The 144,179-nt window shown below is 36.7% G+C and overlaps 1 protein-coding gene across 1 annotated transcript; it reads left to right on the top strand.

Moving 5' to 3' along the window:
- The first annotated feature begins 37,104 nt into the window (after positions 1 to 37,104).
- col5a2.L (collagen, type V, alpha 2 L homeolog) lies at positions 37,105 to 136,210 on the top strand. Its single transcript, XM_018236217.2, has 54 exons — positions 37,105 to 37,404; positions 86,909 to 87,130; positions 87,902 to 87,915; positions 89,204 to 89,236; positions 89,970 to 90,002; positions 90,154 to 90,207; positions 92,152 to 92,247; positions 92,709 to 92,789; positions 93,216 to 93,260; positions 94,715 to 94,768; positions 95,540 to 95,593; positions 97,394 to 97,447; positions 97,744 to 97,797; positions 98,411 to 98,464; positions 99,112 to 99,156; positions 100,150 to 100,203; positions 100,712 to 100,756; positions 102,081 to 102,134; positions 105,862 to 105,960; positions 106,339 to 106,383; positions 106,460 to 106,558; positions 108,191 to 108,244; positions 108,908 to 109,015; positions 110,519 to 110,572; positions 110,676 to 110,774; positions 111,721 to 111,774; positions 112,716 to 112,814; positions 112,898 to 112,951; positions 113,033 to 113,086; positions 114,107 to 114,160; positions 115,038 to 115,091; positions 116,613 to 116,657; positions 116,753 to 116,851; positions 117,431 to 117,538; positions 117,627 to 117,680; positions 119,040 to 119,093; positions 119,174 to 119,227; positions 120,237 to 120,290; positions 121,588 to 121,695; positions 122,273 to 122,326; positions 122,525 to 122,578; positions 125,697 to 125,858; positions 125,966 to 126,073; positions 126,267 to 126,374; positions 126,950 to 127,003; positions 128,176 to 128,283; positions 129,825 to 129,878; positions 129,962 to 130,069; positions 130,600 to 130,653; positions 131,842 to 131,949; positions 132,059 to 132,347; positions 133,561 to 133,751; positions 134,811 to 135,050; positions 135,624 to 136,210. The coding sequence occupies exons 1-54, from the start codon at positions 37,317 to 37,319 to the stop codon at positions 135,768 to 135,770; spliced, it is 4,476 nt and encodes a 1,491-aa protein (XP_018091706.1). The 5' UTR covers positions 37,105 to 37,316; the 3' UTR covers positions 135,771 to 136,210.
- Positions 136,211 to 144,179: the final 7,969 nt, after the last annotated feature.

The following is a 144,179-nucleotide window of genomic DNA, read 5'->3' as shown; positions in this document are numbered from 1 at the left end:
AACAGAGTGCAGAAACCTTCAGCCATTCCTAAATAGCAGAAAGCAGTGTGAAAGCCCAAATAAGTAGTGTTTGTATGCACCATGTTTTTTAAATGGCCCTTGTAATCTTTCTTTAGAATGCAGCACTGATTCAACAATGTTAGAAAATGTGGTATCAACCACAAATAAGGACACATTACTTTACTATTTACAATACCATTTAGTAACAGATGGAAAAAGACCAGGCACAGCTGTAATCTATTTGTTATTTTGCTTACAACTCTGGCCTAGTTTGAACACGTTTCATTATTGACACAGGGCAGAACTAATGTCATTTATTATGTTGACTAAAAACAGTTTCCTATTTGTCAGTCTGTAATTTCAACATTTTCTCCAAGCAAGCCAGCTCCTTGCTATAAAAAAAGAGGGACATTATTAATATACTGTTCCTGTAGACAACTTTTCAAGTTTGTTATTTTTAACAGCACTAAAACAAGAGAGAGGAAAAAAAGAGTTAGCTTAGGAATCAACGAGCTATCAGGAAAATAGTGTTCCTGGTAATGGAAATAGGCTTTGCAATTTATTCTCGATGAGGAAAATTTAAGGTGGCACTGATACAAAGTTTTTTCACTAGCCCAAGATAGTACAAGGTGCTTAAAGAATATGCTAGTCTTCTTTTTATTTTTTGTTGCTTCTGTAAATTTAAAATGTTTGTATTTGTCTATATACCTTCTGACTAGCCAATTGCAGTTTTGATGCTCCTTCTGGGGGTAGCGGTGATGAAAGACCAACATTTGGTATTGCTGAACTGTGTATAGGTTGTAACATTTCATTTGTATGCTGGGGCATTTGTTGTGCTCAGTAGTGGAACACGCGCTACAATAAGAACAATGCTTGGCCATCTTGCTGTTGGTGTGGAAAGAAGGAATGTGCATAAACTAGTAAAATCTATTTTGAGTGGAGTTATTACTGCAGGAGAAACGTGTGTATAAGATTGGGATGTGGGGAATGCCCCAAATAGATTTGCCACAGGTGCTGGTATATCAGCAGTTATAGACTTATATTAAAACATAGCATTCTTCAACATTGTCTCTTGTGAATGTAGAGCCTCCAATAATCTATCATTGAGTCTGCACTTATAATTACCAGTATTGCACTGACTTTCACTGTGTTGCCCTATTTTAAGCTTGTCATTCCTTATCCCTACCCATTAATTAACAGGCGTCCTATGATATGTCATAACAACAAAGCTTTACATTAAAAAGCTCTTATACGGGCCTCCCAGAAGTCATCAAGCTAACAGATTGTTAACCTCCTATCTCTACCAATCCTTATAGACCCTACCCCCATATTACTCACCATAACTGAGCTGATTGTTTAAAATGTTATTGTAATGTTTCATACTTAACATAATAATCGCTGCGATCTTTGCTTTATGGAATGCTGTACAAATATTTCATGCGATTTCACTTTTTCGCTTACAATAAAAACAAGTTGATAAAAAAAAAAAAAGCTCTTATACAGTATATATAGTTAATTTAAAGCTTTTGTTCAAAAACATATAACTGCAATAAAAATGATATATTTGCCAAGGATTAGTATAGTCAGTGGTGTAATTATATGCCCCCTGTAAAAAAAATCTTTGGAGGGGCCTGGTTCAAACATACAGCCCTACTTGGCAGGAGCGAGGCTGGGGATAGAGGAAGCAGACCTTTCTCTATAGTTACACCACTGAGTATGGTCTACAGGTAAGCTTATTTGTAGTACAATAAGACTAGCACGTGGGTGTTATTGCCTGAATATATGTTAGAAAGGTAAGGACAGTACCCAACAGAAAAAGAGTATATATAAAGTATCATGAAGTGGTACCTCACCCCGGACAGGGTTTCCAAATGTCTTATGTGCTGGAGAGGCTGTCAACATAAAGGTACATTATCTCATTTATTATGGGCTTATCCGAAACTGACACACTTTTGGAGGGAAATTGTTAATTTAATAGCAAAGGTTTTTAAAACTTCCCTAAATATAGAGATGCCCCATTTGCTATTAGCTATCACTGGAATGAAGAATGCAGCCCAAAAGTGGGTTAACCAGGTAGCGACGGTCGCACGATTGGCAATTGCTTCTAAATGGAAATCCCCAGAAATTCCCACAATTAAGGAGGTTACTTTCAGGCTTGAAAGCAATAAGAGATTTGAGGAATAAGCAATTACATAATATATGGGGTAATTGGGACTATTATATCACAACCAAAGGAGCTGACTCCCAAGATTGCTGAAAAATGATTTGTTGATACATATATGTAAAAGAGTTGGGCCACTTGTTCCACCTTCTTCAAGTGTACTTAATGCCATTCTATAGGGCTCATTCCTTTTTTCTGTTAACCGCTTGTTCTACTGTCTATGATTTTTATTCAGACAGACATGTTATATGTATAAAATGTAATTGCCAGTATTGTACAATCGTAAGCAAACACAGACAACTGGCACAATTGGAAATATCTGTACTCTTTTTTTTTTGTGAAAAACAATAAAAAAATAAGTTACAAAAAAAAAGAAAGGTAAGGACAGTTTTCTTGGCATATTAATGTAATGTACTACATAATGACTGCCATTGGTTTGTTGCAAGTCATTACTTCAAAAAGGAAATAGTCAGCTCTTTAGTTGCTGAAACTTCATCTCCCAGATTTCCCCTGCAGTAATAGTGGCTGATTGGAGTACTTCCCATCAACTGGCATGCTAAAAATTCCCATATTTGATTTGAAATCACGGACAACTAAAATGTAATAAAGAAATAATAATGCAGTAATATGATATAATATCAACATTTGTGTCCATGAAGATATGTATAGGGCCCATCTAGATCTGAGTTAGCAGCAGCTTGCTAATGTGTAACATGGGCCTTACCGAAAGCTTTTTTATATTATGATGGCATCTACATCTGTTTTCACATTTGGTAATCCCTTAGTCCTCCATGAAATTTGATCTGTCTAAATGAAAAATACTATGGATTTAACATATTGTCTCCACTTACAGATCTGAAAACTTAAACAAACCAATGATCTAATTTTTTTTCTGCTTCACTGCATACACTTTGCAAATTAGTTCTGAAATTAAATTTATTTAAAAAGTACACACTCGCTCACTCACAAATACACACACACACACGTATATATATATATATATATATATATATATATATATATATATATATTTTTTTTTTTTTTTTTTTTTGAGAGGGAGAGAGAGAATGAGATGTATTAAATTTCTGACTTAAATCAGTAATTGAAGACATATGGTTGAACCTGTGTGCATGTTATTGTGATGAGCTGATGTAACATTCTGGTTGCAGGCTGAATTTATGGAAAGGCAGGAAGACAGAACTGCTAAACTGATGGCTTTTCCATGTGTCTTTAATTTACAAGGCATGATATATTTCTAGCAACATGCACTTGATGTTCTGCTGTAGGATACTTTTCTTAACTTCTTTTAACTTAAGCTTCCTTCAAATATTTTACAATATTTTCATATAAAATCTACTAATATGCAAAACAGAAAATCCCCTACAAGAAAACCTGAACAGGAATTTCCCTTAGATTGAATATGGTACTGTCAGGAACCAGGGGCCACTACAGACCACCAGGGGACCCTGGACAAAGAAAAAGGTGCTTAGCAAACAGGAACACATAACAAGGCAAAATGGAAACTGATGGCAGATAAAATTCACAGCAAGGGGTTAACAATCTAGTCCAGATACAAGAAATGAGTCAGGGCAGGCTATAAAGCAGAAGTCAGGAACAGGGCTGCCATCAGACACTTTGGGGCACTATACAATTATTTATTTACCCCTCTCCCCATGAACACAAACATGTAATACCAAAATTTGGGGCTATGGGGCAAATTCACTAAGATGCGAAGTTGCGCCAGGCGCAACTTCGCCGCACTTCGCTGCACTTCGCCACGCGTAGTTTCGCCAGGGCTCCACAAATTCACTAAAATCCGAAGTTGCGCACAGGGGTAGCGTAAGGTTGCGAAGTTGCGCTAGCGTTGATTCGCTATATAAAGCGAAGTTGCGCTAGCGAAGGCTAATTTGCATACGGCGCGAAATTCAAATCTCAAAAGAGGCGAATTTGTCCCCTTTTGACATCGTGTTAAAGACAATGGGCGTCCAAATAGTGTTGATGCAAAATTTTTGACGCAAGCAACTATTCCAATGTGCGTCCACATTTTTTTGACGCCGGCTAATTTTCGAGAATATTTTCGGCGGTGGCAAAAGGCAGAAATTCGCAGTGAATTAGTGCTGGCACATTTATTCACCTATCACTACTCAAAAGCAGGAGTTTAATTATAGAGGAAACAGAAACTGCAACTGTTGGAGGCCCAGGACTGATAAGCAGTGGGACTGATAAGCAGTATCGATATATGTTTATAGAAAATATCTTCTTGTTCCTAAAGTTTAGGGGCCCAATGATCTTGCTGGGGTGCTCAATAATCGGCAGACTTATTTGGGTGCCCAATAACAAGTCATTCCACCGCTAAAAAGTTAATGCAGGATATAGTTCATATGATTCTGTAATAGATCTCGATATGAACAGCTGATGTTAGCCTATAATAAGTAAGCTAGTGAACAGGTAGCTGGAATAAAGTCACTATAGGGCAGAGCTACCAAACAGGTATATCCTACACAAGATTTGTTTAGGTGCTATATATTTGTTATATTTAGTAACATACAGTATCTAGTAAGTAAAAATCTTCTCACATGACAAAGCATTCTCTCTCCTGTATACATATAAATTCACAGTATATCTAATAAAGATATGATGCATGCAAGCTTACCTGTGATAGCAGATGGGATACCAAAGAAAGATGCTAAATGGTCTAAGAATTACAACTTAAAATGACTGATATGCTGGGTAACAACCAGAGTCCTTAAAGAGATACTGTCATGGGAAAACATGTTTTTTTTTCAAAACGAATAAGTTAATAGTGCTGCTCCAGCAGAATTCTGTACTGAAATCCTTTTTTAAAAAGAGCAAACTGATTTTTTTATATTTAATTTTGAAATCTGACATGGGGCTAGACATATTGTCAGGAGCCCCCAGTCATGTGACTTGTGCTCTGATAAACTTCAGTCACTCTTAACTGTTGTACTGCAAATTTAGGAAGAATGGGAAGGTAACCAGATAGCAGCTCCCTAACACAAGATAACAGCTCCCTGGTAGATCTAGGCACTCAATAGTAAAATCCAGGCAGAAGAAAAGTAGCAATATTTGAAAATAGGATATTTCTGTTGGGAGACATAGTTAGTGAGAGCTTAGCGGACTTGAGGCTAGCTAATATAAGAATATCAAACCAAAGCCTTAGCTGTGGGAACAATAAGTTTCACAGAAGCAGGAGACAAGCAGCTGGAACCATACACACACAAGAAAGGTCAGCAGTCCATGGTCACATGCCAGAGATTATGTTGTCCAAAGTCAGCCCAAGGAAGGAGCCCGCCCCAATTAACTTCATTTTGGCAGACTAAATAACAAAGGAACTGCTTAATGGACTGAAAGCAGTAAGACTATTACTCTGCATAAGACAGTTCAGTTTGACTCCCAATAATTTACAGAATCTAAAAACAAATCATACGTATGGTCAAAAACAATAGATGTGGAGATTGAAAATGTTATATCTGGATCAACAAAGACCAGGCAGTGGTAGTTTCTTCTTGTGGTTTACTGTAGACAGTGTTATCATTGGGCAATGTATTGAAAATTGTTCTGCTGCGCAAAGAATTATGTCTTACTCTCAATGCAGTACCCAGCACCCACTTAACACAGGCTCAAAACTTTTAGGCACAGAAGGAAGGAGGCACAGATAAACATTTTAAATCAAAAAGGGCACATCTGGGACTAGTGAAAACATAGCTGATCATAGTTGTGATTGTATATATAAAGCAAACCAGAACCCAGCCTAGAGAAATACTAAGGTAATGCTAAGGTGTTGCCAACAACACATGACAGCTTCCAAGTTTCTACTTTGGCCATGGCATATCAGCATATAAATACAATAGCCTTCTAGTGTGCTTGGAGTACCCCATACAGTGGTCTGGAAAAATCTGAGCCACAGAATGATTCAGGTTCATTTACCACTCCTGTGGGGTTAAGTGAAAAAGTGCTTAAAAGCTATAATCTGACCAGGTGCAAGGAAGCAATGTATTTATAGGCAATAATCACAGAGCTCATCTGCACCTGCCTGTGCTCCTAGTTTTCTGTATCTAAATGACACACAAGTTAGGTGGTGTGACAGGGGCACCTAGAGATTCCTACTGGCATCATTCAAAAAAGGTATACATTTCTCCTTCCCATTTCTTTTTCTTTTTTGCCTGAGCCAAGTAAAGGGTAAAGGGTAGTAAACCAGACAGTAAGTAAATAGCAGGTAGGTTTGGAAAAGTCCTGTGTGTTAGCTCAAATGTCTGTAGGAGGCCTCAGGATACTTGGTGGCCAAGGAGAAAGTACAATAGAAGTGATGCAGGACATATACTCGAAGGTATCATGAAATGTGCTTGAAATTTGGTGTCCATGCACTACCTGAGGTGGAGGCCCATCAGTCACATGCCATCGCTGCTACACCAGAGGTACAACCTATAGTAAGACTGAGTGCAGATAAGGGTAAATTAGTGAAATGTCCATTCTGCTTTTTTATACTTTACTTACAATACTGCTTCAAAGTATAAAATAGGTACTGGAAAGAGCTCAAAGAACATTGCATGCACCTAGAGGTAACGCCTGTAGTAATTTTCGCTTTTGTGCTGGCAGTATGCAATTGTCATCAGTGATATCTTTGTAAGCAGTGTGCTATTGCCTCAAGCAGTCTCTCTGTTAACAGAGAGTTTTATTGCTCCAGTCTTGTGTCTTCTCTAAAAGCAGTGCGTTATTGCCTCCAGAAACATGTCTGTCTAGTAGTACCTGTGCCCTTTTGTACTTTGACCCACATGAAATATGTAAATTGCCTTCAGGATGTCCTCCAATTTGCATACTATCTTACAGCCATGTAAATGGGGCATAATGCTAAAGAAAAGGTGCTTTTCAAAGTAATGTCACTGTCAACTCTTCTAGACCTTTTATGCTCTGAGGAGCATAAATATAAGGGAAATGTTCAACCCACATTCTTCTTGGGCAAGGTGCAAAGCGGAAATAAGCTCTCTGGCGACTTTTAATCTTAGAAAGGGTGCAGGGAGCTGAAGCAGAAAGCAGAGGTACATAGGTGAGTCTGTGTCAGCAACTCATTTTATGTAAACCAGCAGTTAAACATTTAATATCGACTGGATTAAATATAATTTATGCAGATATATATTTTGTTATATACCCTAGGAGTATTTATAAAGCAATCATTTTTTAGTTTGCAACACAACTTGGCACGTGAAAAAGGTCAACCTTTTTTAATAAACTGATAGGACTGCTATTATTTCTGTCTCTGCAAATGCTGGCATCTAAAAAAAGGCAAAATCCTAAAGTGCAGTAATTCTACGTAAAGGAAAATAGATTTTATTTCAGCCAACAGCGGTATAGGCATTTTTCTTTCATAAACAATTCACACAAAGAAAGGTTTCTTCAGCAACAACAGTTTAGAAACAACACAATGGCAGCAGCGATATTACAGACCTCTCACTCAAATTAAATGTGGTTTAGAATTAATTATGGACCTTATTGTAAGTTATATTGCCTAATGTAGCAGAACATTTCTGCCAAAAACTGACATTGTGAGCAATCTCCAGCTGCTTCTGAGGGGCTGCTAAAGACCATATTCATGTCTACAGCATGAATGTCATTGTAATGCCAGTCAACAGCTGTATACTAAGATACCATAATGGGCAAATGTAATGCAAATATTTAGATGATAATAATTTACTCATTGCAAGATATCCTGTATAGCTGGAAATGAACTATTTAAAGTGTAGCAAAAATTGAAATTCAATATAAGATTACTGCAATAAGAAATTTTCAAAATATAATAAATTCTAAATTCTGTACCTTTTTTGAAATAACTAAGTTACTTTTCACTATCTCCCCTTCAGCATCTGACTCCCTTCATTCTTACAGATCTTTTCTAGCAGAGCTCACGTAAATATCTGATTCCAGAAGAAAAAAATAATCTTGCAAAAAAAACTAACTTTGGCACAGATCCTGCATGTAGAGAGACAGGATATTTGACTAGAGTGAGCTCTAATACATAGCAAAAGCTATATTAGACATGTCAGTCAAAATCAGACTCCAACTCCTGCATTAACTGAAAGAATGAATGACAGACAGATGCTGAGAGGGCTAGTGAAGAGTAACTTGATTATTTCATTTTTTTGCACTTTGCACATTGTGTTCTGCTGCTATTTTCCATCCTTGTTGTCTCTCTCTCTCCAATGCTGCCTCATCCTCCCCTATACTCTACTCTTATTGACTCCTTATTCCTTTTTACTCCTTTCTGGGTGATACTGTATTTGTGGTGCTGCAACTTCAGCAGTTTTTGTGGGGTTTTTTTGGTGGGGCCTGTATGGCATTCAAGGGTCCTAGTGTCTGTCTTTGGAAGTCTGGCTGCCATCTGTAACAGCTGTCTGGCAAACTGGACAAAAGCACAATGCAATGTTTATCTTGGTGGGGACTTGTTGTTACTCAAGGGTCCTATTCCCTACTCCTACACCTTCATTCATACCAATACTAGTCTCATAAATGAGAGCTGAAACTGCTGTGGCCTGCTACTAGCCATACCCTAACTTATTCTGTTTATTTTCTACAGAGACACCTGCATTTACAGTCTCTACTATAAGTACTGAACATCTAAACTGTTGTTATGGCCTGCTAGCCACACTCTAAAGTTCAGATTCCTTTTTGCGCTCTGTAGAGACATCCACATTCCTACCAATAGTCGTCTCTAAAATATGTGTTGAATGTCTAAACTGTGGCCTATGGCTAATACAATAGCTACACAAAGCGGCAACAATGCCTTTCTGCATTTTGTTATGACACTTGCATTCTTACCAGTAACAGACTGTAAAATAGCCTACAGCTAATACATTAGCCACACACTATGGCTAGTGTCACATATATAGCGGAATCTTGGTCTGCTTATCCACTGACCATAAATATGCTACGTGTGACACTAGCCTTAACTCCTGCTGCCACTTTGGGGATACCTGCGTTCTTATTCTGATACCTGCATTCTTATACAAATGTAAATAATGACTGTCCCTAAACTTGGTTTAGTTATACCATAGAAACAATGAGCCAGATTCAATTCAGTGAGTTATCACACGGTTTATCACATGAAAACTCATGGACAAGATTCAATTCTAGGAGAAAAAAAATTCTCATAGTTCAGTTCCATTTTTTTCCCATAGACTTCAATAGAGTTTTCACTTGATAAACCATAAAAAATATATTTTTTAAGAATTGAATTGTATCGCAAATTAAATCTCATACATGACTTTTCAAATGATAAATCTTTTCTTTTTCTCACTGAATTGAATCTGGCCCAGTGTATCAGAGTGAACTGTCTCCCACACTTTTCACAAGTTATATAGCCAAAACCTTTGTTTCTAGTATCCGCTCATCATGTAGAACAATTGGTATGTGCACTTACTTATGTGCGCCAGACCCTTCACTGATCTCATCGACAATTGAAAACAACAATAAATATGTGGGAGAATCCCTACTCACTGTCTTGTGTCTGTGGTTTGGGTGCAGCCCCCTCAAACCCGTCTTGGATAGACTTTTTTTTCGAAGAAATGAGCTGCACACACAGATCAGGCACAGTCTTCACGGTTTAAAAATAAATCAATTTTACATATCAATCTTAGGATCTCTAGGATTGCAATGCAAAATAAAGTTATTTTAAATTGTATCTGACACTTGCATTCTTACCAATAATAGTCTCTAAAACAAGTGCTTAATTTCTAAACTGTGGCCTACTGCAATTAGCCACACTAAAGTCCTAAGACATTCCTAACAATAATAATGAGTGCTTAATTAGTTAATTATGTGTATATTGAAGGCTTTAATGTGTGTATTTGGCGTAAAAAATAAAAATAATCCTCAAATGGACTTCGACACCTACTTTATTCAACAGCAGAAAACATTTACATTTAAAAAATGTTTGTTCTTATCCAGAAATAAATATGCCTTTAGTGTAAGTGTGGTTTCACTCAAACACACCAGTTTTACTTGTGCAGGGCAACATTATATTATATTGTCATTCCTTAAAAACACTTTCATTTTTTGTTGTTGCTGTTCTTTCAACACAACATGCGATGCATGCATCAGTGTTATAAATAGCAGATGCCCCGCCTAGAACTTTAGTAAGGGGAAATATTTTTGATGAGGATGACTGGCATCATATCTCTAGATGATGAAATTCCTCCTGCAGGCAAATATGACTACTTTCCTTTGGGGATCCAAGTGATACATGAAAAAAAATCATAAAGAGCTATGAAGAAATCATGGAAAGATTGGGAAGGAAAATCAGTAGAAAATTTGATCCTCAAATTGGATCATACAGAGAATATGGTCCCATGTCAAGAGGCAACATCCTCAATTGGTCCAGCAAATGCAAGGTAGGTGATAGCATTTTTTTTTAAATAAAAATATAATACATTTTTCCTTAATTACAATGAAGATGCTGATTTCTTAAAATTAAATTGTTATGTAGAATGCATTTAAATGTTTTAACCCAATTACCATTTATTTTGTTCTTTTAAAAAAAGGTATTTTTAGGTGGATACTATACCTTTAACATCAAGAATAAGTGACTCTCATATTATTGCAGAGAGCAACAAATCAAATATAAATTATCTGCTTAAAGAAATCTCCACCACATTCTTTATATCCTGTAGTCTGTAGTTGCTGTACAACGTCTGCGGTACAGAGGTACAGCATTATATTTTCTGGCCTATGTGCTGGTGGGCCAGTAACTGAAGTCATAAGTGGCCATGTTTTTAAAACCAAGCAAGGAAAGGAGCACTGAGAAAAAAAATCAGCCACACATGGTACAGTAAACCCAATGTAATGAGTAACAGAATGTGAAACTGCTATTGGGATGTCTGAGGGCACAACAAGTTCATCAATGTTCACTGTAATTGATATTATGGAAATACCCATTATTTGCTGTCACATATACTGTTTCTGTATTTTGACTTTATGAATCCCTTGTCAGAAAATACCTTCATACAAATATATATGCTGCCAAACATTGATGCCAATTTTATTGAAAAATATCTAAGAACAGAATATCTGCCTTTGGAGAACAGTTTGGATAATGTCACTCTTCAGGGTGTCTTTCTTCTCTTATCAAATTGGTAACGTTAGTCACCACATCCATTATCTTATCATTTTAGAGATGTGCCACATCTAGTTGTAGATAAAATCGAAATCAGTACAAAAAGGGCATGAAAAGGTAATAAAAAACATTGAAAAAAGCAAGGCATTGTCTGAGCATCTAGCTGCATTCAAAATGAGTTTAAATGACATCCCTTGAGGCTAATTTGTATCATGACCTATGTGGAACCAAAGCCTGAATCAAGTAGTGCTGTTCATGGCATTGTGATACTTGTGACGCTACATGACGTACATACTGTAGTGCCCTGTTTGTGCAACATCAGTGCTGAACAAAGTGGGCATTGTGGAATTGTGCACAGAGTAAAGTAAATCAGCCCTTGTGTTAATATACCATATACCATCGCATACTGTTTAAAATATGGGGGTGAAGATCTACATATATTACCAAAATGGCATGACATATATACAGTATTTATTTGTCATGTAGTGTTAAGGCTACCACCTGCTTTTCTTTTTTAGACCTGTTAATGACATTGTTATTATTTTATATGCACTTGGTATCTATGCCTCAATATTGGCATAATGTTGAACCAAAACTTAATAACAGCGTTGGACTGGGGCCCCTGCAGCAGCCACAAAGCCCCCCTGCCCGAGCCACAACCCCCTCTGGCCCCCTCAAGTACCTGTTTCTTCTTGTGGCTGCACTGGGGGGGGGGGCAGGTAGGAAGTTTGGAGAAAGCAAAGAAAATTGTGCAGTGAGCGGGTCTGGGCTGGCACTGCCCAAGAGGGCCAGGGCCCAGTCTAACCCTGCTTAATAAAGAACTAGACTAGAAATTATATACTTTGGGGCTCATTTACCAACACTAGGCTATAACCCACAGCAACAGCCAATCATGAGTAATTTCATCCACTCAAAAGATGGCCCAGCAAGATCCAAGTGGCAGGTTTCTCTGGTTGACTTTACATGCTTGGATCATTACTTTTATAGAACTGCTGTTGAGTAAGTTCAATAAATATACATATTTACATAAAAGCTTTAGTTCACTTTTAAAAGATAACATTGGGCCATTGTGAAGACTTTTGTCATGTCTTCTTCAAAAACGTGACTCAGAAGGCTCACAGCATCTGATCTCTCAAAAATGCTGAGCAGAAACTTCTTTTGATCACCAAATGACAAAAATAGTATGACATCTGGAAGCAATTTTGACAGCCCTTTGCCACATGTAAAACGTACAAACAGGATAAATGTTCAGACTCTGTTAGACTGAAGTTTGCATCATATTTTATTTAGGATCATTGATTAATTTGCCCATTACTATACATGGCTAACCTTCCCAATACGCCCCTTACATCCATGTCATTATTAATCTATGGAATCTAGACTTTGGCACCCCTGTGAATACCACTTTATTTGTCCTTTAAGGACACGCTGGGCTGGATGGGGGCGAGGTCCTTTCATGGCCTGGAGTACAAATTAAAACAGTAATCTCAGGCATCTGAAGCAATGTCAGAGTGGCGACTTCAGTAAATACCTTTGGTCTGGAGGCGACTTGGGGGAATTTTTCTAAGGGAGGTATATTATGATTTTTTTTTTTTAAATACTGACACATTCCTATGGATTTTCATAGGAAAGAATATCAGGATTCAACTAAAGCTTTTGAAGATGCTTACAAATGTTGTGCAACAAGCAGAGGCAAGTCATGAATGGTCAGTTGACTTCATCTGAAAATTACTAAAGGGCAACTCCAGGTCAGCTAACCACAGGCACATACCTTCCCCTTCTAATCTGTGAAATAGTCTAACCTCAAATGAAATGACCAGATACACGTGAAAGACAGATACCTTTACATAGTTTAGTTGGCAAATAAATTATTTTCATTGCACTGTTCAACACCCATTACCCATATTATCAATGATGTGGATTATAATGTGTCACTACCTATTGTTTCTTTTGAGTGGTGGCACATGAGCAAATCTGTGCTACTTGCAGGCGACAAATCTGAAAATGGAAAAACCTTTTGCTGTGCTATAGGCTGTTCTGTATTCAATCATCTATCATCTTTTGTGAAAACAAAGCCCCCACCACTTTATATTGTTCAGTAATGCCTTAGTTTAGTTAGTACATATTTATTAAAGTAAAACATTACCCCAAAATAAATACTTGAGCAACAGTTTATATCATGTAAAGTGGCATATTAAAGAATCTTCCCAAACTAAAATATATATTTAAAGGAAAACTATACCCCCCAAACAATGTAGGTCTCTATAAAAAGATATTGCATAAAACAGCTCATATGTAAAACCCTGCTTCATGTAAATAAACCATTTTCATAATAATATACTTTTCTAATAGTATGTGCCATTGGGTAATCATAAATAGAAAATTGCCATTTTAAAAAATAAGGGCCGCCCCCTGGGATCGTAGGATTCACTGTACTCACAAACATACCAACAAACCATACATGTTAGGTCACATGAGCCAATTAACAGACAGAGTTCTGTCTTTTGCTTCCACACTTCTTCCTGTTACAGTTAGAGTTGAAGTATTTCTGGTCAGGTGATCTCTGAGACAGCACAGAGACCATCACGAAATGGTGGCTCAAGGCAAGAGATGTAAAAGGGCAATATTTACTTAAATATATATTCCAGTTTGGTAAGATTCTTTAATATGCCACTTAATATAATATGAACTATCTGTTGCTTAAGTGTTCATTTTGAGGGTATAGTTTTCCTTTAAGTAAATATTGCCCTTCTACAAAGACAGAACATTTGGGGGAATGTAATAAAAGTCACAAAGAAAAAAACTTTGCACCAATAAGAATAAAAATTCACATCTTGTGTCATACTTTTTTTTTTATTCTTTTTGAGCAAACATAAATTTTCAGAAAGAAGTTTTATTACATTCACTCATTGGTGCAAACTATAAAATCCGCTTCCACTGTGCAGAAAAGCTATATAAATTTGTGCAAAGGAAAATGTCTTCACGTAAAGACATAACTTTTTGAATTGCGAATATTTTTTCCATTACTGATTTTTATTACATTCCTCCATTTGTTCGTTAATTGGCTCATGTGACCTAACATGTATGGTTTGTCTGTGTGCACCGTGAATTGTAGGATCCCAGGGGGGCAGCCCTTAGTTCTTAAAATGGCAATTTCATATTTATGTTTAACCAATGGCAAGTCATTCTAAAAAAGTATATTATTATAAAAATGGTTTGCTTACATGAAGCAGGCTTTTACATATAAGCTGTTTTATGTAATTTATTTTTATAGAGACCTATATTAGGTTGCCACCTTTTGCAGCCAGGAAGACTGGGCAGGGTCCTGTGACGTCAGGGTGGGTCCTGTGAGATTGGCTGTGGGTGGATGATGTCAAGGGGTGGGTTTAGTGCCAGTCCAGGGGTCTGTCTGTGACATCAGGGGTGGGGCTATGACATTGGCTGATCACCGCTCCATTCATTTTAAAGACCTGTACAGATTTCCTAATGTCAAAATCAGGACAGGCCGAAGACTGGGCAAGCTGGGTGAAAACCAGACAGATGGCAACCCTAACCTACATTGTTCAGGAGTATAGTTTTTTTTAACCCACCAAAAATCAAATATTTAGATTTGTACACAAATATGCTCTGAAAGCATTTAATATCCAGATCATGTTACATTTTAACCTTTTCCTACATTATTTTTTTTTTCCTTTTCACCTCATATGGACAAAAATAAGTGAAGTTTTGCTAAACACTGCATTATTTCGTCAATTTTTGCCACACCCACTTTCAAGCACTATAAAGGTCACAGCAATTCCCCAGCATGAACTCACTGACCCCTAGCAAACCCCAGCACAGGACAGTACTGCGACCTGTCTAACAGAACATGACATAATAGTCCCAGCAATATATAATATAGTATTTTATCAAGAGACAGTGGTACCATTTTAATGGCACAATTATCCGATCATTTCAAGACACAGCAATATTTTACATTGTGACCCCAGTATTTCATAACACAGTGATCCCAGCAATATTTGAAACAGATCATACCTCTTCTGTAGAACCTTCCTCCTCTCTTCCCATCCCTTTGTGTGTTCAGCTTTTTCTGCTCTGTCCAATGACAAATATTGTGCACATGTGTGATCAAATTAAGTTCCAGTATTGTAAATAGCTTCAAGCCAGCCAGCAGGATGCAATTAAGTGACAAAAGAAAATGGTGGGATGGCATATACTTCATTCTGTTGCATTTCAACCAGTAAATGTTCTCAAAAAAGAGAAACAGATATTATCAGGCATTTGCACAATTTTACTTTGTTTCAGACATGGGCTGCTAAGGCCACTAGCACTAGCATGAATGGTAAGGAATTTGTGGACATTTCCTATATTTTGGTCACATATATTATGTACCTTAACACAATTATGTAAAAAACAAGAATGTACCAGTGCATTATACTCTTTTAGATATAGCAGGAATGTGCTTTAAAAAGTTGTGTTTCTGGTTACTTTATTGAAAATATCTGCACAAACCCACCATGTGTTCTACTTCCTGCCTGCTGATTTGTCTGGCTGTGCAGGGGAGCCGGAAGCCCTCAGCATACTGCACTGTAGGACAGGAACCAATCAGCTGCTAGGCTGACCTGATAGGGAACTGAAGCCTGTTTTTGCTTGTGTGATTGCTGGGCTGTGATTGGCTGTCCCCCTCGTACTGTGCTTCCGGCAGGGGGGTTTCATTTATCCAATCTGTCTTCATTAAAAGGCAATTTTATACAGTTACTGCATTATATCAAAAGAACATAAAAATGTCAGTTCAAAACCAAATGTGCATTTTATCATCCAGGCACTAAAGTCACAATAAAGGGGAAATCCACCTTTTAGTAGACAGTAATATTTAAAGAAAATTTAAAATTGGTTTTCACTTTTTATTTTGTTTTATTTCATTTAATTATTTACGTCTTTGGTTTCTAGGATTCAGTTTACCCCCAGCAATTGACAATGGTTTAAATGAGAGCCTGGAAGATAAATAGGAGAGGTCCTGTATAGAATGATAAGTAATATAAAGCAGCTTTAACAATAAAAGTGTTGCCTCACAGAGCAGTAGTTTTTTTTGCCTGCTAGGTTCAGGGATCCCCATTTGAAAGTTGGAATGGAGCAGAAAAGGTAGGCAAACAATTAAAATCTACAAAAATAAAATAAAAATAAAGACCAGTCCAAAAGTTGCTAGGACTATAACACTCTAAAGATTAACATATATGTGGGCTACACCTTTAAATAGTTTAGAGAATTTCCAAAAGTCTATGATGATCTGTGCTCATCCCAGTGTGTATTTACATTTTCTTTCCACAGCGCAGTCTCTTTTATATTCCTCGCAGGGCATATTTTAAAATACAGCTCACTGAAATAGTAATCAAAAGCTATGATCTGGTTATGCTTTCCAGCGCACATTGCACAATTCTCAAGTCTATTCACAATTCTAAAGCAGTATACCAGCTGTCAGTTACTTGACTTTTGTGAAAACTGAATTATGAAAAAAATGTTTTTGGGGTTATGGGGTTAGGCTCTGCTAAATGTTAGATGCTATGGTGCTAATACTGAATTATAACAGCACTCAGGGATTATGCTCATTAGGGCTGAAGTTAAGATATGTATTAACTAATGTATCAAATTAGCACAGACCCTCTTAGAGAGCTGATCTAGGGAGACAAGAAAGTGTCAAATATTCACAATCTTTAATGTTATTTAATATTTTAATAATGACTTCAATATTAGACAAACAATAAAAAAACGAAACCATAAAAAACACTTCTGGTGAACCATTAGAAAATAATAGAAGTGAAAACATGTTTGAAAGAGCTACCCCTTTAAAACACCCCCATTTTCTTTTTAATAGTTGCGTATTTAAGTTTACACAGAACAATCATGTAATGCTCATCCAAAAAGACAGGAAAAGCAGACAAAGAGATGGCCTCTATTCAACTGGGTATTAGAGCCAAGGAAAGGAAAGAATATAGTAAATAAAGACAAAAATGTTATTGCGACAGTTTACCAAGCAGCAGTAAATTTAACGGAAAACAACACCCCCAAACAATGTAGGTCTCTATAAAAAGATATTGCATAAACCAGCTCACATGTAAAATCCTGCTTCATGTAAATAAAAAATATCCATAATGATATACTTTTCTAGTACTATGTGCCATTGGCTAATCATACAGTTAGGTCCATAAATATTTGGACGGACAACTCTTTTTGCTAATTTTGGTTCTGTACATTACCACAATGAATTTTAAATGAAACAACTCAGATGCAGTTGAACTGCAGACTTTCAGCTTTAATTCAGTGGGTTGAACAAAAAGATTGCATAAAAATGTGAGGAACTAAAGCCTTTTTTTAAATAATCACTTCATTTCAGGGGCTCGAATTTAGAAAAAAAAGTTGTCTGTCCAAATATTTAAGGCCTAACTGTAAATAGAAAATTTCCATTTTAAAAAATAAGGGCCGCCCCCTGGAATCAATCAATTCACGGTGCACACAAACAAACCAACAAACCATACTTGTTAGGTCACATGAGCCAATTAAGTTCTGACTTTTGCTTCAACACATGTTCCTGTTACAGTTAGAGTTGTAGTATTTGTGGTCAGGTTATCTCTGAGGCAGACCATCACAAAATGGTAGTTCTAGGCAAGAGATGTAAATGGGCAATATTTACTTACATATATTTTCCAGTTTGATAAGATTCTTTTAATATGCCACTTAATATGATATAAACTGTTGCTTAAGTGTTCATTTTGGGCTTTTGTTTTTCTTTTAAATGCCAATATAATTGCATTGCATCGAATTCTGCAAGGTCCCTTATATGTAGAAACATTTTTTCTAAAGGTTTACAGCTGCGGGAGGGTGCAACTATATTATAACCTTTAAAATGTGGGCATTGGCATTTCCATAGAGAACAATAGCATTTATACCAGAGGCAGGTCTAGGACAAGAGAATATAAGGAGATCCAGGGATGGGGAATGAGTAAAGTTGGCCATAGACGCAAATATCAGATTCGTATGACTTTTGGACCGCCTGTGGAGAGTCCCGACATTTTTCATCCGGTGGAGATCAGTCGTTTGGTCGATCGGACAGGTTAAAAGATTTCATGTTGGCTGCTGATAATATCTCTGCATGTATTGCCGATCGTACGATTTTCAGTTGGAGACTGTCACCAGCTTTGTCAGACATAACTTTCGTATGATTGCTGTCAGGAGCAGAACATCGGCTGATCTGTTCTTTTCTACTTTATTTAATCAGAAAGTTAAGTGCAAGGTCTGGAGATGGGGAACTCCAATCATTCAAAGATTCGAAAGATCGGATCTTTGAATCTATGGCCAGCTTAAGTATGGATCCCAAATTTTCCTAAATTTCACAAGTGTATCTGTAAGTATACTTGTCACTTTTTCATTGATCAGTTCATTTTATTTTTGAAGTGGGAGATTGGAATAGAAGATGTTTTCCAAAACTTTGCAATTATGATTTTGGCGGTAAAAAAGAGAAAAGTTATGAATGCTCGCGTGATTCTTAATGTTAGGTATCTTTTTATTCAATTAAGTGTTTTGAAAGTGTTTTTAAAGGGGAACTCCAGCTTTAAAGCGGAAATTTGATAAAGAGGCCACATAATATACTCATCACAGTTACCTGTTTGTTCAAAAAGTATGAATACATGCAATTTTCTATGCTGAAATCCAGCTGTTTAACAGTTCTTCTCTTCATCATTTTAAATCCTGGCAGGGAAGGAGGGACTAAAACACTAAGGTTACATTGTAACAACTTCTCCACAGCTTACAGACATCATACAGGAACTAAATAACCCACAATGCACTGCACTGTTATGTTCTGTTCCTTATTAAAATCACATGTGCAGGAAATTGTGGGGTTTGGAGGATGCAGGCTGATGACAGATGGCTATTGATACAAAGTAACAGTAGTCAGCCAACTCAGCAAAGTAGTCAGACAGATCAGCAGGAGAGCAGGAGACTAGGCTTTGTGAACCATCAGAAACCATTACAAATCATGAAAAGTCTGCATATTTTTTAATTGATGTATATTGCAAAGTTGCTTGAAATTATGTTTACTTTTTAAAAAGCTTAAGTTGTATTTGTGTGGAGTTCCCCTTTAACATTCATTTTTATAACCAAGAATATAATATAATAAATTTGTGACCAAAACCTTCGAACATTTGGGCAATCCCACCAGATATACAACACTGAGCCTGCTTGGCCACAGTGTCTAAAACAGTCTCTGCTGAACTAGGGATTTATCCTGGTTAAACAGGAGGGGACCATATACCAGCATGCAAGAATTTTGTATGCTGTTTCCAATAGTGATACATTTCTAGAACATTTATCAGTGGACTCCCAAATCTGAGCCAAAGTTTCTTCTGTGATGGTGGTATTAAGGTCTTTCTCCCAGGCTGAGGTATACGATAAGGTAGTCCCTAAGTGAATATCCAGGAACATTTGGCATAAATATGAAATTAAGCCCCTTGAGTATGGGTATTTAACACAAGCAATCTCAAAATAAGAAGAGGTTAGGGAGACCTTATATTTACTAAGCTTTCAAACGAAATGGCTTATTTGCTGGTAACAGAACATTTCAGAGAGGGGTGGGCTATAGGATTCTTGAACCAGGGGCCACATTTTGGGGCCAGAGTTAGAATAAAAGTGATAATTGCGATTGAAGCCTTTAGATGTCCACCATTAGGGTAAGGAGACACTGGACGATTTGTTGCCAACGTTTTTAAAAAGCAAATCGCGGCGACATATCGCTCGTTTTGTCTCTGAACAAAACCAAATGAAAGACGCCAGCTCCTGTGCCCACAGCGCGTTTGTGAATCGCCTGTAGCTCCAAAACGCACTGAGACCCTTTTCCGAGCGATTTATCAGAAATAGCATGTACTTAGAAAAGCACTGAAATCTCCTAGACACGCACACACATACAGATAAGTAGCAGCAATTGTATTCAAATTACAATGCGCACGCAATGACGCAAGAACGCAAACACGTAAAGATGTCAGGTTACAGCGGGAAGCACAAACCGTTTCCGGCTTGGGTGGAGCACGTACCGCACAGAGTAATGGGATACAAATCGCTCTGTGCCAATAGTCGCTGTGAATCGTCTGTTCAAAAAAGACGATTGTCTTGTCGCCACGATTTACTTTTTGAAAACGTTGGCGACAAATCGTCCAGTGTGTCCCTACCCTTAGAATGATTTATAGCATAAGCCACAGCGAAATAGTGGATTCCCTAAGATTGGCGCCAAATACCCCCATTTTCATAGTGCTACAGACATTAACGTTAGTTTTGATTTCTTTGTAGCAGAGGGCTTGTAAATTGACACAGTAAAACTTAACACATAAATTAGAAGACATTACAAAGATACAAAATACACCCCTTCGGGAACATGGCAGGCCAGAAGATTTGTTGCCCACAATAAATCTGCACTGTCACGGGTGACAAATCTCCTGGAAATACCTTCTCCTTGATTAACATTTGCACTGCCAGATGCAAAACACATTACTTGTGTTGATTCAGCTTCATCATCATGGGAAATGTGAAAAGCATTTGTCCTGCAATTAGGCTGGATCACAGCTCAAGAGTACAAGCATAGGATTGGTTATCCATAAACCCATTATCTAGAAAGCTCTAAATTATGGGATGGCCATCTCCCATAAACTCCATTTTATTAAAAAAATCCATATTTTAAAAAATTAAAATTAAAACCCTGGGTAATAGTGACCATAGTAAAAGTAATATTAGGGGACCCTGGCCATATGTGCAAGACCACTAAGGGTGCAAGTGTCCCTATTAAAGCTCATGCAGAGAGTACTTCTGCCTGGGGCTTGGCTGTGCTCTGTAACTAAAAAATCCAGCATGAGCTGCACATTCAACATTGTTAAGAGCAGGCCATAGGGCAGGCAGTACAAGTACAATGTCCTATTGTGGCATGCATCCATCGCTGCTCCCTAGTCTGCGATTCTGAATGAGACACAAGTTAGAGGATGGGTAGGGGGCAGGAGGTGAAATGCCTAAATGCTAGAAATCACAAAAAGAAAAAAAATGGCAAATTGCACTCATGTTAGAACCCACTTTGCATTCTACCTTCCATGTTAGAGCCCTGACATCTTTAAAGAATAAAAAAAAAACATATTACAAAATACTTTTGTCAATAAGACTATAAATTAAAATGTTAATGGGTGGTTTACCATTAAGCTAACTTTTAGTATGTTTTAAAATGGCCAATTCTAAGCAACTTTATAATTCCTTTACATTATTTATTTTTTATAGTTATTTGCCTTTTTCTTCTGACTTTCTTCTGGGGGTTGCTGACCCCTTCTAAAAAGCAAATGCTCTGTAAGGTTACAAATGTATTGTTATTGCTACTTGGTATTCCTCATCTTTCTACTCAGGCCTCTCATATTCATATTCCAGCCTCTTATTCAAATTAGTGCATGGTTACTAGGGTAATTTGGACCCTAACAACCAGATTGCTGAAATTGCAAACTGGAGAGCTGCTGAATAAAAAATGAAATAATTAAAAAACACAAATAAAAAATTAAAACAAATTGTAAATTGTCTCAGAATATCAAACTCTACAGCATACTAAACGTTTTCTCGAAGGTGAACAACCCCTTTAAGGATATTACCTTTTCTAAAAAAAAAAGAAAAGAAAAAAAAGAACATACATTGTTGTCTTAAAACATTTTTTGAATCATTATTGCTCTAAATGTATTCCCCTAGGAAAGAAATCTAAAATGCATTAAAGGCTACCATGTGTGGCTAAACTGAGATGTAAATGAGTTAACAGGAATAAAAGAGGAAAACATTTAAGGGAAGAGAAGGGCCTATAAATACTACAGCAAGGGGCAGATTTATCAAAGGTCGAGGTGAATTTACGAATGAAATATATTAAAATTTAGAGCTATTTTTTTGTGTACTTCAACTAGGGAATAGTTCAAATACGATTCGAATATCAAAATTTATTATGTATTGTCTCTTTAAAAATTCAACTTCGACCATTCGCCATCTAAAACCTGCCGAATTGCTGTTTTAGCCTATGGGGGACCTCCTAGAACCTATTTGGTGTCAATTGGTGGACTTTGAAAAATCAAAGTTTTTTTGGGAAAAAACTTCGAATCGATATTGTTTATGTAGTATTAAAAAGCTGTGGATTGAGAGTGTGACTCCATTAAAAATGTAGATATTTTGACTACAGATTACTGTGAAAAAGTAAATGTTCTTAATCATTTCATTTCCTTGATCTATACAATAAAGGTCTTTCAACAGTTTCACAAACTCTAAAACTACAAATGTTGTGAGAACTATAAAAAAAAATCTGAATAAAAAAAGTTTGAACAGAGTATGCTGAACTCTGTGCTAAAAAATACAAATACCTCAAAAAAAAAGTTTTTCTGACAATTCCTAGTGTTAAAAAAAATCTAAAGTTTCAAATTGATTTAGAGCAGTACAAAAAGATCAGTGCAGCTTGCATTGACTGCTAAAGGACCTCAACAACTTTTCCTGACAAAGTTTTGTATAAATGGTTTTTACACTTCATAAATCTCAATTTTTTAGAGCTTTTTGAAAAAAATGAGAAAACCACAAATTTTTTAGAGATTCGTGGAAAAATTTGGAATTCAAATGTTGTCAATGACCCCCTTAGGGGCAAATTTACTAAAAAACTTCAGGAAACTTCGCCATAATTTGTGCAACTTCATCAGATGTTATTTTGCAGCAAATACGTGTATTTATCAAAATGTGAAGTTTCATCTCAGCAAATGAACACTGGCATACTTTCACCAGTGAAACTTCGTCAGCGTCAACGTTTCTAAACAAATTTTCACTAATGTTACTTTTCTCCTAGCGAAACTTTAACATACTTATGCTGACGTCAGTTTTAATGTGGCAGGTACATACAGGGCATGTTTATGTCTTTACTAGTGATTGTTGGTGAAATTGCTGGAAATGGCCACTTATTATTAAAAATGTCCAAGGAAGCAAAATAAAAAAAGAGATCTTCTAATGTCCGAGACATCAGCCCACCCTAAAACAAATGTGGCATGAGCTCAAATGGTTACCAAAAAGTATTAATAACATATATTTAACAGTTACTTGTAAACATAATCCCACATTAAAATATGAAAAAACGCCAGTGTTTTGTACTTTTTTATGACTTTTTCGGCATACAGGATATGATGTCACAGACATAATAATGTTGAGTATGTAGCTTCATCTTATCAGGTAGAAACAGACTCTGTAGAGTCTACCAGGTTAATTTTCCAGGTAGAAACAGACTCTGATGAAAAGGGTAACATATTGGAAAGTTTGCACTTTGATAAATTTGCGGAGTAATGATAATTCGCTTGGTGAAATGGCGCAAAACTTCTCTAGCGCTGATCTTATTCGCTAGCGTATTGTGCACTTTGGCTTTTTGTAAATTGCCTGTTACTTAAATGTTTCAGGAAAATTAACATGAAGAAGGCCCTACGGCCTGATGAAATATACAGTACCACTGAATACTTAGTTCGAAGCCACTTTTTGACTCACGTCCTGCTTGACTTTTTAAGTATTGCATTTACTTGTTTGATTGCACACTTGATAAAATAGCCAGTTAAGCCCTAAACATGTTGGGGTCCCAAAAAATACTTAGGGGCCGATTCACTAAGGGTCGAATTTCGAAGTTAAAAATACTTCGAAATTCGACCCTCGAATTGAAATCCTTCGACTTCGAATATCGAAGTCGAAGGATTTAGCGCTAATCCTTCGTTCGATCGATCGAAGGATTTTTCGTTCGATCGAACGATTAAATCCTTCGAATCGAACGATTCGAAGGATTTTAATCCAACGATCGAAGGAAAATCCTTCGATCAAAAAAAGGTTAGCAAACCTATGGGGACCTTCCCCATAGGCTAACATTGACTTCGGTAGGTTTTACCTGCCGAAGTAGGGGGTCGAAGTTTTTTTTAAAGGGCAAGTACTTCGACTATCGAATGGTCGAATAGTCGAACGATTTTTCGTTCGATTCGTTCGATTTCGTTCGAATTCGAACGAATTTAACCAATTCGATGGTCGAAGTACCAAAAAAATACTTCGAAATTCGAAGTATTTTTCATTCGAATCCTTCACTCGAGCTTAGTGAATCTGCCCCTACTGTATGTGTGTCTTTGTTGTCTAGTCATCTTTCTTTTCTTTTTTTTTTTTCACCCACAGGCTGTTTTCACCCTCCATGCTTACTGGTTGGCAAGCTACGGCTTTATTTACCACTGCCCCAATCTTTCTATAATTTCATAATAAAATTAAATGAAGACAACAGTAAGAATGACCTACAGACCATGTCTAGTATTTACAGCTAGAATAGAGACAACGCCAAAGGTTTCCTTATAGCTTGTGCAGACACCATAAAACTTTTGCAGTCTAGGTATTATAAAAGTAGGAAACACTATCGATATAGTAAATAAACCTTACTTAATCACAACAAATATCCAAGTTTTATTAACCAAGCTGCTATAAGAACTGAAATTACATTTTATGCAAATAGCAAACAAGGGTTAAAGTTTATGCCAGGCAAATGATGAGTTATGCATTTTTCATTGGATCTGATAATATACTATACGGCGCTGTACATCTGGACTGTGCTGAAATCATGCTTTTTGGCTAGTTTTCTGTCACTACACATAGCAGTTATTTCCACATCAATATGAAGCCAAACAGTCCTTTCTCAGGATGAAAGAAGCAGGTTTGCACTGGAAAAAAGTTGTTATGTTTGGCAGGATTCCAAAACCACATTCATTTTTTTTTGTTAGAAACCAGTTTCATGATTAGATCCCCAAATAAGAATGTATTTGAGTTAGCCTTTCCACTACTTATGGAAAATGAGCCTTGAACAGTTTTTTGACATAGAACCCATCACGGTACTCTTTTCTCATATCGACTAATGTTCTTTTAGAGGGATGAGCAAACTTTTTGTCCAGTGGGCAATGTATGCATAGTTACCACTTTCTAAAATATTTTACAGTATTACCATTCCCTTATAATTATTTAAAGGTATTCTGTCCACTAAATATCATTAGGGCTCATTTACAATTGTGAAGTCAAAGTGCGAAAATCTGGCACAATCTGCTCTTTTTTTATTTTGCATATTGCTTTCCTCTCTCCTTTAATTATGTAGTTCTCTGCAGTCTATTTTGGAGCACAGAGACCTGCAATCTCCTCTGTGAATACAGATCATCCTATGTTCAGCAGCACTGTCCCCCTCTACCTGTCTGCTAATTTGCATTTTATTCAACACAAATGCTAGAGTACTAAGGGATGTAAATCCCCAGCACTTACTGCTTATTTACTAAGCACTTGCAACCAAGGCCTGGCTCTGCTTTGTTCCTGCTCCTCGACCACATTACACACAGAAGAATAACATTTCCCAGAAGCCGGTAGGACTGTGCCCTGTTTGTACCTTGTGCTATGTAGGGGATAACATGCTAGAAAATGGAAGCTTTGATGTGATTTTCCGGTACTTCATCAAAACTATCAATTTTAGGAAAGCATTGTGACTCAGTAATTTGGAGTAGAAAGACATGGTTACCCATATTGGATTTTTCTGAATTTTGGGGGGGTCAACAGATTTCTTTGTGTTTAAACCCCCAAAAAAATCAGTAAAAGATTTTTTAGTAGCTGAAGTGACTTCCAAAACAATTTGTATGCGCTAACTTCATTTTGGGGTCTGTAGACACCAGATACTTGGTAATCCTATGCACAATGGACATCAAACTGTTCATAGGATCCCTGGAATTCAGAATTAGGATGGCTTTCTTTGTACCTTATGCTGTGTGGGATATAACATGCTAGAAAGTGGAAGCTTTGATTTTCCAGTATTTCATCAAAACCATCAATTTTGGAAAAGCATTGCGACTCAGTAGTTTGGAGTAGAAACATATGGTTGCCCATTTTGGATTCGCCTGAATGTGTACTTACCAAAAATATATGGTTTTGGAAGTCAACGTATTTCAAAATGCAGTAAATGTGTAAATTTTTCTGTAGCAGAGTGACCTCTGGGGAAAATTTATATGCGCTGATTTAGTTTTGGGGTCTGTAGACACCAGATACTTTGGTAATCCTATGCATAATGGGTATCATACTGTTTGGTGGACTCCTGGCAATCATATTTAGAATGTTTTTTTTATTGGTACCTCATGCTATGTGTGTGATAAGATGCTAGAAACTGGAAGCTTTGAAGTAATTTTCAGGTACATTATCAAAACTGACAATTTTATGAAAGCATTACAAATCAGTAGTTTGGAGTAGAAAGACATGGTTACCCATTTTGGATTTGTCTGAACAATGTATGTTTCTGTGTTTTTAATCCCTCCACAAATGCAGTAAATGTGTTGATTTTTCAGTAGCTGAAGTGACCTCTGGGACAATTTGTACGAACTAACTTAATTTTGGGGTCTCTAAGCGCCAGATACAATGGGTATCCAACTGTTCAATGGACTCATGTTTTTTCTTGATACCTTATGCTTTGTGGGAGTTACAAACTTGCAAATTGAACCTGTGATTTTTCTTACATTTTTATAATGTTTAGAATAGCTTTGATGATTGGTAATTAGGAGTAGAAAGACATGGTTAACCATTTTAGATTTGATAGAATGTGTAGTTTACAAAAATGGTTTCCTAGGGTTATCCTACTGTTCCAGTGTTTTTGGCATTGGAATCTAAAATATGTTGTATTCTGCTGTAGTGCTTTGAAAATTCATTAATTTATTGCTGGGAGTTTTTGATCTATAGAAGTAGTAAATCTCCATAAAACTATACATATCTGGTATTTGCACATTCAAGAGACTTGAGGCTTTTCAAATCAGTTGAATTTTTGTGCATAAAATAAAATATTTTCTGGTATAAATACATTTATCATGAAAAATAGCATTTTTTATTTTGCTTTGGTATTTAGAACTCTAAATCTTGCTCTAGAAGTGGAAATACACACACTACTTTTCCTAGGTAAACTGCCCCAAAGGAAATGCCCTTAAAGGGAGAGAGCAAAAAATGTTCGTCTGGCACTGAGTGCAAATGAAATAGCTCCATTAGCTCCCATGGCAGGCATAGGGTAGTAATCAATTATTAAACACTGATTTGTCATATTTACATTTTTACACTGCCTCATGAATCTACCCTGAGTCATTAAACATCTGGTTTCTAAAGACATTTAGAGTTTTGCACACATAAAGTGTGGCCAATAATAAGTCCTGTATATTTACACTGTTTTCTCTACTCCCTATCAGAAACATTTAATCTATGTATAAAACAGAATGTTGCTAGAAACACATCTGCCTGGCATGAAAATGTATAGGGAAGTGTGCATTTATAGTGCATGATATGGCTGCAGGGGATGCCTAGTGGAGATGGCGTTAGAGGTGCCTGTAGAGGTAAATGGATATGCTCCAATACCTTGGGGTTCTGGTTGTTCCCAATATGTGAGTGAAAATCTGAGAGAGAGAACCAATGGACTTGTGGTGTCTGAGCCTGTGCTTGAGAGAGAGTGCCAATGGGTCTGTGACTGTGCCTGGAGAAAGGTTGTGTAATTAGGAAAGTGCAGCAGTGAAGTTGACTTGGAAGAAGGCTGTGTGGCTTGGCTGATAGAGAAAAGTTATCTCTGAACTGTGAATAGCAGGGTGCTAATTTTTTGGTGGCCCAGTGTCTGTTAGAGGCCCTAGGCAGGAAGACTACAATCTCATCTTTTAGAGAGACTGTTATATTTTTTGATGCCATATGAAGGCAAGCACTTTTTTTTGGAGTGAATAAAGTAAAGGAAACCCTATTTTTTTGCTTTTCTGTGTCTCTGTCTCTTCACTGCATAAGAAAACCCTTTGGCTACCTTTACAAAAAGCTAATCTTCCCACACTAGGAGCGATATTTGATCCTGCAGTACTTGTGATCTAGGGTTCTACGTGTCATTGAACAAAGAGTCGTTTTTGGTGAGGACATGTTTGAGAAGTTCACATAGCAGTTTATTTAGCAGTTGATCAAAGCCCAGTGTAGTACTAATAACCTTATGTCTAATGGACTCAATGCCTGCATATCAGGGAATAATTGTGTATGAGATATTGACTTCTGTTGTCTGGTATGTCTGCTAGCAGTTTTAAGTAGATCACTTGAATCATGTATGTAAGAAGGTATGCACAGCACAATTAGGTGTAGAATATCATTAAATTATTGAGATAAAAGTCATAACATGGCCCTAGAATACCCTAGCTGAAACTGAAATCTTGATAACCTTAACAGCAACTCTGTTAAGTATTGGTAATGTACAAGCATATAATGGGGTTTGTATTTTTGTACCTGTATTTTTGAATAAAGGACAAGTTGTGTTGTTGCAACAACCCCACACCTATCTATTTAATGGTAGTTTTATGTCTTTAAAAATTGTAGCTGGCCTTTGAGATCCCTCCTCAATAAAAACTAAAGTGGGAGCAGGTCTGGACTGGGAGTCAAAATAGGCCCTGGCATTCCAAGTACATAAAGGCCCAAATAGCCCTCCCCCAGCCCACTAAATAGTGACAGCAGCCCCTTGGGCATTTGCCAGAACCCAAAGATTGCCAGTCCGGGCCTGAGTGGGAGACAGTCAGCCTATTAGGCCAGTGCTTGGGTCAGGAAAACACTTTTCAGGAACAATATGAAGAGAGGTAACCGTCATATGGGGTTTTTCTTGATGTGGTATTATGGCTTGGCAAATGATCATTACCTTGTATCTAAAATCCCTGATTTTGAAAATATATATACTTGCACAGGCTAAATTACTACCATCTCAATTGTATAGTTATAACTGTATTTAGAAAGGGAATATTGGATCAGTGTGGCTTGATGCATGATGCACTGGAAAAATATAGTTGTGACTAACCAGGTGCTAGATGAAACATGTCCCCTTTTAGCAATTAAATGTATAAATGTAAGTTCTCAATGTCAGAGTTGATAGGGCTAAAGCACTTCTAAAGAGGGAATGCCATTTTACTGCGTTATTTCAGTCTGTTAGTATGGAATATCTTAAAAAGATACAATTTAATTGGATGTATTTACAATGCTGCTACTATGTTTGATTATTATGCTTTACAAATATTGGTTTCTCTTGTGCCATAGTATTGATTCAGTTCTTTTACTTCTTTCTGTTACCTTTTTCTTGTGCTTTTCTCTCATTATTATGAGCCTTAAATTTTGCCATTTTCTAGTACTTCAATTTAGCCACTCAGTAGAGAATTTTTTACTTCACTATTTTTAGTAATTACATTAAAAATACATGTCTTATATAGACATCTCTTCAAAGGAGACAACGTTATGACCCCTATTCCTGGCCTAAATAGTGACCCACTGTTGGGAAACCAAGGAATACTGTACTGTCATGGTCAGGTGGTGCTACTGACCACCAGGTCACCACCACATAGTGAGGACTAAGTAAAAAGGCAGGTATTGACATGCACAGGGTTAACAAGGCAAAGAACTAGCAAGTTTGACAGGTAGGCAAAATAGGACCTGAAACAGGCATGGTAGGAACTGTAACAGGCCTGACAGGTGAGGTAGGGACATTCAGTGTCGAAATTGGAGGGTTCGGTGCCCACCAGGGCTGCCTCCTTAATGCCCTCCCACACCCCAGGCACCTCAACCCTTCTCCGCCCCCTCTCCGCCAGCACGGGCCTTGATTTCTCTTTTTGCAGCTGCAATAGGGGCCAGGGGGTGGTCGGTCAGCAGCACCCAGGGTTTCAGCAGGAGTGGGGCCCACTGTTTTTTTCTCTGATGTCCCTGGGTACATTCAAGCTAAATCCACAACTGGCACAGGTTAATATGCTCAAGTCATTTCAGGATATGAGTCAGTGCAGGTAGTGATCAAGCAGGGTCAGCAACAGACCAAAAGTCTATAACAGAGATTAGACCAGGAGACAGACTTACAGGTGACCAACAGAAATCAAAGCAATCAACTGGCATTGTTGAAATCCCTGGCTTTGATCCATTCAACAATCCTCAGGGGACAACTGTAACCAATACACCCACACAAGTATTAAAAATAAATTCTGCCTTAAAATCTAGAACTGAGCTGCTTCGTGGACTAGTTGAAACACACAGTTGTCATATTCACAAACCGGTTCACAAACCGATGTGCTTTTTCTGGGTTACACCATTACTCATTATCAAGCATGACCTATTTGGGGGCATTTTTCAGTTCTAACTTAGCTGGGCCATTTTAAAATAGCAACAATTGAACCATAACAATACATAATGAAATAAATGTGCATCCCATTATACATTAATTATAATGGCTCAGTGGTGTTGAAGTGACTTGTAAATCTTATTAGAACTGAAAGCACTATTTCTTTATCACTTCCTATTCTCTGGTTCTGACTCAACAACATAGTAGAAGAAAGTTCCCCTGCAAGTCTTTTAATCAACTACTTCTGCTACATTGCTTTAGGAGCTAGAGCCAAAAGTGCAGAAACTATAAAGTGTAACAGAAACTGCTTTTAATAATAATTACATTTACTTTAAAAACCACTACATTTGTTAAATGAAAGAGCATTAGCTCATTTATTGGAAAGTTGTTCAGAATTAAATTTTCTTTGATTATGCATAAGAAAGTTTTAGGTGGAGGGCTCTGTTGAGTACAGACACCCATTGCAGGCTCTTGTGAGTCTTCGTGGTTGAACTGGATTGGGTTGCAGCAGGTTGTTTTTAATTTGGAAAGACATTATTGAAAGTCATAGTGCTGTTATATGCTGGGGTGTGGGGGATCATAGGACCACTTTATCCATGGTGCTGGGAGTTAGTTTTTATTATATTCTGTGTTAACAGTGCTATTTCATGCAGGCAGTTGCTGAGAATACCGGTGTTGTTAGATGGCAGGGGTTTCTGGAAATCATAGGGGCAGATTTACTAAAGGGCAAAGTGGCCTTCACTAGGGAAAATTTGCCAGATATCCCATCAGCAGGGACATCGCCAATTTACTAACAGGCGTAGAGGACAATTCCCAAGCATAGTTTTGTGCCCTATCGCCAGGTGAATTTTCGCTCAGGTGAACGATCGTTACTCCGCAAATGTGTGAATTTTACAGAACTTTACCTCTTTCGCCAGAGTTTCCTTCGCCAGCTTAGACCTGACAAACTCATTAGATGAAGTTACATTCTCCTCAATCTTATGTCAGTGACATCATATCCTGTATGCCGAGAAGTCCTAAAAGTTCTTAAAAACGCTGGCGTTTTTCATATTTTAAAGCAGGAATGTCTTTAAAAGTTCTAACTATTAAAAATGTTAGTGTTAACATTTTTTTCCCAACCATTTGAGGGGCATACCACATTTGTTTTAGGGTGGGCATTAGAGGATCTCTTTTGTCTTTATTTTGCTTCCTTGGACATTTGTAATAATATTGGCCACTTCAAGCATTTGCACCAACATCTCTAATAAAGATGTCTATACGACCTATATGTACCTTCCCTATTCAAATTGACCTAAGTATCATGATTTGGCTTTGCTAGAAGTTTCATTGCTATTACAGGTATATACTGTAATAGGGTTGTTGGAAATCATAGAGCAATTATACTGTATGATTGGGGTTGATTGAAGCCACATGCTATTTTGTGCTTGGAGTCAGAGAACTGGTTCACTCTGGAGGTTGCTAAGAGTTATCATACTATTATATACAGTGTTGTTTTAAGCTATGGAGTTGTAGGGAGTCATTATACTGTTATGTGCCATTATAGGATGTGCATTATTGTGTTATTATTTATGGTGCCTTCTCTGGCATATGTTGGACAAAGTGGAGAAAGCCATGTTTATTTCTTGAAAGATATTACAATGTAATTAATCAACAAGAGGCAACACTGTGTCTTACAGATAATGCGCAAGGCTCTTCTGTACTTGTATGCCTCCTATAGTATGTCCGGTCGCTTGTCTTGAATCACCACTACCACCAGAAGCAGTGTGCTATTGCCTTCAGCAGAATGTGCTCCTGCACATACTTCATGTTAGCCAAGTATGGGACCTGTTATCCAGAACACTTGGGACCTGGGATTTTCTGGAGAAGGGACCTTTCCATAATTTGGATCTCCATACTTTCAAGTCTACTAATATATAATGTAAACATTAAATAAGCCCATTATGCTTGTTTTGCCTTCAGTAAGGATTAATATCTTAGTTTGGACAAGGTACTGTTTTATTATTACAGAAGAATAGGAAATCATTTTTAGAAATTAGAATTATTTGCTTATAATAGAGTCTATTGGAGATGGCCTTTCCGTAATTCAAAGCTTTCTGGATAATGGGTTTCCAGGTAATGGATCCTCAAGCTGGGGCACTGCTGGCTGAGCACCCGGGACTAGAGTGGAGGAAGAACTCTCGAGACGGGTAAGTCTGGAGCGACTATTCCTTTTGACTTTGTAATGGATCCCATACCTGTACTACTAATTGCCAGAGGTGCTAAGTGTAGTGTGCTGGCAGACCCGTCACCCTATGCACCAGTGCTTTTTAAATGAGCACAAAGGGGCAATATAATATGTCAATTGCCTCCAGCAGAATCATCACAAGCAAATAAGTATTTCCCCAACAGTATGTTAGTCCAGCAAAAAGTAAACTTTTCCTGAAGCAGAAGCTATGGCAGGCATAGGTTGAGGGTGATTTTTTTGTTTAGAGATGCTAAAGTTGGCTGTACACAGGCTGAATTAAAGTGGGTGTCCATGCAGAACTGCAGGTAGGAGTACTTTTTCCAAACTACCTTCTAAATTACTAGCACTAGTATCCGTTCTCTGGCAGCACTCCTTGACAAGCAGACAGCTAGTGCAAACTGTCACTCGTGTCCAGGATATTACACCATATCAGAAATAAATAATAGCATTATATTATATAGTGAGAGTATTGGGTTCTGCACACACGGCATATTATATTAAATGAAATGCTGTGGGTTCTGAAATACAATGGGTCCTGATACACCAGGATATCGTAATATCATATGAGGTGCAGGAACAGTAGAGTTAGCACCCAGGGTTAAAGAATTGCCAATACCTTGCATTAAACCCCAAGAAACTAATGTAGGGAAAATTCAATGTTAAAAGGGTTGTTCATCTTTGAGTTAACTGTCAGTATGATGTAGAGAGTGGTATTCTGCTTGCAATTATTTGATTATTTGTGATTTCTGAGCTATTTAGCTTTTTATTCAGCAGCTCTGCCGTTTGTAATTTTAGCAATCTGGTTTCTAGGGTCCAAATCACCCTAGCAACCACACATTGATTTAAATAAGAGACTGGGATATGAATAGGAGAGGGCCTGAATAGAAAGATGAGTAATGCAAAGTAGCAATAACAATACATTTGTAGCCTTACAGAGCATTTGTTTTTCAGTGACCCCCATTTGAAAGCTGGAAAAAGTCAGAAGAAGAAGGCAAATAATTCTGAAACTATAAAAAATGAAGACCAACTGAAAAGTTGCTTGGAAGTAGCCATTCTATAATATACTAAAAGTTTAATTAAACTTGAACCACTCCTTTAACACTTAGCTCCTAGGAGCCAGCACTAATTGATTTTACACAGTGGTGCGTCTCTCCTATAGGCCAGAGTCAGACTGCGCTGGCGGGTCACCAGAAAAAAACCCGGTGGGCCCAGGCCCCTGCTGACACAGACCCTATCCTGCCCTCCCCTGTCACTCACCCAGTGCCCTCACTCCTTCAGTCCTGACCTCCCTGCTGCTTTCCCTCCCTCAATCCATACCTGATCTGGCCTCCCCTGCTGCCCTCCTGCAAGCAGGAGCGTTCGTTGAGGGGGGTGGGCCCTGGTGCGTGATGCGCAGCCGGGCCCCGCCCCCCTCCGTACGGCTGCATTTGGCCGAGTTTTCAATGGCGAACGGACTGCCGGGGGGCCCTGAGGGGGTGCGGGCCCTGGCCTGCTCGCACCCCCTGCTCCCCCGGTAGTTCCGCCACTGCCTGCAAGTGATCAAGTGGCGGTGGCGGAGCTGAGGCATTCCGATGGGACAGGAGAGCATACCATTTTGGAAATAAAAAGACGGACAAAAAAGTTGCTGCACCGTAGCGTGGCGAACATTTTTAACCGTGCCCATTTTTGTGGCCACACCCCCAATTACCATGTTCATTTTGCAAAATTTCACAGGTTATAAAAGTTTGAACATATTTCTGTGTTTTTTTCAGTTATTTCAGTTTTGCTAATAAAGGTGAATTGCTCTTTAAGCTGTGAGTCTAACTTTTCCCAAGGGACCTGTTATCTTATATTGTTACAATTACTTATTTGCTTATCTAGATTGCTTATCTAGATACATTTCAATTGTTACAAATGTATTGTAGCTTCTGGTTCCAATGAAGTTAGAAACTTAACTTCTTTTTCTGGCTGTTCAGTGCAGACAAAAACGGGACTTTTCAGTACAAATGAGGGACTGCAGGTTGAGCTGTCAAAAGAGGGACTCTAAAAACGGGACAGCTGGGAGGTATGCAGGAGAGGTCAATGTGTGCAGGGGCGTAACTATAGAATAAGCAGACCCTGCAGCTGCAGGGGAGTCCCAGTAGGTATAGGGCCTAATTCATATACAATTTTAATAAATATTGGTAAAACAGGTCAACCTCTAGATATTTGGGGGGCCTAAAAAATTATTTGCTGTGGAGCCCAGTAATATGTAGTTACACCACTGAATGTGTGTTCAGAAGGAGAAGTCAGCAGACGAGGGTGTGCAGCTAAGACGGGCCCCCTGAAGGTTTTTTTGCAAGGGGGACCCAGTTAGCTGTAGTTACTCCACTGCCCTTGGGGTAGCAGCCCCAATTCACTGTTTTTGTAAAATGGATCCATCCATAATCATTTGTATTTTCTTTTTTAGTCTTAGAACCTAGTTGAGAAATGACTCCCATGCTGTATGAGGGTTATACAGGTTTTCTATTTATAAGTGCTCTTACACACGGGGGTTTATTATATGCATTGAATGCAAGTTTGCACACACCTAAATGAATTGATTCCATTATGTCCTACCAGGTTGCATTCCGAGTTGTGTTTTATTCCATTCAATTCATGCATTTCACACAGCATGCTGCATTTTCTCCTGCTTGACACACATTTAGAAACCAATAGATTAGGGCAATGATCCCCAACCAGTGGCATGTGAGCACCATGTGCCCACCAACCCCTTGGATGTTGCTCCCATTGGCCTCAAAGCAGGTGTTTATTTTTGAATTCCTGGTTTGGAGGCAAGTTTTTGCTGCATAAAAACCAGGTGTACTGCCAAAGAAAGTCTCCTGTAGGCTGACAGTCCACATAGAGGCTACCAAATGGCCAATAACAGTACTAATTTCACACTTTTTCATGCTTGCATTGCTCTCCAACTCTTTTTACATCTGAACGTTGCTCATAGGTAAAAAAAAGGTTGAGGACCCGCTGGATTATAGGGTTCCATTTGCCTGAGGCCAGGGCCGGAACTAGGGGTAGGCAAGTGCCTAGGGCGCAATGCTGGGAGGGCGCCAGGTACGTACCTCCTCTGTCGCCTACCCCAAGTCCAGTTCCCTTCTCTGCCCGACTCGCGCTGCGACTGCCGGGCCTGCCTAGGGCGCCTGCCCAGTGTGGCCCGGCACTGCCTGAGGGAGACTTTCGGATGCTGCTCCCCTCGCACCCAGTGCTTACCTTTCTGAGCACCAGAGGGGGGCAAGGTAGTCTGCATCACTAGTACAGAGATCGCAATTGCCAATTAAAAAAATAGGAATTTAAAGTAACCAGGAGTGATTTTTTACTGTCCTCTGGCAACTTGCGGTCTGCTGATGTCTGAGGCAAGTTTCTCAACTTGTGGTTACCCTGTCCCTTTGGAACTGATAAAAACACATATAAATGCAACATATGCCATTGTATGTGCTCAGCATGTATTGTGTGTAATCACAACTGTCAACTTCTTAATACCTAAATTCAGTGTTGGACTGGCCCACGGGGATAACAGGAAAACTCCTGGTGGGCAAGGTGTCAGTGGGCCCTCCTGCTTCAAAATATTCGACCTATTTTATGGCCATTCCCTATTTCTATGAGAACAAAGAGACAAAATAGATTGAATAATAGATCATAGTATGTAAAGAAAAGAGACTAGAAGAATAGAGGTTGCGTGAGGAGAGGAATTATAATAGTACTGAGAGTGGGCCTCGCCCTCTGGTCTAAGGTTACTTGGTGGGCCCCTGGTGTCCCAGTCCGACACTGCCTATATTAGGGGGATACACTGAATTTTCTTGGACCCAGAAGTGATGTCTGTAGGTACAGAACCTCTGCTGTAGCCAAAGATTTCGTGCTGTGCATGCACACATTGTTCCGCTGACATTTCGCTGCAAATCGTCCAAAATTGTGAAAAATCATTAGAGATTTGGGGGGAATATGGGAGACCAGGGGACTGAGCCAAAAATCTGCTAATTCCTGAAAAAAACAGGGGGTTGGGGGTGTTAAAAGCTCTGCCCCTAAATCCACAACCAACTTACTAACATGTCCATTATTACTAAAGCAATAAAGCAATAAAAGAATCCATAATAGCTGAGAGCTTTATAGAAGAGCAATAGGCTGTGTATTGTCCTGCTGCTGGGAATGCAGTCTGTTCTAATGACTTTAACAACTATATATTATGGGAATATTATGGGGATATGCTGCTCATTAACACGTGTAGTCAGCTCACAACACTAAGGAATAGTATCTCTCTTTCCTGACTTAGCTAGTGGTCTCTCCCATGCAACAGAAGGAAAGTCTAAGTTAGACAAACGCAGTTGTGAGTCGGTTGTTTACCATCAATCACAGTGGCACTGGCTTGTCAGGGAGGAGATCCCATAAGCTGCACGGGCTGGAAAGGGGGCAGGAAAACCAGCGGAGGCTGCATTCTTCCTATTTAAAGCTGCAACACTTGAAAAAAACCTCTTGTTTGCAGACTTTGTGCTGGAGCTGGAAAAGGAACGACACACCGGGGGCTTCATGGTGCTGAGAAGAGCCTAAACTTTTGTTTTCCCCTTAAGTACATGCCTAGAAGCTGCTGGGCATCATGTCTGGCACGAAAGGGAGGATTTTGATAGCATATATCTGCTTCATAGGACAGTTTCTAGCGATACGCGCACAAGAAGAAGAAAGTGGTAAGTGCTCAATTCCCCCTTCACTTTCCGCTGTTTGATGGAAGTCAGAGCGGCGACTCTTTTCCTGTAGGAAGCGACAACAATAGACTTTAGTCGCAGCGCCGGCATTTGCTCACATAATATCCAGACTATGAGTAATGTAACAATGGCACAGGAAACAATACAACTACATCTATTGGTTGAAAAGAAAAGGGAAAACGTTATTATTGCTAATAAACGAAAGAGAAGCAGCAGGGTCGGGATGAGCCGGGTTTGAAGCTGAATAGAATTTCTGTGGGATTCTCCTCTCCAGCTAGGGTGGAGCCCCTCATATAACTGTGGGCTGCTTGCTCTTTGTCAAGAGAAACTTTCCCTCTTTTGTTTCACTTGGAATTTCTCTTACTATTTGGTCTTTCCAGTTTTTAGTGCAATGTTCTTACTTTGCAAACAAATATATATTTATACATGCACATATAGGCAAAAAGAGTGCTCCAGTCTGATACATTAGCTTTATTCTGCTTTCCCATGATTTCTATTTGATATATATATATATATTTCTGTCATTTCTAAAGGTACATTCTAAAGCAAGTTGCTTAAAGGGGTTGTTCACCTTTGAGTTAACTTTTAGTATGATGTAGAGAGTGATGTTGTGAGACAATTTGCAATTGGTTTAAATTTTTATTATTTGTGGTTTTTAAGTTATTTTGCTTTTTTATTCAGCAGCTCTCCAGTTTGGAATGTCAGTAAACAATGCATTGATTTTAATGAGAATATGGAATACGAATAGGGCCTGAATATAAAGATGAGTAATTAAAAATTAGTAATAACAATAAATGTGTCGCCTTACAGAGCATTTGTTTTTAGACAGGGTCAGTGACCCCCATTTGAAAGCTGGAAAGAGTTAGAAGAAGAAAGCAAATAATTCAAAAACGATACAAAATAAACAATGAAGGCCAACTGAAAAGTTGCTTAGAATTTGCCATTCTATAACAAACTTAAAGGTGATCCACCCCTTTAATTGTAGAGCCATTCCTGTACATATATATGTATACATATATATATATATATATATATATATATATATATATATATATATATATATATATATATACTTAAGGGAGTTTTAGTTATTGCCTTCTGGGACTTGGTAAACGTAACAAAGGGGGGTTTATTCAGAGGTGACGTATTTGTACACTTGGCAGATATTGTCTTGTTTAACGAATGTGCTTTTATGGAAAGTCTTTGTAGTGGATTGACTTATTCATGCTTACATACGTAAGGAGGATGAATAAAGTAAAGATAAGAGTCAATGCATTTATTAGCAGCTCTTGACCATTACAAGGAAAAATGTATTATTATAATAATGTTAAAATGCTTTTGAAGTCACTTTTATCATTCACATAGGTTTTTGGTTTAGTTCATTGATGTTTAACTTTTTTTTTATATATATATTTTGATTGTCCTCTGCCCAGCCCATCTGATTATAACCAAAGGCTGTGGCAGTTAAAATGCATACAGGATACTTTAGTTAAGAAGATGTATGTGGCATAATGCACATCAGGCTGATGAACTATGTGTTCTTTGCTTGGTTGGTCAGCACTACAAGAAACACCTTTGTCTTGGCAGACATAGATTTCTGGTATTATTATAGTTATTCTCTCTATATTTATATACATGGACTTTTTTTCTGCATTCATGTTATGCAGTGATGCAGTGTTTTACTGCCTAACAGCAAGTACACAGCCCATACAAATAATACCATTCTTTAACAAGGAATAGTACATATTAACTACAGGGGTTTGTGTAGCTTCTACAGGGTTCAGCGGAGAACAAAAGATGAAGGAGCCAGGTGGCCATTTCTCCATATTGAACTATCACTGAAACCTAACTGTAATGAAACCTTACCGTATAAATTAAATTCCTGCTGTGCAAAATTCTCTGTGCCGTGGACAAATTCAATGCTATTTCACACAATGATGTCATAGGAAAAGGTCTGTGGAGATTTTTAGCCTGCAGGGGATCAAAAAAAATCTGTTTTAATGACCACATCCGACCCACAGGCCTCCAGCTGGACAGCCCTGGAATACACAAATGCCTAACAGATTGTACTCCTTTCTGCAAACATCAAATGCAAATACTGTATATAAAGCTACAAATATTACAACTTTTATACTTCTGTGATGCACTTTAAAAACTTTCCTTAACCAGTAATTCATTTTACTACAAGCACTTTGCATTTGAGAGTAAAGTTTTTAAAGGTAGTATCAGATGCCTTAAATGCCTTAACAAACTCAACTCAAACTCAAATATTGTATTATCAAATACACTACACCAGTGATCCCCTACCAGTGGTTCGGAGCAACATGTTGCTCACCAACCGTTGGATGTTGCTCCCAGTGGCCTCAAAGCAGGTGCTTATATTTGGCACCCCTAGAACTATTTCCATGCTTGTGTTACTCCCCAACTCTTTTTTAAATTTGAATGTGGCTCATGGGTGTTAAAAGTTTGGGGATCTTTGCACTACACTGTTGAATAACACAATTTTATAGAATTTTCTGCCATTAATAATTTTACAGAGCATGATGAATAGGCCCTTAGCCTTTTTGATCAGAAGTTCTATGTGGCAGTAACAATGTTGGACTGGTTCAGCAGAACACTGGGAAAACACCCAGTAGGCCCTGGCCCTCATGTAGGGTTGCCACCTGTCCGGATTTCACCTGGACAGCCCGATTTTTGGAAGGGCTGCCCTGGTGAAAAGTGCCTGTTTGGATTTCCAAATTAGGAAATCCAGACAGGACTTTGAAGTGAATGACATGGTGATCAGCCAAACTCTGATCACCACGTCATCAATCCCACCCTATTGTCATCCACCTTGCCCCCTATGTCACTCACCCCGCTCCCAATGTTATCACCCTGCCTGGTTTCCCCAAGGAAAAAAGGTGGCAACCCTACCCTCATGGGCCCCACAAACCCAGGCTACTCCAAGCTACTCCAGGCTACTCCAAGCTACTCCAAGCCTGGACCATTCCATCTCCTCTCCCCCAGGCCAGACCTGATCCCCAAAGCTAAATTAAGAAGGAAGCCTGCTACCTGGAACAGTGCAAGGTTGGGTGCCGGGAGGAGGGCCTTAAAAGTTGCACTCCCGGTGGGCCCCAGAAGCCCCGGTCTGACCCTGGGCAGAAAAGTAGAATTTCTTCTCTGTTGAAATTGCTGTGACAAAAAGAGTTATATTTTTAGTTATGCTCAGTCACGTGTTGGTGACTTTGATTACTTGACCAGAGTTTTAATATTGCTAACGCTACCCTCACAGGTGAGGCTGGTTCCTAAGTGGAGAAGGCAGGAGGGTGCACATTGCAAAAAATAGGCTCAATCTGCCATTGTTTTGCACTTTGCATGCTGCAGGGCTCTGCGCTATACTTTTTGAAGCGTAGACCTGTGGTTGGCCCCATGAATACAGCACTACTTGTGTTTTGCAGAACTGTATTCATGAGGAGTGGGAGGGGGCAGCCTGTATGTAAGCATACCTTCTCCTGTCCTCTATCCACCCCCAACTTGCATGTCATTCAGACAGTTAGGGAGGGGGGACAGGGACCACAAACCGCCTGCAGTACTGACCTGCACCTACGAGTGTTGCACTCTGAAGCCAATTCTAAGGCAGACGTACCCTCTGCCCTTGCTCTCCACTTTCAGTCCCATAGTACTCTTGCACTTCTGCCCAGGGGCATTGTAAGTGACCACTATTGTGTGCTTAGGAGTCTAGCAATACTAACCAACAAAAAGCACATGTCTTTTTAAATTAAGATTCAGTTTGTTCAGTTTTTGCAGCATCCATCCCCCAAGAAACTCAAGGTTTTAGCTTAATGTCTTACATATGTGCAACTGTAATGATTAGCAAATGTACAGCATGCACAGAGGAGACGTGTTCATATTGCTGGCTTGTTTTATTATATCACTCTTAGCATTACTTTAATAGACCTCTAGTGGTGAATGAGTACTTTACATTTGAATAATCTTTAACTCCACCCAAATAATGAAACAACTCCTGTCATTTTGCATAATGAAAGCAAATTTAATGCTAACCAACATTCATTCATTAACACTGTCTAGTTTTTGACTGCATACAGTGCTATTCTAGTATCTGTCTTTTTAATTCTATTTCTTGCACTGCTGGTCTTAGCTCTGTAGTCAGCAACTCTCCATCCAAGACTCCAGTTCCCACAATGCCTTGCATGATTATGTTCATGTCTGTTAATCATAGAACATGGAAGCCATTGTGGGATTCAGTAATATAACTATGGGGAAGTGTTTTTTTTTCAGTGTTTTTCCGCTCACGCAAACTGCTGTTGGACTCGCAGGGGGGCCGAACCCTGGTACAATTGCACCTCCTGCTCCCCAGGTAGTTAAGCCACTGATGAGATTGCAAGCTCTTTGTTCAGGACCAGCTTTACCTTATGCATAATTTTTTTGTATGTAAGCTGTACAGTGTATACACCCATTTATTATATAGCCTTGCAGATTATATTGGTGCTTTATAAATACGTGTTAGTACTATTAATCATCCTCATAATGAGAGTTGGCTTCTGATACACTGTTTAAAGAATTAGAACCAGCAGAAAATAGAAAGGGAGAGGCATTGATTTCAATAGCAATTACTTTTAAAATTGCTTTATTTTTTATATGTAATACATATTATAAAGTCGTGTAGAATAAAATTTTGTTTACATTCTTCAATGAGGCTTATTTATCAAACAAGACACCTTCCCGTGACAGTGAATATGAATCATAAAACATTTGTATCAAGTAATTGTACCAAAATGCCTTTGAAGGCAATTTACACTGACTGCTAAAGAAAGGTATTTTCAGCACTTTGCCACCTACAGGGAGCACAATTTCCCATGGATCACAAAGCACTCCGTGTGCCGTCATTGCCTATATCATTCAAAATGGTGGATGCAGTTTTCCAAGATGTATGTTCTGTTCCATTAGTCTTTAATATTTTTCCACTCGCATATGGGAGTTCATTGCTGTAGGCAAAGCTCAGTCGGTTTAAACTATTCCGGTCAAAATTTCCAACAGAAGTGGTTAACATTTCATATGAGTGGGTGTATACTGTAGCTGTCATGGTCTAAAGGGTGAAATGCTTATATTGCACTACAAAATGGTATTTTAATGTAAAGCAGTTGCGACTTTACTGGTTTGAGTGTCTGGAAAACTGCTAGTCCAAAAATCAAAGCCCTTGAGCTTTCTGGCCTCTAGATGTACATTCCAGGCAGCATTGTTGAGGATTGCACAACTTTAGCATATGGGCACTGTCATAATTAGCAGTAAAGTACAGCTACATTACAATAGTGTGCCTAAAATGCTCAGACGTGTTTGATGCTGAATGAACATTCTGAAAGGAAATAAACCAACATGGCAACTATTATCTCACCTTCCAATTGTAACCTTGTTGTTGTTTGCCATCTCTAGATTTAACCAGCTTTGGTAAATGAGCCCATCAAGTATTTAAATGTCAAGATCAGCTGAAATCTTGAATTCATTTGGCACAGACTGTAAAAATGTACTTTAGTGCAGCGAAAGCAAACATATGATTGGTTGCTATGGCCTTATTATTATGCTAGTATTCATTATTAGTTAAATAGTCTACTTTTAATATCAGCTACTTAAAGGAAAACTATACCCCCAAAATGAACACTTAAGCAACAGATAGTTCATATCATATTAAGTGGCATATTAAAGAATCTTACCAAACTGGAATATATATTTAAGTAAATATTGCCCTTTTACATCTCTTGCCTTGAGCCACCATTTCATGATGGTCTGTGTGCTGTCTCAGTGGTCACCTGACCAGAAATACTACAACTCTAACTGTAACAGGAAGAAGTGAGGAAGCAAAAGACACAACTCTGTCTGTTAATTGGCTCATGTGACCTAACATGTATGGTTTGTTGGTATGTTTGTGAGTACAGTGAATCCTATGATCCCAGGGGGCGGCCCTTATTTTTTAAAATGGCAATTTTCTATTTATGATTACCCAATGGCACATACTACTAGAAAAGTATATTATTATGAAAATGGTTTATTTACATGAAGCAGGATTTTACATATGAGCTGTTTTATGCAATATCTTTTTATAGAGACCTACATTGTTTGGGGGGTATAGTTTTCCTTTAAAATACATTTAATTGTCAGTTAAAGATTGTAAAAACTTTTGGTAAGCTGCTTTATTTGTAGATGACCGAGCTTTACATTGTGTTGCCTCCCCTATCACAGTAAAGAAAATGTAAGGCTTAGTTACAACCCATAAAAGTGTTGGCTTCCTGTCTGATGACGTGATGGATTTATGGTTGTTCCAGCTGCACTTCTAAATTAGAAGTCATTTGGAAAAGTCTGTTCTTTAGATAATAATAAACCATGCCTCTTTCTAATTTTCTTTGCATAGACTTTTGGTTTATATATATTTTTTATATACAGTTTTTGTGAACCTGTGTGTATTATATGGACACGTGTGTGTATTGGAAAAGCTGTTAACTTTCTCCACGGGCATTTGAATTGTACAACTAGCAATACTACATTGCAAAATGAGATTTTTTTTTTTAATTCAAATTTTTGTGATAACATTTATGAGTTTTACTGCATTCTACTATTACCATTTCAGATTGCTCAATCATTTTTTTTAGATGTGTGTTGATTGTTCATTTAATGTTATTTGTAAATGTAAATGTAAGTTAGAAATAATAAGGCTTTTTTCTCTCTATGGGAAGCCATTTTGTAGAATGAGCTTTTGCAAGATTACTAAAGATTGATTTTCCTTATTTAGTTGTGGGGCACAGCCCAGATATCAACAGTTACTGCCCACAAAGTTGCCTTTGCCCCTTTCACCCTGTTCATAAAGGAAATGTGATTCTTCATTGAAAGAAAACATGAAATGTGAATTTTGATTATGTCATTAGTGAAACTTTGCCACCCCGTGCCATAAACAACAGATTTACTTTGCACATGTCAGTTGTTAGGGGACTCCAGATGGTTCTTTGGTTAAAACATATTAAACCACAGTGTTACTCAGATCTCTACACATCCCTCTGATTTTGGCACAGATCCTTTTGACAATTCTGATATCATTCATCCTGAGCTTTATGGCTTGTGAATGTTAATTACACATCTTCTGTTTATTAACCTTTGTATTAATGTGCTTTTTTGAATGAATGAATGAATGATAACATGTCTGTTTTGTGTGATATTTATACTACAGGTATGAGACCCGAATTATGGAAAGGCTGTCTCCTATAGACTCCATTGTATCCAAATAATCCAAATTTCTAAAGAAATTTTTCTTTTTCTCTATAATAACAAAGCAGTACCTTGTACTGGATCCAAATTAAGATATAATTAATCCTTATTATACATGATTTTCTAGTAGAAAACCCCAGGTCCCCAGCATTCTGCATAACAGGTCCCATACCAGTATTTGTTTAGTAGGTTTTAAACAAAATGTTAAATATTAAAAGGCTAAATAATCCAGCAGAGATTGGCATATAAATAATGCAAGTTTTGCTCATTGTGTGTTCTAGATACAGTTAGGTCAACAATATTTGATTTACAAAAACAGTAACAGTAAAATTTTACCACCATCATTTTTTAGTTTTTTTTTGAACTGTATATAATGTGTGTAAAATATATATATTTTCCTGTAGACTGTATGGAACTGTTGCCTTTGTTTTCTCAATGTCATCAAGGATGGCTGCAATAAAATATACCTGTTCAGATGTACAAAAGTACAAGAAAGTTCAAATAGGAAATTAATTGGCGATGGTGCTTCTGGTGCACATCTGTTTGTCGGATGATTAACTTCATAATATAGTTCAGTCCAAAGTAGAACATATTGTGCTGCGGATACTGCATGTAAATGCCAAGCCTGGAATATATTATAACTTTGAGATAAATTCCATCACTGCTTCTTCCATCCCTTCACTAAACCAATACCTTCTTATTCCATGTGTTATTCATTATACTTATTCAACATGTGTCTTATGGCAAAGATCAAACAGTTTGCTGACTTTGATCTATGGATCAGGATTGGTTTCAATATAATCAATGCCAACTCTTCTAGCAATGTGAAGGCACCTTTTGGCACGTTGGCAGCAATAAACACTTGTACAGTGTAAACTATAAGTAGAGATCTAAATCAGACAAAGATTGTATTGCAATCCCTGAATACATAACTGCAGATGACTCGCTCATTATGAACACATTGATATTCTAATAAACCAATTATTGCATCACAGAAACTGGCAGCGGTATATCCAGAGCCCAAACAAATACTCATGTGCCCAAGGAAAACTATGCAGGTAACAGAGTCTGGAGAGAACTAATATAACTGTGATTTAATGTAAAATTAAGCTGCCCAACTAGGACATGTAAGGGTGAAGATATGGAAGTATTGATGGATGCAAGGAGCTCCATGAAGTTGTTGGTTCTCAGTGGAACCCATGTTTTGGCTTTGGAGAGAAAAGGAGACCATGGAGACCAATGGAGAAATTACATGTTAGTACAATACTTTTAGAAGCTGTTGATGTGATAGCGAGGATTATTGATGAAGTTATACATACAGAATAGCAAATTAACATGAAAACCCTCATGCGCTGATTTTCATGAGCAGAAATATTCTGTTTATCTAGTAGAAGTAATTCTAGAGCAACTGGACTTGCTGATTAATCATTTAAGTCGTTTCACTACTCATCCAAGCAGCTTCATCAATGATTAGTCAACGAGTCCATTTGCTGTATATTTACTTTGACTAGATATACTGTACCATGACCTGGATGAATGAAAACCTTCATAGACATTAATCTCCGTTATTAAAATCATTGGCACTACTGTCATAAGGATTTCATTTTATGATACACACAAGAGCCTGCACAAGAAAATAAATAACTTAAAAAAAACTAACCAGTCCCTGGATCATTCTGGCTGTCTGTTTTAGGATTCTAGCAACCATAAATCACACATACATGTAACTGTAATGTAACACTGCCTTTCGGGCAATCTTTGGTTCAGGCTAACTGACAATATAAATAAGCTTATCTGTCAAGTAGCCAAGTGCTGCTATAAGTCAATTCATGTATAAACAATGATTGACATTTCTAAATGCTGGTTTTGTGCATTAAATGCAAAGTAGTTAATTAGTAAAATATCCTAAATACTGAAAAGCAAAAGGGTTAAAAACATAGCAAACTGGAACTTTGCATCGAAGTCTGAACTATTTTCCATTATTTGGCACTTGCTGTTATTTTGCTGACCTGCCAGTGTTGCTGTTTGCTCTGGAAACTGTGGGATTTCTTATGGTGCTATTTTTATTAAACCTGCTAGTAGTGTTTTCAGGGATACCCACACCCTTTCCACAAATAATTGCCCAGTTCACAATGGTAGAATCTCAATCAATCTCAAGTATCACATATATTGTACATGGCTGAGTAGTGTGAGTTTTACTTGGATGTACATAAACACTGGTAGGAAACTTTCGCCGAGCATTCTGTAATTATACTATTTTAATAATACAGGATTCATTAGTGTTTAAGGTGTAATTATAAATACTAAACAAGGAGTGGGATCTGTGAACTATGAGATATACAGAAAAACAGATTTGTACAAAGAACATCCCCTTATAAAGTTCTATAAACTGCCATTAATCCAAATTTACACCTTAATGGTACACTTAGGGGTTTTTTGAGTTTTTATTTGCTTAAACTCAAATTAATCTCATTCGAGTTCTCCCCTAATAACCTTGACCAGAAAAAAACGAGGTTTTATAAATAGGCCCCATAGTGTATACATTGGCTGGAGAAGAAACACCTGTGCCCCCCAATTACAACCTCTTCCACCTGTTGTTTACTCTTCTGCCTGTCATTGTGCAAATGGGGCAGATTTCTCCTCAAAAACACATCCTGAGTACTTTTGGCCCCAGATCCAGTGTGTATGTGTAGTGACAGATAAATGCAAGCAAAGAGAACAGTGGGAGGCAGAATTATACAGACACTGGCATTGCTCTGCTGGTGGATGATATGCAAGGTGTGCAACCTAAAATTAGTTTCAGGTAAATTTATTCAGAGTGCACTGCAAAGCATATGAACTATTTTCTTGAATTATGTATAATACTTTTTTTAAAAACAATTACAGTTTTTCTGTGCTAATAAATACAGTAATTGGCAGCACATACATGCTTTATAAAGATTGTTCATTTTTAATGTCAGCCCCAGTGGAGCTTACAATCTAGTTTGGGATCACATTTCCACTAGGGTCTGTTTAACAGGTGCCAGTTTGTGCTGAGCTGTATAGAAACAGAACAGCTTCCAGTTCAGCACAGAATTGTAATGATTCTGTACCACCACCCCCCCCTCGTCCTTTTGGAGTTTTTTAGAGTTTTTTTAAAAAAAAAATTGAGAGTTTGTAGAACCAACTATGATTTACAGATTTTTTTTTACTGGCGGGTTTATCTAAGTTCTAAACTGATCTGACTAGTGAGAAAATATTATGGAATGCTTTTTCTTGGGTATTTATGTCAATTGGATTTTCTTGGACATGAAATGCCTTGCATTGCACAAGGTTCCCATAGATTGTACTAGTAAAGCAACTTGAGAGTTCTTTAGAATCCTTGAGAAGTCTCAAGTAATTAGAGTGCTACAAATATTTCCATTCAAGCACATCACAATGTAGCGTTGATTTGTATTGATCTAGGAGCAAGAAATGTCAATTTGGAATGAACTGTACTGAGCTGCCATTTACATTTCACCACTGCTAGATAATTCTCTGCCACTTCAGAGCACACAGCTAACAGAAGGTTTGGGAATATGAAGCGTATAGTCAGAACCTTGACCCTTTCTGCACCTGAGAAATTGTTTACATCCACTACCCTTAAGCTTTGATATGATAAATCCATGCTTGTTCCCAATATTCTGCCCAAAACTGTATCTTCCTAAATACCTTTGTACAGGTCACAGAACTTCAAGCTAATTTCTAATATCATTGAAAAGTTTGTGTTTGTGTAAACTGTTGGCAGGTAGTCCCTGGCTTTCATACAGATCATGGTACACTAAGTTGGCTTCTTCTATAAATCTTCCAGCCGTTGAATATTTACTGCAGAATGCGACTCTTGAGAATTTGCAGTTTTTAGGATGCTGAAAGATAGAATTGTAGTTCCATTTGATGGATAGGTGTGCATTGCACATCATTTGTGATGTTTCCAGAAGGTGTTTTAAGCTGCTGTTGAGGAACACCTTGAGGATTGCACGTGGAACATTCCCCAGCTGATAAGATTTTAATTAGTAGCACAATAGTATATATTGCCCATGAGTCATGTCACAATAGGGACATTTGGAGGCCCATTTATTTGAGGTCGAATTTTAGTGGTATTAGAGCTTTTTGAAACCATGATTAAACTAATTTTCTCTAAAATCATGAATGCCATTAAAGTTATTAAAATATTTGAATCTAAAAAATAGGAATGGATAAATTGCAGAAAAAATTATGAATATCTCTAAAAATGTGCATAATTACTAGGGGAAAAAAAATCAGAAAACCTCTAAAAGTACGAATGGCTAAAACAAAAGTGAGTTGGGTTTAAATGGGTTTCTGCACTAAGAATTGTATCCTGATAAAGGGAAGAATGTTAAATTTTTGGTGGCTTAATAAAAGGGGTTTACTCCTCGACTACATAATCTCTGTTTCCAAACATTTGTTAAAACAAAAGTCCAACAGGATCTGCACAGCTCCCATTGACTTTTATGTGTCCTTGACTGCTTTTACTTGGAGAAGTTTTGTATTAGAATTTTTTATGGTTTTTACACTTAATGAATCTTGAATTTTTAGAGTTTTAGAGAAATGTAAAGAAAAACTCTAAGACACCAGCTGCCCAGACACTGATGTCTAGTGCAAAGGTGTGAATAACACCTCACTAGGAGATATAGAAAATTACCTTCCTTTCACAAGTATGCACATAGGCTATGGGGATTTCGCACGAGAAATGTAAACAACAAATCAAATCTCCTGCACATATCCAGTGCTTCAAACCCAATTTAGATGTGGCAGGACAGCATGCTGCCCCTAAAATCTTGCCGCCAAGGCCTGAGCCTTTGTGGCCTTTCCACAAATCCAGACCTGGCAATACATAGGGACAAATTCACTAAGCTAAATACACTAGCGACGGTTTCGCCACACTTCGCCAGGCATAGTTTCGTCAGGGCTGCGCAAATTAACGAAGATCCGACGTTGCACATGTAATAATACGATAAGCAGTCGGAAGTTACGCTAGCAATGCCTAATTAGCATATGGCGTGCAGTTAAAGAACAATGGACGTGTATGCTGCAGCAGCAACTACATTACACTACACAAGGCCAAGGAAACTTAATAACATTAAATAGAGGTCTTATATTGCCCTACACATGTGCCCACTGTAAAGTTTAGGTGCCAAATATAAGGGGGGGAAAACATTTTCGATCTTTTTCTGCCTATCACCCAGTAAAATGTAAAAAACGCCAGCGTTTTTTGGAACTTAGGAAAAATGTCAACTATTTTTAGAAAAACTCCTATCTACTCTATTGCACTTCGCCTGGTCTGAGCTGGTGAAATAAAGTCTGGTGCAGGAAGTAATGTTCAGTAAAATCCGCCGGTTAGGGAATTTGTGTAGTTATGTCCCTTCGCCAGAGTGCAACTTAGTCTGGGATAAGGATGCGAAGTACCGCTAGAGTCTGACTACTTTGCTAGCGAATATATACGCCAGGGTCAGTTAGTAAATCTGCGAAGTGGCAAAATGATGTCACGCTGGTGAATTTTCGCTAGCATTAGCCACTTCGCCCTTTAGTAAATTTGCCCCTTAGCGTATACAATTGCAAATACTTGTTTTTGAAACTATGGGCCCCTCTTGACCCATGTACTAATCTGCTGCCTGTTTGCATAACACTCAAATATCATGCTCACCCTTACAGAGAAGAGTTAGCATTCCCAGTAGGAGTTCACACTTACCCCTATTCCAGGCACAAATGCAGCAGAAGTCTGTTACCCAAACAATGAGTGTCAACAAAACTAGAGAATCCTCATACAAACACAGTGAGAACATACAAAGTACAACAAGTACATTACATCTGAACCCACAATCCAACTGGTACAAAGCTTTCATGCACCCACAAATGGAGAATTACCTAATAGTACATTTCGCAGTTAAAGCTGTGATTATTGTTCATGAATTAATTCATCCATTTAAAAATATAGCTTTAACTGGACCTTCAAGTGGTTATAAGACCAAATATTAATAGATGGTCTTCTAAATATCAGGTTTATGCTCATACATTTTCGGTATGTTATATTTTGCCATAATCGTGAGAATATATTTTGTTAATGCATAGTGGTAACACTTGTGAGTAATTGGCACTGCTTTGATCTGAGCTGCTATTTGTAGTCCTCTGTTCCCTATAAAGGTTTTTAAGGTCTAACTACTTTGAAGTCTGTTGTAAATACACATCTGTTGCTAAGCATCTGCAGGAAACTCTTTCAAAGCAATCACAGGCAGTTTACAAGATTCACTAGAAACTGCCTCTAATTTTAAGTGTTCCCCAGTTTATAAATTCCCCAGTTTAAAAATTATAGTATACATCTTAATTCTGAGGCTGAACTTTTGATAGAATTATCGTGGTCCTTGTTAAAACAATTATCTCATTTCCTGGAAGAAGTGATTTTTAGCATAGGAACTGTACCTTTAAAATGGAATTAGTGTGTAGTATGGGAATACTTTCCAGACTAGTGCTGTAACAGTATAAGGTAAGTCTAGATATCTCCTGGGGAATTTATGAGAACAACTCTGAGTCAAACGGTTTTCCATCATAGAAATGTGATGGGGAGACAATTTCCAGATGTCTCTTGTACTGCTTATTTTGGAAGCAGCTATGTTACAAGTGGAATATTTGCTCAGCAAAACTAGAATGGCAATGGACTAGAAAGCTTTACTTGGAAGAGAAATGTATCAAGAACATGGAAAATTGCAAGGGAATTGGGTGAAGATACAGCCAAAATCAGGTGAAATTTTACAATACAACGAGAAAACACCCAGAACTGAATCACAAAGGTAAATTGGAGTCTGAAAAAGAAGAAAGGAATAAAAGTTTTATTTTTATGTTATAAAAAAAAAATTACGCATTATGTTATTTAATAGCATGGCAGTGTAATGCTATATAAACCTATGTCCAGACAATTTTACTATATCACAGAATTTTGGTAAAATGCAATATATTGAAGTGATTCCAATGAATGGCAATGATTATAATCTTTTGCAATACAACAGAGTTTTTTTCAGTATGAATTCTTAGTAGTTCAAGGCAAATAAGCAGTGCTGCTGAGCAGAGCCGGGTATTGCCACCCAAGGCATACACCTCTTGCTTCTGCTCACCACCCACCCCTCACTGGTACACCCACTGGGTTTCCCAAAAGCAATCTATTCCCCTGACTGCTCCCTCACCACATCGTCCTCTGCTTGTCACCTGCTCACCTGGCGCCCACTGATACCAGTCGCTCAGGAACAGGAACATTTTAACATTTGTAATATTCTTAAGATAGGAGTCAACAACATAGGATAATTTGTTTTGTGTATTATTAGGTGTACATTTGGATGTGAAGTAACTTTTAATTCTTTGTAACTGGATTGTATTTATGCTCAGGGCAACATAACAAGACATAGCATGTGTTCCTTTATCTAATTCAATTTCAATAGCATTAATTCTTTGTATACTTGGAAACATCCAGTTTACAGAAGACCAGGCCCTGATTTGTGGCGAGGCCATAAAGGCCCGGGCCTGGGGCGGCATAAATTAAGGTGCGGCTTGCCGCCCAGCCGCACTGTCAACTAATTTGATTCTGGAGCGCTAATCACTAGTGCTTAGCGATCCACTACGGAAAGGATGCGCATGTGCTCAATTCTTTAAGAGAGAGGGGTCGCCAGCGCTTTTTGCCTTTCGTACTTTTTATATTCGGATCTTTTAATAACTTTCATGGCATCCGTGGTTTTAGAGAAAATTTGTTTAATTGTGGTTTCAAAAAGCTCTAATAATACTACAATTACTACAATTTAACCTCTAATGGACCTCCCTGTATGTGTATATATATAATAATATCACAAAATCATTTTTCAGGCAGAAAAACTTTTCTGTAGCAGTAGTTTGACACTGTGTGTGGTGCTGGCTTCACCACCTGAATAAACAGCTTAAAACTCCTTTTGCAGCTGTTCTGCTTTGTGATACTGTAAGTGGGATTTAACCAGGTGGTAGGAAAACAGGTCAAGGGTTTTTTCAGTGTTCCGTTTCATCGGGTGTATAGGACTGTAACCGTTTATGACAGAGGAAATGAAGGAACTAGCTAGTGTGGGAGAGGAGGAAAACCAGACATGTTCCCTCTCTGACTGAAATATGAGCATAATGCATAAAAGTCTTTTTTTTGTTAGAATAGGAGGATAATGGTTGATCTTATCTGTTTCAAAATTATAGTTATTTTGTTTTCTTCTTAAATCACTCCAGACACCATCTGATATCGGACATGTTGTATTCTTTCTTACTGGGCTTCCTTTTAATATATTGGTTAGGTTATCATTTGAAATTAGGCCTTGTTGTTTATTGCTCAGCAGGATCAAATAACAGTGCTAAAAACACAATTCCCCTGTCTTCTACTGCACAATCATTTCCTGAATGCATCTCTTTTAATATACCACTCATCCTGCGAATAATTATAATGAAATTGATTTAAAAAATTGAAATGATTGTGCAGTAGAAGTTGCAGATCTAAGTTACTACTAAGTCACATACACTTGAAACATAGGTTTCATTGTACATTGAGTTTCATTGTGCCTTGCTTTTTTTCAAAGCAAGGCATGCAATTATTTTTTTTAATACAAAAAAATTCTAAACAGGCAATTTGACTCTACCTCCCTGCCAGTGTCAGGCAATGCAAGACCTGCAAACTTAAAGGGATACTGTCATGGAAAAAACATGTTTTTTCCAAAACACATCAGTTAATAGTGCTGATCCAGCAGAATTCAGCACATAAATCCATTTCTCAAATGAACAAACAGATTTTTTTTATATTCAATTTTCAAATCTGACATGGGGTTAGACATTTTGTCAGTTTCCCAGCTGCCCCAGTCATGTGACTTGTGCCTGCACTTTAGGATGGAATTACTTTCTGGCAGGCTGTTATTTCTCCTACTTAATGTAACTGAATCAGTCTCAGCGGGACTTGGCTTTTACTACTTAATGCTGTTTTTAGATCTACCATGGAGCTGTTATCTTGTGTTAGGGAACTGCTATCTCATTACCTTCCCATTGTTCTGTTGTTAGGCTGCTGGGGGGGATGGAAAGGGAGGGGTTATATCACTCCAACTTGCAGTACAGCAGTAAAGAGTGATGGAAGTTTATCAGAGCACAAGTCACATGACTGGAGGCAGCTGGGAAATTGACAATATGTCTAGCCCCATGTCAGATTTCAAAATTGAATATAACAAAATCTGTTTGCTCTTTTGAAAAATGGATTTCAGTGCAGAATTCTCCCACATGTTTTTCCCATGTTTAACATTTAACTGTTATATTCTTCATATGCATTCACTTTTTGGATAACCTTTAGATGCTGGCTACCAACAAATCTTAGAGATATCATCTGTAAAAACATGGCAAACATATATATGCTGCAAACAGCAATAGCACTGAAACTGGCTATATTTGTTCCCCTTTTCCCCTGAATGTTGTGTTCTTAAAGAACCATTTTCCCACAAATAACTCGTCTCCCATTTCTTGACCCCTTCTTGCACCACATGTGGGTCTGATTAGGATGATTCTTCCTCCCTGCTGTGTTTTCTTAGTCAAATCCTATCCTGGGGAGCTGGGTAAATGATGTATTGAAATGCTCATACACTGCATACAAGGTTCCTGGTAATACCATTTAGGTCTGCAATGCCGGAAAAGTAATTAACATCCCCAGTGAGTTATATCAGTGACATGACAGCAAGAAATCATTCACAAATTTGGATTATTGCATCCTGGCTTTTTGGAACAAATGGTCATTTGATAGGGTCACATTATATTCAAGGGACTCTGTTTTACTAGAGTAAATTAGCGCAGGCAAAATGAAACATTAGCTGTAGAGTTTATAGTATATAGAACAGGATTTGTTTACCTTTTCTAGGAACCCAATTATTTTATTTGTTTCCAAACAGAGAATGTATTATCCTACTTACTCCATATTGCCACTAACTCCATATTGCCTGTCTTTCACATCTGAAGAACAGCATCACCACTTTAAAGGGGTCCTCCGACCGATCATTGAAAGAAAATGTACATGTAAGCAACTCATACCTCCCAAGATTTTGGAAACAAAAAGAGGGACAACCACGCCCATTTTTGTGGCCACACCCCCTAATTACCATGTTCATTTTACAAACTTCGGCAGGTTATGAAAGTTTAAACACATTTCTGTGATTTTTTTTTCCAGTTATTACAGTTTTGCTAATGAAGTTGAATTGCCCTTTAAGCTGTGAGTCTAACTTTCTCTAAGGGAACTGTTATCTTATATTGTTACAATTACTTATTTCCTTATCTGAAATTGTTACAAAAGTTTCCAAGTGCACCTGGTGGCTGTTCTGGGCTCGTTAAGCCGTTAAGCTGGCAATAGACGCAAAGATCCAATCGTACGAATCAAGGATTTGTGTGGAGAGTCCCGACATTTTTCGTCCGGCGGAGATCAGTTGTTTGGTCGATCGGACAGGTTAGAAAGTTTCTGTCGGCTGCCGATAATATCTCTGCATGTATTGCCGATTGTAAGATTTTCAGTGGGAGACTGTCACTAGCTTTTGTCGGACATAACTTTCATACGATTGCTGTCGGGGGCAGAACGATCGGATCTTTGAGTCTATGACCAGCTTAAGAAACATTGTTTCTTTTTCTGGCTGTTCAGTGGAGAGAAAACGTGACTTTCCTGTACAAAAGAGGGACTGCAGGTTGAGCTGTCAAAAGAGTGACTGTCCCTCTAAAAACGGGACAGTTGGGAGGTATGAGCAACTTTCCAATATACATTTAGCAAAGAATATTATATATTAAAGTAAAATAGGTCTACATTTTTGCTAAGCTCCTTACTAGCGATGGGTGAATTTATTTGCCAGGTACAAATTCGAGGCGAATTTCCGGGTATTGCCGCCGGAAAATTTGCCACAAAAATCCGCCAGTGTCAATTTTATTTTTTGCTTGTGTGACTGCAGGGCTGTGATTGGCTGCCCCCTCCTTCTGTGCTTCTGGCAGGGACCATTAGGACACGCCCACCCTTCATTTGAAGCACAGACAGGGACTAGAGAACATCTATGGAGAGCTTAAATAAAGGGGCCATTTTGAAGACAATATTAATTTACAGCTAAAAGTAAAACCAGAACCATACAGTATACATTATTGTCTACAAAATTAGGGTTTTTTATTTATCCTATATGTCTCCTTAAAGATATTTGTACTGATGGGGGATGACCCCTTGTATCCTGTTCTCAATACTAGCTACAAAGAAAAATATCATGGAAGCCTCGCTAGAGATCTGCACAGTATGGGCAACTTCACATGGCTAATCAAAACAATAAGCTGTGAGCAGTTGCTGTAGTCTAGGGGGACTGGATGAAACCATAACACACTGTAGGTGTCTTGCCTTCTTTCATTTGCTATTTTTGCCCCTCCCCCGCTCTACAAGAATAAGGTCAATAGGACACTTCCTGACACAAAAAAAGTGTTTTAACACCTTCTTCCTAAATTGAAGAATCTTGTTAGAAGTTTGACCCTAAATCAACATAATCTGTGTTATGTACACTGTTTCAAACGGTGCAGCTTTAACATGATTTATGGCAAACGCAGCAATGTAAGAAGCCTGAACATTGCAAAAATTTGTCACTAGAAAAAATACGTTTAAGTTGTAAAGGACACATATTTACAAAGATATTTTATATGGCTACTTTTGATTGTAGTATTCCAATTAAGAGCATGTATTAATAGTATGTGTCAGAATATTGAACATTGCTTTCTGAACTTTTTCACTCTGAACATTGAGTACTTAAATGTAGTGTATTTACAAGGCTGTTTCCATTGGTGATAAATTCCAGGATAATTACATAGTTTTTGTTTTGTGCCAAGATGGCAAACATGACTCTTAACATTTTTCGCGAGCTTCTTGCACATGATAAATCCTGTGAAACTCAAGTTTATACATTCAAATGCCATTAAACAATCCCATAATTGTACACCGATAAATGCTTTATCAGTTCTTGTAATGCTATCAATTAATGTGATACACATGGAATGTTTGGACAGTGCTGTATAAACTAACCCAGAGCTTCCTGTTACAAATCTACTACAAAAGTATACAATTCAATTATCATGCCATTTTTAGTATAGTGATGTCATGTCAACATGTCCTTGATGACCCTTCATTCACAAGATGTTTTATTTACCAGTCATTTTCAGCTGAAAATATTTTCAGACACTTTAGGCCCAGGAATACAGGTGATTTTCCCTCTTCAATAGAAAATAATCAAAATGCAACAGATAAACATTTTTGGGCCCTAAAGCCTTTGGATACTTTGGGTCCCCTGAGAAAAAGTTTCAGGAAAACATTAAGGTGGCCTTACACTATAAGATCTGCTTGTTTGGGGAGGTTGCCAAAAACGTTTAAAAGTTATATAAAATATATGGCATGCTATGAAACCCCATTGTTGTCCTTGCATGATAATTGAAGATATATAAAATGTGTAAACAAGCAGCATGGCTTTTTTAAGGTAATGCCTCTTGTTATATATCTGTAGGCTAGATAGAAAATATTTAGGCCATTTGATAACTATTATTTGTACCCTGACTACCATATTCTCACAGTGGCAATGCTTTATTTGGAAGTGAGCATGTATTCATGTAGTTGGTTCTTTTGTAAGCATGGTGACTCAAATAAAACAGTGAGACATATAGTATACATAATTAAGTTGGGTTGAAAAAAGTCCATTAAGTCCAACCCCACCAAGTGAACCCCAGTGCAAATATATACACACACTCACACCTACCCCTAAATACACTAACTGAAATAAAATGTACCAATGTCTATACTAATTGTAGATTTTAGTAACACATTAGCCTTGGATATTATGGTCAAGAAATAATCCAAGCCCCTCTTAAAGGGATTAATAGAATCTGCCGTCACTTAACAGAACCTCAATGTCCTCTAGTGATAATCCTGTGGCATATTCGTTTCTTGATCAAGCTTGTTTATGTGATATTTGTTTAATATTACATATTAATGTTATGGGTATATTTTTCCTACATGCATCCATTTAATAAATAGAGTTGTATACTAACATAGTAACTTGTTTTGAACCTTTTTGTCTAAATGAAACCTGCCTAACTGCTAAATGATCAAGAGGAAGATGAAAACCCCGATCTGAAGCCTAACCCTATAGGTCCTCACTTGCTAAAAAGCCATCCAACCTCTTCTTAAAGCTATCTAATATATCTGCCAGTTCAACTTATTCAGGGGGAACATTTTACAACTTCACAGCTCTCATTGCAAACTCTATTTTCAAATATTAAGACGGAACATGAGTGAAGGCCCTTTGTGTCTGCTGAAAGGATTTACTGTTGTACAAATATCAGAGGGTTTATTATATAGGTATGGGATCCAGAATGCTCAAGACCTGGGGTTTTCCAGATAACAGATCTCTGTAATTTGGTTCTTCATACCTTAAGTCTACTATAAAAATAATGTTAACATTGTATAAACCCAATAGGCTGGTTTTGCTTATAGTAAGGATTGATTGGATCTTAGTTTCGATCAAGTACAAGGTATGTTTTATTATTACAGAGAAAAAGGAAATCAATTATAAAAATTTGGCTTATTTGGATACAATGGAGTCTATGGAAGACTGTCTTTCCATAATTTGGAGCTTTCTGGCTAATGGGTTTCCAGATAACAGATCCTATACCTGTATGGATTTGTACATAGGTACCATGTATTTATATTTTACATAGTGCTACTTAAGTACGAATCTCTGTACAACAGAGCAATAAATTAATAGAACAAACAGGGGGCAATATCACAATAAATACAAATAACTACAAAGTACAGTTACATTAAAGAAGTGTTAAAGAGACAAGAAGAATGAGATCCCTTAACAGTACACTTACAGTCTAAGTGAGTGTGTATCTTGCCTTTAATGCCTCTTCTCCACTTTAAACAATTCCAACTGTAGTTGCTTTAGTTAAATAAGCGTACTTACTTATGGGGGAATGTAATAAAAGTTGGTAACGGAAAACCCTGGAATCTGTTAAACGATCACTTACGACAGTGAAGGAAAGTTTTCAAACTTTATAGTTTGCTCCAATGCACAGTAAATGTAATAAAGTTTCTTACTGAAAAAGTTATGTTATGTCCAAAACATTACGACACCTTCAAGCATTTCTTTAAAGTGTGCAATTAAAATTCACAATGCAATAAGTTTAAGGAAGAAGATTACATTACAAAATGCAATTTTTTATTCTTACTGATACAAATTGTTTTTCTCTTTGTGGATTTTATTACATTCCTCCATTAGAGTCCATTTAACTGTGCTCAAAATAACAATTAAAGTACAAAAACAATAGTCATAGACGTTTAGTCTGAGAAGTTTCCTGATTTATTACCTGTCCACCATCTATATATTATATTCTCCCCATCATTGCCATATGCAAGGAAGCTGTAAATCAGTTTGCATTGCCTCGGGATGCTTCTTAATAGCAAATTCACTATTCTAAACCTTTAAAGTGCTAAACTGTAGAAGATAACTAATGTCAGTCCATCAATTGATGGCATTTGTAGAGGTAAGAGTAATAGAACAGTGTAACTTTTAGTATGTTATCCAGTAGACTGATCTATTCTAAGCAAATTTACTATAGCCTCTTTATTTATCTTATTATTATAGGTTTTTCATTAAAAATCCATTTATTGGTATATGTAATCTCCCAGGCTGCCATCTTGGAACCTAGATTTCTGTCTGTGACTCCTGTCCTTTTCCAGCTTAAGGCAACTGAGCATGTGCAGGATTTTGCTGGCCCTCCCCGTGTGTTATTATAATGCACTGTGAACTGATAAACTCTCCAAATTGTTGTGTGTTTTTGGGAGATTGCATAGCAAATACGCAGTCATAGGACAAAAAACACATTAATACTGCAATTAATGATCACCAGCCACAGCACAGATGGATGGGGGAGACATTTCCTTGGTCCTGGGAAAAGGATGGCTTTGAGCCAGAATTACATACCAAGGAACACATTAGGGAGGGTAAATTTCTAAGTGACGCTGGGATTAGGACGTGGGAAGAGTTTCAGAATTTCCTCAACTGACATTTCTTTCATCCATAGATTTGTTCATTTTTTTAAAAAATCCATGGTAACAAATTGCATTGATTCTGTGTTCTAGAAATGAACATGTACATGTGTGTTCCTTACTGTGATTGATTATAGACTTTAGCTGTATAGACAAACAATAAAATATAAATCATGCCCATTTCACATTAAAATTAGCATGCTTTTCTTTCTAATTTTGCCATTTGACGTATAAGGTTTATGTGATACTGTAACTTGTTTATAGGCAGAAATAGCATTAGCTTGCACATTTTGGCCAGAAAAGATGTGTTTTCTGGTGCAAATCCAGAAAGGCAATATACCCTAAGGCTTTACTCCACTAATACTTTAGATAAATATATTATTGATAAAGAAAGCACCAACGTATTCTACTCACATAGACAAAAAAACGTACAAAGAATGAAACAAACATAAATCGAGCTCAGTAAGTTAAGTCATGCTTGATGCCAATGTTATAAATAAGGAAGAAAGGCAAAAGCAGAAAATGTAGCAGCCAAGTTCAGAGGGCCAATCATGTAGAAAAGCCTGACCCATTGAATTACCCCTGGTCTTTAACGTTTTGTCCAGACACACTCTTTATCCACTGAAACCCTTCTGGCTTTCAAATAATCCGTCTCATTGTAGAAATACAATATGATATTTGGGACTAGCCCTGTTAAATCTAGGGGGCAGATTTACATAGGGTCGAATATCGAGGGTTAATTAACCCTCGATATTCGACTGTCGAAGTTAAATCCTTTGACTTCGAATATCAAAGTCGAAGGATTTAGCGCTATTCATTTAATCCATCAATCGAACGATTGTTCTTCGAACAAAAAATGCTTAGGAAGCCTATGGGGACCTTCCCCATAGGCTAACATTAATTTCGGTAGCTTTTAGGTGGCGAACTAGGGGGTCGAAGCTTTTTCTTAAAGAGACAGTACTACGACTATCGAATGGTCGAATAGTCGAACGTTTTTTAGTTCGAATCGTTCGATTGGAAGTCGAAGTCGTAGTCGAAGGTCGAAGTAGCCCATTCGATGGTCAAAGTAGCCAAAAAAAAAACATTCGAAATTCAACGTTTTTTTATTTATTCCTTCACTCGAGCTAAGTAAATGGGCCCCTAGGTGTAACATTAAAATGCATAAGAAGGGCTTTACCAAGAAGAGTTTTGTATGAATTGGGAATACATACTACTGTCCTATTTGGAGGTAGTATGTATTCCCAAGGCTAAAAAAAGTTATTTTATCTGGAGCTGATTTCTGAGTTTGTGTGTATGTTAAGCGATATATTTGCATCAACATTAAGGTTGTTATTTACTAAAACTTGAATTTAACTCATCTTTTTATTAAACCAAGCTCGACCAAACTCCCATCCTTGGTTTTTTATCTTATTTATCAATAAAATAACTCAAAAATGTCGGGTCGGTAAAACACTCAATACAATCAAGCGAAAACTCAAATTGTACGAAATTTTGGGATATCACGCCCAAATTGATCATTTTTTTCTGGTTATCACCTGAAAACCCAGAATTGTTTGGATTATTGGATGAAGCCCAGCGCAGATCACAATATCTTCTGTGGATTTCTCCAAATATCAAAAAAGATTTTGGCAAATACAAAACTGAAACCAGTCTGCATATTCAGACTTGAGAAAGATTAAAAACCTGTGATTTTGAAATTAAAATTGTCAGATTCAGTTGTTCAGAGCTTTAACCACATATGACTTTAAGGGGCAGATGTATTAAGGGTCGAATATCGAGGGTTAAATAACCCTCGATATTCAACTGGCGAATTAAAATCCTTCGATTTCGAATATTTTTGCGCGATTAAATCCTTCGAATCGAACGATTTGAAGGATTTTAATCCATCGATCGAAGGATTATCCTTCGATCAGAAAAAACTTGGAAAGCCTATGGGGACCTTCCCCATAGGCTAACATTGACTTTGTTAGCTTTTAGTGGCGAACTAGGGGGTCAAAGTTTTTTCTTAAAGAGACAGTACTTCGACTATCGAATGGTCGAATAGTCGAACGATTTTTAGTTCGAATCGTTCGATTCGAAGTCGTAGTCGAGGGTCGAAGTAGCCCATTCGATGATCGAAGTAGCCAAAAAAACACTTCGAAATTCGATCTTAGTGAATGGGCCCCTAAGGGTGCCGATTTACTAACATTCAGAGTTCTATTTTTTTCACATATCATGTTTATGTGTTTTTTAAACATTTTTCTAAAACTCTAAAAATTGTAGCATTATTAATTGTAAAAACCATGACAAACTCTAATACAAAACTTCGCCAAGTAAAAGCAGTTAAGGTCCGTTAAAAGTCAATGGGAGCTGCACTTCAGCGTTTTTTTCCTTTCATACTTTTTATTCCTTTACCATTTAAGGGACTTCTGTATATGGGCACTCAGTTTTCATCAGAATTATTCTTTTTTTTCAAACAAATTACTTGAGTTTGCCAGGGTGTGTTTTCTTAGAATTTTTCCAGTGAGAGGAAGCTCTTATGTGTTTCTTCCTCTAGTTGGAAACCTATGCTTTATTGCATATGACCCATTACAAATATATGATTTGGACCGCTTGCTGCCACAAGAGACCAATGAGTAGGAACTTTCCTGGGATAGGACTCTGCCTAAAACCTTTCATTATTCTATACTTAAAGTGTATTTCTCACTGTTTAATTGGACATGCTCTAACTAAACATCAGTTAAAATATAGATTCTTCCATGAGAAAGCTAAACTTGGAAACATAAACGTTCAAGTTAGTAAAACTCCAGCTGTGCCTTATATTACTTGGATCCTAGTGTAAATATTGTTGTATGGCTTTTGCAGTTGACTGCCATATAAACGTATGAGGAGAGTTAACAGAAAAGAACATGGCAACATACCAGATGGATTGGATGAATTAAGGCATGGAGTACATACAAAATAGGAAAAAACGTTTATACAAATACTGCTCTAAAGTTGAGTAATACCACTCTAGATTTCTTCTCTACCTTCAACCCAATTTTTTAAACATAGTACAGCTGTAATGGCTATGTGCCTTAAGAAAAAATACTTATTTCTTTTAGTTATAGACTTGTACAGAGTATAGCATAATTCTGTCACTTTAAGGGGTATGCCATCAGTGTTATTTTTCACATTTATTTTAATCTAGAATTCATTTATTCCTTTATGTCTTTGAATTGTGCGCAGCCAGTTATGTTATATGACAGGAATCCAGCTTGAAGGCTTAATATCAATATGGCTTCCTATGTTGTAGTTTATCAATACAGTTATGAAAATTTTTTTATTTTACAGTTGTAGGCCTCTCTCTGTTAAGGTGACCGCACTTCTTTGACTCCTGTAGTGCTAACCAGCAATAATCATTGCTATATTTAACTTTATATCAGCTTGATTTGTATTCAGACGGATCAACATTTTAATAATACTGGAGGGGATTTCCATGGTTGTTGGAATTCTAGAGAGTTTACTCTAACGGGCATATTTATTATGCTGTGTAAAAAACAGCGGGTAATCACCAGGCTTTGCTGTGTAAAAAATGGCATAACATTTTTACACTTTTTTTCTTAGTGACTTCCACCGGAAGCAATGTAAAATAACATGCAAATCTGGCATTCACACGGCGTAAAATTACACACACCTTGATAAATTCACCATATATTTTACACAGCTTTTTACACCGTTTTTTTCTGTGAATTTTGCTTTACACAGCATAATAAATATGCTCCCTAACTGTCAGGGTCAGCAACTGCCAAAAGAGGTTATTGAGGACTGAGGAGGAAGTAAGTACCGGGGAAGAGACAGAACAGCCACGCTTGGCATTAGTTATTGGCAGGATTAGTTTTATACAGTATATGGTGACAAAACACATAATGCTTCTAAACAGATTTATAATGCAACATAGCGGCTAAAATACTTGGAATTTATGTGACAGAGAAATGGGGGACTGTAATGGAAGTGATATAGGGGCACATGGTGAAAAATGCATGGCTGGATGAAAAATTAATGGTAAAGGGGACAGAAAATTTATTTAGTACTGGAAAAGGATTATTATTATTATTATTATAATTGTGGTTGTTTTTTCATTTTGTCTTTAGCTTAGAGCAGTAATGCAAAGCAATCACTGCAGCTATATTCTGTATTATTATTATTATTAACCACAAGCAACCATTGCACATTGCAAACATTAATGATAATACAGTGTCAATAATTTATAGCTAGGAATCTTAGCTTAGTAGCAGTCCAATTGTGCTTATACAAGCAGGGTCAGAAGTCTATAAAAAGTTCTCCTTCAAACCCACAATAAGACTGTGCTCCACACACCTCCATTGTAAGAATTCCATCCATATTAATAGTGTACTTTCTGATTGTTGTAAAATGTGTAAAGTGTTAGTACAGGGATACATGCAGTTTGCCAACACCAACAATTTAGTTGTGTAGCACCAACTTTAGCAATACCATGTGTGTTCCAACTAGATGGACGCGAGAGCTCTAGCCTCTGTGTGGACCATCCTCATATCTGTAAAAGCTGGTGGAGTCCATTATGGTTACCTGTTAACTATTGGCTGTTTTTTTTTGTAAGCAATGATCCTATTTATCTTAGGCTTAAGCTTTTTTACTTGCATTAAAACAGGTTAGAGATTTGTTTACTGAGAATAATTCTTCAAATATTCCTGCCCCTACGCTTTCACTTTTCCTCCAATGTCAGCATTGTTCTGCTCTTTTCAATATTTTCCTCTTTCCCTGTTGTTCCCTATTGTTTTGGTTTTCTGTTCCACTGTTTCACTTTTCACAACAATCCCATTTCCCATTTCTGCGCCCATAACTGTGTAAGTACCCATACCAGTAGAACTCTGATGTTCCACAGCTGCCACTTGCTGCTGCTGCAGCCTACAGGCAGGCAATTTCCCTCCATTGCACTGGCAATTCTTGAAATTAATCTTTGGCAGCAGAACATTACTGAACTGCCACTTTAGGATGGGGCTAATATGCAGCTGTCTTGCACACAAGCCAGGAACAAACTGTCAGCCAACTCATTTGTCTTGGGCTTGCTGCATTTATGATTATAATGACAACATTTCTTGAGCAGCTTGGGCTTGAGTTGGTGAAGAACAATAGGCAGTAGTGATGAGCGATTTTTTTCAATGTGTTTCGCTGCAAAAAAAAGCCCACAGACTCCAATGTATTTTTAAAACAGTTGTGAAAAAACACCCATTGACTTACATGCATTTAGCAAATTTTTGCATGTTTCACAAATTTTTGGAGAAACAGTACATGCAGCACTCATCTACTCACGAGTTAGGCATTTGTTGCTTGATATAACTGGCAAATCGAAGCATTGTTGCCCACATACAGCCACACATATATCTCCTACTGGCTTTTTTGTGAAATACACAGTTCACTTTTATAAATAGGAAGAATATACCTGTGCAACAAGCTGATTTTTTCACTCAAAATGTAACCTATGAAACCAACTGTTAAGTCTGCACTACAATGCACACAGGTTCACATCCACACCACAGCACTCCACAGAATTTATCCAGTTAAAAAAGCCTTTACTGGACAATAATATACAAAAAACATGTATCTTTGGAGAGAGCATATTCTGTGAAATTTAAAACTGGTAAAGATATCTTTCTGCTTCCAACTACATAACTAAAATTGTTGCTACATTTAAAACACCAGAGATAGGAATATTGCATGTAAATTTATATCCAGTGAACAATCTGAAAACAACTGAACTAAAAAAAGTATTTGTAAGGTGAACTATCCATTTAAGAAACACATTATTGCACAGAGCAGAATTGCTGACTATGGAATTTTGTGGCTGTGACATTGAGGGGGTTACTTAACAAAGGTCGAGTGTTAGTTTTTTTTTACCTTGAATGAACTCAAATGACCTCCAAACTCAAATGATATCTTATTTAAGAAAAATCTTGAGTTTTGCAACCAGAAAACTCGAATTAATCGAGTTTTCTGCAGAAAAAACTTGATCCGATCGAGTACTCAATTTGAGTTTTCAGCCAAAACCCTCAGAAAAAAAAAACGAAAAAAAAAAAGTCAAACAGGCTGTCAATCTCTACAAATGGTGCCATTGACTTCCACAGAACCTCAACATGTTTTAGGTGGTGTATTTTTGAATTCGAGCTATTTTCAGGGTCGGGGTATAATAAATCTTGAATATTCTATTTTTTTTAACCCAAAAATATTTTGATAAAAAAAATGAATATTCGAAATTTTCGTGGAAAAAACTACTCAAGCTCTAAAGGGATCTTCCCCTTAGTGATTGTGGTCAAGGGGAGTGGTGTAAATAAAAATGTGTGGGATGCGCTATGTGTGCTGGACTTTTATAGGTGTCTCCAGATTTCACTTTGAAAATATGGTAACATTATTCAAGAGGATTTTTAGCACAAGGTTTTTAGATATGTAGTGAAGTTTACTATGTTTTAGTTACTTGATTTAAAACAAAGTTGCCAGATTCACCTATATATTTTTAAGTAGAGGCCCCCATATAATTAATTTATATATCACATATGTGACTTATTACTTTCAAAGTCAGTGGAGTGAAGCAGCCCTCCTTATCTACTGAAGGATGTTATTAAAGTTTCTGACTTGACTGTAAGTAACAGAGAGCACATGAATGTTATACATCTTGCATCTATTGCCATATTAGGAAATAACAACCAAATGTTCATCCAAGTACAGGCACATCATGGTATGAAAATGGAGTGCACTGCATTAAATGGACACTGTCCCTTTTTGCTGAAAGAGCTCTGAGTTGTATTATTATAGTAACTAAACACCCTCTTGTGTTTTTTTAGGCTTGGGAGGTGGGTGAGCTGCCTATAGATTAACCTGCTGTATATATTTCAGCATAATAATTTGTAATCCTGCACTGGTAATGATTCTGTATTGGCTGGGAAACCATGTATATTGTGTATTTACTTGAAAGCTAGCTGCAAGGTTTGCTTTATATTTCAAACATATCTTACAGCCATTTTAATTTCAAGGGCAAAAAAACCCACAATCAAATGGAAGCTGTAGCATTTAAGAAAGACATATAGTTCCAAGCATCTTTTCAACCAATATATTTATTATCTTAGATGGAAGACTATATTTTCATGAAATTAACCTTTACATTTCATTGTGATGATATCATCCTGTCTGCCAGCCCAGAACATTTCCTGGTGAGTCATGCCAGCTGTGAGGTGGGAGAAGGGAACATTTATAGCTGGAGGCTCCATAGTGGGGGAATGCTATAAATTCTGCCAAAACTTCTTCAGTCACACTAGATCCCTGCTGTTAGTTACCAGCCATCAGCATGTGTGTTCCTAAACTAACTGACATTTTTAATTTATGGAGCATCATCATATTCTGCAGAGCTGTACAATAGAAGGATGTGTACATAAAACTTCAAATTATGCAAAAAAAAACTAAAAGATACCCCAGGTAAAGATAAAAAAGGCCATTCTCATCAAGGTTTACAGTCTAAAGATATAAAGGCTCATTCTTTGAAAAGCCCCCGGGCCAAGTTCAAGAATATTAAAGGGCACCAGTTTGGCAAGATATTATCCCCAAACAAAGGTGTGGGCTAATAGAGCTGCACTCCGGTTGGGGTTAACAGTAATTTTTTATAAAAAAAATGGCCCCCTCACCAGTGCTAGGACACTCGTACATAACACATGCACATAATGCACATTTGGCATCACGAGAGTATGCATAATGAGCAAGTCGCGGCATATGCACATAATGCTCATACGTGTGCCCCAACATGGCTGCTTGTACTGGGAGCTTCCTCCCAGTGCAGGCCTGGTTTTGTGGCGAGGCCACAAAGGCCTGGACCTAGGGCGGCACGATTTTAGGGATGGCATGCCACCCAGCCGTAATCCAAGGGAGCACTGGGGATGCAGACTGCTGGCGCTGGCAGGGGGCAATTTTTACAGAAAAACTGGAGTGTGGGCTCTGTTGGGCCGCACCTTTGGTTGGAGACAATATTTTTACCCAGCAGGTGCCCTTTAAGGGGGTGCAAGAGCACACCCCTTTTTTGCAATGGCAATGGTTCTGAATACATGCACACAAACAAGAGCACAATGTGAAATGTATGTGTTTGACATAATGATATAAAACACGTAATCATCACAAAATAGGATTTTAAAAGGCAACAGCAACCTAGGTAAAATAACACTGTCACATGGCAATTTTTACTACTAATGTGCTTAAAAACGTTTTGGGATTAGTCTTGCTTGGGATGCAATGTGGTCCTTTATCTTCTATTTTTCTTTTCTGATTGATGCTTTACAACAACTGTAGTAGTATTTACAGGTCCTAAAAGAAGCATCTGCAACCTCTGACTTGTATTTCTGAAATGCTTTCTTCTACATTCCTATTAACTTCTTTACATCCAAGTTAAGCCATATAGGACCTGCATAAAAGCACTCTTGACCTGTGGCCTTGTACAAGGTAGGGACACATGACAAAAATCAAACAGCTGCCCAGGAGCTGTGGAACTGGATATCACACAATAGTGCAAAGTCCAGCACTCTCAGGTCTTAATAAAAAGATAAAATAGGATAGAGAGAGACAGAGTGAGAGATAGAGAGACAGGGAGAGAGAGATAGAGAGAGAGAGACAGAGAGACAGAGAGAGAGAGAGACAGAGAGAGACATACATATCCTGTAAAACATATCCTTCTATATGTTGCGATGTCATCAGTTATAATCAGTTTCTAATGATGTGATTCATGAAACTACGCAGTGCCTTCTAATATCTTCATATTTTACTGGGTTCTCTCTGACTTTCTCTCTGTCTCTTTATGTATATACTATATACAGCAGTACAAGGCAGGCAGAAGTTTGGGGCTTTAGCTTGAAATGCTGTCGTGTTTGTCAAATTGTACTATTTTATTACAGGTTACCACATTAAAACATGTGGCTAAAAAGAGAAACTGTGTATTATGTATATATATAAAAAAAATATCTCTGCAAAATAAGAAAGCTCTGCTTAAATTTCCAGATAGGATGCATAAAACGTGGCATAAGCAGTATCCAATTTGCTGTGATGAACCCTAGCAGTCAGCCTTATTACCTGTGTGCAGATATGTTTTCTAGCATATGTTTAACTTGAACACTTGTAATAAAGTTTGCTTGATGTATGTAAGCCTTTGCCCTCATATACACGTAATTGCAGCAATGAGTTCTTTCATACGGGAATCAAGTTTTTTGTAGTGTAAGCTACCTTTCAGAGGTACTCTAGTTTAACACACTACTCCCGTAAATCCAGAGGGACAGCCTATTTTCAGTAAAAGAGGGATAATAAAATTAAGAGTAGGCAAAGAATAACATTATCATCTTATTAGTAGCATATGGCTTAAATCTGTGCTTCAGACATGTGGAAATAATGTCTTTCATGTGCCCCATCTCCCTTCAGAACTAGGAGACCATCATTTGAATTCAGTCTACCTCCATGTTTTCAATTTTCTCTCCAGTTGCATTGACTTCCACATATCATCATCACACACATCTAAGGCACCATGGGATATTTGACCATTTATGTTCTATTCCAGGAACTACTGAAGTGATATAGCACCAAGCTGCATCATAACCCACTTTAATGTTTTTTATTTAATAGTGTCTCTAAGATGGGCTTAAAGGGATACTGTCATGGGAAAAACATTTTTTTTCAAAATGCATCAGTTAATAGTGCTGCTCCAGCAGAATTCTGCACTGAAATCCATTTCTCAAAAGAGCAAACAGATTTTTTTATATTCAATTTTGAAATCTGACATGGGGCTAGACATATTGTCAATTTCCAACTGCCCCAAGTCATGTGACTTGTGCTCTGATAAACTTCAATCACTCTTTACTGCAATTGGAGTGATATCACCCCCCTCCCTTTCCCCCCCAGCAGCCAACAAAAGAACAATGGGAAGGTAACCTGATAACAGCTCCCTAACACAAGATAACAGCTGCCTGGTAGATCTAAGAACAACACTCAATAGTAAAAACCCATGTCTCACTGAGACACATTCAGTTACATTGAGAAGGAAAAACAGCAGCCTGCCAGAAAGCATTTCTCTTTCTAGTGCAGGCACAAGTCACATGGCCAGGGGCAGCTGGGAAATTGACAAAATGTCTAGCCCCATGTCAGATTTCAAAATTGAATATAAAAAAATCTGTTTGCTCTTTTGAGAAATGGATTTCAGTGCAGAATTCTGCTGGAGCAGCACTATTAACTGATGCATTTTGAAAAAAACATGTTTTCCGATGACAGGATCCCTTTAAGTATGCTTAGCTCCCCTACAGCAACATTGTATTCTTCTCTCCAGCTTTTCTTCTCTGCGGAAAGTTTTCATTGCAATTTTGGGTAATATGGTTTAAGATTTTCCTTCTAGAGCATCAGTTTCTTTGATATTCCCCCTCTAGAGCACATGGACAACTAAATAATGCCACTAGCCAATGGATCATCACAAAATGTCTTTGGAGGAATTCTTAGATGCCAGAACAAATCACTATCTTGAGGCTTTGTTTTTTTACTATAAAAGCTGAAATTAGGAACCCAATTTCATCATGGAAGTCAGCTCTCCCTTTAACCACCTGAAATTAGCTATATTTGATGCAAATACTAAAATATTAGCAATGTTGTATGTCCATAAAGCACCAGTAAGCATAGGGGAATACACCAGTAAGTTTTGAATCTTTGAAATGGCACATTTATACTGTAATAGTACTCAGATTATTGAAGATATACTACTGAGGGTCATTTATCAACACTGTGCAAATTTGCCCATGGGCAGTAACCCATGGCAACCAATCAAATCGCTGCATTCATTGTTCTTCTTACAGTTGGCTTTAAAAAGCGTGTGTTGATAAATGAGCCCCAAGTGATTTCTTTTTTTTTACAAGAATGTATCTGTACCACTTTACAAACATTCCTTGTGCTATACCCAGATAGCATGCCCATGTTGGACACTCATTTTCCCCAGGCTGTTGCACTTAGCATGCAGCCATTATGCTGGACTAGGGGGTTGTGCGTATATGTGATAGTCTGGGTGAACCGCTTTAAACATTTTTTTCTGTCCTATTGGATTTTTTTGCATTGTCCCCAGGCCAGTCTTAGGAAAAGAGCAGGGAACACCAAGCTGGTAGATACTAATGGGCTGGGAGGAGGAAGGGAAAGGCTTCAGTCTTTTGTAAAGCTAGTGCAGGGAGCATTAGTTGAATGATGCTGACACAGTCCTTTTTTATTACTTTCAAACAAACTATTATGGGGAAAGTTATATGTAAACAACAGGGTAGTAGGAAGGTCAGTTTAATACAAATATGGATATTTTTGGGAATTAGTAACTATGGTCAAGATGCATTGTTTTATGAACAACAAGCACATTGAACATCAAGTGAATTCACCAAATGGAGATGTAAGAATACCACTACATCATGCATTATAAAAAAAGAACATGCATTCTACTATATGTGTGCAGCTTCAGCCCATGTCCAAGAGTTGATGTCAAAGTTACAGTATGTTTCAGCAGCCACAAAATAATAAAGTTATCCTTCACTGGCACTGCACATTCTTACTTTATCTAACCCTGTCGTACTGTGTATAATGTGTATTTTAATAGTGAATTTTGCTCTTTCATAATGGATATTTTATTTAGGTTTTAAACATCTGAGCGTACAGTCTGTCTACTTCTACTTAACATCACAGGTACTTTTGATCTAAATCTGGAGGCCATATTTCCAAACAGTACTATACCCACAGGCAAGGAATCAGTTATGAAAATACATTTTGAGGTCTTTATTCTTGGCGTCGTTTATGCACATTTTTGCTTGCCTTTCTTTTTTCATTTCCCACAGGCACATCATTTTACCAAATGAATAGCTTTGGTCTGGAATCCTCAACTTTATTCATTTTACTTTCCAGTGGAAACAAAGCCATTTTACCTCCCCCCTCTTGCAAACATCAGTGTCTGGTTCTAGCGCCGCCGTTCTGAAGTTCTTGTTGTAACATGAACTGTGACATACCTTAAAACTCCAATCCACTTGAAATACTTTCACTGCTAGGTTTGTCTTATTGGGCAGGGTTAGCTAACAAGAAGAACACATTTGCTTTTAACACTATAATTCTTTCTTTAAGTTTTGAAACGTGTTATAGACCTCTGTCCAAAAAGGACTAATAAAAATATCAGCAAGTGGGAGGTGGGACTAAATGGGTTTTACATCTAAAGGAAATCCATTGATAAGTTTATACAGGCATGCAATCTATTATCTGGAATGCTAGGGGCTGAAGTTCTCGGGATATGTTTTTTTCTGTAATTTGGAGGATCAAGGCTTAAGCTAATGGCCCATGGTTCGATGTGTCAGACTGGGTTGTTCAGTGATAACCAGGCTGCCACCCCAAGGGCCCCCACCCCATGGGCCCCCACTCCAGTCACACATCCTGTTCCTTCAGCGTCGGACTGGGACACCAGGGGCCCACCCAAAAACCTTAGACCAGGGGCCCACCAAGAAAATTTAGACCAGGGTCCCACTCTCAGTACTATTATGCTTCCTCTCCTCACCCAACCTCTATTCTCCTAGTCTCTTTTAGTTATACATACTATAACCTATTATTCCATCTATTTAGCCTCTTTGTTCTCATAGAAATAGGTAATGACCATGAAATAGGCCAAATGTTTAGCAGCACAAGGGCCCACTGACACCCGGCCCACCGGGAGTTTTTGGTGGGCCAGTCCGACACTTTGTTCCTTTATACTTTTGACAAGTTGCTTTGTTTCTTAAAGGGGCCCATACACAAAAATTTCTGCTCATATGGTGAGGTTGCCAAATGAGAGGATCTCTCCCTGATATGTGGCTTATATGAATGCTAGTAATGCAGGTGGTTGGACTAAGGGCCACTTCAACGAACCAATGTGATCCTCGATCAAATGGTAATTTTAAGCCTGCCCAATCTGCATCTGCCTGATTTTTGGCCAGATATTGCTTGCAGGCTCCATACACTGGGCAATAAGCTGCCTAGTTTGTCTGTCGGCAGCTTTTGTTGGCCCATACATGGCCACCTTTACATTTACTGCAACCACTTGACCACTCATGCATGTTGTGACACGTTACTTTTTTTATGTGGCACGTGTTCAGGGCAGGGAGCTGACCTGGACCACCAGGGCCCACCGGGTTTTTTCCGGGCCAGTCCGACCATGTGGTTCGGTATATACACCAATGGAAAAAAGATGATCAGCCGCTTTCTACTTCGTGAATGTGTTTGCACTTATCACTGGCACGAGATTAACCTATCAGTGCACTGACAAAGTGGATTTTGGCTAAAAATGTTGCACACTTTGTACACTGAAGGGCTGATCCTGTACCTTACAGTGCACACATTCATATGGAAGGCAACGGAAGATTTTCTCCACTGGTGCATATAGTCCAGTGGAGAAGCCATCCATGTACCATTAGCCGTAAAGTTATTAAAAACACAAAAAAGTACAGGTATAGGATCCATTATCCAGAAACCAGTTATCCAGAAAGCTACTAATTACGGGAAAGTCATCTCCCAAAGATTCCGTTTTCATAAAATGTTAAAATATTTTTAATAACAAAAGTGTATCTTGTACTTGATTCCAACTAATCCTTATTCGTGGGAAAACAATCCTATTGGGCTTATTTAATGTTTACATGATTTTAGCAGACTAAAAGTATGGCGATCCAAAGTATTGAAATATCTCTTATCCAGAAAACCCCAGGTCCCGAGCATTCTGGTTTACAGGTCCCACACCTGTATTTAAAAAACAGTATTGTTTTGCTATCAGTATGGATGTATGCTAGTTTACCTATCATCAAGTACAAGCCACAGTCTAATTACTAAAGTGAAAAGGCAAATTTGTAATAAATGACACATTTCTTGTCTCTAAAGGTGCAAAGTTAATTGTGCTTTTAGTACTTAGATCATTCATCAAAATATATGACCCAGCACTGGACTACAGAAAAAACCCCACCACTGAAAAGTCTTGTAAGTGCTTACACATGCGTAATTAAACCAGATTGTTTTCAACTGGATTGCACATTAAGTTCTTATGTTTATTTAAAAACTCAGTGGTTTGTGTGAGTACTAAATGCCATGTATTTAATGAAATTGGGCTGTGTATATAACTTAGTATAATTAGTATTTTCAGGGCATTTTTAAATACTTAATGTCGTAATGGCAGTAAAGCAATTACAGTTTTTATAGCTGCGACTGTAGTCCCATTGTTTAGTGAAGTCAAAATCTTGAGGTTGAATTTAGAATGGAATCTGTGCAGTAAAGAATAGTCAAACGCTCTTCATGGCGCTCTTCATTTAACTTGAATAAATACCAGTAAAAGAAATTCTTCCTGACCCTAAAACCTCCAAATGGTTAAATACCTGAATATATTCTTGAAATGAAGCTATCCAACCATTTTACGCTGAAGCAATACATTAATACTGATGTCCACCACCTTTTTAGGGAAATTTCACAAAATTGTAATGAAATGTCTGTGAGATCCACAGGATCAAAGTCTCTCTAAGAGCAATTTACAATATAATGAATAGACAAGAACTGATTTATAGATGACTAAGTCATCCAGTTTGATTCATTCTGCTTCTTTTCATTACTGTGAGTTGTAGTGTGCAATAGGGGAATGAATATCATTGTTGGGAAGTCAATTAAATGTCTCTATAGTTTTATATTTCTGAATTATTGATTTTACTAATCAATTTGATAGACTTTTATTATTGCATTTCTTGAATTTAATGGGAAGTTCAGAAGTGCTGTAGGCACACTAGGCAGTTAATTTGGACAATTTGCAGTTCATCTTAATTTTTTTCTTTTTGGAATTTCAGCAGCTCCAATTTACCTTAGCAACCAGGCAGTGATTTTAAATACAAGAGTAGAAAATAAATAGGAGAGGGCCTGAAAAGAAACATAAGTAATGACGTTTTTTTCTGCCAGGGTCAATGACCCTCATTTGAAAGCTATAGAAAGATAGAAGAATAAAAAATGACCAATTAAAAGGTTAAAAAGGGCATTCTATACCATTTTAAAAGTAAACCTACAGGTTACATACCCCTATAATTAATTCAAGGAATATAATCTATAGATTGATGTTTTCTGCATGTTTTTGTAATGTTTGATTGCCTCCAATGCCACAGATACATGTTCTGCTTGGAGCAGGATTTTTAATGGGATATTGCACAGTTCTGCTTTGGGCTAATATTTTTATTTGTATATAGCTCCAAACAGTGATTGTAACTAACTCATTCCATGCCCCAGTGGAGTTGTCCATGACCCAGTGGAGTTTACAATCTATGGTCCCTGTCACATAAACAAATACATTGGTACATTTGAACCAATTTACATGCCAATAAAGCAACATTAGCCATTGCACCACTGCATCAGCACCTACAAAATACTTATTTTGTTCGTAGCAGTTGTCATATTTTTTATCAGAGAGGTTTTATTCTTGTGTCCTGTAGAGAGCCATGAGTGCCATTGACTACTATTTATCTTTCTCTGAAAGTCCTAAAACTATTAAATGTTATCAGCTGTGAAAAAATAGCCTTTTTGCCCTATTCAATTTGAATGGCTGCCCCCCTGGCTATACATTGAGGGAGCACTTGTGTGGATAATACACCTAGTTATTGTAGATCACTATTGCCTGCAAATGGCTGGCCTCGTTTATTCTCAATTATACTGCATGAATTTAGATGACGATGAGAGGTATCACTTTGTGTGCATTCTTTGACTGTATTGCTATTTTAGCCTTGCCTAATCAGTCTTTGCCTTGCTGACAGGATCTCATAGGCCTCTAGGAGGTAAATGGTTGTAATGGCAGATACATTAGATACGTATAAGAAACGGTTGGATGGGTTTTTAGCAAAAGAGAAAAAATAGGTTTGCTGAAAGCAGCTTCTGGCACAAAAGTTGATCCGGTGACTGGTCCAACTTCCCATTTGGAAGTAATTTCCCCTTTGTGAGGCAAATTGGAAAGGCTTCACACAAGGTTTTTCTCTGTCCTCTGGACCAACTAGCAGTTATGCATGATTCACTAGACCACAAAGTTGAACTTGTGCCTTTGTTTAACCTAAATTACTATGTTAGAGCAGCAATGCAGGTGGTGTATCTTGACATCTTTAACATCGGTTGAATTGGGCTATAAATGACACTCTCATATGCTGGGAAAACTCTCTAGGGTTTTTCTCCTAACCTGTAATGAGAAATAAAAAAAAACTATGCCAGCACAGATGTTCCTGAAACATTTTTTCAGGCAAATGTGAGGGTATGTCAGACCTTAAAGAGGATTTTAATTAGACAAGACAAATCCATAGCAGGTGAAACTTGATCTTAAAAATATGTTATTCCTAGTACCATATACAATAATGCCTACCTTAGTCTTAATGCAGAACAAGTAATACGTGCTGAATCTCAAATGCTACACCAGTTAATACTGTCCATCTGTGTTTACATACATTACATTTTTTAAAAAAGCAATGCTTCCATGTTTAAATGCAATTTATGTACAGTATATTTCCTTAAGGGTAGAATTTATATGTCAGATTTATGGGCCAAAATTGTAAAAGTTAATGGGCCTTAATTACCTGGGCTGCTATGGTATACTGTACTACCCTCCATATATATCAGTGGGGTTTTGGAGCATTACTACTACATCTTAACATTCATGGGCCTGTCTGTTCATAAATAGGACCTGAGGCAACTACTTGTCAGCTTGTGGTTCAAATGAAAACTAACAACTCTAAAATTAGAGTTAAGTATAGAGGCAGGATTCTTTTTAACTCTTGTTGTATGTAATTTGTTCTTCTCCACCCCTGTGTACAGTATTGGTGAATATACAGATTCAGTAATCGCTAGAATCCTATTTGCTAAGTTATGTAGTTTATGAATGGTCTTGAGTAAAAATTCTTCTGACTGTGTCCTTTATCATTTTACTTGTTTACAGATAACAGTATTTTATCTACTCACAAATATAATATAACAGTAAATATATTGATAAAATGCATTATTATCAGTACAATATATTTTACATTGCAGAAAAAGTATACGCATGTATAATTCTATATAACATTACTGAATAAGGCTTTGCTATTCTCGCTGTATGATAGATGCAGTAGCTGACCTTCAGCAGGACTGCCCCCCTGCAAATAAATCTTCAGATTGGGCCCAGTGCTCCTAATGAAGACTAACCCACTCCACCTTTGGGCCCACCCACCGCAAATGAGGGAGGTGGGGTGGCGTAGTTTAAATGGCAAAGCTGCTGGAGATGCTAAACGTCTGCTGTCCCGGGATCTTCTGTGGGTAGTAGCAATACTATATTTAACAGCTTTCCAGATAATAGATCCCATATATGTATAGGCTTTTACATTCTTATTCATTTTATATTTGCCTATCACGTAAAAGATAACTTGTCATAGCTACCATCATTTCTAGTTTAAAGAAGCACTGTACACCTATAAATACCTTTGCCCATTATGAGCATAATAAATTGAACTTGTGTTGGAAATCTATTCTGCCTAGTCTTAAAATACATTTGCCATGTACGGCTACCTAAATTAAGAACAAGTGCTAGGCTCCCTGTCACGGCTCAATATTCTTCCAGTAGCAGCCACCTTTGGCCTCCAGAAGAGCTCTCGGCTACTCAAATGCTGCCAGGTCTTAACTTGAGAGGAGCAAAGCAAGTGTTCTGAATGAGCAAAGGAGCACGTTAGTTTCCAAGGTTTTGGATGGAAGGCAACACCAGGTTCTCATGGATTAAACAATAAAGTGTAGTCAGGCAGGCCAGGGTCGGTACAGGCAGAGTTCAAGAATAGTCAGGCAGGCCGGGGTCGGTGCCGGCAGAGTTCAAGAATAGTCAGACAAGCCAGGGTTGGTACAGGTGGAGTTCAAGGATAGTCAGACAGGCTGGGTCAGTACAGGCAGAGTTTGGTCGGGCAGGCAAAGGTCAGGATTGCAGAATACAGAAGAATCAGACAGGCAGGGATCAAAACTGGAATAAGACAGACCAGAATCACACCCAGATACTAACAAGTTAGACCTAACAATGGGCAATCAGTTTGGGCGCAAAGCCCCTTACATATTTGAATTTCGCGTCAAATGAACGTGATGACATCACAAGCCCGAAACGTAAAACCCGGAGAAACCATAGGAGACATAGGAGAAACCAGCACAGAGGCAGGCGTCTCCGCTGGCCCACTAGACCACCAGGGTGAGCCGTTACATTATTTTAAAAAATCCATATGTTGCAAATGGTTTAATATTATTTAACATTCAGGTCAGTATTTGCATCATTTCCGGGCCCATTTATGATTGCCCGAACTTCTGTGCTCAGGCAATCATGAAGGAAAGCCTGCGTGAGTTTTCTAATAATGTGGGATTTCTTGTTGAAAAAAAAGCTTGTCAGTCTTTGCAAGTTTGATAAGCACAAAACTCGGTCAATCATAAATCATAAGCAGCACATGTAAGCATAAAATAGGCATGTAAGTTAATTAGAAGACCTGAGAAATTATAAGTCTTTATATTTTGTATAATACATAAGAGCTAGGAATATCTTGTAAACAATATCCTTATAAATGGTGCTTAGTGATGTCATCAGTTATAATGGCTGCTTAGTGATGTCATTTCTGTCACATGACTCGCTGATACTTCTGTATTATATGAAATAATATACTCCCCTCCATGACCTGTATGAAAGCAACCTTTGGCCTTTTTATATGGTCACTGAACTCCTTGGTGACTTATAATATCCTTTATATTTTACAATAGGGGATACATTATTCACTATATTTACTGTATATATTTCATTGCCTTATTCTGCAGTTATTTACAGAGCTTATCCATCATCCACACCAGTCCCTTCCCCAGTGGAGCTTTCAGTCCCTATCACATTTTTACACACTGGAGCTGATTATCCTTTCTGTATATGTTTGGAGTGTGGGAGGATAACACAGAGGAAACAAAAGCAAAAAGGGGGAGAATATATAAACTCTGTCATAGATTGTTGTCTGGCCAAAATCAAACATAGGACCCCAAGCTGCAAGATATCAATTCTCAGCCACCATTTATTCTCTACCTCCTGCTTCACATTACCTACTCCTTACCACAGAGCAGCAGTGTTATTGTAAACAGCAACCAACATACCACTGAGCAGTCTGGGTATTCAATTATTTTTTAAGAATGTCATTATGTGACTTTTGGATTATCCCACAGCTGCCTCAAGTAAGTTATTTCATTCTGGAAATATGCCAGATATCTGTTCTTATCTTAAGAACAGTATTATACTAGCAGGTATAAATTTGTGGAATTCTTGTATTTCAGGCATGAAAAGGTCTAATAAGCACTAACTAACTTGAATTCACCCGCACACAATATTTGATGCTTTCAGGGAAAAAAGATATGAGATGAGATGTTCCCCCTCCTCACCGTTGTATACTGTAGGTTTACTTTGATAGAGGGATATATTGAAATGTTGAAAATTATACACACCTTCTAAGATACATTTTCAATTTGGTTTCTGGATAATAAGATACATTGATTTCTTGAAAAATAGTTGTCAGTGTGTCATGGGCTTCAGACTGATATCATAAAATTGCCAACCCCCGGAATCAGGGCACTGTGAATGGCAGGGGAACATCAACAGTAATCCTACATGTGTCAATCTGTCAGTATCCAGATTCCATCTTCATGATATTAAATTGTATTTATGTTTAGGGTCAATTAAAGCCCCATAAATGATAGAAATGATTTGCCTTGGCTCTTACCAGTGTCGGAATGGGACACCAGGGGCCCACCCCCAAACCTTTGACCAGGGGCCCACCAATTAATCTTAGACCAGGGGCCCACTCTTCCTACTATTTTTCTTCCTCTCCTCACTCAACTTCTATTCTCCTAGTCTCTTTTCCTTACATACCATACTCTACCTTTCCAACTATTTCGCCTCTTTGTTCTCATAAAAATAGGGAATGGCCATGAAATAGGCCAAATGTTTAGCAGCATGAGGGCCCACTGACACCTGGGCCCACTGGTACTTTTCCTGGTATCCCGTGGGCCAGTCCAACACTGGCTCTTACTGTACCACAGCAGATACATTAGCTAAGGGGTTGGATGGATTTTTAGCAATTGAGAGAATACAGGGTTAGTGAAAATAGTTCTTAGTACAAAGTCGATCCAGGGACTGGTCCAATAACATTAGAGACAAAATGTATAGTTTTTACTTTATTATGAACAGAACAAACCCAGTGCTGCAAACTAAAGAACAAATAGCTAACATTTCACCCCAATCCCCCCATTTTATACAGTTGTGTTTGGTGGTTGTTAAATAACAGTATTTTCCAATATGGAACGTTTAGGCAGTAAGGAGTTAATGCAAAAATATCATTTTAAGAGACATGGTCAGCCATTTTCCTTCTTCCCATCCACCCACATAGAACATTGATTGGTCACATGTGGAGGAAAATTCTACTGTGAAATAAGGTTTTTATGAGGGATTCTCGGAAAAAAAGTCAAAAGACATGAATAATGCAATGCAGACTGGGTGTGAGCTAAAAAAAGTAAAGTCCTGAAAACCCGCTGCCAATAAGAGAGCCTGTGGCTATGCAATGCCTCCTTGTGGAACTTCTATGAACTACACGTGCCTGTCTCACGTATGATTTATAGTACACCCATATATGTCTTGAATACAGTCCAACAGGATACAGATATGTAAGCTGCACTAAAAACCAAAAAATCCTAAACTTTTAACATTTAAACCTGCCATATAAAGGAATATCATTTTCATTTTCATAGAGGCGTGGACTAATAAATCCTCACTCCAGATGCGGAAAACAATCCTGTTTTATGAAAAAAATGTGCTAGGGAGTGTTATGTCTCTCATATTGGGAGGGTGGACATGTTGGGACACAAGCAAGCAACTAAGGCTTAATATTATAACTTGCTATTTTTAATGCTGGTGCGCCTCTACTCATTTTCTAATTTGAATATTATGGGGTGTAACAGGTAGTCTCCATACAGTGAGCACCCAGACTTCTAATAATTATAATAAGGTGTGCCAAACTAACACATTACTAATATATACTCATGTGACTGAGGACCTAACCGTGCTTTATGGAATTTATAAACATTTCAAACATGTCCAATTCATAAGGATAATAAACAGTGCTGGAACAATATTGTAACAGATGCTGTGGCACCAACAAGTGTTACATGGCTTATATAACTCAAATGCTGTCCTACTGTAAGTAAAGGCTCAACAGTGAACTATGGGAAATGTAGTCTTTATGCACATGTACCAGGTGATAATCAAGACCTTGAATTATTACAACTAATAAGATGGAAACGTCTAATAAGGATTACTGCAGTTGCTAGCTACTCAGCTTCATAGTACATGATGGGATATTTTATTTTATTTATTTTTTAAATACATTGTTTGTAAAACAAAGTTTCAGAATAAACATGTCTGCACTCACCTACTTGTAACTCTGCTCTGGTTGTTGTGGGGTGCTATGGGTGCTATAAGCCTCTCACAGCCTGATCCACTGTCCAAGAGTATACATGCAATAGTGTAGAGGCAAGCACATTTACATTTCATTGGGGAATGACATCCCTTCAATTCAGATCATGTATTGTAAGTTATACAGTGCAAACATTATGTGGCCTGCACAAAGTTTAAGGGTGTCCTGTCTCCCTTCTCATGTGCACCCTCAGGTGCATCTATGGTCTTTATAACATTCTTCAGTCCTAAGCAGACAATCAGTTGTAATTTATTATATTAACGAAACCTCAAAGAGAAGATACTCTAAAGAAATTCACTTTGGCAGATGTATAGTTTATTGTGCTGCAGAAATGTTGAGGTGTATAAGTAGGCTACAATATTATAGGAAGAGTGCATGTTTAGAGATATTTATGGGCTGTATAAGTCTTATTTTAAAATGGATAGCATCTTTAAATTAATGTTTATGATTATATAGAGAGTGAAATTCTGAGTCAGTTTTCAATAACCAAAAAGTTGTTTTGTCCCCTCTCTGATGAACACTTCTCCAGAGAAGACATTAATCTCTGTTGCCTACTCCTACCTTCAGCCCTGGGGAAGTTCTATTACATGCTAAAAGTCTACTAACTGGGCCAGGACACATGTTTCATATTATGGCTAAATGTGGAAAAATTTATTTTTGTAGGTTTTCACATGCCAATATTTGTAAAATCTTTTTTTAACCTGGGATAAAGACAAATAAAGATTTCGTACAAGACTTTAGGTAGAAACCAGTTATGGAATACCTACGCCATCTGTGTGACCTTGTAGAAATGTTTTTCTTCTTGCAAATGTGATCACAGTATTTTATGCACTTGACTTGTACTGCTATTTTGGTTTCCTCAACTAAGACATTTAGCATTGTATGTTGTAGAATTACTTTCCTAAAGCATACCTACTAACCTATCTGCTAAAGGATCAACATTCAAAGAGGGGCACAGAAGACAATAAGAATTTTTAACACAACATCCAGTTTTTCATTTGGTGGGGACACAAAAATGACAAAGTTCAGCGTGGGTGCCACATAACTGTAGCTATTAACAAGAACCATTTGGTGGACTTGAACCCACCTACAGGATCTGACAACTTCTGGCCTAACTACCTTAAGCTCCTCTACCAAGAAACCCAACATTGGAAATTTTAACCAGGCTTTTAGGGGGCACTTCTGGTGCACTACTGAGGATGCTCATTCCCTAGAATAGAAATATTTGACTAAATCCTTAAATATGGAACATTAGGCCTTTACTCATTCATTCACACACACACACACACACACACAAACAAACACACACACACATATATAAATAGCAAAGAAAAAAAGATGCACACCAGGATTTGTATACAAAAAGTTAAAATTCCATATTTATTGGTTTACATTAAAAAATCAGCCAACGTTTCGGTCTGCTCGTAAGACCTTATCAAGACCATATAGGAGCAGACCGAAACGTTGGCCGATTTTTTTAATGTAAACCAATAAATATGGAATTGTAACTTTTTGTATACAAATCCTGGTGTGCATCTTTTTTTATTTGCTATTTGGATCATTTTGCCAGTAAAGATAGCACCCAGGTATCGACCCATTAAGATATACATTATGGTGTGCATTAAGGACTTCTGGACTGTATATATATATATATATATATACGTGTAGAAAGCTGACGCACACTGGGATTTATCAAAAATAAAACTTATTTTATTAGATCGACGTTTCGGTCCACACACGGACCTTTTTTCAAGATAAATACAAAGTGCAAGTGTAGACAATTTTATAGACTCATATATATATAGTGAATAAAGTACCCCCTCTTGTAAAATATAAGGATATTATAAGTTACCGAGGAGTTTCATGACCATATAAAAACACGAGGCCGAAGGCCGAGTGTTTTTATACAGGTCATGGAACTCCGAGGTAACTTCTAATATCCTCATATTTTACAACTGGGGGTACTTTATTTATTATAATACACAAATTTCAATGAGTCATGTGACTGAAATGACATCAGAACTCACCGTTTATAACTGATGACATCAGAACTCACCGTTTATAAGGATATAATTTACAAGATATTCATGGCTTTTGTGTATTATATATATATATATATAATACACAAAAGCCATGAATTTCCTGTAAATTATATCCTTATAAACGGTGAGTAGTGATGTCATCAGTTATAAACGGTGAGTAGTGATGTCATTTCTGTCACATGACTTACTAAAATTTGTGTATTATAATAAATAAAGTACCCCCAGTTGTAAAATATGAGGATATTAGAAGTTACCTCGGAGTTCCATGACCTGTATAAAAACACTCGGCCTTCGGCCTCGTGTTTTTATATGGTCATGAAACTCCTCGGTAACTAATAATATCCTTATATTTTACAAGAGGGGGTACTTTATTCACTATATATATATATATATATGAGATAAAAAGTAGACAAGGCTAAAGCTGGCCATACATTTGAGAATTAGATGATCAATTTTAATTCCTGAATATAGTGACCAATTGTTTTTTAATTGTATGTATAATAAGATTATTCATTCTGGTTTGATGTTAACAGGTAAATGATCACACATGTGAGAATTATAAATGGATTGGCCATTTTCTAGACATTTGGTTCAGATGACTCACCATGTCTAACCACTTCATTCCACTTGATCATTATTTACCACTGAAATGAATGATGTGCTCTGCTTGTATGATTGAGGAGTATGATGTCCAAACAAAGTTTATTTCATCTTTATTTCAGAATTTTGGTTGCTTATGTGTTGTCTTAAACTTGAGGCTATTGTCATATTGAATGATTTTCAGCCTGATATATTTTAGCTAATTCCCTTTGAAAACTAACTTTCACTAGAATGGGAAACATCAGCAAAGGCAGGTAGGTGTGAGTAATTTTTGGCTCAGTAGAGCATTTTCATGCCAAAAAATATACTCACACCTGTGCTTCCCAGTGCTTTTTGCACCTGTGTTTCCCGGGGCTTCCAATTCACAGTTTTTATCAGTGTGATATAAAGTTTGAGGCCATACTTTTAAAGTCATGCAGTCCATAATACCATATTCAGTGCTCTCCGTTGTTTTAAGGTCGCTTTATATTAAACCTGTTTTTACAAAATAGCTTTTGAGAAAGTATTTCACTGGTGTTCAGCTGCCAATAATGATATGAAACTATGTGCATATTTAAAGAATTAATCACCTGCAGGCTTAAATTATTTCATGCCATATATGTCAATAGGATATCATGTAAGAATGTTAAACAACCTTGGAATCAGTCCAGTTAGAATGTTCCTTGACGAGAATGGTTCATTCTTAAGTTCAGCTTTCAAGAAAATGACTAAATGCCATAGATCTCAGACTCATACGAATTTGGGCAGTGCTTTTAGTTATCACATCAGGGTCTACCACGTCAAGTGTTAGATTGCCAAGATATATTGCTTTATTTAAATGAGCCCTATCTACTTACTAGGCCATATTATTTAAAATATTACTAATAATAAGTACCTAGCAAGATTATCTAATTCATTTTTTGTTGAAAATGTTTTGGGATTATGTGGATGGTATATGATATCAAGTCATTCTAGAATCTTGCCTCACTTTGTTTAAGACAGTTAGTGGCACATTTACTAAGGGTCGAATATCGAGGGTTAAAGGAGAAGGAAACCTAGTCAGCGCAAACCCCCCCCTCCCGTGTGTTGCCCACCCTCCCTCCTCCCCCCTGGCCTACCTGTCCCGCTGGGCAAATGCCCCTAATTTGTTACTTACCCTTCTGCGCAGGTCCAGTCTACGGAGTTCACAGACGACATCTTCTTCCAAGCGATCTTCTTCCTGCTTTGACCGGCGCATGCGCAGTAGGAGCATTTCGCCGGTACGATCTACTGTGCATGCGCCAAAAGTCACGAACTGAAATTGGAAAACTTTGTGACTTTTGGCGCATGCGCAGTAGATCCGTACCGGCGAAATGCTCCTACTGCTCATGCGCCAAAACCCTTTACTAAGGGTCGAATATCGAGGGTTAAAGGAGAAGGAAACCTAGTCGGAAGAAGAACGCGTGGAAGAAGATGGCGTCTGTGAACTCCGTGGACTGGACCTGCACAGAAGGGTAAGTAACAAGTTAGGGGCATTTGCCCAGCGGGACAGGTAGGCCAGGGGGGAGGAGGGAGGGTGGGCAACACGGGATGGGGGGGAGGGTTTTTGCTCCGACTGGGTTTCCTTCTCCTTTAATTAACCCTCTAATTCGACCCTCAAAGTAAAATCCTTTGACTTCGAATATCGAAGTCGAAGTATTTACCGCAAATACTATGATCGATCGACGGAAAAATGTTAATTCTGTGTTAGATTCCGTTTTCATATCACTGTAGTACAGATGGGAAGATACAAATCATATGTTAGGCATCTGGAAAGATATAACTTTTTTTCCAAACAACGCATAATATAATAGGTCATGCTTAGAAAGGGGAAGTAAATTGAATTCCATCTAGAGTGGATTGTTCAGCTGGAAAATCTGTTTTCTCACAAGAGTTAAGCTTGGTTGACTTTTTTTTAAAAAAAAATATTTACTTTTGGGACCAGATGTTTCTTTAAGCAGTATGTTCATTTGGCAAGGGATATTTTCCCAAGAAAAACACATTGCATCTTTAAATCGGTGGAAACTACTAAAGTCTACTAAAAAATTATTGAATCATTAAATAAATCTAGTAGGATTGTTTATAAATCTATTAGGATTCCTTATATCTGGATTGGGATCAAGTACAAGATTCTGTTTTATTACTACAGAGAGAAAGGAAATATGTTTTAAAAGTTTACATTTATTTGAAAGAAATCTATAGGAGATGGCCTTCCCAAAATTCAAAGCTTTCTAGATAATGACTTTCTGAAAAATGGATCCTATTCTGTATTTGTAAATTTAAAGGACAAGGAAAGGGATACACACTGGGGGTGGAGTGTAATTTTAGACCCTTGGCTAATGCTTCTCCTTGCTTTAAAATGTGCTGGCCTGTACTATTCTTCACAGGAAACCCTTCCAGCAGTTCTGGGCTGTGCACATGCACAATAGAGTAAAACTGAAACTTAACGTTAAACAGCCAAACTCTTGCTCTGTTGCACACATGCACAATCCAGGTTCTTATAAAACATCCTGGGACAGGAACGAAATGGCAGTGCAATTCTTAATAGAGACTTACATCTGAAGATTTGTAAGAGTTTTGCTTCATTGATTGACTAAGAACCCTAATTATCCATGTTTTGACTATGTTCCATAGGACGTAAATAGGATAATTTGCCACAGTACTAATAATATATAGAAATAGATAGCATTTACAAGTTTGCACCCTTAAATGTTGGATAAGCTGCAGAAATATAAGCAGTTTTTTACATTGTCTTCTACTGACTATCTTTAATAGTTTTTTACATTTAAACATTCATGCTTTCTTATGTACCTATATTAATTTGAAATGTTCTATTTCTAATGTTGATGAAATACATAATACATATTCACATACATCTAAATCATACCATGTCTAAAGTAGTGTAAAGAACACAGTCAACTATTCCTTGGATTCTCTTTCAGGTGAAGTAGATGACATTGCCTGTAAGCAAGATGATAAAATTTACATGAACCGAGATGTTTGGAAACCTTCCCCCTGTCAAATTTGTGTGTGCGACAATGGTGCAATCTTATGTGATGACATTCAGTGTCCCGAGATGTTAGACTGTGACAGTCCTGAAGTCCCTCCTGGAGAATGCTGTCCAATCTGCAGAAGTACATCTGGTGGTCGCCCAAATAACCCTGGTAATTACTTGTCACATTAACTCACTGAGGTATTTTTGTCCTGTGTTGTGCATTTAGGTAATTTAAAACATTTCTTGCAATCAAAATAATAATAATAATATTGTTCTTTTATTGTAGTCTATAAAACCAAATTATATTTTTCCTATAGAGGAACATTTATGCAAATTGACCCAATATGTTTTCATTTAGAAAATACTTACTCTCCATTAAATGTAGTAACAATTTTGATAGAGGGATGCCTCAGTTCAGTTGATAATACAAAGTAAAAACATTACAAGCTATAAGGAGTATTTAAAATATCTGTTTCTGTTAAGTGGAAATTCCCCTTCTTTACATTATTTTTCTTATCACCATGCTCAGATGGGGCCACACCCCCCAACTGCTAAACCTGCACTTTCAGGGGTCCACAGATCTTGCTAACATGGGGGGTGTGGAAATTAGAAATATATGTATAGAAAGAGTAAAATACATACTACTGAGTTAGCAATGATTCCATTCTAGATTTGTCTGGAGAAATTCTGTCACTGGTTGTTATGGTACCTTCATTCTAAAGGCTACTGAACCGAACACATCTGCAGTTTAGGGGTTTAGAAAAATGAGTCCTTGCAATACAAATATATGAAATCATCCCAAAAGTTTAAAATGCAATCATTAATATTTTCTTTCTTTCTTTCTTTCTTTCTTTCTTTCTTTCTTTCTTTCTTTCTTTCTTTCTTTCTTTCTTTCTTTCTTTCTTTCTTTCTTTCTTTCTTTCTTTCTTTCCTGTTGCAGGACTAGGGCCCAAGGTGAGTAAATCCCTAATAATAAACAAAAAGTGTTTTTCTTTAGCTTTATAATACAAATATTTAATGATATAGCTATATTTGCATTTTTCCTATACTGCTAACTAGTGATGGGCGAATTTATTCGCCAGGTGCGAATTCGCATCAAATTTGCGCGATTTGCGTCCAATTTGCTCAATTTGGCGAAGTGAAACGGCGCAAATTCGCCCATCACTACTGCTAACCTCCCTGGACAACTAAATAGGAATTTCAATATCTGTGCATACTAGAACTCTTCATTTACTTGGGAAAGCCAATCAGTCAGTAATGGTCTATTTATGGTTTATGTTTCCATTAAACAGAATATTGCCAGATCACTTAATAAGCTAGACATGGGTGAATATGCATACTAGAGATGCTTAAGGGTTTCTTACACTTTAAAATAGGAATTACTACACTGAATGCATCAAAGAATACTATTATGGAAGGAACAAGTACTTAAATGTACCCTATAAAATGAAATGTTCTCTCCAATATATGGTTTGCTTTTTTCTGTTTAATGTTTGCATACATTCATTTGTAAAACAAATGTTTTTAATTAGTAGGCATTTTGTTAAGGTCATTGTTTTTTGTGTTCTTTACAATGGTAATCTGCCCACCTCTTACCATCCTAAACAAAGCCATTGCTTATGCAGCCACCGCTGTAACTAATCCATGGCTGTACAGCCTTTAAAGGGAGCCCCCCATTCTTTTATCTTTCATTGGGTGAATAGGTGGGTGCTATGACTGCTGTAGCTATCTACAGTCATACGGTCAATCTTGTCTGGTATAGGTAGTTGAGCCCTTCCAAAAAGCAGGTTACTTAGGCTAGAAAAGGTTTCCACAATTTATAGATCAAAATTAACTCAGAAATATTTTGCATTGCTAAAAATGCTCCCATGCTCTTGATAGTAGTAGGTATGAGAATGGCACCCAAGCAGGAGAAAGCCAATCTGGTTTTGGGAGAAAGCATTGAAACAATAGTTTATTTGAAAGCAGTTGCATTGTGCAGAGCTGTCTCTGTCTGAAAGCTCAGGATCAGGCACAATGACCTGAAATGTCTGCCTACACCAATATTACTACCTTTAAATACATTGATTGGTTCAGCAATAATATTTCAAATGGTAAAATTAATTATTTTCAATGTACACAATGTAATTTAGCAATATAGACTACACCATAAAAATCATGACAGCTAAAAAACGCAATTTAGTTTGATTCTTTGATTTTGCATTCTTTTTAATGGGATTTTATGTGCTTTATTTGAAACCAGGGCCAGAAAGGGGATCCCGGGGATGTTCCAGCTGTAAGTATTGTGTTTTATGTTTTTGGACTGAAGCAGGGTCATATTCTGTGTCAGCACTTTGATTCAGTGGTTAAACATGTATGGTTATGACAAAATGCCACAATGAAAAAACATGATTGTTTTGAAAACATGTATTAATCCAGCAAAAGGGGCAGAGCACAGTTTGTGCCAAAAATAAAGGCTCCATTCCTTATGCCACAGGATTGGTAAATAAGATCCAGTGTTATTAAAATAAGATTAGGTGCAAAGGGTAGATATTGGTTACATAAATCAGAAGGAAATTGACGTTGGAAAAAAGTGATAAAGAGCATAGAAACTGATTATTTCGCTTATTTTAACCATAGCACTTTAAAAATGTGTTTCTGCTAAAGTTTTAATGCAGATAATCTGCTCTATTTCGTGGCAACTGACAGAACAGCAAATGTAGATTCAACATGAGGTGACCTTAGGAAACATTACATCACATTGTATCACACCTGAGATAAAAGAAAAATATTCAATCAAGTGATTTTGCATCTATATTACTTAGGTCCACATAAAATCCTTTCTATTTGGAATAAAATAAAACTGTAGCTCAACCAAATCAGTTATGTCTGTGACAAATGATGTTGTGCAAGTTAACACATGTTGATTTGGCAATTAAATGTTCCAATGATCATTGTAATACACTACAGAAGCTACAGCAGTGTCATAACTTGTTTTGCTAATGGCAATTATCTGTTTCATTCATTAGGTATCTGGTATTCGTGGCCGTCCAGGTCCTGCGGTGAGTACTGACTGATAAATGATCAACATGATGTTATAAGCAGAGGCAAAAAATCATATATTTTTTTTTGTTTTATGAATCTGCCTCCAAAGTACAGTTTTGTAGTTTGTCTCAACTGTTATACAAATAAAAAATCATATTTTGTTAACAGGGACCCCCAGGATCACAAGGACCAAGAGGAGACAGGGGCCCAAAGGGGAGACCTGTAAGTAAAAGTTGAAGCATAAAGTAGTAGTTTCATTATATATGATTATAAAAGGTATACCACTGCAATAGATCAACTAGAATAACAGAATATTTACTGATTAGTGCTCTGTAGTTAGTGCTTGTTATTAGTTAGCTGTTATTAATTCAATAAAATACCTGCTCAAATATATATATTATTTGTGGGCAGAATTGTGAATCTTTACTACCATAAAGGCTATTAGATGAAAACTAAAGTATACATACATATATAATGTCTTTAAAACTGAAGTATTGATAGGCATAAAATATTGCTCATGGCTGTATGGTTTTTTCATACATTTGGTACAGAATCCATAGACATCCCACTCTATTAGAATTACTGTGGAGCAATTTCAGGCTGTACTATGTTTATCTAGTAAATCACAGTATTAAAAAATTGCAGAATATTAAGGTGTGGCCATTACTATGGCTATTTATGCATATCAGAGATTGCTTGGCTGTAAAAGAATAGATTCAGGTATGGGAGCTGTTATCCAGAATGCTCAGGACCTGTGGTCTTCTGGATAACAGATCTTTCTGTAATTTGTATCTTCATACCTTAAGTCTACTAGAAAGTCCTTTACACATTAAATAAACCCAATAGGCTGGTTATGTAACCAATGAGGATTAATCATATCTTAGTTTGGATCAAGTACAAGGTACTGTTTTATGATTACAGAGAAAAAGGGAATATTTTTTTACAATTTAGATTATTTGGATGAAATGGAGTCTATGGGAAACGGCCATTCCGTAATTTGGAGCTTTTCGGATAATGGGTTTCAGGATAACGGATTATTCAAAGTCAGCAAAACATAGGAAAGTGTCCAGGTTCTGTAGTTCACTCCCCTCTGCCGGTTAAGGGGAGGGAAGTGAACATCAGGATAACAGATCCCATACATGCACAAATAATTGTTGACATTGATAAAATAAAGGCAAATTACATTTGTATTTTCTCCTAATCAACACTGGATGTCAGTGCTGCTTCATAAAATTAAGCTAAGTTTATGAGCTATTGGAAAATCTTCAGATGCAAATAGTTTGGAAAGACTTTGGTGCGGTAGTTGAAACTTGTATTTCCATGTTTATTTCATGCATAGCTACAAAAAACAACATTTTATGTGGCAGATTGCAAAACAGCTGGATTGATTTTTTTTCTTTTTTTTCTCATGAACTATGGGGAAAAGCTAAAGACTGGACCTTTAACTAAGTTGGCTAGAAACATAGAATTTATATGCTTTGTTTCTGCAAGCTCTTCTTTATGTCTTTATTTCGAGGATTCAAAAATCATTGACTTTTTGGTTTGCACTTGACTTAATTTCTCAGATAATATATTCATATTTTTTGTAAAGTAAAACATTTTTGAGTAGAAAGGCAAAAATATTGATAGATATTGTAAGCAACATAATCAATACTATGACTTCAAGCTGTGGTTTGGCCTTCCAGCTGAAGTTTAAGGATTTAGAAAGGGAATAATCACTATATATGCTTCCCTGGATGCTCAGTGCTCCTGCTTTCAGGAGTTTTTCACTGTTGACCATTAATAAAAATATACAGAAATGTACTGTTGGACATAATGATACAAGACTGTAATTTTTACACGGAGAGCTAGATGGAAAATGAATGGCGTTTCCTCTATATTTTAGCTTACATGTGTTGTAACATAGGGCATTTCCTTTGTCCCAGCTGATTAAGTACATAGACCATTAAATCATTTCTAAATAGCTGCCCTTATTCTCTTTGTAAACTGCATTATGGTCAGCTGTGGCAGCAAATTTTGAGTGAGAAATTAAAGCTATTTTCTTAATGTGAAATGTATAATAACATCAAATAAGTCACAACATTCTCAGTTGAAGGCCAGGGATCCAGGGATGTTAAATAAATAGTGGTATTATGAAATGTAATAATTTTTTTTATTATTGGATAGGGTGCACGTGGCCCAGGTGGTATGGATGGAGAACCTGGAATCCCTGGACAGCCCGGAGACCCTGGCCCACCTGGGAATCCATCTTTGCCTGGACAGGTATGTTAAAACAAAATTTGCATACTTCATGGGATAACTGCCACAAGATAAAATATCCATGTATGGGTAACTAAGGGTTGATAGCTTGATAAAAGACCCATGGCGGTCTGAAACGTTGCCAAGTGTATTGGGGTCTGAACCCATTTCTCAATAAAGGCATTTTAAGCAAAGGAATCCATGACTGGTGCTGTCAATATCTGAAAATTGTGAGTGAACGGATACATGGTGGAAACCGTTGTACGTGCATCAGGACCTATGAATTGTGAGGCTAGAGGTGCTGACTAAGAAACCTAATGGGTAACTAAGGGTACAGAGAAAACTAAAAAAGATGCTTGTAAATTCTAGCTTGCTTTTTATTATGTGGGATTTATATTTTGTCGCAATCAGTTGGAAATGCAGACTGTGTTGAAAGTTCGTTGTTTTAGGTTTGTTTATAAAGTATACCCTTTCTCTATACACAGCCATTTTCCGCTCAGATGCAGGGTGGATTTGATGAGAAATCTGGACTTGGATCACAAATGGGATTAATGCCTGGCTCAGTGGTAAGTGTATTTTATACAGGCAATTAAACTTCAGTGCTTGATTATGGTTTTCCAGAGTTCCTGGATGATATTTTGTTCTGCTTTTTTGTTTCATATCTGCTTCTTCATGGGTACATCTCTTTTTATCACTTAACCTGATGTGTGGCTGGTTACTGACTAAGATTGTTTGCAAAATGCCCTAGCATGTGGCTCGTCTGTAGAGTGGGCAAAACATGATGCAACTGTTCTGTCTCCTGTTAAAGACATTTATATTAGACTTTTAATATACTTTTAATTTATATAAAGACATTTAATATGTACAGTAAGTTAATGTCACTGGACATTATTTTGAGAACTTCAGTTATAATTTTTACTTAAATTGTGGGTTTCTCTTAACATTCATTTAACTTGGTGGCTACAAATATATATATATTTTTTTTATTGTAGGGTCAAGTAGGCCCTAGAGGTCCTCAAGGTCTTCCAGGAAATCCAGTAAGTAATTGGTGTAATATGATATAATAAATGCCCACTAGTTTTTTTTTAAAATAATTAAAAACTTTGGTGGGTGGGTGTTGGTAGTTTGGTAGAGTAAGAGTAAAGAGTTTGAGCTTTGTGTCTCAACCAATAAAGAAAATGAAACCACACGGTTCACTTATTTAAAAAGCCATTAACTATCTACCCATTGGTTGAAATTAAGTATATATAATTATTTGATATGTGTTCTGCTATAGCCCGAATAAGGGAAAAATAAATGTAAAATTAATATGGAGGTACCACAGCCCAGTGAGATACATAGTGAAATATATTGTATACAAGAGAATAAGGAACAAATAGATATATGTTACATTCGTCTTTATTATTATGGTGTACTGGATAAACAAATGTTACATTTATGGAAATGTAATTTGGTCAGAGAAATGTGTATATACATATTTTGTTTTGCTTGTAATGATAAAACAAAATAAAATAAAGAATTATAACAAAAACAAAAGAAAATTAAAAGCAATTCCATTCAGTATGTAGACCATGAGTAGTGCAATCATATAGTCCATCTAATTAGGTGGAAGGGGGGCACATCATGGGGCAGATTTACATAGGGTCGAATATCGAGGGTTAATTAACCCTCGGTATTCGACTGCCGAATGTAAATCCTTCGACTTCAATATCGAAGTCAAAGGATTTACTGCAATTCCTACGATCGAAGGAAAAGTCGTTCAATCGACCGATTTTAATCCATCGATCGAAGGATTTTCCTTCGATCAGAAAATTGTTAGGAAGCCTATAGGGACCTTCCCCATAGGCTAACATTGGCCTCGGTAGGTTTTATTTGCCGAAGTAGGGGGTTCGAAGTATTTTTTTAAAGAGACAGTACTTTGACTATCGAATGGTCGAATAGTCGAACGATTTTTACTTTGAATCATTCGTTTCGAAGTCGAAGCCGTAGTCGAAGGTCGAGGTCGAAGTAACCATATTCGACCATTTGAAATTCTAAGTATTTTTTCTTCTATTCCTTCACTCGAGCTAAGTTAATGGGCCCCCATGTGTATAACTGGTTAGTTTGAAAACATGGGCATTGGAGAGAAACTCACAATCCTCTTACAGTTAGTTATGCTAATCGTTAATCCTCAAACAGCATAGTAATGACACAGTACAGGGTAACTGGAGGCCTGCAGGCTGAATGTGGCCTTCCGAATGTTTTTTTTTTTACCCTAACAAAATATAACATTGTTTTTAAATAAGGCAGTTAACATATGAATATATAAATATTTATACAAAATTGTAGGCATATATATTACATTGAATTTTTGTTAATATACCTGTGGCTGAAAAAGTATGGTAGATGACATCATCAGATGATGTCCTTATCAAAAGGGACAACACAAGGAGAGGGAAAACATCAGTTTCAGGTTACTTTATTGTTTTAATTGAGATGTCTTATATTCTAGGGTGGCATGGGTCCTCCCGGTCCTAATGGAGAAGCAGGTGAACCAGGAGCTATGGTAAGTTACAGTGGTGTATATTACCCCTTTAATCTAGCCAGAAGCGTATATGCTTCCTATGGCCAAAGAACACTAATTGAGCTTCAATTAAATGTTTTTTGTTAAAATACCAAAATAAATAGATTTAATGTTGTGACACTATTTTATCTCAATTTAAATGTCACAATGAAATTAATTTAGTTACAGTTATGTAAGAGAAAATCACTAAACTAAACTATACTAAATCACTTTTATTAATTTGATTAATTCTCTATCTTTTACTTGCTTTAGATTACATTTAGAATTTGTTGTGGAAACATTCTACATAAACACATTGCATCTTGCCTTATTTAAAGGAGAACTGGGCGGGTGGGTTGAAAATGTGAAGTGCCTGGTTTGGTGTTGCTGTTAGCAAAAAATTGCACTGGCCTGGGTAGTTCTGTAGGGGCGCATCCGCCACAATCTTCTTCCTTTTTGTCTTCTTTTCTCTGGCCTGGGCAGGCAAATGCACAGTAGAGTGAAAAAGCTGGCATTTTGTATCTAAGTTCAGCTTTCACTCTATTGTTCATATGCTTGGCTAGATTGGACAGAATAAGCAAAAGAAGAAAACCCCTGGGCCCATTGCAGTTTTTAGTTAACAGGATAACCAGCCTGGGGTATCAGGTAAGCCATTATAATCACTAACATTTTGGCATCCCCCAGTGAATATACCTGTAATACTCCTGTAATGTAAAAATGGGAAAACATGAATTTGTGCTCTGTGTGCTCAAGCAAGTGTTTTTGTTTGTTTAGGGGCCAGTCGGTTCTCGTGGTCCTGAGGGTCCTCCAGGAAAACCGGGTGAAGATGTAAGATTCAGTTCTAATATTTCTTTATATCATCATAATTGATCATTTCATTTCTTTAACTTTTACTGTGAAAAATCACATTCCTTATAATGAAACCCTTTTTCCTCTAACTTAATGGGAGGCCTTTGCATCTTCTGGAAGGACCTGCTAGAGAATAAAGAATCAGAGTGTGTATTTTTATGTATGAACTCCTAATATATTTATATTTAGCTAGAATATTTTAAACAATTCCAACTTGACCAGCCTTTCTTCATAACTGAGATCCTACATAGCCTTTCTCAGATGTGTGGTTCTTCTCTGAACTCTTGCAATACTATCTTTCTGAGCACTGCAGACCAAAACTACACAACATATTGTAGATGAGGCCTTGCCAGTGGTTTGTAAAGAGGAAGCATAAACTTTTCCTCCTGTAAATCTATGCCCCTTTCAATAAAATGCAATAACTTGCTGACCCTTCCTTCTGCTGAATGAATTGCATGCTACAGTCACAAGAACCTCCTGGTCCTTTTCCATCAAGGATTTACCTAACATAGTACAATAGAAAAATAGTAGGTGGTAGTGATATATCATATTCCACCTCTTTGTCCCAAAGAATCCTGTGTAACTGCTAGTTGATCTAGGGCATAAGGGTATAACAGGGCCTGCATATTTTTAAATCATAAGTTTATAACCTTACATTTATCAACACCGAATCTTATCTGCAAAGATATTCAGTTTCTCCACCTCCAAGGATGACACATACTGGATAGATTTAAGTGTTCACTAAGAACCTCTGTAAACCATCCTAGTTTTCTCTCCATGTACAAACAGCTGTACCAAAACCAAGACCTTAGTTTAAAAAGTAAATGTTTATGCAGCACTGTAGAAAAAGCTTTGAAAAATCCAAAAATATCCTACTTACTACATGACTGCTAGCACTGCTGTACTACATATCTCATCACATAAATATTTATTTTGAGCCATGGGAGTAGTTTGGCTCTCTGTTCCATAAATAACACATCAGCATCTCACTCTTTCATGGACTGCAATTTTCAGGATTTGAAAATTTGATTGTATGAGGGCAGTCCAGCATGTTTATAAGGGTGGGGTAAGTTCAAATCTGTATAAGCCTCTAAGCACTGGTATTTTATTTAAAATGACATACAGTTTCTTTGCAGGGATATTGGAGGCAGGTCTTGAACAGTGATGGGCGAATCAGTGGCGTTTTGGTTCAGCCAAAATTTTGTGAATTTACCGAAAAATCTGCAAATTTATCGAAAAATTCATAAAATGCATTCAATGCAGTCAATGGACGTCAAAATAATTTTGACGAGTGTCAATTTTGTTGCGAGCGACAATTTGTATACGAGCAACTATTTTGTCTAAATGCATTAAAATCAATGGGCATCCAAATAATCTTGACATGATGCGACAATTTTATGCACGCTATTATGCAACTATTCTGATTTTGATTTTTCACAGCAAATTTTCGCTGCAGTTTCGCTAATGTATTCACTGGAAGCCAAACGCAGAAATTCACAGCGAATTTGTGTCTGGTCGAATTTATTTGCCCATCACTAGTCATGAATAAGTATTATCTAAGATTCTATTAAAAATATCAAATTGGATGATGTTTTATTTAGATAGGTAAAAAAAGATTGACTGCAATGCAAAATCTAGAAAACCCCACACAATTTTTTAAATATAAAGATTCTAGTTCAATATATGTTATGATTCCAGTTCCACTTTATTTTTGTAAACCATTTTATTTTTAAATAATGCTTAACAGTTTGCAAACAATGTGCTAATTTATCTTATTAGGGTGAAGCTGGAAGGCCAGGACAATCCGGTGAAACAGGATTCCCAGGATCTGCGGTATGAACACCAGTAAAACACTGTTCATGTGCCAATTTCATGTTTCTTCAGAAAAAGACAGATACTGACCAGAGTTATTATATTCACTGTACATGTAGATCACTGTTGTCTATGAATGATATGTTATACTTTGGTACTTGTCTTGTTACTGTATATTGAAAAATACATTTAAACTGTGAAATATTAAAAGATCAATGCACAGAGTTTGCAGAGTCATTATATTATAACAAATATCTTGAAAATTGTTGTTTTTTAATTTTAAAAAGGGTAGTTAAATATTTTTTGTTCCTGTTTAGGGAGCTAGAGGTTTTCCTGGTGCCCCTGGACTTCCAGGTCTTAAAGGACACAGAGTAAGTAAACATTTTTGTTTTACACGTTTGATTGAAAACTAGAATCATCTGGATTCTTTGGCATATTATCTGTAAAACCTTGATAAAGGCTCCTGCTTACCATTCTTAATGGCACATTGGTTGTTTTCTCTTCTGGCATATTCCAGGCAGTGGAAAGCACCATAAATCACTCCTGCCACCTCCTGTTGTTGGCAAATTTACACTAGAGCATCCCTAGTGCTAGAAAATGGCATTTGGCAGGGAAGAAAATGTCCTACATGCCTTCAGCTTTGTCTAAACAGTGCCTGCTTTTTTGGGGGAAAATACCTATATCAATTATTATGTATTGTATTTCCAGCAGGGTGGTAAACAGTTTATATCAATGCCATTCACTAGAGGGATGGATGAGACATCAGAAGATATTTTCTGAAAATAAGGTTTCATTTTATAGTCTTATAATAGAGAACAATTGTTATAATGTATCTTATATTTTAACCCTGGACTGAGGAGACCTGTAGAAACAGAACTTTCTTGACTGCATGTACATAAGGCAACATTTCATGGGGTATGGGACAGATGGAGTTATATTGTAGAGGTTTTTATTGAATAATATTTTTCCTTATTCTTTTTTAAGGGTCATAAAGGTTTGTTTGGGCCCAAAGGAGAACTTGGCGCAGCTGGATCCAAGGTACCCTTACAAAATGTTACAAATATACCATACAATTGTTATTTATTAAATATTTATGTTTGTTTTGTAGCTTAGCTCTAAGAGACAAAAAGATTTCAGTGTATTTTGTAAAAACATAGGTCACAAGGGTGTCCTGGAATCACTAAAGAAAGCACTAAAGAAATATATATCTATTATTCATATTGTATTCACTTTTGACTATTTATAGCACCTCAGGATGCAAACCTTTAATTAATTTCACTTCAAATGTAATACTTTTCATATTGTGGTTGTAGGGTTAAAGGGGATCTATAGAGCACAATAAGTGGCTTTGTAATAACCTTTTGTTATTTATTCTGAAACAGTTTTAAAATACAAAAGCTCAGTCTCTGCTTTAGAACAAGAACACTGCTCCAGTCCCGTTAACTAAACCAAGTGGCAGCCAATAGGAAATAAAAAGAGAATTTGTTATAAATGTCTGCTCTTTTCCAAGTGCTCAGTAGACGGGAGTGCCTCCAAGGCAGATTGTCTTGTTCACTTTCCAATTGTTCATCTACCAGCCAATGCGTCTTTATGCCTGTTAATATATGTTTGTTTAAAATACAGACCTGTTATTTCATCTTTTTTTTTATTTATACTGAATATGTGTCTAATTTCTGCATTTTTAGGGTGAATCTGGCCCTACAGGACCAATGGGATTAAATGGCCCTGCTGTAAGTAGTCTTATTTGATGTGCTATTTTGCTTTTAATAATACTGACTATATGTATATATATATATATATATATATATATATATATATATATATATATATACTGTAATATATATAGGCCAAGGGGGAGCACTCTACACTTGATATATTACATATACATATATATATATATATATATATATGTATTTAAATTGGTGGTTTCCCATAACATCACATGATCTGTTCATATCTGTGTTTGTAATTTAAGTATAGTATGTATTGGTCTTGTTTAGACAACCTAATAGAACAGAGGGATGTTTTAGTAGCTCTGCCTGAAAGCTGAGAAGAACATCAGTAAATGGCATAGTTAATGGAGTACTTGGGGGTTACTGGTACACAGTAGAACAAAACAAATGTGTCTGAAATTAGATCATTTATATATAAACACAGTATAGGTAATTTATATTGTGGGTGCCAGGATTCAAAGTACAGAAATGGGTGTAATTCACTATTGTGCTGCATTGTTGAGACCTGAGGCCACCAGAAGGCATGTAGTCTTTCCTCCTCCCTTCACCCAAATTGTGTGTCATTTAGATGTGTAAGGAAAGAAGTGGTGACATACACAGGCTACAATTGAGCTCTTTACTTACTGCCTGCCCTATGATTGTCTATTCCACATAAAATCATCAGTGACTAATTTCAGATATTATATTCAGATATTATATTATATCACAATATTAAAAATGATATATAAATAGAGAGAGGGAGAGAAATGCTGTTTCCCTATTTACAACAACTAACATCAACAAGGTGCATCAGTATTATTTGTACAATATATCAAGTGTATCTACAGATGCCTGATCTCCTGAAAACTTGGCTTGGACCTAAAAAAAAATTATTCTTGTTAAAATTACAATTATGCTACATTAAATAAAGCTTTGAACAAGAGTTTGTGTTTTAAATAGCTATTTTTATTTCAAACGGCTTAATGTTTAACCTTACTTTTTAATTTACAGGGACCTAGAGGAATGCCTGGAGAAAGAGGAAGGATCGGATCTCAGGGAACACCTGTAAGTTAAATCATGTTTTTTTAAAAAAATATTGGGCAATGTAAAAAAAAGAGTCTTTTACGCTTTCTCACATCTAGTAACCCATAGATGATTCAGATGTTTGTTTTCAAATAGCTAATCAGTGAATTCTATGTACTAATTGGTTGCTATAGGTCTTTAAGTAAGTAGCAAACTTAAGACTATATTAACCCCATAGTATGCCAAACACTGCTCCTCTAATTAGTGAGCAACTGGCATGGCTTGAACACTTGGAGCTCAAATTTTCATCATTGCAGTAAAAACTAAAATATCCTTATAGTATTTTACCTGCAAATTACTGATCAAAACTAATTGCTAAATGGTTGCTAGAGGGAACTGTGCACCAAAAGCTATGTCTCTGACATATTTACATAGATTTCTGGTCTTAATCAGTGCTTCAGAGGTACCGTAATATCGTACTTCAAATTTATATTTATTCATTACATTTGAAAAGTCTTTGGAATCAAACTATTATTTTTTTATATTTCAGGGTACAAGGGGTGCTAATGGACTTGTTGGACTGGCTGGACCAATAGTAAGTTGGAGTTTAAGTTTTTTGTTATAAAACATAAGGCATTTTTCAAAACGGAAACTCACTTAACATTATGTTATGTTTCTAGAATAAAATATTTTTATTCCAGGACAAATGCTATTTTGAACAGATAAATTGGGTTAAATGAGATATTTAATGGAGAACTAAAGCTTAACTAAAGAAGTAGGCTAGAAATGTTATACATTATGTTTTGTGCTTCAGTACCAGCCCATGGCAATCACATCCCTTTAGCAGGAAAGATCTGTGTCTCTGAAGATGCCCCAGTAGCCCCCCATCTTCTTTTTCTGCTGATTCAATGCACATGCTCTGTGCTGCTGTCACTTACTGAGCTTAGGGACCCACTCACATTATACAGTACACATAGAATATAAATGTCATAATATAAGACTGATTAGTAATTAATACAGATAATTAATACATGGCAGCACAGAAACCATCTTATATTACAGGGCAACCTCATTTTTCTGCTTGATAATTTGTGACAACCCCCAAGTTTAGCTTCTCAACAGCTGCTCAGAGCCCACTGAGCATGTGAGTGTCGCAGACACTTTCCAAGATGGTGACCCCCTGTGACAAGTTTGAAGTCCTGGATCATTGCTGCTATTAATAAACTGAAACTTTAGGCTGGTGCAATAAGTTTAGTATATTAAATATGGCAATTTTAGGGTTTAGTTTTCCTTTAAAGTATGGAACTGCATGGTCCATTCACTTGATAAAGTAGTTTCAGGACATTGTAGAGTCAGGAGGCAACACCACTTTATAATATAGGGTAGAGTTAATAAATACTTTTGCATCATTCACTGGAGCTCCACCCCATATAAAAAGCACTTGGGAAAAGCTAAGCTTTAAAATCTGCCACAAAGAACAGAATGCAGCATCAGGAATGAAGCACAAGTTAGTGGAAAGGAGAAGTCATGTCTGTGTGCCTCCCCCCCACCCACCCATTTTGGATAGAGCATTGCCTGCCACATGTATCATTCTGTTCAAGGGCCTAGCTTCAAGTGTCTGTGCTCCGAAGCACAGAGGCTCATTTACAAATGGTTAGGCACCACTTCTGGAGCTCTAAGGACTGCAAAATCAAAGCCCTTTGAACCCCATGACCCAATAGAGTTTCAGCATTACCAATGAACCGAAATAACTAGTGAAAAAGTACAGAGCTTTTGGTATTTCAATAAGACAATCCCATAGGCAAAAACAAAAATTTATTATACATTTTTGTAATGTAGGTATGAGGTAGCAGAAAGCGTGTTTATTTTAACATGTGCATAAAAAGTGTTTGGTGACTTTTATATGTTTTATCTAATAGGGCCCTCTTGGGTTGAGTGGTGCACCTGGATTTCCTGGTATCCCTGGTATGAAGGTAATATTTGCCATTCTGATCTTTTCTCTATGTAATCTTGTTTTTCATTTTAGCAGAAGTTTTTGAACTCAAAATAATTATACTTCTTAGAAGACTCATTCTTTAAATATCCCAGAATGAATAGATTATGGATGTATGAAGCAAAGTTCTGTGTATATTAATTATTTCATTTTAAAATACAGTTAAAACAGATTATATACAAAATACATTTGAAACCTCATTTAGCTGTATGACTCTGTATTTCTTTGCTGTTTGGTGCACAGTTAAAATCTGGACTTTAACCTCATACTGCTGTGCTAGCATGTAGGTCAGCCATAAAGATGGGTCCTTTTGTAATAGTATGGGATCTGTTTTCTGGAAACCCGTTATCTAGAAAGAGTTTTTTTTTCAAAACACACAACTTCTAAATATTAGCATTTCATATTAGTTTTTGCATTCTGTCACTAGGTGGAGCTAAAGCAAATTACATTACTGTAAATGCTCCAGACATCGTGATATTAATCATTCTCAGCATTTAAGTAACTACCCTCTACATTATTTTATCTGGTTTCCTTAAAGGAACAGTAACATCAAAAAATGAAAGTGTTTTAAAGTAATACAAAGATAATACAGTAAAACTGGTGTGTTTGCTTCAGAAACATTACTATTTTTTATATAAATAAGCTGCTGTGTATAGGGGCAGCCATTCAAAGGAGAAAAAGGCTAAGGATACACAGGCGATAGCAGAAAAGCTCTGTAGAACATAATGGTGTTATCTGTTATCCACAATTTAACTTGTGCCATATAGCCTTTTTTCAGTTTTCACCATTGCTACACAGCAGCTTGTTTATATGAACTATAGTAGTGTTTCTGAAGCAACCACATCCGTTTTACCAGTGCAGGGCAACACTACATGATATTTTCATTACTTTAAAACACTTTCAGTTTTTGGTGTTACTGTTCCTTTTCCTCTATCAGACAGCGATTTTTTTCTAAAAGCAGAACATACATGAGATCTACCTAATTTTCAAGAGAAGCAATACTGTATATAATAGATTTAGGGCACATTTAGGGGCAGATTTATTAAGGGTTGAATAATAAATTCTAATTCTAATTTAAGATTTATTTTTGTGGTGTCAAAATTTTAATCCCCCAATTTGAATGTTAATTCGAATGTAAGATTTATCACACTCGACAATGGAAACAGTTCCAATTAGAATATTCGCCACCTAAAACCTGCCAAGTTCATTTACAAGTCAATGGCAGATCTGTTGAACCATTTGAATATATCAATTGCCTTCCTGACATTCAAGCTTTTTTCGGAGGCAAAACTCAATTAGAATTTGATTCAAATTTCTGGGTTGGGACTATTCGATTGAATATTAGACGTTCTAATTTTTCTTAAATAACCTCCCATTTGAGTTGTGAGTATAATCGAATTTATTAGAATAAAAAAAAAAATCCACATAAATTCGAAATTCGACCTTTGATAAATCTGCCCATTAAAGTAATCCACAAGTGGTTCAAACACTTGTCATTGTCTTTAAAAACTCTTATCTTGCAGTTAACAAGTGGTGCAATAAAAATATGAGGAAGACAAAAAAAAATAAAACATACCAAGGTGCAATTACAAAAACGTATTAAAGGTGCATTCACTCAGTTATCGTGTTTAATCATGTTTAAAACTTCTAAAGGATGCTTGGGAACGTGTCTATACAGATTGTTAATAATGAAACCCTGTTGGGTAACTTAACACAATGGACTAATTAAAATAGAAGTCTGTTGTTGCTCTCGCCAGCAGTACAGACTGTGCACATATTATGTAAAAAGACTCATTTATATTTATTCTACAACTGAATGATATGAAGGTATGTTTGTCCCAGTCTCAGCTAATACTTATCTAAGCAGGTATTATTACTGAAATCTGAAAAAAAAGTCAACAATAACTTTTTTGGTCTCCAGCAACTAATATTGACTTCTAGAAACAGGGGCGCTTGTTAGATCCATAAACCTAGTGGCATTTTATCACCTAGATAAGGAAAATACAGACACTCTAGAAATTACACAAATTCCTCCATTTCACTTGAAGTGGCTGGGCTACTTTATTCTAACGCAGATTGAATCAGACAGACGAAGACTGCCTTAATCTATACTAACTGAAGTAGTTACTGCTAGTATGTTAATTAGTACGGGTATAGGGCTTGTTATCCAGAATGCTTGGGACCTGGGGTTTTCCCAGTAAGGTGTCTTTCCGTAATCGGGATCTTCATACTTTGTCTACTAAAAATTAATTTAAACAGTAAATATAACCCAATAGGATTGTTTGCCACCAATATGGATTACTTATATTTTAGTTGGGATCAAGTACAAGGTACTGTCTTATTGTTACAGAGAAAAAGGAAATAATTCATAAGTAAGAACTTGCTGGATAATGGCTATCCAGATAACAGATCAACATTCATTTAATATGCAGGTGCTAATTTATTTCCTGGAGAGAAAATTGTGTTTGGATTTGAACCAGCAAACACCCTTTGCTCTATCTTTAATTAGATTACAAGTCTCAGATTGAATTAAACAATTGAAGTTTTAAATGGTGTGTAGTGAGTTTATTTCTCATGCTTTCTTGGCTTTAGAATTAAATAGCTTTTTGTATACTAAACTAAAACACATAACTAAACTAAAACACATAATAAAGGTCAAAGGGAGAATTCCCAATGGCTGCATAAAGAACATTTCTGTAAAAACTCCAAATATGAAGAAAGAATACCAATACTACTTATTTATTTCAAAATATAACTCACAACTGTCCAAAGCACGTATTATTGACACGAAACTCTCCTTCTAATTCCAATAAAACTAAAATTAAAACAAACAAAACCAATTCTAGGCTAAACCCTAGAGTATACTGATCATTGATATCATTCATATCTGATTAACCATGTTAAGACAACCACAGTTTCTCATGCAGTCCTGGTAATCTACTTTTACAGAATTTGACTGTACACATGGATGAGCAAATTGCATAGTCCACAGGCCAACCAAACTGCAAAAAGCAGGTGGTAGGGATTCCTGCCATTCCATATCAGGCTATAACCTCCCACCCACAGATGAGGGTAGTACAGAAATGCAAAGAAATAAAAACAATACAATAAAAGTAGAGATATTGCACATGCCATGGTAACTGAAAGATTTGAAGAAATGTATTGTACTGTAAAGGTATAGTACCTGTTATCCAGAATGCTTGGGACCTGAGGTTTTTTTCCCGCATCCACGCTTCCGGTTTACTCTAATAGACCTGCGCTGACCTGCCCCACCGATGATGTCACTAAAGGGGCGGGACAAGCAGGCGCAGCGTCTATAAAAGACGAACCCGGAAGTTGGAAGCAACTATAGAGCAGAAGAGATCAACCCGCACCCACCCGCGAAGAAGCGTGTGAGGTCGGCCCGAACCCGCCCGACCCGCGGGTAAATCCTCTAATCACTAATTCAGAGCTACCTAAATACCTTTATTTTTATGTAGAACATATTACATGCCTTTAAAATGCATGCTTATTATTTTATAAATATAAAAAAATGACAATTATATTCATTTTTGCAAAAAATTTATGATTTATTTTTCTACACCGAATTACATTTTTGTCCTGATTAGTCTTATTACACTATAAATGCTTTGTACTTTTTTGACTTTCTCAAGTTTCTTGCTGGTTAACAAAGTAACAGCAACACTATGAACTCTTCTTTATCCTAGGGTGAAGCTGGTCCAACTGGGGCTCGAGGGCCTGAAGGTCCACAAGGATCAAGAGGTGAAAACGGACATCAAGGACCTGCTGGTTCACAGGGACTTCCAGTACGTTGGTTCTAATTGTGCCACCGGTTCTTTTTAGCACAATAACTTTAAACACCAGCCGATGAGGCCCATTTATTTTTAACAGGTTTTATAGTTGTTTCTTTTTTTTTGCTTCATATGAAAAATAGAAGATGGACTCCTCCACTTATTTTTGTTTCAGCATTAAATGTACCATATAGTTTCCCTCAAAATAGTAATGGACCGTATCGAACAATTATTATAGAAAAGTGCTTGAAAACTGTAAGTTCATATAAAGATCATATTATTCTATATAAACAATTACATTTCATGCATCTGGATTTTGCATAGACCACAAGGGACATGGGTAGATGAATCTACTTTGCAAAATGACTCATTTTCAAATCACATTGTTTCTAGGGCACTGTAGGAACTGATGGGGCTTCTGGAGCAAAAGGACCAACTGTAAGTAACTGGAAGTTATCTGTAGGTTTTATATGTTTGATGATGGAAAACAAAATCACAGTTGATTCTTTTGTAGGGGGTCCCTGGAGTTGCTGGAGCACCTGGACTTTTAGGCCCACCTGGATCTCCTGGACCTCAAGGAAGCACCGGAGCACCGGGTATCAGAGGCTCTGCGGTAATTATTAACTCTTTAACATACATGTTTATGTATGAAGGATTCCAACAATAGTTTGTCTGTTTTTTACATAATCGGTGTCAAGGAAGTTTCTTCCCAGATGAAATTATTTCTTCTGTATATTCATACCAGAGATGACTAATACAGCCATCCAGCTGTTGTCTCCCAACAACAGCTGAAAAGCTACAGGACGATCACATCTCATTGAAAATGAGAGATGTTACAGAATGTTAATTTTTAAAAAGTTATAATTTTGGGGGGGGGGGAAATTTATCATAGATCAAATTGGAAATCTTGCAAGTTTCCTGCAACTTCTAGACATTTGAACTAGTGGGGAATTTTGATTGAAAAAATCAAACTGGATGATTGTTTTTATCAATTTCACAGGTCGGTTGGGTTAATTGAATCAAATGGCTTAACTGTCTATTGTCCATAGCCTTCAGATATTCTATATCGCTGACTGAATTTGAACTTAAGCAGCCACTTGAAACGTTTTCAGTAGGGATGCACCGAATCCAGGATTCGGTTCGGGATTCGGCCAGGATTCGGCCTTTATCAGCAGGATTCGGATTCGGCCGAATCCTTCTGCCCAGCCGAACCGAATACGAATCCTAATGGGGCGGGGAGGGCAATCGCGTGACTTTTTGTCACAAAACAAGGAAGTAAAAAATGTTTTCCCCTTCCAACCCCTAATTTGCATATACAAATTAGGGTTCGGATTCGGTTCGGTATTCGGCCGAATCTTTCACGAAGGATTCGGGGGTTCGGCCGAATCCAAAATAGTGGATTCGGTGCATCCCTAGTTTTCAGGATACTTCAGTCCAGTTGCATTAGACTTGTTGTTAACTAGACTTGTTGTTAACTAGATACTGTATACAGTATCTCAGACCCTCATAAGAGACTGATCTGAGATATTGAATCCCAGATATTGAATCCCATAGTAGGCTAACAGCCTACTGTTTGAAGTTTTTTCCTGTTCATTAGATTAATATTGGCTGATATGAAACTGGATGTGCTTTACATGTTGCTCATTTTTTATTTTTGTTATATGAATTGCTTAGAATTACAGAGATGCAGACCAACCTGTTCATATTATGCTTTCCCTTCCTAATATTTAAATTGGCAAGGCAACTGCCTCTTTAGTCATGCAATCCTGTGCCACCTTGACCTATGTAGGGGCCATTAAAATAATTATGTGCAGACAGGGAGCAAATTGCAAAAAATAGGCAACATCCACCATGTTTTTTATTTCACTTTTCACACTGCCCTGCGCATGTATGAATTGCTGCAGGTCTCTGTGCTTCAAAAAGTGCAGAGGCAGGCGTAAGCAGCAATGAGGCCCTGTGTTTATTGCATGCCAGGTCGTAAGGACAGAACTGCCTTTCACCTGCCGACCCCTGTGCCCCATGTGCCGGGATAGAACTGCCAGAGCCTGGATAGAACTGCAGTTTAAATGAGCACTAAGAGACATGCCTATGCACCCCTTATTGTTCTTGTGCTGGTGTCTAAGCAGATGACCCCTTATATGTGCTTTAATGACTGAACTTGAGTATTTTTAACATGGTATATTTAGAATCAACAAGCAAGTAATAAAATCTAGACCTTTGCATTTTGATTTTTCTTATTTTACAGGGTGATCCAGGAGTATCAGGCTTCAAAGGAGAAGCTGGGCCCAAAGGAGAACCTGTAAGTAATGTTTAACAATTAGACCTTACATGTAACATTCATTAGAATTTAAAAAAGAAAACAACATTTAGCTATTGTACAGATATGTGTTTCGGTTCCACCGTATCTTGAAACAAGGTTACTTTAGTCCACTGAACTGAGCACCCTAAAGAATAACAGCATATACAAACACACACTGTCAGTTCTGATGCTTCTTCAGTCCAGGCTAGGGTTGCCGCATTTTTTAAGTAGAATTACCAGCCATCAGGGGGGGTGGTGACAAAAAAAGGACCCTGTAGAAGAAATCATTCCATGTTTCCTTGCTTATCTGGTTCCTTGACAGACTTGTACTAGAAAGCTTTCTGTATTTCATTATCATTTAAATTAACTCTATTAAACTTTGTAAAAAAAAAAACAACAACAAAAAAACCCCACTAATATTTGAAGTGGTGGTAAAGCCTTCAGTGCCTCCCGTTGATTTAAACAGAACCTGGCATACAGCACTGCTGATGGTGTTTCTAATGCTGTAGAGCATTTTCATGCCACGAACCTCAAGTAATTGGGGTGTCTGGTCCTTTCTATTAATATCAAGATGAGGCAACAGAATTGGTGTGGAACATTTCTTAACTTTCTAAAATGTTCTTAAATATTTTTTACTAACGACAAGATTGATATTTATAACAGGGTCCACATGGTCCTCAAGGTGCAACAGGCCCACTAGGTGAAGAAGGAAAAAGAGGTCCTCGTGGAGACACAGGCAGTGTGGGACAACCTGGACCAATTGGTGAAAGGGTAAGAAACAGATTATACATAAATGGAAATCACAAACATTTACAAACCTAGGTGCAAACTTGCACTATGCCTGTTGGCAATAGCAACCACTTAGCAATTAGTTTTGATAGTGACAATCTATGTTCATAAATAAGCTGCCAATGTACTGTTATATACAGTGGTGTAACTAGATATTACTGGGCCCCACAGCAAATTATTTTTCAGGCTCCCAAAATGTCTATTTCTATTAAAATTGTATATGAATTTTGGCCTCATAGGGCCCCTATACCTCCTGGCCCCGCTGCTTCCTCTGTAATTTTGCCTTTGGTTATATATGGTAGAATGGCAAGAGGAGTTTTTGCTTGACTTCCAAATCGCATGCTAGTTTAGGGTTTCACAATTGGGTATTTTGGTTCCATTGCATTTTTTCCATGCTTACTTTTTTTTTTTATTTTGCAATCCCGTTAAAAATACGATTGTAAACAAAAAGCGTGTAAAAATTGCAATTGATGCTAAAAATGGGATTGTGACAAAGAACACAACCATTTTTTTTAACATCAATATACACCATGTCCTTAGCCAAAAGTTAACCTAGTCTGTTGCAAAATCATTTCAGTCTACTTCAAAAAATACATATTTTCTAATTTTTTTCCCCAATGTTAAGCACCAGCTGATAATTGATTTATTTTTACCCTATCTCCATCTCTTTCACAGCTGCAGCCTAATAGGGAGCAGTTAACTGTTGTGGTGGGGTTGGGGGTTACCTGACGATTAGTCATTTGTTTTACTTTATTCTCCATCTTGCACATTTGCTATTTTCAATTTAATTTTCATTTTATAACCCGGAACATTGATCATTCGTAATTAAAAGAGCAGGCAAAACATATTTTAAAGGAGAACTAAGCCCTTGAAACAAATGTGAGTAGAAATGCTGTATTTTAGACATAGTCAGATCTATCAGTTGACGACCTTACAAATAAATTGTTAAGTAAATAAAGAACTGTAAGAAAAAATGCTAAAGATATTTTTGTGAAAGAGCTATATTAAAAAGTCACACACAAACACAATGCATTCAATATGTAATAATTGCAGCTGTTCCCCTTTAGGGCAATGACAGAATGCTCTTTATTCAAATCATGTAACTGAGTGGAAAAACCATTCGAGGCATTTTAACAGAGAATGCACTGCTGGAAATGGCACAGTTTGGTTTTTCAGAATGATGTTGGCAGCAAACTTTCAATTGGTCATTATTTTGTGTGTGTCTGTTTTCCTGTTTGTTTTAATCATTTTCATTTTGTGTAGCACTTCAACTTCAGTTAATGATTCTTTCAACCACCCTAGGACCTCCACCACTATTATATTAATTCTAGACAAATTTAATTTTATAGCATTCTTCTGTTGGTTCTGTATATAATATGCATGTATTTGACTAAAATGTGGAATGTCTTAGCCAGCTGTTCATCCTATCATAATTTATCTTTTTATGATCAGTAATTTGCAGTTTTTAAATGTATTTTACTGTAGGGTGCTCCTGGTAACCGCGGTTTTCCTGGATCAGATGGATTGCCTGGACCAAAGGTAATATATAACAAACGTATTGACTTTGAATGTAAAATGCTTTTTACAATAAAGACTAAGACATTTTTAAGTTAATGATTCTTTTTTAATCAACAACACACAGGGAGCACAAGGAGAAAGAGGAATTGCAGGAACTTCAGGTCCTAAAGGAGCAAATGGAGATCCGGGACGCCTTGGTGAACCTGGCCTTCCTGGTGCAAGGGTAAGAAATTAAAATGTGAAGTTTTTATCAGTGTCGTCTTGGGCGCGGCCCACTTTCCAAAATTTTTCCTCTCTCTCTCGTTACTCACTCTATTTATTCTCATAACCATACCTCCCAACTGTCCCATTTTTAGAGGGACAGTCACTCTTTTGACAGCTCAACCCACAGTCCCTCGTTTGTACTGGAAAGTCCAGTTTTTCTCTGCACTGAACAGCCAGAAAAAGAAACAAAGTTTATAACTTAATTGGCTTTTGGCAGAGAGCCCAGAACAGCCACAGCAGCAGATAAGATACTTTTGTAACAATTTCGAGATAAGCAAACAAGTAATTGTAACAATTTAACATAACAGGTCCCTTGGGGAAAGTTAGACTCACAGCTTTAAGGGCAATTCACCTTCATTAGCAAAACTGTAATAACTGAAAAAAACCACAGAAATATATTCAAACCTGCCAAATTTTGTAAAATGAGCATGGTAATTATTTTACCAAAATGTTGGGAGGTATGTCTTAACCACTGCTCCTTAGATATTATCATATATTCTTCCCTCCATGTTTTCTCTTTGTTGTCATCTACTGTAGAACTGGGGTATGGTCATAGTATAAACAGTGCACATAGTAGGTCAGAAGGAAGGCCCACTGATACCGTGGCACTCTGGGAGTTTTCCTAGTATCCCAGAGGGTCAGCCCAACAGTTTTTTATGGCAATTCTATAGTTTTTCCAAAGTAAACAGTAGCAGGCCACATAGTATTGGTGCACTTCTCCCTGCAATTCAGGTCTGCTTATTCTTCACTCACTCCCCAGTGAAAATCTCCATTTGCTGCCTCTTTAGCTCCTCTCCCAAGTTGCTACTGAGGCACAGGCCTCCTCTGCTTTATTATTATTTATTTATTCTTGTTTTTGCAGCGTATCTCATTGTTGAACATGTTCTGTTATGAATCTATTTCAGGGTTTAACTGGAAATCCTGGCGTTCAAGGCCCTGAAGGCAAACTCGGACCATTGGTAAGCTGTCGAGCCTGTGAATTGAATAAAACTATTTTTAGATGCAAAAATAAGAGTCATTTTGAGCTGTTTGCTAACAAAATGTTGTTAAATATATTCTGTTTTGATGCTGCCAATAGGAGCTTCCCTTCCACTTTGCAGCAGTTACATTAACATTTATTAACAAATACATTTTCAATAGTCTACTTAAAGAAAATATAAACCCAATTATAGCATTTACTAGATTAAATTTCTAAGCAAATTTCCAATATATATATATATATATATATATATATATATATATATATATATATATATATACACCAAACAGATCCGTACTCTCCTATATATATATATACATATATGAAAGAAAAAGCTCCCACTCACAGGACTTATCAAAAAACAAAAAAGGTGTTTATTCAGGTAACAATAACCACTAACATTTCGGCTTGCACTCAAGCCTTTTGAGCCTTTTGAATAAACACCTTTTTTGTTTTTTGATAGGCTTGAGTGCAAGCCGAAACGTTAGTGGTTATTGTTACCTGAATAAACACCTTTTGCAAGCTTTTTCTTTCTTCTACCTAAATTTTGGGCTTATTGCACCCAGGCAACTGCGACTGATTGACGTGTTGTGCCGGCTTCCAGACTACTATATATATATATATATATATATATATATATATATATATATATATATATATATATATATATATATATATATATATATACACACACACACAGTGGTTTTAAATGTAGTTGTTGATATCTCCTAGTCTCGGCCCTGGGGGTTATGACTTTTCAGAGGATGTAGTAGAAGCCAGCTGACTACCAAATTTTAAATAGCTTTAAAACCATTAACATATTTTTCATAATTAATGTGTATTAAATAATTGCTTTAAATTACATGCCCTATTATCATGTTACTAAAAAAAATTTATAAAGATAAAAAAAATATTTTGCAGGGAGCTCCTGGAGAAGATGGTCGTCCTGGCCAACCTGGCCCAATTGGAATACGTGGTGAACCTGGCAGTATGGGACCTGCTGGTCCAAAAGGCCACAGTGTAAGATACTGTGCAATAATGTTAACTTTAAGATATGAATTTCTTATTTTTCATATAAATTTTTTTTTTTTTTTTTCTGATAGGGTGATCCGGGAAAGCCAGGTGAACAAGGCAATGCTGGAGTTCCAGGTCAAAGAGTAAGTTTAATTTATTATGGCTACATATGTTCAGTTCGTGAAGGTCTTTTTTTTAACCAATATTCTCATTTTCATTAATAGGGAGCTCCTGGAAAAGATGGTGAAGTTGGTCCTTCTGGCCCTACAGGCCCTTCAGTAAGTTGGCAAACATGTATGTTTTAAAAAGCATTGTAGGTGTCATAACATACATCAGTATCATTCAGAGCATAGAAGTGATCAAACATTTTTATTTATCTGCTCAAATTATTGTTATTGTACAATGTGCATTAGTACAGAAACCAAAAACTTAGTCTAAAAAATCTTCTATGTATCTTGCTGGCAGATTAAATAAATAATGCATTGAATAAATTGGTTTTATTATTTTCAAGGGTTACATCACAATTTTCAGTACTTTTTTCAGTTTTCACTTTTTTCAGTTACTTTGTATTTTTTATTTTATTATTTTATTACAATATTTCTAAATTGTGCAGGTTAACATTTAGATTTAGTTGGGCCTAGTGGCTAAAGGTTCTGCTGAAAGATCTTTTAAATAATTTGTAACATTGTAACAAATTGTATATCAGCCATGTTTGCTGAGCTGCTATTGGAAAACACAAAAGGGGAAACAAATATTCTTAAAACATAAATTGCACATAAATGGCAACATTGAAAACAAATTTGTAGGGTAGTCTTAGAAAATAACAAATTTTGTGAGGGTGAAAGTTTGGTCAAAACTCTCAAATTCGAATTGTGAATTATCCAAACCCGATTTGAGTTTTAATTCGAATTTCAAGATTTATCATACTCTGGCCCTTTAAGAACTCAAATTCGACTATTCGCCACTTTAGACCTGCGGAATTGGTGTATAAGTCAATGGGAGAGATCCAGGGATCAATTTGGTGATGTCTGCAGCCTTCCTGACATTCGAGTTTTTTTCAGAGAAAAAACTCGAATCAAGTTTTTTTAAATTCAATTCGAGTTTTACTCATTCAAATTGAATTCGATTAAGGTTGATTTTATTAGTAAATTTAGATTGGTTGAAATTGAAGTTTATGGGAGTTTATCGGAGTTTTAAAAAACTCACATGAATTTGAAATTTGACCCTTGATAAATGTGCCTCAAAATATGAGTGCAAAATATAAAAGTAAGATAATGTGTTTTATTTTGTTTAATTAGGGCCCAGCAGGAGAAAGAGGAGAACAAGGTCCTCCAGGTCCAACTGGATTTCAGGTATTTCATTATCAAGGGCCAACATTGTAATGCCCTAACACTTAGTGGTGATGATAGTTACTGCTCATTCAGAAATATCAACCATTTTAATATTTATCAATTGCATAGGAAGGTAATAGTCATATAGGTGATATTTCTTGAACTACAACCCCCATTGAACAGAATGATGTTTAACTGCTTAAGGCAGTCAAAAACAATCTCAATGACTCGGGCATCTTCTTTGATAAATTTGTCAATTCCGTATTGACAAATATTAACTTGGCGGTGCTTTCTAAATAAATAATTATGATGATCAGTGTAGTGAAAAGTAAGGCTAAACAATGATAAAAAGCTTTCATTGTTTCAAGTAGCACACAAATAGACAGCTATCATGATGTTACTGAATTCCGAAATGGGGCAGTCTACATACAAAATGCCTCTTTCAATTCATTTGTTTGTAACTATATGACTGGATGTCACTAGGGTACTTCAGTTGGCAGGGATTACTCATGTAACTCAACTTCTATAAAGCACAACAAACCTTAAAAATAAACTTTAGGATTCCACTAACTCCATATATTTAACTTTGTCTAGTACCATCAAATACAAGTGTTTGTAATTTTTGATTTTATATAGGGCACATTTTCATCTGATCGGATCTTTGAGGCTAGAATTTCTAAGAAAAAACAAAAAACTTTATATATAGAAGATAGATATATAGAAAGGTGTAAGAATTTAAATTTCTGCCCTATCTTTGCCAAAGTCTTCAATCACATTCTTATCTATGGATGGTGCAGGTTTTACTGCTCTTTATTACAAATTATAGTATGAATTAAAGCTTTGCAAATAGAAAATTATTTCTGTTTGTCATATGATGTATATTTCTTTTTAATTAAAGGGTTTACCAGGTCCACCAGGGCCTCCAGGAGAAACTGGAAAGCACGGTGATGAGGTGAGTTCTAAGCATCATACCATAAAATGGCCAATACCAATTGTTATCGATAAGATGAAGTATTGAAAACGGATTCATGGTTTTATATTCCATGTACAAGCAGGAATCTTGTAGAATCTGAAATTTTGATATTTCATTTGGATATACAAACCAGATCTAACGTTTCTTGCTGGGTTTTCTGGCAAAAATATTTGTACTAAAAGTAACAATAGGTTTATTACTTTTAAACACATTTTAAAGTAAGAGGCAGATTATAAAGGTTTGGTATGGATTGATCCATCACAATTTAGGTTTTAAAAAAGCAAATAAGGAATGTGAGTAATTCAGAGTAATTTAATTCAGTAGGTATTTTAATTGAATTTCATTTTTAGCAGTCGGCTTGGAAAGCTCATCCGTGTTTCAGTTTGAACAATACTAATGCTGATTAAATCAACTGATTAAATAAAATCTGTTCCTATATTGCTTTACAAATCCCGGGTACGCAATGCAGAAAGAATTCTTACCATAATTCTTTAGTATGAGTTTCAGAAAGGATCAGTTTTTTTTAACCACGCATGTACTTAGCGGTGATATTTATGGAACATGTTGGATTTGTATGGGCATTACGAGGGCATTACTATGTCCTTAAAGACTTCCTAATACAGGAATTAAGTACATGGCTCCTTGAAAGATGTACTGCGTCTTGTGCTAGAAGTCCCAACAAATATGCATCTTACACAAAGTGCAAAGTACATAGCATTAAATAGATGCAAGTCAATGGAGCCCTAAGTGGTACTAGAACATGTGACTATCCAATATTTAGACTTTTTATTTTCCATATCTTACTTGACTTCATTATCAAGGGGGAAGTGTTTGCCACTTGTTATTACATTTTGCCACACACGGACCCCAGACATTAAGTACAAAATAATGCAGTCTAATCTAATATATTTCAATTTAATGCAATACATCTGAGATGGAATAAAATAAAGCTTTAGTTTGCATCATGTTTTAACATCATGAATTTGTTTTGTGTCACAGACTGACTATGGGAACATTTGGATCCCAGCTCTCTCAGTCTGTCTTTTATTAAGTTGATAGTTAAAGCTATTGTTCATCTTTCCCAGTGATCATTCCATACATTCCTATTCCCATGACCAGTCCATTTCCCAAGGCAATAAATAAGCCATGGTCAATCGTAATTGGGAATAGACAATACCTCAGGGCAAGTTGCATTCCTTAAGCTGATCATACCAATGAGCTGTTTTTCAACGTCCTAACAACCAAGCACTGTTTGGCTGAGCAAGTCTAAATATATGATGGGTAAACTCTTACCCCTACTATTATAGTATTATTCATAAAATAATGAATCGTACATTCAATTAAAGCAGACAACAAATGGTGTTAAGTTAATTGAGATTTTTTCACTTTTATTTACCTATATTTACATTCTAATTACATATAATTGTTCAAAACAATTGCATGCTAAAAATACAGTTGTATATAAGTGAATATAACATTGTATTTTATTTCGGATAACAGGGTGTCCCGGGGGATCCTGGAGCTGCAGGCCCACTTGGCCCTAGAGTAAGTTTCTTATTGTACCTTAAGAAGCTGAATTATGATAAATATCTTGATTGAGATCCTAGATATTTAGAGTTTTTTTTTGTTTTTGTTTTTAGGGAGAGCGTGGTAATCCAGGGGAAAGAGGAGAACCTGGAGCCTCAGGATTAGCGGGGGAAAAGGGTATGGCTGGAGGCCATGGACCTGATGGACCAAAGGTAACTTACATTTTTCCTGTGTCTTCACACTGACACTTTTAAGAAGATACATATGCATACAAATTTGTATACATGCAAACATATAATACATGTTAATAATAGTAGGACTATTAACAATTTATAACATTTAACAGCAGGAAAAACACAGCTTCCCCCTATGCATTCATACTGGATGCAGCAGAAGGTTGCCTGCAGTGGTGTTACCAGGGACCTGGGTGCAAAAACTGCCCAGGACAAACGCTGTGCATGCACTCTTACCTTTGGACTTGCTTGTAGTGTGTGCAGCGACTCTGGCAGACTCTACTAGGGGTGCAGCCTTGATGCAGCTTTACCGAACTCTTCAGCAGAAATATGTATTCTGAAATGCCCAGTGAAGATTTAGACAGAATGTTACATAGTTTTAGCCATAGAAACAGTTTTCAATACTCTGCCCTTCAGTTTCTTTTATTTCAATTATAATTTTAGATTATTTCCTAAGCAATATTTTTACATTTTATTGTATCTATAAATGATTGATAATATTGACATCATAGATTAAACTGGATTATAAAATCACATATATGTTTATTGTTTTTCTAGGGAAGCCCAGGTCCATCTGGAACTCCTGGTGATGTTGGACCACCTGGCCTACAAGGCATGCCTGGAGAGAGAGGTATAGCTGGCACATCTGGGCCAAAAGGAGATAGGGTATGTCTGATTATTTATCCATCCGTATGCATTACAAAACATGTGTAGTTCTGAAGACTGAGTGACCATATTTTGCTTTCTTATACAGGGAGGTGTTGGAGAAAAAGGGTCTGAAGGTACAGCTGGCAATGATGGTGCAAGAGTAAGTAAAATGACATCAGAATTCAGCCTTGGGCAAGCAATTATAATTATAATTATAGATTTAAATAATATTTACTTTTTTCCTCTTTTTGCATGTATTATAGTAAAGTAATGTAATTAAAGTATTTCAAACAGAATATTTAAATGTGTATTAGATTTACATTTTAATAATGACATTGTAAAGAAATGAAAAACCATCCTGTTTTACATTAGTTTTCTGAATTTCAGTTACCCCCCATACACAATAAAAGACAGTAAGTTTACCTAGGTGCAGGAACCAATACAACCAATAATATGTTTGGTTTTCAACAAAATGACCAGTAAATGCTACTTTCTGCTTGGTTGCTATAGGTTTCTGGACCTGGGCTAACAATATTCTTCATTACATAACATCAACCGAGTATTATTATGTACTTATTTTACTGCTTTTCTTTTTATACAGTTGGAGGCTAATGGATAATTTAGTTTACAAAGAGACTAATGTACCCCATATTGTAAAATCTAAGATAATATCAGTCAATATAAGTCACCAAGGATTTCCATAACCATGTAAATACATTTATACAGGTCATGGAACTCCAAGGTGAGGAAATACATTATGTATTATAATACACAAGTTTCAATGAGTAATGTGACTCAAATTGCATCGCTAAGCAACTGATGACATCACTAAGCACTGTTTATAAGTATATTGTTTACAGGATATCCATGGTCTTATGTATTATACATTTATAATACACAGTACACAGTCTATACAGTATATCCTTATAAACTGTGCTTAGTGATTTCACTTGTTATAATTAGTGCTTTGTGATGTCACATGGGTCGTATATTTAATTGAAATGTGTTTATTATATACAAAAATGGATCCCCTGTTTAAAAATATGAGGATGTTTGAAGTTACCTCTATGACCTGTATAAAAGCCTTTATATGGTCATTGAGCTCCTTGGTGATCTTTAATATGTTTATATTTTTATGATATAGAAAACATTTTGTATAGAAATTTTACTTCTTTATTTCACAAGAATTGTATTGTATTTGTATTGAAATGTATATGAGTAATTTTGAGATGCTGCAAAGTCTATCACTCAGAGTGAATTTCCTTGTTCGTAGTTCAGGACATATGTGAATTAAGGATCAAAACCAACATTTGTTACGTTAAGAAACAATGCAGATGATTTTCTTTACGTTTATTTTTTTGCTGCTCAGGTATTTTGATTAAATTATTATTTTATTGGCACATACATGCAATATTGGAATGCAGTGAAAAGCAATATAAGCATGCTTGCATTTCATTAAAATATTTCCTCAGGAGTTGTAAGTGCCGTAACATCTTATTCTACATTTTATTATGTTTAGGGACTGCCTGGCCCTCTGGGTCCTCCTGGATCTGCAGGTCCATCTGGGGAGAAGGTATGAATAATAATGGTCAAATGGCTGCATCTTAGCCAGTCAACCACAGTAAGTTTGATTAATTGTTGTACTTTTCTTAGGGTGAGCCTGGGCCACGAGGAGCTATAGGTCCTGTGGGTTCACGTGGGACTCCAGTGAGTATTTTCATTTTTTACATTTTCTCTTCATCGATGTTTGTAAAATAAAAAGGAAATATAGATTTTCAGTTTGTTTGATCAATATATGCCTGCCAATTATATATATATATATATATATATATATATATATATATATATATATATATATATATATATATATATATATATATATATATATATATATGGTAAGGCATATATATTAGCTTAAGGCACAAAATGTTCCAATGTCCTTAATATATTGATAATGGGTTATTGTTATGAATGGGATAATGAGCGCAGAGGACTCTTGTATTTGTCTATGTGTATTTTGTGGTCACAACCTCATTGCACCCCCGCTCAATGTTTTTAAAAATTGGTAATGAGCACAACTTTCCCTTATTTGTTATAATTTATACAGGAGCAGTGGCCAGCTCCATGTAGTAGCCCCTACCGTTCCTAGCTATAGTCAGGTGATCCCACTGGTGGCCAATAAAGGGCAACCAAGTTTGTTTGGAAGTTTTACTTTGAAAACAGCAAGTAAATTGCAGGTAAAACTTAGTCCCTTTGTAAAATGTATAATGAAGCAATAGAATTCTTAATGAATCAGATGAAAATTGAGCATAGGACTGACCAGATATGGGATGACTTTGACGTAGTTGGCCAGCTTAAATATTTTGCAATATATGGACAAACAATCCCTGTTTTGTTTAAAGGGTAAGACCTTTTTAGTAGATTAAGGCACAAAATGTTCCTTAATATATTGATATATTGATAATGGGTTGAGTGCAGAGGATCTCTTGTATTTATATATATAATGTTTAATATATTGGTGTTTTTTAAATAGTGACAATCTTTCTTTTTATATGTAGACAGTTGCAATGCCATGTAGCTCTGTTATACCTAAATAATAAACTTTTTAAACTCTGGCCACAGAAAAGGATAACATTGAATTGTCCCAAATTGTTGGCATTATATATTAACTTGTATACTATAACTAATATTCTAGATTATCTTTTCAATTTCTTAGGGTTCCAGAGGAGAAAATGGCCCAACTGGCCCTGTTGGATTTGCTGGCCCACCAGTAAGTATACATTATCAGTAGCTGCCAAGTAATTGGAATTACCTGATGACTTTAATATTTTATTTTTCCTCTACACTCATTTTGGTGTCTAAGTGTGTCTGGTAGGTAGGAGTCCATGTGCTGTGTACCCTGATGTACACATGTTGGGTACCTAATGAAAAAGAATGATAAATAAATAATTTTACAAGGAATCTAAAACAAAGACAATCAGAAATGGCAGGTTGAAAAGCAAGTCAATATAAATGACCAGTGGTGAGGGCAGCAGGCTGAGAAGCAGGTTCATGATTAGGCTAAAGCTCAGGGCAGGCGGCAGACAGCAAAAGTCTATGAAACAATGTTAAGGTCAGGACAGACAGCAAGCAATAACAAATTGTTTTTCCAAATGAGGGGTCAAAACCAGGAGATATGTAGAAGCATGCCTTAGTTTTGGGTCTATTACTTATCCCTAGTTATACCCCATTTCTTGGTATGCTAATCAAATAAAATCTTTGGGTTATACTATAGCCTCCATTGGATTTTCACTTAAATCTATTCTTTGATCCCTGGACTCTTGCCTCACATAACCTGTGTTTGTAACTTATCTTTCTGCGGTTATGCACGGGAACACTTCGCATTATTTCAAACTTCGCCTTATTAAATCTAAATTTGTAACTGTCAGGACCAGAACTAGTGGTAGGCAGCATAGGTGAATTCCTTAATTCATTCCATTCAGAAAAAGATGAAATGTCAGTCCATGCTCTTATCATTTAATTTGATGCTGTTCAAACATGTATTTCATTTATTAAATGCCACTCCTCTATGTTGACCATTTGCTACTATAGTATTTTACTGCCTACCATTGCTTTACAGGTGTATTATTTCCCATGGGAAAACCCCCTCTCCCTGCCTTGTTCAACAGCTGTTTGTAGAAGTAATTTTAGCAAAAGTCAAGCTGTATTAGCATTCTGAAGTTGATGAGCTCTACTTGCTAACAGACTTGCTGCACATACATCATTTATACACACTTCACTCTTGCCAAACAATTAAAAAGATCTGATCTCCTAAAAAATGTTCTACACACACAGACATATGCAATCATCAAAAATTCTACATGTCGGAGCTGGCAATGGCATGTTCAGTCAAAAAAAAATGCTCAAGTGCCAGCATCTTCCAAGTTTTCCCTTTTCATATGAATGAGATGAGGCAGTGGTGGTTTTGTGCTCTTATTCCACCATCTGAATTACATTGGCAGAAAATATACCTCGTGCCATGAGCCTAAAAGTTAACTAAAAGTCAGCATACATATCATTATTCCTAGGGCCCTGATGGACAACCTGGTGTGAAAGGAGAACCTGGTGAGCCGGGTCAAAAAGGTGATGCTGGATCTCCAGGTCCACAGGGACTTGCTGGATCTCATGGTCCACCTGTGAGTATGAAATAATATAAATCTCATAGTAAGCCAAGATGAAAACGCCACAGAAAATGTAGTTATAATTTAGGTAATTATGGAGGTGCTAAAGTTTTCTTTGTTAATTTTTTTTATAGTCCTTGTTTGAGGAGGGATTTAGTGCTTAATATGTCATTGTAGGATAAATATGATTATGAAAACATCAGTATGATTTAAATACATACTGCATCTAAATTGCATACAGTTTATGCTTTGGTGAATGGGAGGCGTTAACATCTTATTATCTTACATAATATTTCATCGGTAAAGTGCGGTTTTATGTTTCCTAATCTTTCCTTGTAAATGCCTTTGTAAATATAAATTATTTGACATTTATTGCCCTATCATATTATCTATTTGTATGACATTTATTTCTAATATACCATAATTTTGTAATGGCGTCACCTACTGTTATTATTAGTTTGGTGTACAGTATGTGTAGATTTTAGAGTTGCTAAACTTGTTTAACTTTTGAACATTAATCTATAGCAGTTTTTTGCATTGGACTATTATATATATGTAAGTACTTTAAGTAATTTTATGTCCTAATATTTAGGGACCTAATGGTGTTCCTGGACTTAAAGGTGGCAGAGGAACTCAAGGACCCCCGGTATGTAGAAAGTCAATACATCCCTCTAACATGACAATATCTCCTTTTGTAAAGTTTGAATACATTGATATTCATCATTGATGTATACATGTCAGTGATGTACACTTACATATATAACTGCTTTTTGTGCTGCTAAACTGAGGTTTCTAAGTATGTTTATTTTAATTCTGTTTTGATTTGATTTTACTGTATTTTTAGGGTGCAACTGGGTTCCCTGGTTCTGCTGGTAGAGTTGGGCCTCCAGGTTCAGCAGTAAGTAAATCTCATCACATATATTTTTAATGTCCTGAGAGTGTTTGTACATTTTTATCCATGCGCATATTTTAGAGAACTATACAAAATACTTGAAACCTAGGATCTTCCGGATGAGATACCTTTATGTAATATGGAGCAAAGTACCTTAATCCTAAAAAACATATGAATATTAAAAAAACAAAACAAAACATAAAATACCCAATAAAGTTATTTGCTTTCAGAATTGGTTTATGCTGACACAGTGTGAGATTACTTTTTGCCCATAACACACTGTAATTAATTCTGAAGGGCAGTGCAGGTTGTTTTTTCAAATCTAGAAAGGGTAATTCTGGTCCCCATGACATCCCAAGGCAGCCTGTACGACATTGCCCCCCTCAAGCCTGTGCTTAACATTTTTGTGGTCCTACAGGAGCGGAAGTGGCCACATTCCTAATTCAGAGAGTGCATTTGTCTGCATAGCCAGACAATTATCTGGTTAAACATATGGAATTTCAGTTGTTAAAGTTAGCCTGCTCTGTTTCTTTAAAAATCCATCTCTAATATTGCTGTGTTATAAGTTTCATCATATATTAAACTTTGGTAGTATGCTTGAGATTGCTGGTTGCTGAGTTGTAATCTAGCAATGCTTGAGTGGACACTTAAGAAAGTAGCACTTTTTAAAGGGATTCTGTCACGGAGAAATATGTTTTTATCAATACGCTGTTTTAAGTAAATAGTGCTGCTCCAGCAGACTTCTGCACTGAAATCTGTTTTTCAAAAAATCAAACAGATTTTTTTACATTTAATTCTATAGTCTGATATGTGGCTAGAAATGTCACTTTCCCAGGTGCCCTCAATCTTGTGACTTGTGCTTTGATAAACTTCAGTCACTCTTTAATGCTGCATTGTAATTTGAAGTGATATCACCACCCTCCCTTCTTCCCCCCCAGCAGCCCATCAGCAGAACAATGGGAAGGTAACCAAATAGCGGCTCCCTGACACAAGATGACAGCTCCCTGTTAGATATAGGAATAGAACCAAATAGTAAAAATCCAAGTCCTGCTGCAATTCTTCCAGCTACATTGAGTAGGAGAAACAATAGCCTGTCTAAACAAGCAGTTCCAACATGAAGTGCTCTTTGTGAAAGCTCAGGATCAGGCACAATGACCTGATATGGCTGCTGACACACCAATATTACAGCTAAAAAAATAGACTTGTTGGTTCAGGAGTACAGTTTTATATGCTAGAGTGAATTATTTGCAGTGTAAAAAATTTAATTTAGAAATAAAATTGACACCATAAAAATCACACCAATATTACAGCTAAAAAAATAGACTTGTTGGTTCAGGAGTACAGTTTTATATGCTAGAGTGAATTATTTGCAGTGTAAAAAATTTAATTTAGAAATAAAATTGACACCATAAAAATCACAACAGAATCCTTTTAAATAAGAAAGTTAAAAAGTTTTTCAAGTTAAAAGTGTAAGTAGTGTGTTGTCATTTTTTTCTGTATTGACATATGAAGGAAATTCTTTGTTTTTAAAGAGTGTGCTACCTGTGTTCCATTATATGTAAATAAATAAAGCATGTTAAAAAATGCTGGCACTTGCATACAGTACATCAGAAGCTCTGAGCCTGGGTGCAATCACCATGCATGTTAGGTCTACAAACAAAAAAACTCTAAAACCTCAAACTAAATATTTTACAATGCGCTAAGGACAACTCCCATTGATTTCTACATGACCTTGACAGCTTTTAGATGGCTTAGTTATACATTCGTATTTCTTACACTTAGGGGCAGATTTATCAAGGGTCGAAGTGAATTCGAGGGAATTTTCGAAGTAAAAAAATTCTAAATTCAATGTCATTTTTTGGATACTTCGACCATCGAATAGGATACTACGACTTCGAATTTACTTTGAATTTGAAAATAGTTCGAATATTCTATAATCTAAGTACTGTCTCTTTAAAAAAACGTCGACTTCAATACTTCGCCAAATTAAACCTGCCAAAGTGCTATGTTAGCCTATGGGGACCTTCGGCAGCATTTTTCTACGTTTTTTAAAGTCAAAATAAAATCGTTCGATCGTACAATAAAATCGTTCGAATCGTTCGATTCGAACGATTTAATCGTTCGATAGAACGATTATACTTTGACCGCAGAATACCCAAATTGAATGAATAAAGTTTGAATTTGATAATCGAATTCGAAGTATTTAAATTCGATGGCCAAATTACGAAATATTTTTTACTTCGAAATTTGACCCTTGATAAATCTGCCCCTTAATAAATATTGAAAAGTTTATGTTGTAAAGCCATGCAAGATTTTCTAAACAATTTAAATCATGACAAAAAAATATGAACGTTAATAAATCGGCCCGAGTGTTGTATAATAAAGGAAATGTTTTGACTGTTGCACCAACCTTATATATAACAATTATCTGTATGCTTCTGCCCATGTTATATTAACAACACAAACATTCGCCAAATGCACCATTTTAGCTGCAGATTGAGAATGTAAAAAAAAGTTACACATTTCCCACACATATTTACTAAACTCCGAATTCATCTCATATTTTCAACAAAAAAAAACCATGATCAAACTCTGATGCCTGGTAAAAAAAAAAAATATTTTCCCTGGAAAAAAACTTGCATTAACCGCTTCGGGGGGAAAAAACTATAGAATCGAGCCAAAACCTGAATTGTCTGGTTTTGTAGGACTTTTTTTCCTGAATTACTAAATTATATATATATGTCCTCAACAGGTCTGAGATGGAGGATTTTCAGATTCTGGCTTTTTTCTGCATTGGGCTATAATAAATCTTGAACAATTTTAGGGTTTTTTTCACGAAAAAGTTTAGTTTTTGCCCCAAAAAGCCAAACTAGCTAAATATGAGGTTGAGTAAACAACCCCCCCCTAAAGTGACTGAACCATTACATGTTGGGTTTGTTTACACAATAATGCGTAACTTAGATAATGAGGAAGATTGCAGGCTGCAATAATAAAACCAGCACACGGAAATATAGGAACTAAGCAGTTTTTTTTAAGCTAGACTCTTCTTTTTGTAGAAAAACTATTTAAAAACAAAACTGTTCTCTAGGCTATTAGTAATATTTGCTGTTTTCCCTTAATAAAGGGAGCTGTAGGCCCCGCTGGACCTATTGGTGATCCTGGCAAGGAAGGCCCATCTGGTCTACGTGGAGACCCTGGAGCACATGGTCGAATTGGAGACAGGGGTCCTGCTGGTCCTACTGGTAGTCCTGGTGATAAGGGAGACTCTGGAGATGATGGTCAGCCTGTAAGTTAAAATTCTTTGTTTATAAAGTTTCTGTAAAAATCTTTAGAATTGATATACTACATTTTTTAAGTCAGCAATTTTGTGGCTAAATTAAATTTCTTTCCCAGGGTCCTGATGGGCCACCTGGTCCGGCTGGAACAACTGGTCAAAGGGGTATTGTTGGCATGCCTGGTCAAAGAGGAGAGAGAGGTATGCCAGGGCTTCCTGGACCAGCGGTAAGTCAAGTAACAGAATACCTTAAAGTAGACAAAAAGTCTAAGGAAAAAATAAAATCTATCTACTGTATGAACAATGTTGAATGTATTGTTGAACATCTGCCAACAATGTGATTCATTAATTTAAAATAAAAATATTTATCAGATTCATTTTACAGCTGTAGTAATGGTAGAATTTGCTTTGATTTTTTAGGGTTCTCCTGGAAAACAAGGTTCTACTGGTTCTCCTGGAGACAAAGGTCCATCAGGCCCTGTAGGTCTTCCTGGTGCTAATGGTCCAGTTGGAGAGCCAGGTGCAGAGGTATGTCTTTTAATCAAATCTGCAAAGAACTTGAAATAAATGTAGTTTGAAACATTTTTGTTTTCATTAAATCTCTTTATGTTCCTTGTAATTTTATTATATATATATATATATCAAAATTAGCCGGCACTCACAAAAAAAAAAAAAAGTGCCTGGGTGCAGTCATAAAATATAGAATAATCGAACAACAATGTCCACACTCTCAGGTCTTAAAAAGTGGAAAAGTTATTTATTGAAAAGAACTGACGTTTCAGCTAGCACTCTAGTCAAGAGCGCTAGCAGAAACGTCAGTTCTTTTCAATAAATAACTTTTCCACTTTTTAAGAGACAGGGTTAAAGTAAGTATTTAAATACTACTATAACTGTGATGCTATGTGTGTGTGTTCCCTACTGGGTAGTAAGAACACAAGAATAAGGGGCAAAAATGATTAGTTATATTGCGTTTTGGAAAAGTTTGCTTTGTAGTTTCAGAGAAGAGGGACTTGTTGGTGATCACATGGATTATGGATACTATAGGAAATGTTACTATTCTTGCCTGATAATAAAGCTAATTAGAAAACTGTTTATATCTTAAGGGTCCCCATGGTAATGACGGCCCCCCTGGACGAGATGGTGCTATTGGAAAACGGGTAAAAGGATGTTTCTAATCATTATCTGTTCATTATATCTTGATGTAACCAATGTGGGTTTAATTGTTGTAAAAATGTGCAGTTTTTTTTTGTAAATCTAAGGCTGCCTATTAGATTTGTACATCCTAAGCAATTAGCCCTCATTGTGGTATATTAGTTTCAAGCAACTAGAACACATTGCAAAACATGTTTATCTATATTGCCTTGGTATAGTATATGTTTTGCTTCGATTCACTATTTCTTTAATGCAACATAGATTGAAATAGCATAGAAAGAAGGGGGCTGTATCCAAAGTGTTGTAACATGTAACATGCTCAAATACACTCTTCCTCTGAGCAATAACCCTTTTAATTCAGTATGATTACTTGGTGCCCTAACTCTTGGAGGCTGTTGCTTTTTATTATAATTATTATAATATATTATAATAAATCTTCAGCTGTAAGAAAACATATTAAACTAATTATTAAAGAAAAACTATACCCCACAAGCAATGTAGGTCTCTATAAAAATATATTGCATAAAACAGCTCATATGTAAAACCCTGCTTCATGTAAATGAACCATTTTTATTATAATATACTTTTTTAGTATCATAAATATAAAACTTCCATTTTAAAAAATGATGGCAGCCCCTGGGATCATATGATTCACAGTGCACACAAACATACCAAACAAACCATAAATGTTAGGTCACAGGAGCCAATTAACAGACTTCTACGCTTCTTCCTGTTACAGTTAGATCTGCAGTATTTCTGGTCAGGTGATCTCTGAGGCAGCACAGAGACCACCATGAAATGGTTGTTCGAGGCAAGAGATAAAAGGGCAATATTTTATTTAAATATATATTCCATTTTGATATAATTCATTAATATGCCACTATCTGTTGCTCAAGTATTAATTTTGGGGGTATAGTTTCATTTTAAGTGAATTAAAAACCATAAAGAAAATGAATGTAAACGTTTTCACAATGTTGTTCTAAGCTATATTTCTCATTACGATATCCAAATGCTTAATCCTCAAAAAGAGTTACAGTACACACCGGTACCAAGTCTCATGCTGTTTACTACTTACTAGTCTATCCTATAAGGCATCATCTTCTAAAAAATAACTGACATAATGCCCTATATACAGCTGTCAAACTTACAGAGCTATAACCAGCACCTTAAATTTTAGGGTGATCGCGGTGACCCAGGTCCTGAGGGCCTTGCAGGATCCCAAGGTGCTCCAGGAACTCCAGGACCAGTAGGTGCCCCAGGTGAAGCTGGGCAAAGAGGTGAACCAGTAAGTTGTGCTTTACTATTGTAATCTTGTTTGCAAAATGTGGGTGATCTGTGCACAGATATTACTGGTTGCTTGGCAAAACTGTTTAATTTGTTTATCTAGTCAAGAGAACTTTAAATGTCAAGAACTTCCATCATCTACCATCGCAAACAGTAGCCCTTGCCAAAACTTATTACATAATGGGTTTACTAATACTGTGCCCTCATGAAGTAGAGTAGACCACATGGTCTAATTAGTCATTCACAATAGAGGAGGGGTCAGCACTATTACATCACCAAAGTGTGGCACAATTCTCTTCTGACCCAAACCTGCACCAGGGACTTGTCTTCTTTGCCCAAATCTCTAATTGTATTGTATAGTCATTTGCAGCATGACCAGAACAGTTAAATTCAGCTGTTTCCTATTACTAGTAGGAGTTTTCCTTTCTTTTTCTGTGAAGAGCTTTTCCTTCAGTGTTGCATTTTTTAAAAACCACGTTAATTCCAATTGTTTAAGACATATATAGCGATAATCTTTGTAAACATGTAATCCTAATTCTTTATACGGTAAAGGGGTTAGGCCTGGGTGTTGTCCCTGGAAAGTTGCCTTGGGATGTCAACACATTGTGGCAATGCTTTGGCAATGTAATTCATCACTTAGAAGGCCATCTAGAGGGTAATATAAATCTCACATGAGGACTCAAATCCAAAACATACATTGCCACATCGTGTGTTTTCCCTCAAAGTGCAGGATTTTGGGGAACTGATAAAATGGTATTTCCTCTTATTAGTCATCGGAATGAAATACAATAACCTGAACTATACTAGGGAAAAGGCACTCTATCAATAGCAAGCTCGGACAATGTAGTATTAAAAGATCTAGAAAGGATGAGTGGGTGGAATATTGTCCTTTGGCCAAAAAACGGTGCCTCAGAGAAACCTTTACACAAAGTAGTCCTGTTATCATATATGCTGCAACTAGATCTCACGAAAGGGGGGATCAATGATTTAATTTTTAAAATGGAAAAAATCTTTATCTTTGATATGTTTTCCGTTATTGTTAATCAAGTTAAACTATTAATTTACGATTGAGTTGGATTATTAATAAACTATTATATATAGGGTCCTCAGTACCCCTTTTTTATTGGAGTTCTCTAAGTGGTGCAGGGGATGCAGTTAATGAGGTTTATATATCTAGCAGCAGAATTTATTATATACTGTAGTGGTGACACTCTGTAAAGGGGACGGCCAATTTTCTGACAGTATGCAGTATTCAAGCTGTGACATAAGACTGATGTTGAATTTATATTGTGGTTTATGTAAAAAATGGTCAGTTATTAGAATTATTCTGCAAGTGAAAGCAGAAGTTTTGGTAAATGATTACATATGGGGTTACCACTGGTTTTCAACCAGTCATTATGCATTATCATTCCTTATACAATCTATGGTTATTCCAGTGGAAGGGAATATCCATACAAATAAGACAATTTAGATCAGTCAATTTTTCCATAAAAAAATGCATTAATTGTACATGCTATTAATTATGTTATTGGTTCTTTACAGGGCTCTCGAGGTCCTGTAGGCCCTTCAGGCAGAGCAGGGAAACGTGGCTTTCCAGTAAGTTATTCAATAACCAATTTGTTTGTTTGATTTTATTTTGTTAACTGGACCGTAAAACAGTTTTGTCCAATTTTCTTCAGGGTCCACAAGGCCCCCGTGGAGATAAAGGAGATAATGGAGAAACTGGAGAGAGGGGACAAAAAGGGCATAGAGGTTTTACAGGCTTGCAAGGCCTTCCAGGTCCTCCAGTAAGTATATCTTTCCTATTGTTTCATGTGAAACTGGTGTCTACAGTATATAGTGATCCATCAGAAATTGCCTTGTAGTGTAGTAAAGATAATTAGTCATTTTAGAAAACAGATATTTTAAAGCAGGTGTTAATTTTTATAGCACAGGAAAATATTCTTCAAAAATGAGCCATCACAATTTGTGCCATGTTGGGGGGGGGTGAACTAATTTTCAGCTAGTAAATACCATAAGGTATTGATTTTGACTTACATATTATCTAATAGTGACAAATCTATCTTCTAATAGTACAGGGGCAATTTTCAGAAAGAGTGATAACGCGAGGGCTAATCTTGCACACAAACTATCTTGGAAAATAAAATGATATCTATTGCAGCTAATGAAAAACGAAGCAGTTGAAAACTCTTTTTTCATGATCGTTCCTTGTTAATTTTTTCGTGTGAAATTATTTTGTTTAAGCTATTAAAAACTTGAAATTATATAATGCACTGCGATTATATTTGATGAACTAAGCATTTTTGTCTTTATTTAGGGCCCAGTTGGTGAACTAGGTAGTGTTGGACCGCTTGGACCTTTTGGCCCTAGAGTAAGTGTACTATGAAAGGCACTTCATCATCAACTGCTTTGAATATACTGCCATTTAAATTCATTATTAAAAAAAATATTATTAAAGTCATAGGAATACTTGCCTCTAACTATTGTAATTAACAATAATTTTATGATTGGCCTCTGATTCACTAACACTCTTTTATACAGTCCAAATTGACTCCATCTTGCTGAAATGACAACATTTGGACCCATATTGATGAAATAAAAATGTGACTGTAAATTTGTGTAAATCTGAAATAATGCTGCAATTCTGTATTGCAATGTATTGTGGGTAAAAAAACATGGTAGATTGCATGTAAAATGTACACCTTGCTTTTACTTTATAAATAAGCCCTTTAGTGATTCAATTTCAATGTACTATGTTGAAGAAAAATGAACATATTGCCAAGTTATCATCAATATTGGTGAAATATGAAGTGTATTTGTGATGTCTGGATTCCTGGGTGTGGCTATATGGAGATAATTTGATAAAATTATGTTGGAAATTATGTAATACCATACAACAGACCCCACAATTGAGGGTGGGCCTGGGGGAAAAGGGGCATGAATTAGAAATTTCGCTGCCCACTCATTCATTTTTGGGAGGAAGCAAAAGAGTGGGTGAAATGGGGAGTAAGGGTTATGCTTTTGGGTGCGGGAGTGGCCCAATCAAAGTGTGCCACTGTACCACACTTTATTTTTGAGATGTGCAGTCATTATATATTAACTTTAATAAGGCTTGAATAGTTTTTCAGAAGCATAATTTAGTAATACATACAGGGAACATGGAAACAGGAAAGGAAACAAGACATGTTTAGGGGAGAAAGAAGGAGGAGACAGCAATATTTGCTCTAGAAAAGCCAAAATGGCTTCAAAACTGCACCAGGATCAAATTTAAGTATTTGTAGGATAGCTTTCAACTGTTTATGCCATATATTTTGGGGTTCTATGCCAGCCCAAGGCCACCATATGCAAAATTAGATTTTTGGGTTTACTACCCCTTTAAATGGAAAATCCAATGGCTCCCATCATGATAACTTGAAACTCCTAATGACAGTTTAGAGATTATAGCAATCATTAGAGCAATAATGAACTAAATAAAATATAGCATCATAGATTCACTGTGTCCTAAAAATACTGGTAACTGAGGTGCAATGCTTTATGATATCTCAATGTATATTTATAGGGCCCCCCTGGACCAGTTGGCCCTCCCGGTAAAGAAGGTAATTCAGGACCACCTGGACCAATTGGACCTCCTGGTGTTCGAGGAACTGTAGGCGAATCTGGACCAGAGGTAATCCTGTAAAGTCCTGTACTATTACATTATTACTGGTGGTTTTTATTTTTACAAGTATTAAATCATCAGTGCATTTAAAGATAAGTAATAGCCGTTTTGCATTTAGGGTCCTCCTGGAGATTCCGGCCCTCCCGGTCCTCCCGGTCCTCCTGGACTTCTCACTGCAGCACTTGATGATTTGATGGGTGGCTATGATGATACTATGCCAGAACCACTTCCTGAATTCACCGATGATGAAGCTGCTGGTGATGAAAACAAAACAGATCCAGGTGTCGATGCTATTATAAAATCTCTCAGCGGTCAAATTGCAACTATGCGCAGTCCTGATGGATCCAAGGAGACCCCAGCGCGTACATGTGATGATCTAAAACGTTGTCACTCTAATAAGAAGAGTGGTAAGTGGACAGTGTGCTTATTTATATTGAATAGACCAAAAAGGCATTTACACTCTATAAATAAAATATAGTGGCTGTTTTATAAAATATCAAACTGGGGAACTCTGATGGAACCCCAGCAGTTAAATATTCTGCCCATTTATAAAACCTTTTTTTTAAATGCTCTTTTCCTTTCCCTTATTTCTGTGCTGTTGTGGATGCATCCACACAAAGTCTAAGCAGTATGAACCGTGTTTCTACCTTTCTCATTCATTGTATTGCCTTAATACATTCCTTAATGTATGTATATATTAAATATGCTGTTGGTTACTTTTAAAGGAGAACTAAACCCCAAAAATGAATATGGTTAAAAATGCCATATTTAATATACTGAACTTATTGCACCAGCCTTCAGTTTAAGCTTATCAATAGCAGCAATGATCCAGGACTCCAAACTTGTCACTGTGGGTTACCATCTTGGAAAGTGTCTGCAACACTCACATGCTCAGTGGGCTCTGAGCAGCTTCTGAGAAGCTAAGCTTAAGGGTTGTTGCAAATTATCAAGCAGAAAATGAGGTTGGCCTGTAATATAAGCTGATGCTACAGGGCTGATTATTAAATGCTGATGCTAACTGCACTGATTTCTGTGCTGCCATGTAGTAATTATATGTATTAATTACTAATCAGCCGTGTATAGTGACATTTATATTATATATACTGTATATTCAGTATATTGGGCATCAGTCCCTAAGCTCAGTTAGTGACAGCAGCACAGAGCATGTGCAGTGAATTGGCAGAATAGAATATGGGGAGCTACTGGGGCATCTTTGGAGCCACAGATCTTTACTGATAAAGGGCTGTGGTTGCCTTGGGCTGGTAAAGAAGCCCAAAACGTAATGTACAACTTTTCTGGCCTACTTCTTTAGTTAAGCGTTATTTCTCCTTTAAGGGAGGGACAGTACCAGCTAAAGATCAAGGTGGTAAACCCAGTACATTTTAAGCCACTTGTTTCCCCTCATTGCTCCAAGTGTTTCTAGCTTACAGAGAAGGAGGGATGTTAAATATCGGATTTAACCAAGTAGGTGGGATCATTTGGAAAAAGCAACCTCTTCAAATGCCAGATTACATATATGTCTTGGAGATTTCCTTTACCGCAAGATAAAAATAAACAATTACTTAACTATCATCAGTTTGAATATTACACTTAAAGGTCGCCTTTTTGTCATTTATAAAGGAGAATATTGGATAGATCCTAATCAGGGATGCGCAGAAGATGCTATAAAGGTTTTCTGTAACATGGAAACTGGAGAAACATGTATATCTGCAAATCCATCTTCAATACCTCGCAAAACATGGTGGACTGGTAAAGGAGTGGATAACTTCAAGCCAATATGGTATGGTGCTGATATGAACAAAGGCTCTCAAGTAAGTAAGAAATATGCACATTGAAATGTATTGTATCCTGCATAAATAATTGTTCCACATTACTTACTAATGATTTCTCAAGAATTTTTCTGGAATGTTGACTTTACTGTAACAAAATGCTTTTCAGTGTGGGTCTTAGCTTTCATTTTCCTTTCAAAAGGTTTATGTGCTTTGGATTGCTGAATTCTCTACAATCCAAACTAAAATTTGTTTGTAGCTTTGTTCTAACCAGTGTCTGGTTAGAAAACACTGGAAATGGACTGGAGATCGTTTTACATGTTATGCAGTTAGACACTTTTGCCACTGTTTGGTTTTACACATTTATTACTAATATAAGTCACATAATAAATCAAAGTAGTTGACAAATAAGTTCAGGAACTAATTTGCATTAATATGTCCCCTTAGTAGTTCATGTCCTTTAACCTAAGTAATAAATAATATTTAGGGGCCTATTTACTTAGCTCGAGTGAAAGATTAGAAGAAAAAATACTTTGAATTTCGAATGGTCGAATATGGCTACTTCGACCATCGAATAGGCTACTTCGACCTTCGACTTCGAATCGAATGTTTCGAAGTAAAAATCGTTCGACTATTCGGCCATTCGATAGTCGAAGTACTGTCTCTTTAAAAAATACTTCGACCCCCTAGTTCGCCACCTAAAACCTACCGAGGCCAATGTTAGCCTATGGGGAAGGTCCCCATAGGCTTCCTAACAATTTTCTGATCGAAGGAAAATCCTTCGAACGATAGATTAAAATCCTTCGAATCGTTCGATCGAAAGCTTATTCCTTCAATCGTTCGATCGTAGGAATATCGCTAAATCCTTCGACTTCGATATTTGAAGTCGAAGGATTTCAATTTGGCAGTCGAATATCGAAGGTTAATTAACCCTCGATATTCGACCCTAGGTAAATCTGCCCCTTAATGTCATATGGAAACGAGATGTGTGCTCAATGTGAAAATGACTTTAGTGCTGAATGTGAATATGACTTTATTTATATGAAAGGAATTTGTATCCAATTATTCTGTGAGTAGTAAAAATATACATATATCTTTTAGTTTGTCTATGGAGATACTCAGTCACCGAATACAGCTGTCACCCAAATGACCTTCCTCCGCCTTCTATCAAAGGAAGCTTCTCAGAATATTACCTACTATTGTAAAAATGCCGTTGGATATTTGGATGAAAAAACACAAAACCTAAAAAAAGCTGTCATCCTTAAAGGTGCAAATGACCTTGATATTAAAGCAGAAGGAAACAGCCGATTTAGGTATACAGTTCTTGAAGACAGTTGCTCGGTAAGTAACTTTTTGTTTAGGACCAATGGGAATATTTTTTTCACTAGTAATAACATTTTTCTGGATGGACAAATTAGAGAATATGAATGATTAGAAATGGTCAGTATACCCTCTTTTTCAGCATGAGCTGTATGAACAGGGCTTGTGTTGAACATACTTTTTAAATATTGTTTTAATGAAGATGTAGCCTTGAATTCTTGTTATTTTTTTGTACTAAAAAAGACAAATACTGAAAACACTCTTAGTTTCCAACTTTTGAATCAGTATTTGTTTGTGAGAAGAAATGATTAGTCCACAAATCATTCCTCTGTATAATAAGCACCTCCTTATCTCACAGGCGGCAGCTTGTGGTTTGTTTATAGAGAGTTCATTCCACTAAAGTAAATTATCCTGTGTATAAGTAAAAATAATTTAATTTTTACAAGTGCTTTACAATAGCAAAACATTAGCAAAATATGGATTTTTTTTAAATGAAAAGAATAGACAGATTACATTTACATCACTTATGTGTTTATTGATTGTGCTTATGTTAGGTCTATAATTGGCTTGTGAACTTTCTCTTTAATTCTGCAGAAACGCAGTGGAAATGTTGGAAAAACCGTCTTTGAATACAGAACCCAAAAAGTGGCACGCCTACCTATTATCGATATTGCTCCTGTGGACATTGGCAGTTCAGACCAGGAGTTTGGAGTTGACATTGGGCCAGTTTGTTTCTTGTAAAAGATAAAGGATTCCAAAGAATTAAGACTGTCAAAGTTAATCCTGAGACTCTTGAAAAATCACAGCTGGTGTTTTGCCAGCACATGTACATACCGTTTTCCATTATTTTCATTTTGTTAATGGCCTTGCCCCTTTCCAAAGTATTTATTTTACATTAATTTTTAATAGTTTTGAGCAGAAATATAATTTAAAAGGACCAATGACCCTTTTGTTATGCTTTTTAACTGAAGAAGATTTGTTCTTTATGTATGGGCATGTAAAAAGGGAATAACAGCTGTGTGGTTACAAAAAGTATGTTGTTCAGTTCCTTTTGGTATTCTGTTATAATAGAAAATTTCCATCTCCATGGAATACAGCAACATTGCTAGAACTTGCCAAGCTTTAAATTGTCATTAGTTTTATTTTTGGATTTGTTTAATAATAAACACATCTCTTGGGAACCTGCTAAGATTTCTTAAACCCCACATGCATGGACTAAGGTTTTGGTATAGCGAATTAAATTTCATAATGTGATACCTCTCAAGATATGTGCAGGTTAAATTAATTTTTGACTTTTTTTTTGTTTAATTGAAAAAATGATAATTTTTTTTCTTAAGGCGACCCACTCTCTTATTTTGAATACAACCACTCATCGTCATATTCATCAATTGAGTGCAAACACTAATGGGCAAATTTATTAAGGGTCGAAGTGAAAATTTGAATTTAAATTGAGTTTTTTTTTATTTGATTCAAGTTTTTCTAATTCGAAACAAATTGATTCAAGTTTTCCGGGTCCATTAAATTCGTCCTAGCTGACAAAATTCAATTTTATTAATACATTTTCGATTGGTGTGAATTTGTCAGAACTGCTTTAAAGGGATACTGTCATGGGGAAAAAATTTTTTCAAAATGAATCAGTTAATAGTGCTGCTCCAGCAGAATTCTGCGCTGAAATCCATTTCTCAAAAGAGCAAACAGATTTTTTTATATTCAATTTTAAAATCTGACATGGGGCTAGACATTTTGTCAATTTCCCAGCTGCCCCCAGTCATGTGACTTGTGCCTGCACTTTAGGAGAGAAATGCTTTCTGGCAGGCTGCTGTTTTTCCTTCTCAATGTAACTGAATGTGTCTCAGTGAGACATGGGTTTTTACTATTGAGTGCTGTTCTTAGATCTATCAGGCAGCTGTTATCTTGTGTCAGGGAGCTGTTATCTGGTTACCTTCCCATTGTTCTTTTGTTTGGCTGCTGGGGGGAAAAAGGGAGGGGGGTGATATCACTCCAACTTGCAGTACAGCAGTAAAGAGTGATTGAAGTTTATCAGAGCACAAGTCACATGACTTGGGGCAGCTGGGAAATTGACAAAATGTCTAGCCCCATGTCAGATTTCAAAATTGAATATAAAAAAATCTGTTTGCTCTTTTGAGAAATGGATTTCAGTGCAGAATTCTGCTGGAGCAGCACTATTAACTGATTCATTTAAAAAAAAATTCCCATGACAGTATCCCTTTAAGCACTCGCATTGGTACTGCTCTTAAAAAACTAGCAATGAGTAATTAATTGGCCTTATTACTATTATGTATATGTCAGTCTGATTATGCCACACCATTTTTTGGGAGCTTTGGCTGTTGTTAGTAATACTACAATTAAGCCTAACCACTAAGATGAATTTTGTTGTTGCCAGACATCTGTATGTTTTGATCTTCATGTGTTTAGTTGTATATTTGGAGGTCACGATGGGGAAGAAAGTGATTAATATTAATATTAATGCCTTCTCTGTCCCATTGGTTCTATAATTATATGTTGCAGGGAATGGTTGTAAAGCTTGGTAAATTCTTCCATTTTTTTAAAGGGAATTAACATATTTCTCCATAAATAATGAAAATGAAATTAGTCTCAACCCTTGTGCAGAAGAAAACAATCCGAGAAAAAATTTAATTGATTTCATTTTTCAAGTTCATTTAATTCCAGAAAACAGTAGCTATGTTTTACATGCCCTTAACTATGTTATTACTATACTTCATTGCTCATCGGGTACAAAAAACAACTGAGGCGTTTGAATCCTTACTTCAAAATTGTTAAGTATAATACATGGAATGCATTTTCCTCTTTTAGCAACTAACTGTCAGGTGCAAAAGGTTCCAACATTTCTTAGCAAATGCTACCTCATCTCTACATGCTGGGATGCAAATACTAGTTGTATTATCATGTTCGCTATGAAAAGGTGCTATTCCTTTATTGTTCTTTAGAGGATGGGGAGAGGCAGTGTATATGTTTCATGGTGTAAAATCCTGAATAAAAATTACAGATGCCCCTAAATTATATTATGTTCTAAATGTTAAGCTGAACTGTGCTTTGTCATATGAACATTCTGGCATTTTCTTGTAGGCCATAAAGAAATCTGCTTTTTTTATCAAGTGGGTGCAATATATATAGAAATATTTTTTCCCTGTTTTGTGTCTTTTTCTTTTTTATGTTTTTCAATGCATAAATGAATATTACTTTTTTATTCAACCTGTCTTTTCCTCATGGACCCAAAGGCACAAGAATTATGTTCTTGGCATTTCCTGGGTGCATCACATGAAATTGGGATTACAACACGAAAATATTGATAGATTTGAATCCCAGTGGCTCATTCAACAGCAGTTGTAGGAGAACACAATGCTTTCAGAGCATTTATTAACACAATTGATGTATGCAAAGTGCAACTTGGACCTTTCGTTAATAGGATCAATACATGTAACAGTAAATTACATGTTATTGTGGCCATTAGCCATTATGTCTAATTCTTTATACGCAATGGGGAATATTTATCCAAAACGAATTACCCAAAAATTGTAGCTTGCTTGCACTTTTGGTAATTAAGTTTCTTCAAGGCAGATTGTGGAGTGTTTCTTAATTATAGGGAATTAGATAAAACGAGAAGGTGTGCAAAGGACTGTTGGTTCTGTGGAAAAGAACTATATATATTATTTAAAGGGCGTGTTACACATAAACATAACCATGTATCTTTGAAATACATTAAATACTTTCTTCTTTATTTTGGTGGCTGAAGAATTACATACATCTGAAAAAAGTTATTCCAAATGTAAAAGGTATTACATAATTGTAAAAAAACATTTTTTTGCGCAAAGGTAACTAAATACAGTTGTGTGGGATTTTTATCTAACTTTTTAAGGGATTCTGGATAGTAAAAAAAGGCTCTGCCACAAATATCCAATATATAGTGAATAAAGCACCCCCTCTTGTAAAATATAAGGATATTATAAGTTTACCAAGGAGTTTCATGACCATATAAAAACACGAGGCCGAAGGCCGAGTGTTTTTATACAGGTCATGGAACGCCGAGGTAACTTATAATATCCTCATCTTTTACAACTGGGGGTACTTTATGTATTATAATACACAAGTTTCAATGAGTCATGTGACAGAAATGACATCAGAACTCACCGTTTATAACTGATGACATCAGAACTCACCATTTATAAGGATATAATTTACAGGATATTCATGGCTTTTGTGTATTATAAACTGATATATACAACATCACTGATCATGGATGATTTGGTCATAGGTACATAACATGCGACAGAATGTGCCAAAGTACTGCTTTATTCTTTATTAAATAGGTCCTGCCTTTATAATTATTGAAAAAAAAAAATAGGAAACTATTAAATCATTAATACATTAAGGGTCAGATTTAACAAAGTGTGAGATTAAAGCCCAACACAGAAAAACTCTCCCATTTTCAATTCATTCCTATGGGATTTTTAGAAGAATATTTATCAATGGTTAAATTTGCTGTCACTCCTAGGCACAATGCTCCTCAATAACTCAAGCCCCTTTCAGCGGGCCCCTTGTATAACTTTGGGACATGACTGACCCCTGCCATGCCCTACACACTATGTCCCTATCATCAGCTTCCCCAGATGGGAGCCCCTCTCGCTGCTGCGATTTACTACGAACCCCCATGGCATTTTGGGTGGCTAGATGGGAGCTCCTCTGGGTAAGATGCTTCAAAACCCATATCCTTCTTCTTTTAATCCTTTGTGACTTTGTGAAACCCTCTAAAACTACAAGCCCCAAAATATCTCTGCTTAAACACTCCAGTTCTCCATTCCTAACTGTGGTAAGGCCCTGTCATTCCCCAATTCCTGTCTTACTCCCACTGGGCAGTTTTTATATGGTAAGAATGTATGACAACTTGTGATAAAGAGTACAGCTTTCTGCAGTCACGCATATCAAATAACAAAATTGCATATACAGTATTGTGTAAAAAAAACTTCTAAAACTGCTGAACAAAATAGGATTGTTTGTCATATACAGTAGTTCAATATTTTCCTTTAATGTACCCAAATAAGCCATGTTGTCCTGGAAAATGTTACCTTTGAAGTTTAAATAAATATAAAAGTAACAAAATAAAAGTGAGAAAATATCTTTAGCTCCCTTGAAAAAAGTCCACATTTCATCAAAGGAGAAGGAAAATCCAACTTACTGTAGCCATACTCATGTGATTTCTTTGTATAAACACATTTATTTTACAGCAATGAGCAATATGGTGGCTTTCTAAAAATAAATGTCAATAATAAAAATAATAATAAATATAATTGCTTACTTTTTAACCCTTGGTCAATGCTTTTATTCTGTAAAAAATGCTCCGGTCCAGTGCCACCAATTTTTAATTACGCAGAAGTGCAACATTGGCCCAGAGTTAAAAAGTTTGTTTATTTACAGGGGGTTTCCCACAAAATTGTGTTGCGGGCACATAGGAATATGTTACTGCACCCAAGAGAACTTATTAGCAGTAAAAACATATTTATTATACACAGCCTTTCACTTAATTTACTTCTATGCTTTGATAATTTATGACATCTTTATACATCTATGTTCCATGGAGCTCCAACTTTATAATAATAATAATGATCTTATCCCGGAATAATCTGTGTGGTGCCATACAACTTTGATTAATTTTACTAATTTGTTTCTTCATGAATTACAATGCCTTTCGTTAATATTAAAAGTATAGGATCTGTTGTCCTGAAACCTGTTATCCAGAAGAGAAGGATGTATATATCACATGTACAAATTACATACAATTGCTGACCAACACAGTAAAGAAGGTCCTACTCAACAGAGCTTACAATTTAAAAAGTAACTTTATACACTTATGCTCTGATCAGTGCCTCTCCACTGCAATGGAACAAATTCTATGCATTCTAGTTGGATTATTGAATAGTTGTGGGATATGATATTTTTTTGTATCACAGGAGGGTTAAAACACAAGTTATTTTTAGTTAGTGATCTCAATTCCATTTGTTAGAATAAGTGCAATGTAAGAAATGGAAACTGAAAAGTGCTGGAGTATACTGGTGTATATTGCAACATGAACAGGCATACACATGGGCCCTATAGGGCACAATTCTAGTACTGAATATTCTTCTGATTATTACTGAATATTCTTCTTCTCAAGTAAGATTGATGCTCAGTATCTATGCAGCAGAATTTCGCCTGTGGTGACAGACACTGATTGGAAAATGGTCATACAAAATGTCCAATTTGGCAAGGGACTGACTGACGTCTTTACCGATGAGTCAGCTTTTGAGTTGATCTTTCAGACTTTTTGGGTGACATAATACAGTAACATGCCACTGAATGTCATGCTGTTAATGTGACTTCCATGGCTGCTTATGACAATCTTTTTAGTAGACTGGCCCAAAGATTTCATTTTCTTTTCAGAATTAGACAAAAAAAAAAAAAAGGCCTAGGAGCTGTATGAGAAAGTGAATTGGATATCTACCATCTAACTACCCTTATAATTGCCAAATCATATTTTACCATATGACAGGATTCCTCTTCCCAGCATTTATGTATTATCTGAACCAGTACTGTAGGCTGTTCATTAATGTCTAAAGGAATATTTTGATGAAAATTCATATGACTAACTTCATCACCAGGAGGTTCATCAGTGATACACATTTTCCCTTCATCGATAACTAGAAACCAAATAACAATAAAAACCACTTGTCTTTGCCGTTGATACCCAATCGTTTATATCATCTCTGCCTGGATCTTAATAAAATGATCTCTCACTGGTGCCCATAATTTAATTAATCTTGTCATGGTGATTTGCGGACACATTACTGGCATGACAAATACCAGATTACATTAAGAAATATCAGATTTGAACATGAACATTTTTGAACATTTTATCAAAGAATGTTTCAATATTGAAGCACTGAGAGACCTTCTTGATAGGTATTTGGTTGCCCAGATTAATTTTAGGTTGTCCTAAACAGTGTGTAAGAAAGTATGTATATTCATAAAGTTTTCTAAATAAAATAGCCCATTTGGTGCTGCATCAGGAGACTCAGTAGAACCTTGGCCCCATTGCGTGATTAAGGTAGGGTATGTGATGGATTGGGGGTGGGGGTGGATGCATTACTCAGTGCTCACCAATACAGCACTGAGTAATGTAGCTTTCCCCCGTTGCATGGAGTTAAATGTAGGGGATTGGTAGGGGATAAATAGCAGATAGTTAGAGTATGGGTAGGGTGTGGGAGATGTGACTACAGGCCTCCCTCCCCTCACCAGTAGGGATTTCTTTTTCACACTGCTTTCTGCATTATCAATGTCCATGTCCCCTAATAAATTGGCATAGGCAAACATATTAAACCGTTTTGGATTCATCAGAATGCATTCTTTCCAAATACAGTATATTAGGGGTCATTTCTGCACTTTGCATCTCGGCCAAATTACAACTCCTGCACAAGGTGCAGAAAACAGTGTTTCTGGCCACAAGGCAGCCCCGTACCACACGTACGTATTTATATAGGGAATAAAATATCACCTATTGTAAAATATAAGTATATTATACGTTACCAAGGAGTTCACAACCAAATAAAAGCATGGATCGTTACTGAATTATCCCGACATCCTCTTTGATCTCCTGCACTGAACAGCCAGAAAAAGATACAACGTTTCTAAAACTTAGGCTTTTGGCAGAGAGCCCAGAATGGCAGGTGCACTTAGATACATTTGTAACAAATTAAGATAAGCAGACATACAATTGTAACTATTTTAGACAAGCAGGTCTCTTGGGTAAACTGTGACTTGCAGCTTAAAGGACAATTCATGCTCATTAGCAAAACTGTAATACCACATAAAACCTGAACCCTAAAACCCAAAGAAATGTGTTCAAACTTTACATAACCTGCCAAATTTTGTAAAAATGATGTGGCATTTAGGGGGTGTGGCCATAATATGGGCATGGTCCAAACATTTTCAATGCTCTATCTGTGGCAAAAAAATGTTTTTATCCCTCTTTCTATTTTCCAAATGTTGGGAGGTATAATATCATGCATCTTATATCCTTATAAACGGTGCTTAGGGATGTAATCGGTTATAATCAGAGCTTAGTGATGTAATTTCGGTCAAAAGATTCACTGAAACTTGTGTATTATAATAAATAATCACCTCTCTATATAATTTACAGGATATTCAAGGCTCTTTTGTTTGATATATGGTAACATTAGCTGATCTACAAAGCAGAGATGACCTCACAGAACATTTATCCAGACTAACTGTGATGGAGATCAGGTGCTGTTTTTGAAAGTGAAATATTGTTACATTTACATGTGAATTCTCACCCAGCTGGGCAATCACAAACGTATCGGAGGAAAAGTTTTAAGGCTGAACTGTAACTCTTAACAAATTTTCTGGTGGTTCTGAACCATGAATAGTATATTTATTTATAGTAAATTTAGAACAGAATGGTATTTCCTTTGTACACCAGCACACGTCTCTGCTTATACCCATGACGAAGGGGTACGCCCCCGAAATGTTGTAACCTTTTTTGGCTTGACATTAAACACGGGTATAACCCTTAAGCAGAGACGTGTGCTGGAGTATTTCGTTTGAGTTGATTGGTGAAGGTGCTGTCCTCCTATACCCCAAGCACAGTACGGGAAATTGAGAGACCAGGCGTGCCTCTGCAACTTTTGTTTAGCTACTTCTTTTGTACACCAAAAGTTTGAGTTTGAGTTGGACATTTAAGAGATTTGTTTAGGCAAAAAACCTCGAAAACCTCTCAAAAAATTTAGGTGTCTAAAATATGTCAAATTTATGTATATATTGATTGTTGTCCTAGGCAAAAATGTAAGCAATTTTTTTTTTGGAGAAATTGAAAATGATGAGTAGGAAGTGAATTCACCACATTTGACATGTTTCAGTGAGTCATGTGACAGAAATGACATCACTAAGCTCCGATTATAACTGATGACATCACTAAGCACCGTTTATAAGGATATCATTTACAGTATATTCATGGTTCTTGTGCATTATATATGGTCACATAAGCTGATCAGTTTTTGAGTTTTTCAAATTAATTAAATGTGAAAATGTAAAATTTTGATAAATAGGCCTCCCCGATGT

The sequence above is a fragment of the Xenopus laevis genome, chromosome 9_10L (assembly GCF_017654675.1).
Source record: "Xenopus laevis strain J_2021 chromosome 9_10L, Xenopus_laevis_v10.1, whole genome shotgun sequence".
In the NCBI taxonomy this organism is placed as follows: domain Eukaryota; kingdom Metazoa; phylum Chordata; class Amphibia; order Anura; family Pipidae; genus Xenopus; species Xenopus laevis.
Note: the sequence above shows the minus strand (reverse complement) of the source record. Positions and strands in the feature narration are given on the sequence as shown.

Excerpts from the sequence above, each read along its gene's own strand:
- col5a2.L (XM_018236217.2), top strand. The coding sequence starts at position 37,317 with ATGTCTGGCACGAAAGGGAGGATTTTGATAGCATATATCTGCTTCATA. Across the intron at positions 92,790-93,215 it reads GATTAATGCCTGGCTCAGTG|GGTCAAGTAGGCCCTAGAGG; the intron begins GTAAGTGTATTT and ends TTTTTATTGTAG. Across the intron at positions 115,092-116,612 it reads CTGGAAAGCACGGTGATGAG|GGTGTCCCGGGGGATCCTGG; the intron begins GTGAGTTCTAAG and ends TTCGGATAACAG.